General features: G+C 32.2%; 1 protein-coding gene across 5 annotated transcripts; it reads right to left on the reverse strand.

Moving 5' to 3' along the window:
• Positions 1-2,100: 2,100 nt before the first annotated feature.
• Positions 2,101-68,684, reverse strand: LOC143230474 (chloride channel protein 2-like). 5 transcript variants are annotated; one of them, XM_076464105.1, is made up of 25 exons: positions 68,442-68,683; positions 61,371-61,521; positions 55,145-55,276; positions 51,321-51,449; positions 49,351-49,484; positions 48,059-48,136; positions 47,083-47,161; positions 46,401-46,526; positions 42,285-42,369; positions 41,212-41,313; positions 40,509-40,593; positions 39,578-39,727; positions 38,801-38,870; positions 34,347-34,457; positions 31,744-31,841; positions 24,002-24,117; positions 20,657-20,793; positions 18,660-18,853; positions 18,254-18,368; positions 17,406-17,482; positions 14,238-14,288; positions 12,989-13,024; positions 11,165-11,269; positions 10,162-10,248; positions 2,101-3,271 (listed from the first exon to the last, which is right to left on the reverse strand). In XM_076464105.1, the coding sequence occupies exons 1-25, from the start codon at positions 68,502-68,504 to the stop codon at positions 3,086-3,088; spliced, it is 2,697 nt and encodes an 898-aa protein (XP_076320220.1). In that variant the 5' UTR covers positions 68,505-68,683; the 3' UTR covers positions 2,101-3,085. The 5 variants fall into 5 exon arrangements, with proteins under 5 accessions (XP_076320220.1, XP_076320222.1, XP_076320221.1 ...); XM_076464107.1 differs by lacking the exon at positions 55,145-55,276 and having other exon boundaries at positions 68,442-68,684; XM_076464106.1 differs by lacking the exon at positions 41,212-41,313 and having other exon boundaries at positions 68,442-68,684.
• Positions 68,685-108,912: the final 40,228 nt, after the last annotated feature.

Below are 108,912 nucleotides of genomic sequence, written 5' to 3' on the forward strand. Positions count from 1 at the left end.
GCGCTTGGCCATGTCAGGCCACCATAATGATAATGACCAAAGTTGATTTCGAAAACACGTTTCAAGTACTTGTAAGCATGCCACTAAGAAGTCTCAGTTTCTGTTTAACAATGAAATCTATGATCAATTGGATTGAGTTACTATAGGGTGAAGATTAGCTCCATCACTTGCAAATCCACTTCTCTGCCATAAATATCATTCTTGTATCTTCTCTAATGTATTAGCTTGAACGTTACAGCTCTTGATGCTGCGACTTCTTTACCCTCTTTATCTATGTTGGTTAAATGCCAGAAGAAATTGGATGGTAAATATAGATGGCTGTTTTTGTTACATGTTATGGAGAAGTGTTTTGTAAGCTCTGCCAAGAACTTGTGAAGAATGATTATATATGTTCTACACAAAACAGGGAACTTTTATATTAAGTCCTCCTCTAACCAACTTTTGAAAAGAAACTAGGAATACCAGGAAGCTCGACTAACATTTGAAATATGACAAACATATCATATTCAAGTAATGCTTAAGCTTCGTAAAGAGGGTCTTAAAAGAGCAATTCAAACAGTTAGTACTTTACTTGTTCAACAGTTAACTGAGAAATATATTTGCAACAGGAAGCAATGGTTGCATCTGTAAGAACCATTTACTTCTTAGCAAAAATAGCAAATCCCAAATATTAAAAAGTATGAACATTTGCTATTATCAGATGACTTTCTCAAGCAATGGGTGGAAAATTACAGCAGCTGTTTGACATATGTAAGCAAAGCTACATCTTGTAATTTGTATTGCTTATGTTCTATATTATTGTGAGGCCTTGGAAGTGTATAACAAATATTACAAAAAAGTACCTGTTTCAGATGATGGGAAAAGTTTAAGTTCATCTACCAATTAAAACAATTTAATGGAGTTTTAAAAGATTGTGTTGCACTTTCAGTTTAACCCAGAACCATAGCCATGGTGATAACTGTCCACCATCAAAAGTAATTGTTGAGCATTTCAGCCATGTTTAGAGCTGCTCAACAATAATGTACAAATATCTTTTCTTTTTTTTATGTTACATTTTGAAATGTGAATAATGGTGTGGTAAATTCATAACAATTTAATGTAGAATATCCTGTTTGTAAAACAAAACTTTTGCATCAAAATTATTCATTCCTGTTTATCTGTCATTTCAAGTGAATGTTGAGCTTTCCTTGAAAGAAATGCAGCACTGGAAGCAGTTGCCATTTTCAGGAGACAGTTGAATGCTCTGACAGGTACCACTGTTAATATATATATGACAATGGTTGACAACTAGTCAGATATCAACAACATGAACCAGTTTTCAAGTTTGATTTGTTTTGTATATATTGATTGTGATGAAGTAAAATATCTAGGAATGTAGATTACAAGAAAATGAGACTGTGGTAAGACTATGGATTTACAATTTAGGAGTTCAAATTCCCCAAGTGGGCATAGCAGATAGCCAGATGTAGGCTCGCTATAAAGACACACACACACACGAACATAATTTTTTGCACTTTCAGTGGTGTCACTAATTTTTGAGGAAAAATAAGTGGTGTTTATAAGCAGCTGTCAGAGAAAGTTGGATAGGAAATTCCTTATGTACATTTTAGGGTCCCTCTTTTATCCTTAACCTGGACTAGTGCTAGAAATAAAATTATGTCTGTGAAAAAGTTTTTCCTGTTGTCAAATATATATTTCACACATCATCATTAACTTACGTCTGATGGTAGTGCCAATTTCAGCTACTCGAGTTGAACATGAATAATATTTTAAATAAGCTGAGAAGTAAGACAACTGCATAGAAAAAACCAAGATGCATTCATTTTCTCTAAGAGTAGCTACAGTGAACTATCTGAACATATTTTTTTGTTTTTTTGCAACTTTGTAAAAATTATATTTAAATATCAATCAATAGTAATAAAAAATAGCATTGGGTAGTCAAGTAATTTATATAAAGTACAGTATCTTTCATCAAAAATACTGGACAACATAAACTTAATAGCATTATGGGAATAAAATAATAAATGATTAGTTAAAAAGTGTGACAAAAAATAAATAACTGATTTGCTTATTAGTAGAAATGAAACTCCAAACATATTGTAAAAATTAAATAAAAACTTTATTTCGTTTTTATCACAATTGAGTGAAACATGAAAAAAAATTACCTTATTTAATAAATACAAGGAAATTGTTGATGCCTTTTTTCTATAAAATAAAAGCACACCTGAAAATTATATCACCTTGTTTAAAAATGTCTTTCTTGCAGAATAAAATATACTCTTAACTTAAAAAAAATCTTATCTTCAATTGCATATCTACTTTTTGATAAAATTATTACTATTGTATTGATTTTATAAAGATAGAATTCTGATTGAAATACCCACGTTTAGTTTGGACAAAAGAAATGTTCGGGTTAAAGTTTTAATATTTTAAATATATAAATATATAAAATTATGATTAGGTTTTGAACAAGATAAAAATTCCTTCATAATGAGCTTGCATCATGATTTAATCCATTCCATGAGCTCACAATATTATAGCTGGTCAAACAATTGAACCTATATTTTCTCACCTTCTTTCATTATGAAAACTTAGAATTAAATTCAAATGACATTGTAACACAAATCAGTGTTTAATTTTTTTTAATCTATTTAGTTAACCTCATTCCTAACAGTACTTTCATACAGTGACTCATCTTGTATTTCCTGGAAATTTTATGACACAAGACAAATCTTAACATTTTAAAAACACGATTAAATATTTACTGAAAGGTCTGTAAAAGTTTAAAAGCAAATGAAATGAAAAAAGAACTGTATTAATGAGAAATATTTCTGTAAAAATTGGAATTGTATGTCAGATGCTTTGGTTACCTTCTAACCAAAACCTTTCTAATACAAAACATTCAAACTTCAAAACATGAAATTAAGTAACAATGCATGATCATCTATTACATTTACAATTTGAAATTTTGATTTTATCCCTGTGATGTTTGAAGCTTGTAAATATTTTCTAGTTCATGGTGAAACAGCAGCTTTCTAACAATACAGTTGAAACTAATTAAGTACCTAACAATACGTTCTTCTACTCATACTATAGATGCTTTTCGAGTAGCTGTTGAATCATTATTATGTTCTGCATTTGAATTGTTTTCAGGACCATCCTCTGATTCTGATTGAGTTTCAGATGGAGGTTCAGAGGATGCTGTTCCATTCTCTACTTCCACAACCCGAGTAAACATTCCACTATGTAAATTTTCGATAGCTAGTCGAACCTGAGATTAAAAGAAAATAACCTTATGAAAACTTTCAACATTAAAGTGTATTTTGTAATTCCCTTCATTTTCATATAACTTAAGTAAATGTTCTCACAGGATGTACTTCACGTGAATTTTGTGCAAATTAACAATTTAAAACCACAGATTACCAGCTTAACTTCTCATCCAAACATGTAGAATTTTAGATTTAATCAAAAACACTAAGTGTCAAAAAAAAAGGTGTAGCCAAAAAAGAATTGAACATGCAACTCAAAGTAATGAAATGAAAATCAGTTGCCAAACTGGCAACTACACTTATAACATTGATAAAAACAATTTTACAGCAAATATTCATTTGTTTGTTCATCAGGCAAATTAAATTATCTTTTGGTCACACCTTTTTTTGTTTTATACTTAAAGTATTTTTTGGTTAGATATGACTTTGTCAAAACACACCAAGTAAGAAACTGGAACTTGATAGTAACCAACATTAGCTTTAGGATCATAACCATATTATTTGAAATGTACCAATACTTTGCAGAATCAACCATATTTTTTTTGAATTTATAGTAATATCCTTTATAGTAATTCCATGAAAACTAGATTAACAATTTGTTATAGTAAGTTGCTGCACTTGGTACAGTCACATCAAGCATCATTATTTACTCTAATTGCTTAAGATAATATCAAGTATTGCTAAAATGCTAACACCCTTTAATTAAGAGAATTTCATAAAATTTAGTTAATTTGTGTTCAAAGGTTGCCAATGAATAATCATCAATAACTAGCCATCCATTTGATTCTTTTGAAAGCTTGGTCTATAAACTATTAATGTAAATTGCTTGGCCTAACTATTACTTGTGTACCTGCATATGCTTTCACACTATAGTTTTGTTACTCTAAAATCAGCAGTTTGTAATACAAATGGCAAAAAACTAAAATATGTCTCCCTTTATTTTTAGTTGAAGCTGTAATAAAAATTTTAGACTGAAAGCTCATGACATTTTGTGTAAACACATGCAAATAGCTTGGTCACAAAACTAAGCTATTTTGTGGAATAACTTGGAAAAGTGGTCTATATTTATACCAAATTTCATGCATACTTGTAGGTTTTAAAGATCAATCAGTGTACCTAAGTTGAAAAAAACCAAAAAACATGACAGTATATTTTTATTTTTATATCAAATAAGCTTTCCATACTTTCAGTGAAAAAAAAAATCTATCAAAACTGGATATTTTATATCTTGTGTATTTCAGAACTTTCACAACACAGGCTCAGTCAATTTGACCTCTGTGTTCATTTAAGTTTGTTATAGTTATGATTCTACTAACTTTTAATACAGTATGTTTATCTTCACAAAATAAGACATGTTTTTAGTAAACTTTGTAAGTCTTTCACATAAAGTATTTTTAATAAGCTAAAAAAAGATTTGTCCACGTGGAGTATTTTTTACATTAAGGTTAAAAATACTTTTCTTCATCTCAAAAATTTCAAATTTCATTTGCATAATCTATAAAACTTCCTGCAGACATTTCAAATATTTGTTTTCAATAAAACTATATTTTATCTGCTAATTTTTCTTCTGTAACAATACAATGTTGGTCAATTTGACAGACATTGTAACCACCAAAAACAAATTAAAAATACCTGTCCTATTGTAATTTCCTGCAAACTAATGTATTGAAGTTAATGTGGAAAGGATACTGTTTACAACCACTGAAATGGCCTGGCATGGCCGGGTGGGTTAAGGCATTCGACTCATAATCTGAAGGTTGTGGGTTTGAATCCCCATCACACCAAACATGCTTGCCCTTTCAGCCATGGGCATTATAATGTAATGGTCAATCCCACTATTCATTGGTAATAGAGTAGCCCAAGAGTTGGTGGTGGGTGGTGATGACTAGCTGCCTTCCCTCAAGTCTTACACTACTAAATTAGGGACAGCTAGTGCAGATAGCCCTCGAGTAGCTTTGCACAAAACTCAAAAACAAACGAACAAATAACCACTGAAAGACGAAGTTAGATATCTATAATCAGTACACTAAAATTTATCTGGAAAGGCTAAGATTACATCCAAATCAATGAATAAAATACAGAACATCAACATGACCTCATTGTCTTGTTGTTTCTAGTTAGAAGTTAATTGGCAAACCTGAATGCTTTGCTGAATCTAGTTAGAAGTGTACTGAGAAACTTGAGTACTTTATTTTTAGAATTTTATGAAGAAACCTGACTGTTTTGCTGAATCTAGTTAGATGTGTACTGAGAAACTTGAATGTTTTGATCTATTTTTTTTTAAATAAAAGTGTACTGAATGAATTGATAGCTTACTTTTAATATATGTTAAAATGATAGGATTGGTAAATTTAAAAGTTATAATTTTCCTAAAATAAAAATGTATATCCAATAAGAACTTACCCCTTTTACAAGATTAGCTGTTTTCATTAAGTGATGCCCTCTCTGTGCAAATCTTTTCTTTATACTTGCCACAAGCCTTGCATTCTTCCCTTGTTGGAATAGACTCTCACCACACTCCTCCACTGCACGTTCACTTCGAAGTTTGATAGAAGGTGTGAGCACCAGAAAGGTGGGGAGGAAGGGTGGGAAGAATGAGAGGAGGCAAGTACCTATCAGAAATACATTTTCAGTATAAGAAAATTAACCTCTTCTCACAAGATTAGCTAGAATCCCACACTGAGAAGAAGGAGGGACAGGTGTAAGGTAACAATAGAAGAATCCCTGGAAGTGTCTGAAGGATACCAATGATCATAAGAGAAAGAACTCCAGAGATCAGACTAAAGGAACTGCACCACTTCTGAGCCAGATATACTTTTTGCCCTGCATAGAAATGCATAAAACACAATGTCATTGTAAGGTATAGAGTGACTAGTTTGTATAAGATCATATATGGCAAGTCAACTACAACCAAAACCTCCTCTAGGTGGAACCAAATCCATGAAACGGTAACGATGAGGATTCTCTCCATCCCAAGAATTGAAGATTACAATTTGAACCATTTCCTGGGTAGAACACAAGAATCAACACCCTACAACAATTAAGGACTAGCCATCCAGCATCAAAAGGATGGAATCAACTAGTGCAAAGACTCATGTTGATTGATTCACTTACATCCAACACCTCAATGCCTGGAAACCAAGATCCATGTAAAGGTAGGATAATTGCTCCCAATCAAACACAGTGAATTGTATGTGTGTCAGATGAATTACAGGTGGTATGGAATATGTAACAGGAAGCCACATTAACCTTAAGGTGACAGATTAATCACTTTATCTGGAAATAAATAATAGCAGGCCTTGTAAACCATGAAGGTGATGAATCATCTTCATGGTATTATATATGGTATATGAAGGCCACATCAGCCAGGAAGAAGGCAGGTCAACTCCATGTGTTGTGATAAGGTGATCGTGTCCACCAATGAGGGGACAGAACAAACCCTAAGGAAGCCACATCACATCTACACAAGCAGAACACCACTGCCCTACTCTCAACTGAATGGTTATAGCCAATTGTTTAGTGTAAACCATTCTGAAGCAAGACTCCATCTACCATCCCAGCAGCTTGGAACTGGAAAGTGGTAAAGACTCTTATACTCCACACAGAGAAGAGGGTACAAATGCATTAGAGAATCTGAAGGACCTCACCAGAAATAGTGCAATAGGTGACCATGACACCCTATTTTGAAAAAACACCATACCAAGACCTTCACTCCAGGCATGGCAAGAAAAAGCAACCTTCTACTTTACCCATGCAGTCCATGGATGATATGGTCCAGAATGAACATATTTATTAAGCATTTATCATGAGGTAGATAACCTTCCAGCAGACTGTAAGGTGGCCAAAGCAGAGGTACAGAGCTATGGACAAGTGATTCAAATGGAGGGAGAGTCAGGAATGGAGAACTATATTAATGTCCAAATCCAGAAGGGGAAGATGCCTGGTAGGCCTCTGTTAATCTTCCATTTGCCTGAATAAACTTTCATGGAGGTTGGATAAATGAAAGCAGCTAACAAGGAGATGTCTTGACACATGAAGCCAGATCATCTTTCCAAAGACCAGATGAAAGTCAAGCAGGACAGGGAGATTGGGATGAACAGCAGGGGACTGAGGTTGAGACAAAAACAGTGGAAAAGGGACAGGTGGTGAGAGGAGTAGGCATTGGAGCTTCAAAAGCCAGGGCTTTGTTTGTCAATGGGGTGCAGTCAGGAGAACCTGACAAGGAATGGAGTGTACCAGATAAATGATGAAGCAGATGGGAGGGGTACACATAAAAGTATTTGTGACACCAATATTGGCTGAAAGCATTGACATGTAGCACCTGAAGACATGGAACAGGTGACCAAAAGAAGAGCAACAGGGTTTTAAGGCTTGTGGAAAATATATCCAGTTGGGAAGTACCTGATTTTCTTGAGGACCACAAAAAAACAGGAGTAAAATTCAACTCCTGAATCACCTTTAACAGGGACAGTAAACAGGTTGTGCAGAAATGAGAAAAGGGGAAATAAAAAGTGAGAACAAGACCCTTTGAAAGAACTTTTGTCGCACACACTGATCCTTGACAAAGAGTAGCCAGCAAGGAAGAAAATCTAACAATTGAGCTCTTATAAGCCCTGAACCTACAGGATAGTCACTGATGCAGGAGATGACAGACATGAATATGTTAGCATGGGTCTTGATTGAAAGAAATTGATAAAGAATGGAAGACAGAATTAGAAGGCATGGAAGGTTCAAGTCGAGACAAAAAGGCTACAAAAGTTGAAAAGATGGACTGTTGACAGGAGGATGTTATCTGCTATTCATATTATCAGGTATCATGTCAAAGAAAAGGAGCAAGACACAAGTCCCTGAGATAAATGGAAGGCAAATTAATTCAAGTTTGAATAGATTCCCTACCTATAAGGTCCCAACAACAAAGAAGCCATATGTATAATGACAAAACTAAAACAGAAATATGGGCCAAAGTGGAAGAGAGAAGATGAAGGGTATCTGAGAAAGGTAACACAAAAGTGAAAATATTGGGCATGTATGAGGTTAACATTAGTTTCTGAAGTCCCCCCAAAGATACAACAAGGAAACCAACAAAAGAACATTCTGCCCTATGGTAAGCAAAGCAGGCTAGCTTAGAGGCTAGCATGAGGATGCACACTGATCTCATCACTAACTGGGAGAGAAAGTGATCAGCATTAATGCAAATATTGGGATGGGAAAGAAAAATAAAGGGTTGAGTAGAATGCTCATGCAACAGAAAGGAATGAAGGGAACAAGAAATAAGGAAAAGAGACAAAACATTACAAACCTGAGATACAAAATCCATGAAAACCAAGAAAGTTGTACTGGAATATTCAGGATAGAATATATGCACAACGAGGAAGGACAATCAAAATCAACATCCTGCTGAAGAAAGTCAGCTGATTTAAAAGGAGTATGGTCAACTTCAGAAGACAAAGGGTGAGCCAAGTGGCATTCAATCTTCCAGTGGAGAAAACCAGAAAGATCTACTATCAGGTCACCTGTACCTTAGGCCTAAGATGCGAGTTGTTATTGGTGTGACCCCTGAAGTGGTAAAGTTGATTTCAGATTTTATAATTGACTATACTACACAAAAGGATAAGTGCAGGAAAACAACAACAATAAACTGAGTAGAAACGTGGTACTATACGACGAAAATTTAAAAACACTTCAAACTAAATTCAGTGTGTCACACAAGAAGTCGCAATGTAGAAAACAAAATGTCTGTACTCGAAAGCTGCCAAACAAGTGAAGGTTTGGTGAAGAAATGTAGAGAGAGTCATGAGCATTACGTGAGCACACTATGCTACTATTGGTTAATAGACAATGTATGATAACTTACGTAAAAGATATGTTGGAAGTTAATCTTCCAACAAGGAGAGAATGCAAAACTTGTAGCATGTATAACAAAAAAGTATATACACACAGAGGACAGCACTGAATGAAGATAACTAATCTTGTAAAAGAGGATAAGTACCATATCAGAAATATATTGTTCAGTGTACAGATTACAAAAATAAATAAAATGAATTTAATTTTGTAGGAAAGAAATGTGCTTTTTCCCAGATTATCTAAAGTATTTCTAGGAATTGGTCTTACATTTCACATAAAGCAAAACAGTGCAAACAAATTAACAAATGTACTGTTGGTGTGAATGTGCTTTGTAGTCATTATGACAAAATTCTATACACTGAATTAGACAATTTTTGGAATACTAAGTTAACTTATTATAAAATAGTACTAGACTGAGGAAAAAAAAGATGATGAGGTTCTTATGTGGTAACCATAAGTAACATTAGACCATGAAGTTTACCTGTATATATTTAATTTTGTGTGTTTATAGTGATGACTGACAACTTAAATTCAAACATTTATATAGTTTGAAACTTTTGCAATTTTGACATATATTTCCAAGTCTCGACATTTTGTTGAAATTCAACAATTATTAAAACACTTAATGTAAGCTGGTAGTGTTAGATTTCACCAGGCTGTATAAATATACTGTAACTACTTTACTTTATACAATGGAAGAGTATATTATATATCAATTAAAAATAGACTGATGTACCAAAAGTTCACATAACAATGTTTAAACATGGAGTGACCTTTCAGCTTTGTGCTTTTTGTAACAAGACTAACATGCCAAAAATGTAAGGATTATTTATCTACAAAGAAATATTTACAAACAAAAAAAACAACTACATTTTACATACATTTTCTCTTATCTAATTACTTTTATGACCAGAAGAGGAAATTTACATTTAAAATGTGATCATTAGTGCTTACACAACCCTAAAAAGGAAAAGTAGTCACACTGAAACTTTATCTGGGATAAACTTTCATATAATTAACCTATATACTTTCAGTATCACACACTTACCTCTTTCAAAGCTACGACACCAATCAATCGTCCAATAGCTGTGACATAAGCATGATTTAACCCAAGCATAGAGAAGAGAGAATGAACCTGCACATAAAGTATTAGTAACAAAAAATAATAATAAGTTGACATTCCGTGTGTTAAAAACTCCAAAGAAACTTAAGCTATGAAGAAACTTGAATCAATATTGAAGTTTTGTATTGAAAGATGTGTGTACATGTGCATGCATGTTGTTATAGCCAAGCCACATCTGGATATATGCTGTGTCCACCAAGGGAAATCAAACTCCTAATCTTAGCATTGTAAACCAAAAGACTTACTGTTGTCCCACAAGGGGACACATTCAAAGGAATCTTCTACTGTTCTAATCTTTCAGAGCCTATTATTATGATATGAAACACAATGAAGTATTTTTTGGTACACAAAATGAAGTCTTTTTATAATTACCTTAATTTTTGATTCTTGTTTTAATGACAATGAAATACGGTTTTTGTTACATATTAAATCATAAACATAAGATATCCTATGAACAAGATTGTTTAATCTTTCATATGTTTCATATTCGAACTTTTGCTGTTTTTTTCTCACCAATCTTTTAAAATTTTGTTTGAAACAATTTGTATGGAATTATCAAAGGCCATAATTGCTACTAAATTAACTTTAAATATTTATTTTAAGAATAAGAAAATAATAGTCACTATCTTTCATTTTTAAGTTTAATTTGACAGTTACTTCAAATATTTCAAGTCAAATCACCAAATTAAGTCTTCAGCTAAAGGAGTTTAAGGAATCAACTATGAATGAATTGGCTGTATAATAAGTTGGTCAAGGACCACAGTTACTAAGATAATGTGGTAGTACTTTAAATGCTAATACATATTATACACTACAATATTTTACCTGTTTGATTACTTATTCTTAAATAAACTTTTATTAGAAAGTATTCTGTAAAAATAAAATCATTATTTCAGCTTTTACTGATACCATAACTTCAAAACATTACTTTGATAAGGGATGTCTTTTCCACAAGCTGAAATGGTGATGGATCAATGTGACATTTGGTGAAATCCACAGGCTGACTAAGTTGATTTTCTTCCCATGCTAGTTGCTGATTAAAAATAAATACTTCTTTCAACTCACTAATTTTACAAATACTTTATGATAAAAAATATAAAAATCACATTAAACCACACATCAAAAAAATGGTATTTGAACTTGGAAATTGTAAGCAAAGTCAGTTCTTATAAAAACAGGTTGATTTTTAAGACTTATAACATGGATAAATTAATATGTAGAATTATACACAAACTGTTCTATACATTAAAATACTTTTATTTGTGGGATCTTGGTTCTCTTACCACTTTTCACTAAACAACTATACACTGGTATGCAATGAAGGCTCTGTCTGGTAAGAAGGTCAAAAGCTCCCACGTACAAGAAAAGTACTTTAACATAGAGAACAGCCCACATTATTTTACAACACAGATTGTTGACAGGGGAATGACATCTCTCAGCTTGTCATTTCAAAATATTTACATGCAAAGTCAAAGTAACTGTTAATGTTACTGTTACACAACTAGCTTAGAACATATCTGTAATAAAGAATATTTAGATAACTTTTCTAAATTTCATATAAATCATTGTTAGTCAGATATACAGAGGTTGTAAATATAACACTAATCCTTTCCTTGGGAGAAAAGTTTACAAACAGAAACAGTTATTTTATAGAAGCTTTCATCAATTCAACTCTATTTCCACTAATAAATCCTTCATTTTGGGTGTGATAACAAAGATTTCAGTATGCAAGCCCTGATGATACTTATAATCATATCCAAGTCATCACTTCCACATTAAAAAAAGAAAAAAAATTAAATCATTACATCTCCATCAATCCATATTGGCTAATGATAGGATTGTCATAACTACAATATTAAAAATGTGGTAAAACAAAAATTTGTGCTTTCAAATCTAAAAGTTTTAAAGGGTTTTTTTGGCCACTTCCCTCCTGCTAAGACAGAACAAAAGTAAAAATTTCACTGTGAGGCATGTGGGTAACTTGAGAATTGTGAAATATCGCATTTGAACCCTAGTCTGACTTGAAAGTACAGTATTATTTTATCCTCTGCTTGATTGTTATCCTATGTAGACATAGCAACCAATTTGATGAGTTTAACTGCTTGTCAGTAAGCTACAATTTACACTACTGTCAATGAACATCTTGTTTTATATGTTAACTTGCATTATTTATTTTAATATTCCACATAACATTTCCATAATATGCACTTTGTGAATACTTTTAACTACATCAGTTTATCAGAATAACATATCTTTATAAAAATGGAAACTAATACATCAAAACTAATGTGATGCTGAGTTGTGGAAAAAAAACTAAACCAGAAAATTATCATCAATTGAATATTGATGTGTTTGTTACATTAAAGTAGAATAATTAAGTTATACTGTCTCATATATTATTATAGCTTTAAATGAAAGTAGTTTTCTGTTAAACATAACCAAATCATCAACACGTTTTTTTATAGAACTCATGCATGTAATTTTGTTTGTACAAATAATTAAATTCCTGAATATTCTCATTTTATTTTTACTGAAAATTTGTACTTCTAGAAAGAGATTATATTAGTAATGTGTATAACAGAATTAGGTAAAAGTTACTATAAAATTGGTACTATGGAAAATGTTATGAAGACAATTAAAACCTGATAAATTATTGATATGTTCTAAATAATAATTGAGCAGACACTTTTACTCCATCATGTATATAAATATTAACTATACACATTAAGTAGAGAAAATGCTTAATACTTACCTCTTCAGGTGACATGTCTATTATTCGTTCTTTTGGCTGCATAAATATTTGAATATAACTGTAACTTGGTTATAAAATAAAATGTTTCAACAAAAACACTGAATTTTATGCTTTGAATCAACTAAGACAATTGAAATTCTCACAGCCTAGGGTATAATCATATTAAATGTTATTTTTCATAGTACTCTGTACCCAATTTAGCTCAAGTAACAAATTTTAACAAACACAAATACCAAAATTACTAAATGTTATCTTAAAAATATCTGCATCATGATATTGTTTTTTATTCTTCCTAAAACTCAAATGCTAAGTTTATTCTTACATCATTTAGTAACATTCCACATTACACAATTAAACAATTGGTTCATTAAATTTTTTGAATAAAATACCATAACTAAACTAACAATTTAGCTCATTTTATAAAATAAGGTCTCAAGCTTCTAAAACTAAGATTTTATTTCTGTATTACTATACCTAATTAATATGATAAATAAGCCAGCAATATGAACTTATAACTTTGTGAGCAAAGTATAACATTTCTAATGTTTTTCCATCATAATCAAATAAATGGCCAAGACTCCATTAATAAACAGTTAACACAACCACAGAAGACACACAGCTTACATGGAAGAGTAACAGAAGATACTAAGCTTATTAAGAAGAATCAAGGAAAATACTCAGTTTACATGGAAGACTGTCACAGAAGACAGTGTCTTTCTATACCAAGGCTTATCTTAATAGAACACTAAGTTCAAAATGTCTGAAACTTTTAGCAATTCACTCTATATATAACATCACTATCAAAATATTTACAAACAAGTGCAATGAAAAAGTAAAATAAACTTAGATTACAACTTGAAACCTCTGAAAGCTTCCATGCTATATACTTCATTGACTTGTTTTCTTAAACAATGGAGATGACTAAACCCCTAACTAACTTTAAGATGTCCTATTTCTTAACTTACAGCTAAAAATATCATTAACAGCAAAGTAATCAAACTGATGAGATAATGTACTCTAATATTTATAAATAGATACATATGAAAAGTATATTTAATTAACCATACTGAATGCCTTATTGATTTTGAGTTTTCTCTTTTAGTACATAGCTTACTCTGATTGAAAGACATTTAGTTATATGATTTACACAATTAATTTTATAGGATAATACTTTAAACAATTTCTTACCACTTGATCGCAAATAAAAATCTAAGAAAAATACAAGTTCTTGTATAATTTGTAAACTTACTAATTGTACACGTTTTTGCACATTTGGGGTTGTTGGTCCACTACCATCAGACTAAAAAAAAAAAAGTATTATACAATAATAGTTCAAGTAGAAAATCTTAAAATATCACTGGTTAAAATAAAATACAATTTCATTATTACATATAAAGCATATATTATTAAATCAAACGACAATTTAACCAGAACTAACACGATTCATAACAAACTACCAGTGGATATAAAATGTCAATTCAACAAAGGTTAATACAGTAATTTGATTACTCCCAGCTATATTAAATCTAAATTTAGGACATTATTTAGATACATGTTAATTTCTAATATATGGATTTTCATAAAAAAATGTTTAATAATTAAAACTACAGATGTTAATGTATGGATGAATGCTTGTATGCCATTAACATTAACTTGCTTAAATATTTAGTTATTTAAATACAAACTAAGAGAAGCAAATTTACTTATTTAATTCAAATATGAAATGTGTTTAATAGCACAACAAAACAATACATGAACAAACTAAACTCCAACTTTAAAAAAAAAAAATACAGAAAACAACACAACAATACTTGAACTATTAATTTGTGTCTGTAGGTACAAAGAGAGCTAGTAACAATCAATTAATGGAGAATAGTGTAGTCTTAAACATTCTTTAACATATTCTATTTTATTTGAAATCGTTTTTGATAATTACCTTGAAAAGAAGACAACCGATATTTAAGTACCTGAACTTAGCCACCAGGTATAAGTGTCTTGGTCATTACTACATTGTTTTTCCATGAACAGAGAATTTTGCAACTTTTATATTAGTTTCTTTTTTATTTTAATTTAAATGCAAAAATGGCTCGTTTGGGTTGAGAAAATATTTTACATAGAAGAGCGAACAACGTTTCGACCTTCTTCGGTCATCGTCAGGTTCACAAAGAAAGAGGTAACTGACCGGAAGCTGACCACATGTTTGAAAGGGGTTGTGTAACTGTGTGTCGAAATGTAGAGGGCGGTATTAGATGTTTGAATATATAATTTTATTTATTTTATTATATTAATATAGGTATAAAGGCATTCATTTATATTGGTTTATTTTGGGTTTAAGTTGTTGTATAAGTAAGGCTTCTTTAATTTTGCGTTTGTTTATGTTTGTTTCTTTATTTAGTATTTGAGTGTTTTCCATGGTTATGTTGTGTTTATTTGACTTGCAGTGTTCAAAACGTGTGAAGGTGACTTTTATGTTCTTTGAATCTGGTTTCCATTTTCTACTTGTTTCTCAATATAGAAGTTGTGGCAGTTATCACATTGTATTTTATAAATAATGTTGGTGTGGTGTTTGTCAGTGTAGTTTTACATAGTATATACCTCAGTTTTGTGCGGGTTTTGAATAAATTTGGTATTAACTGGAATGTCATATTTTGTTACTAATTTTGCCAAATGTTGGTTATTTGTTTGCTGATGTCAGGAATATATGGTATACAGCAGTATATGGTTTCGTGGTTTTTTGATTGGTGAGCTGTATTTACTTTAGTTGGTTGATTTTGCTTTCTGTCTAGGTGTGTGTGCATAATGTTTTCTACGGTTTGTGGAGGAAACTTATTGATGTTGATGAAGTATTGTTTTATTTTGTCTAATTCATCGTTAATTTTATCTGGTGAGCATAGTTTTATGGCTGTGTTTATTTGGTTTCTTAGTATGTTGAGTTTTGTTTTGTTTCATGTGCTGAGTCCCAAGGAATGTATAGTCCAGTATGGGTGATTTTTCGGTGGATTTCTGTTTTGAATTGTGTGTCAGTTCTTGTAATTTTGAGGTTAAGAAATGATATTTGATTGCTTTCTTCCTGTTCACATGTGAAGTTAATGTTGGGATGTATAGAGTTAATGTGATTGAAAAAATTAAGTATGTGTTCTGTAGATTTGAATCCATAACCGTGTCATCTATATATCTGTACCAGTATAGTGGTGGATGTAATGCTGTGTTGATTGCTTGTGTTTCAACTTGTGTCATAAAAATATTGGCTAGAACTGGTGATACTGGGTTGCCCATGCTTAGGCCATTTGTTTGTATATAGTTTTGGTTGTTGAACATGAAGTTTGTCTTTATCGTGGTGAATTCTATGAGGGTTGCTAACTGGTTACTGGGAATTTCTATAGTTGGGTTAGGGTCTCGATATAGAGTTCTAAGGCTATCTTGCAGGCTTCAGTGGTTGGAACTTCTGTAAAGAGGGACACCTAGACAGAAAGCAAAATCAACCAACTAAAGTAAATACAGCTCATTCAAAAAACCACTTTACCATATACTGCTGTATACCATATATTCCTGACATCAGCAAACAAATAACCAACATCTGGCAAAATTAGTAACAAAATATGACATTCAATTAATACCAAATTTATTCAAAACCCGTAAACTAGGTCTATTATGTAAAACTACACTGACAAACACCACACCAACATTATTTATAAAATACAATGTGATAACTGCCACAACTTCTATATTGAGAAACAAGTGAAAATGGAAACCAGATTCAAAGAACATAAAAGTCACCTTCACACGTTTTCGAACACTGCAAGTCAAATAAACACATTAACCATGGAAAACACTCAAATACTAAATAAAGAAACAAATATAAACAAACTTTAAAATTAAAGAAGCCTTACTTATACAACAACTTAAACCCAAAATAAACCAATATAAAGGAATGCCTTTATACCTATATTAATATAATAAAATAAATAAAATTATATATTCAAACATCTAATACCGCCTCTACATTTCAACACACAGTTACACAACCCCTTTCAAACATGTGGTCAGCTTCGGTCAGTTACCCTTCCTTTGTGAACCTGATGATGACCAGATTGTCGTTATTACCTTCTATGTAAAATATTTTCTCAACCCAAACGAGCCGTTTTTGCATATAAATTTCTCAACAAGTGGGTTTCACGACATCACTGATTATTTTAATTTAGTTTGTATAAAATTTGAAATTCCTTTGTCTTTAAAATATTTTCATAACTTGAAGGTTTGAGCTTAAAATTAATAGTTTTATAAATACAATATCTCTTTCTTGTAAGCTATAAAATTCACATATATTTATCACTAAAATACATGGACAAGCTTATGTCCTGATATTCGTTTTGCAACATTTATGAAGGAGTTACACTACACTGATAATATAATTTACCTTATCACCAGAGTTTGCATCTTGTAGAGTCAAAGATTTCTTAAAAACTGCTTCAAATGCCTGCCTTAATCTTGAATCTGGTCAAAATTAAGGTAAATATGTCATGTTCCCATTCATTATTCACTTTTTATTAAAATTAAAACATTTCAGCTTTAAAGGTAGAATTCATATTTTATCATTCACACATAACTGAAACTTTCTATTAAGATTAAAACATTTCAGCTTTAAAGGTAGAATTCATATTTTATCATTCACTGCAATTAAAAGTATTTAGCAAGTAAATGATTTTTGTATTTACTGATCCTTTCAGGAACTGTTGAATTAATTTTTAAATATATCTAAAAGTGTTAAAATTTTTAAGATAAAATACAGCACATTTTTCAAAATAAGCACAACCCGATCTCTTTATGCACTTCTTTCTACACAGTTAAGTGATGATGTAATGGTAAGAAAATGATTTAAATGAACAGTTCATCCAATGCAATGTCATATTTATTTCACTTTCCACTACAAACTGTAAACTCGATAGTTATCCTCTACAATAACAAAAAGAAATTTAATATTTCTATGTTAAAGTATAAAGTATTTATCAGTAACTTGTTCTAAGAAAGTGGTGTTTTTATTCTTTTCTTTTGACTTTATAGGCTATAAATTAAATAATTTCTAAGTTTAAATGTCGTTATACATACCTTATTTATAAAACTTATCCATTTACTTTAATATAACCAATTTAAATAATTTAAGCCTAAATCCCCCATAAGCTAGGAGAGAACAATAAATGAGATTTATTGTATCTAAAGAATAATATTCAATACACGCTTAGTATGACTAGTATGTAGTATTCTTACCTTGTGATGTAATGGTGGAATAAGGAGACTGCATTGGAGAAGGTTTAAGAATTGATTTTTTGGGAGATTTGGGAGTGAAAGTAGGAGATGGTGGTGGTGATCCTTTAGGGGAAGGCTGTAAATAATTTTAAAATGAAATACAAATTTCAAATTAAAATGAGAAAGTTTAACTTCCCTAACAAGATACAATCATTATTTAATAGGAGTTAATTTGTTAACTCAGTTAAGAACATTTTTTTATTTTTAAGCATTCACAACTGTAGAATCCAAAGAATATAAATTTGTCAATTAGAATAAATACCACATTAATCTATATAATAACTGAAGTGATCTTAAAATAAAATATAACAATTTTATGACAACACATTTCCACAATAGGAATGGCAATTTATAAAACTCAACATACTCGACCACTTCCAGCAACAGGTATCACTTGAAACCTTGACGTTTTTCTCTGTTCATGTGGAGTGCTCTTTCGGCTGCTATCATCTATAGGTAACTGCTTGACAACTTCTCTGAGACGACGCTTCCGTCCCAGGTGACTATTTATCAACATAAGAAGTTCAATTCGAGTTATTGATCCCAGAAGAATCATAGATTCTATATGAAAAAAAACAACAAAAAACTATTGATATAGTTATCACTTGTGATCACCAATACAAGTCCATCAAGTTTTAAACACATTTTTCTACATTATTTACACACATATTACTTATAAATGGACTACTTTGTTGGTTATAGGGTTCCTAATACCAAACAAATCACACAAAAAGGGTAAAAAACACTCAATATTCCAGTTAATTGTAATATTCACTGCACAGATTCTCTATGTATTTTATACGCAAAATGAGTAATCTCAAACTTTTTGGTTAGTTTTTTCATACTAATTGTAGTAACAGAAAAACAGTTACTGAATATAATATATAGACACCACCAGAACTGAAAACTAAAAAGAGTAAATAACTTCATAATCAAAATATCAAACAAGAACACAGAAAATTTTGAAACAAATCTGCACACAGATTGTAAATTCAATCAAAAGGCTTATCTAAATTTTATTTAATATCTTGGCACAGTGTATCATTCATACTATATTTTTTTAAAATCCAAAACATATCATAGAAGCAAATTACATGAGAATGACCCAGATATAATTTTTTTTCATATTTATATGGCATAAAAGTAAAGGCATACACATGAAGAATGGGTCACCTACAGATATAAATACATACAATACAGAGTTATCTTCTATGTAATGTTTCATCATAAAGGATTTTTCATTTATGTATCTTTATTTTTCACGTAAACTATTCTATATACTTATTAATTTACAAGATCATCTACCTGCATCACAAAGAGTTGTTGATTAATTTCAAAGTATTACTTAATATACACTTGTCATTAACCTAAGTACAACCACATTTCATATACTTCAGTAATACAAACACAAGTACTTCTGCTGATGGTCAGTTATGTTTCTAAACCTGAGTAAGGCTGCAACATGCAGGTAAAATGTCATACATGTTCATTTTTACAACTTTTATTTTTACCAACTTGTCAAAGTTGCTAAGTTTTAAATTACATTTATTTACACAAGTGTGTGAACTATTTCTAAAAGTATTTTGGTATAGTCTTATTCATGTTTTTTCCTACAATATCATTTACACTATGATTTTTATTAATTGCATAGTTGTGAGCTTTATAACTTGTAAATTACTTGTTTCAAATGTTCTTAAGTACACTAAGTGTCAATTAGGATTAACATTTATATTTAGTTCATTCCTAATGGTAATTTCATATGGAGATTATGATTGTACAATTTTTATATTTTTTAAATACTTTTGTGTTTTCAAAAGTATTAAGCTTTAAACTTTATGTTCAAAATGCTCTTAGTAGAATATAAGCAACATTGTATGCAGAAATAACTTAAATACTTTATTGTGAAGAAAACAAGTTAAATTAATGAAAAAAATTGCTGAAAATAAACAGTGTTACATCTCTAAAAAAGGACAAAAAAACTTCAGTTGGAAAGACCATTTGGCCCTGAATAAGCTTTATGAAAGATTTATTTAAGTGCATTGTACTTTTACAACACATTTACTTTCTTTTCATTAACTATAATACTCAATATATGTTCATGTAATGGTTTAACAATCTTATGTTTAAATATGTGTCTTTAATGACATTTAAAGCTAAATGATACTTATAACCCAAAGCAAAATGTTCTGCTCTGCATTCAACTGGAAAGAAAAAAAGTAAAACTCACAATGATTTCATATTTCACAGGTTTAATTTAAGAACTTATAAGCAACATACTAAAGCCTGACAATGAAAATCACTATCAAAAAAACAATATAAAATGTCATTATTGTGATTGTGTCACTAGTGTTTTCCTAACCATACCTGGTGAATCCACAAGAGGAAAGGATTGAAGTCGTTTATTTAACTTAAGGATCTGTCTTAAATCTCGATATGTGACTCCCTGCCACACATAGATGATTTCTCGAACCATGATATCTTCAACGTAAACACCATGTTCTCTGTGATTAAAAAAATTGTCAGATGAACACTTTTAAGATTCTTAGGAATATCTATTAAGACAGAAGATGGCAAATTATTAGTGCATTTCTGTATGAACACTTTTCTATGAAGTAATTGTTCTATGTATCAAAAATGTTACAAATCTTAAAGTAATAAACAAATTTAATACTAATTAATTTATTAAACAATATCAAATGCTTTAAGTGAATCAGGTTTAGAATATATTTATCATAATAACTTATCAAACCCTAAAATTCAAAAAGAAAAACTAATGAAAAAGTTTTATATACTTACAGATTAAAACAATTATTTTAAGGTACATTTATTTGCTCTGAATGTGTACTGCATATAGCATGAGCTCATAAGTTCATTTGATAAGCATCATCTAAAGTAGTTTCCCTTAGAAAGTTTTCATTGAAATTAATTTCAGATGAAAAGGAAATTAATTTTAACACAAATATTACAATAACTTTTCAGGTCATGGGCAATCTTACATAATACAAGTAAAGGAAAACAAAAGAGCTTTTGATCCATCTAAGCTGTCTTATCCACTAAATTAAACTACACTCTGAAAAAAGTAGTCCTCAATGCCAGCCCTTATCATTCAAGTATTTATTAAGCTTTTTATTAAACTCCTTTAAATTAACTGCAACCTTTATATCCAATGGCAATCCATTCCTGAAACCAATCAACCTGTGCAAAAAACAAAGCTGTTTTGGCTTAACATTTCTTCCTAAATGTATATTTGTGTCTTAGTCATATCAACCTCACCATCAATTACAATAATATTCAGTTTTATCTGAATATAATAATTCATACACTACAATTTAATGCATGTAAACAATAGGCAGATGTAAATATATATTGGCAGACATTTCATAAAATAACATACTAAAAGCATACTAAAATTAGTTTTAAAAAAGTCTGATATTAAGTTGTAGAATAATATTGTAAGTTTATTTACTGATGGTATATAATGCAGCAAAGTTTAACCCCATCTGAAGTAAAGCAAAAAACTGTTAATTCATCTCTTTACTATAGTTAATAAAGGCTCAACTAATGTTAGGCTTAATACAAGTGGACTTATAGATGTATTGTCTGCAATTAGAATTTTTCATTGTTCCAGAAATTTTGCACTTAGAGCACTTTTATAATAAAGATACAAATTTGACTGCATATGCTTTGCATGTTGTTGAAAATAAAATATGGGAAAAAGTGATGAATCAACACTATCAATATCCTTAACTAATTAAAAAATTAGTACTTCATTTTTTAGACACTGAAGATTTCAAATAAAAAATTTTGTGCTCCTTGTAAATAATCATACACTATTTTAGATATGACAATATATCAGATAAACACAAGCAGCGAGTGTAACTATCAGATTCTATAGCTACATTAAAAATGTGAATTTCTTTATTTGAAGCATGAAGATATTAATATGCATGTTATAAAAAGTCAAAGTTTAAGAAATATCATTACACTTGTATAACTGTTTTGTTTTTTTAAATACAAAAGTGTAAACATCCTACAGACTTGAAATATTATTAACCCTGTCATGATGGGTCACAGGTAAAAGGCTAGTCATCACGTTTGTTGATTCGCATTCAAAATTTTATTGCACTATTATTTTATGAATTTATGCCATTAAGTTTGGTATCAAACTGTAGATAATTCATATTTGATATTATACATTATTTAATTTAAAAAGAGATATTTACGAAACACTTTAACATCAATTTTTTATGTCATGTAGTATACTGGTTGTAGTACTGGTTAAAATTAGATGTTTATTATGTCAAAACAGAAAGTTTATAGATTTGTGCAAATCAGGAACTCAAATTATCAATAGTTAAATGCTATAATATAAAATAAAAACATCCTTTCTTTTCTATATTATGAGATATCACTAATATAATGAATCAAACAGTGGGGTGGGCACGGCATGGTCAAGTGTGTTAAGGCATTCGACTCGTAATCCAAAGTTGTGGGTTCGAATCCCAATCACACCAAACATGCTAACCCTTTCAGCCATGGGGGCATTATAATGTGATGGTCAATCCCACTATTCGTTGGTAAAAGAGTAGCCCAAGAGTTGGCAGTGGGTGGTGATGACTAGCTACCTTCCCTCTAATCTTGCACTGCTAAATTAGGAACAGCTAGCACAGGTAGCCCTTGAGCAAAAATTCAAAACAAACAAACAATCAAACAGTGGCTCCACTCAATTTTTTGATTTTTGGATACAGTCACTTATATATACACTTACTTTTAACTATGACATGTGAAAAACCAACTGAGATAAAAAATGTCCCACAAGTAGTTTTTCCCAACCATTTTCCATTATAACAACATTGTACCTTTGTAAAGACCAAAGATCAAAGTTTTATATTATTGGATACAGTAGCATGAATACACATGCACCATATCATTGTAACTACTATCAAGTTAGTCAGCAATGGCTGAAAGGTCAATATAAGAAGTGCATATCCAAATATATAAATGTTATGGCATTTAAGCTATTTAACTTAAAGATGTGTGTTTGAAATATAATTTGTAATCATTTTATACAAAAAAAAGCACAATTTATAATTACTTCCTAAATTTTTAAGGAATATACAAAGAGATTCTGGTTTGGTAATAGATAACAGATAAAATACAATTTTTCTTAAAAACATTTGATAACTATCTGGAGGTTATAAAGATTTCATGTGAAATCTGAAAATATTTCTAATGCATAAAAATATTTTTAATCTTAAAATGAAAATTACTCTGCTTAGTTAACATTCTGAGAGACAAATTTTGAGAAAATCTTTAAAATATCTTAATACTTAATCTAAAACCTGATATTCTGTGTACAAAAGGTAACGCTCACTAATTACCTACAAAATTTTGTAAACATTTTTGTAAATCAAAAATCATAGTATAATTATTTTCAAGAATACTTTAGTGGTTAGGAATCATTAATTAATTAAATTAATCATTAATTAATTATTTAAATTATTTCATTTAAGTTGTATAATTACAGCTTGCTTCAGTATTTGCTTTTGGCATTAATAAAACAAAGCAATTATTTCCTGTGGGTTTGTCTGAATCTACTGTAGCCTAATAACTATTTTTCAAAATATGTCCCTGGTCTTATACTAAAAAGTTTACAAACCATTAATTTTCTCATTACAAACAGAAATCACATGAGCACTCAATACTTACTCTGAAGATACAGACAAAATAGGAGGCAAATATGGAAGCTTCTTTATTTTTATAATACTGTCATAGATGGATGGTTGGAGACATTGTGCTATGGCATTTGATATGAGAACAGCTAACTGTAAGTGAAGAAAAAGGCTTTGTAATCAATACAATCATAAATGTTATTCAAAACAATTAAAGTCAAGGACAAAAAAAAAAAAAAAATCACAGCCAGCTGTTGTAATGTCTTCTTCTAATACAACAGAAGAGAAAAAGTTTAAATTTTCCCATGCTGAAAATGTACATCCAATAATATTTACCTCTACTTGCACTTTAGCTTTATCCCAGTGAAAGCTTCTGTTCTCTGCCTATCTAAGCATCAATATGAATTATACCTCACTTGCCATAGTTTTTATACCCCACTGACATTTTTAACCAGTGAAAACCCATGGCACTTTTAATCTTGTAATTCTCTCCACCTATGCCAATACATCCTCTATACCAGATTCATATATAAAAGTTTCCCATTATTACTTCTTAATAACTTTTTTTCATGACTTGCAAAATTATCAGACCTAAACATCAGCCATCACAAGGAAGAAGGACAAAATAATGTGAGAGAGATATTATCAGAAATTATTTTCAGTACAAGAAAGGGTAAGATTCCAAAATACACCTCCACTCACACTTTAGGTAGAATCCAACATTAACAAGGTGGAGTAACTGGTGAATACAAGGTACACACATAAAGCTTGTGGATAGAAAACAACTGTGCAAACTCAGATGTAGCATACCTCACAAGTAGGGTTCACACTACTTCTGGAACAGGTATGCTCTTTGCCAAGATAATACAAAATCATAATCATGGGCAGTAAAGGCCAACTGGTTATAGTGTCAAAACCACAACATCATGAGAAAAAAATGCAATGAGAGGCATCTATTAAAAAACTAATTCTTTCTAAAATACCAAATGCACCTGGTCTGGAAATATTGCATATGTTAGTGAGAATCATCCAGGTTCCACATCTCTTCATTAGACACAAAATCAGATCCAAAATGTAGTGGCTATGGCAATGAGGACTACAATATGATATCATTATATTATAGTGATATGATATACTGGTACTTAACCTGAAAGATATGAAAGTAACCACTGAAATCATGAGAAGAAAGCAAGCAACACGAAAGTAGACAAACCTTTACCCCAAATTGCAGAAACACAAAATTTGGTTGGTTTGGTTTTATTTTGCACAAAGTTACACAAGGGCTATTTGCACTAGCTGTCCCTAATTTAGCAGCATAAGACTGAAGAAAAGGCAACTAGTCATCACTGCCAACTCTTTGGCTACTCTTTTACAAATGAATAGTGGGACTGATCATCACATTATAATGCCCCCATGGCTGAAAGGGAGAGCATGTTTGGTGTGAAAGGGAATTGGAACCTGCAACTCTCACACTACAAGTTGAGCACCTTAACTACCTGGCCATGCCAGGCCATCAAATTTGAAATTACTGGTCCCATACACCCCTCAATGAACTTGAAAAAACAACAAAAAAAAAAACAGACCAATGGGCCTGGAATTACAAACCTAAATCATCACTCCCCAACCTGATAGGCAACACCTCCTCTCACAAAATTATAAGAAGGATTTGGAACAGACAAAGTTATACCCATCACTCATAGAGTTGATGCTTTGGATGTAGAATTATGAGAAGTTGGGAACCCAGTTAACAGAAAGAGAGAGCAAAATATCTTCCCTGAACAGGAAATATGAGGGGACTCCCATGTAGGCTAGGTTCAACTCCCACCAGATATCTTGGAAAACCAACTAGGGTTATAAATGGGAGGGTATCCAGCTTTGCTCTCTTCTCCTTGAGTGGAATAAAGTGTTCAAACTTCATTCCAAGAGGAACAGACCTATTTACCACTCTCGCAACTGGAAACTGGAAATGGTAAGAACTACCATGCTCCACTGTGGTGGAACAGAGGGAAACTTTGCACTAGAGAATCCTCAGGAATGATGCTCTGGAGACAGTGTAATAGGCAAACCACATTCCCTGTTTGAAAGAAAAACCAGCTCCAATTTATTCAGTCCAGGGGTCAGCTGGAATGGACAAAATCTATTTATGTTTTACTCGTGATAATTCCAGTATTATATATTATGTATGGTACTGAATAATTGTGTACCACCCATAAACCACCAAGATGGTCTTATAGAACACCCATTTCAACAAAGCTCATAGCTAACAGAAATTTTATTTATTAATCTACTGGCAGATGAAGATTTAGAAAAATCATACCTGACCAAGCAACACCCATCACTAAATGGGATCCAAATGATAATAAGTATTCCTGAAAAGAAATAGAATACTACTGAAGAAATGAAGTAATCCATCTCTGTGGCAATCAAGCCAGTCAGCCTGAACCAATTCAAGAAGTAAGTTGATAAATCATGTAAACAGTGCAATATAAAGGTGTTAGATGTGGTCCACATACCAGCCTATACAATTTTCTCCAGTTGGCAATGTAACTGAGCTGCCAGGAACATTGCACTATGTCTAACTTAATAAAACAAAACCCAACAAAGACTCTGCTTTTTCAATGAAATCCCAGAATAAGCCATATAAACCAAATGATGAATCCAACCTGCCAAAGTGGCAGGGGATAAAGTTACACGACATACTAGCATATCATCCCAATGAATAAACAAATGTTTCATTGTGTGTCACATAGCATTCGAGATCCCGAATGGGCATAAAAGATTATCTGGATTTAAGCAGTTGTATAAATGTGAAATGGAGTGCAGATGAATAGGAGAAATAGCCTCATCTTCTCTAGCTGGTGAAGTTCCACTTAGAAAGGGACTGTGTGGATACCACAAGACATAAGTGGAATAGTAAAGAATCCTATGAACATGAAGTATAAAACACATCCAAATGTTGACACCCACTATCAAGAAACAGAGAAAATAAGTCTGAAGTGAAAGATGACATAGTGAACCTGACCCAAAAGGTTCAAAATACAGACAAAATAAGACATGAAGAATCACTGATATCTAATTAGAAACCTGGAAAGACCTATGAGGACAGATAATTGAAAATAATTTCAAAACTAACAAAAAAAAACTGGGGACTTAAACATATTCTTTCCTCAATAAGGTTTACAGCCCCAAAATTCCCGACCTTACAGTTTCTAAATGTCCTATCGTCTTGGCATTACCTTTTACTGGTTTCCATGGCATCAAACTAAAAGGCAAAAATCAAATGCATTCTGCACTTATCTTATCCATAAGTTAATCTAAGAGCATCTTCAAATTGAACAAAGGGATGCTCGATTTTTTTCTGTTTAAAGGCAAAATACCTCCCTCAAAAAATTGTTGGTAGTATACAAATGTGTGTGTTCTTGTTACAGGCAAGTGTGCCTTGGGTCAATGACTTGAGCCTTAGCTACCAGAATCAAGAATTGTATACATAACAGCCTTTTCAATAATTCTGGAAGTTACAACCACCTAAGCAAATAATGTAGCAAAAAACAAAAACAAAAAACAAATCCAATTGGAAGTGCATGAAACTGTAAAACCTGGTCATTGTACAAGAAAAGGAGATAATGTTGTGAAGACCCCATGACCAAACTATGAAGGTAAGCATTGGCAAGATCAAATTTTGTAATCTGTAGACCAGGTGAAAAGAGCCACCAAAGGGACAGAATTGACTCCATTATAAACTAAGGAGACTGGAAAATGTGATTAATACAAGAAAGATCTAAGACAGATTGCCAATTGCCCATCTTTTCAGCATAACAGCTGGAAATAATAGTCCTTTAGAGAGGAGTTGTCTCATTTTAAAACTTCTTTTCAGAAGATCCTGGATGGTTTGAGCTTGGCAGCTGGAGGTGAGAGGATCCTTCAGGAGTGGAAAGCCAACAGGTATGAAAGGCATGAAGTGAATTACCAATCCTTTGGTGAAAACTTGAATTATCAACTGATATGTGGTAAAGGCCTCACAAACTGACGTGAACCCTCTGAAATGAGACCCCACAGGGCCTGGCCCTATAGTCATCAACACTGTAGTCTGAACTCCACCCTAGAGGATACTCATGGATTAATTGCACCCTTTTGTTTCAATGGATCATGATGCCAAAGCTGAAGGTCTGGAAACTTGAATGGATCATCCTGTAGAAGACCTGTGGGAGTAGAGAGTATAAGGGAAGGAAGAAAAGAGTGGAGATGGGCCACACTCATTTGAAAACTGAAGGAATCAGAAATACCAATAGAAACAGACTTTTTTAGAAAAAGAGTTTCTCTGAGATCTCCAAGAGCTAAAGCAGAAAGACAAATTTCCTCTGGCAAGGCATCTCTCTCCAAAAGATATGGAGGAAGTTAAAGCTGATAACTTGGCCAAAGTAGAAGTCAATAACTGACTAAGATCATCTGAAAACAGTAACCTGTAATGAGCCTCAGACAAAAGCTATAAAGACAAATTAAGAATGATTATGGCAAACCATGACATCTTGTCGAGAGCCTAAAATTGGAAGAGGAGGATCTTACCTTTGAGATTTCAAATAGAGTTTCCTCTAACCAAGGCATACTGAGCAATATATGAGGAGGATAAGGCAAGACAGCAATCTTTCTCATGTGATCAGAAAATCTCCTTGCATGTACAGCAATGTCTAGTGAAGATGGAAGGATCAGGTAATCAAATGAATGATTTTTCTCAAATAAAGAAAAAGGCTCACAAGGTAAGAGAAAAACTCAAAACATTGTAAATTTGACTTACTAGGTACAAAGAGAAGGAGGAGACAGAATGCCTGCTTAAAGCCTGTTATAAGCTGGTTAAGCTAATAAAAGTATAAAAAATATAGTCTAAATTTTCATAAGACCACCTTTGATTCCCTGCAATCTTAGCCTCAGAACCAACAAGAAGAAAAATATTAGACTGTATATATGGCTCTACCACTCTGCATATGAGGAACAATATGTCCTCTGTGGAAGGTGGCCCTACCCCTAATGTCTGGACAATATCATACTCACGAGGTGGTAAGGGAAGAGCATTAGCAACTCCATGCCAGAAACAGGACTGTATGTATTCATATCCAAAAAAAACAAACATTTCCAATAATCACATAAGACTATTGTTGTAATTTACTATGTTGAGAAAAATTCAATGGTAAGTAATAACAAGAAGCTTATATACAGATCTGGTATTGATGGAGTACTAATGCAGGTGGGGAGTTACAAGATTAAAATTGCTATGGGAGATATAGTGGTATATAATAACTGAAGCAAACAAGGTATAATGCATACCACTACTTAGACGGGCACAAAAAAGAAACATTCTTTGTGATAAAGCTAAAGTGTGAGGAGAAGTAAGTGTTTTGGAACAAGCTATTAAACAAACATTTTGATAAGTAACACTGACATTCCAGCTCACCAATGTTTCAACTGGTCAAGTGAATATCTCTAAAAATAATAGTTTCAGATGAGTTTGAACAACTACAAGGTTTTAATTCTCTGTTCTAAAATTACTTCACATAAGCAATTTCAGAAATAGAACTCGTACCAAAATTAAACCAATATAAAGGGACTGCTCTAGACCTATATTAATTAATCACCTAACACTTAACATCAGCGCTCTCTACAATCTCGTACCCAATCACACTCTTGTCCCCAAAACATGACCAGCAATGGTCAGCAACAATTTTTTTTTAATTTGAAGATGACCAAAGAAGGTTGAAATGCTGTTCTGTGCTTTACTTTACTTAAATTTTAATACTCATACAAGCTATCTTTAGATTACATAATTCTGATAGTGTATACTTATCTCTGAACAAGTCCAATTTTGTTAGATAACTGTTCTACACAAATGCATTTTACCATTTCTACTCTATAGTGTGTAACTTTTATTTCTTTATCCTATGAGTTACAGCATTAGTTTGACTTAATAATCTGTATTAGAAAATAAAGGTAAGTATATTCTTCTCTAATACTCCCTCCTTTACTTATGAAAAAAATCAATATATTTATAATTTTTCTCTTAAGCCCAATACAAAAATAGTAAAAGCAGTACAAACACATATTAATCTTTTGTATAATAATCCTCACAGAAAATCTGGTACATGCAAGAGTCAAAAGGTGAAAGTTCTTAAACCACATCTCATAAACGTACATAGTAATTATAATAACAAAATTAAAGTTAATTTTGTTTCAGTGCTGCTATATTCTTAGCATATAATTTAAGAGCATTTAAACTTTTTCAAATATTCTTGTTTATATTCTTTCCTAGGTCACCAATGTAATCTAAAATAACTAATGAAGACAAAATTAAGCAAAATGTAATAATTACACCTTAGAATATTTAAAACAAATTAACAATTATGAAGGTGCATAGAACTATATTATCTTGTTACTTGTTGTCTCAAATATAAAGTTATGAGCAATAATTTAATACTTTGTATTCTTTATAGAATATGGGTTTTCCATTACTACAAGAAATCAACAATAGTTCCTAAACACAATAATGAAGCATTTGGATGTAAAGTCACAGCAAATTAAAGGTGAAGATGGTACTATACTACAATAACAAAATGTCACATTTATTTTCATCCAAGCTGTAAAAGCCCAAACACTGCAAGTGTTAGCACTTTACACATTTGTTGTTATTTAAAAAACAACAAAAAACTCAGTCATTTATATAGTCAGGAGTTCATGAAGGACTTCTACACAATGAACCTAACTCTACATGTGATAAAATAAACTCAAATATGACTGAAATGTCTCTAGTTTTTCTGAACATTTTAAATATTTAAAATTAAATCTGGGTTTACTATGAAATTTTAAAATTTTTGTTGACATGGGATTCTGAGTGTAAAATGGCAGTTTCTGATTTCGAAGTTCAAGATTTAAAACAAACAAAAAAATAAAAAATCTATGATTTACAGTCAGGCATGTTTCACTTATTTTACTCTTGTCATCAGCTATTTGTGGATTACTGTTATACATTCTGCTTTACTTAAGGTAAGGACTCATTAAAGCAATTTATCAAAATAATTTCTTTTTATGCTTTACTTTTGTGAATCTTTCCATATAATAGAAAAAACAGTAAAGTTGCACAAGATACTTGATCTGTGCAATAATTAACTAAAAAATTAAGAAATAGTGATAAGAATACATAAATAGTTAAGAGCCTTTATAATAAACTGTATTTTTGTTATATAATGAGTGTGAATGTTTATTACATTATCTATGAAAGTGGAGGTTGAATGGGAATATTTGAAAGCCCTAATACTTTGGAGCTACTTGAATATAAGTTCAAGTTTACAAATAAATTAGTTAATGTTATTAACATTATCTACACTCATATTGTAAAATTGTATAAATTCATTCCTTATTAAAAAGTTTGAAATATTAAAGAACATAAATGTATGTATTTGATGTTCTATTCTATAAAAAAATCGACAAAATATTCTGGTTGGTCAAATCATGTTCAGCAACAACCAAGTTAATCTTCCATTTTATGATTATGTGATGTGTATCCTCAATACAACAACATTATTATCTGTGTATCTAGCACAAAATTTGAAAGTGGTAAGCTGACAAAATAAATACTTCATCTTTTAAAACTGTTCTTACTAGTGTTTTGATTAAGAACACACAATTTTAAAAAGATATTGAACATAAAATGTGAAAACGACAGTTAGAAATAACATAAATGGTATAAAGCAGAAAATAATATCTCTATGATTAAAAGAAAAAACTAATACTCACAATAACTGGGAGTATATGCGACATTTGTCCAGTCAGCTCAAAGACAATAACAGATGTGGATATTGTATGGGTTACACTTCCTGAGAGTGCTGCTGCTCCTAATTGCAATGATCAAAAGAAAATAAAGTTTTCAAAACATACTCTAATAAAATCAGATATTAATAAGAAATAGATAATACAGAAATATACACACCATATATGTCATCTTCATTTCACACAGCGTGTGTACTCAAAAAATATAATAAAACTTTTGTTTTTACCACTAATAAAGGATACCAAGTTAGTTATATTAATAAAATTTAAACTTTAAACATAAATACTTTATTTTAGCACTTGTGTAAATGTAACCTGATAAAAATGTGCAAAACTGTGAAAATGTTTTAGACCTTCATTCATTGTATAGATGTTTAGAATACAGATTATAACAAACCAAAATACAGTCACTTATATTGGAAGGAAAGGTTTGTCCACAGAAGTAAGCACTTTTGGAAATAATTAAATATCAAGGAAAAAATATTTTTTATCACATTCAAATAAACTAGTGCAACAACTCATCAAGACTAATAAATAAAGGCATAACTTGGAATGGAAACACTCTATTATACTTAACTTTCTACTTAAAATGTATCTAAATAAATGCACAATCACTTAACACAACACAAGACAACCAATACAACTAGACTATACAACACAATTGTCAACACAACTAGATTAACACATACCACTTCATTATTTCACAGTAAAAAAAAAACAACACAAGAATGTCAATAGAACAATCAACACTTACCTTTTCATTTGTTCCTTGCAAGAATGAATAAAATAAGAAAACATTGTTAGTCAAATCCATATAAGGAAGATTAACCTTTCATATGACACACATAATTACTCAAACATGAAGAGAAAAGTTCCTAGATGAAGTATTGTGATACAAATTAGTTTAACAATACAGTAAATAAATTTGAATTCCTAAACAAGGTTATAAGAGATCTTTGTTTGAAAAAGAAATGTAAAATGAGTATTTATTCATGTAAACAATTTATTTAACTTCATGCAAAAATATTTCACATGTAAACAACCCTAGCATATGTGAGTTATTGAAATTAAACTAATGAAAAACTGACAAGATCATTAAGAACAGCTAACTTTTAGAAAGCAGTTTTGAAAACAGAAGTTTAAAAAAATATAGATCCTGACATACACAACCAGTAGAAAGGTACATACAATAAACAGTATGATCCAACACAAATGTACTAAAACTTTCAAAAATAATCTAGTTACAGCATGATAAAACTAAAGCTGAAATAGTTAAAACTGTTCTTAAAAGAAAGTAAAAGGAGTTATGTAGTCAAAGTTTTGTTCAAATTTTAAACTTGGAGATTACAAAAGTAATTATAGAAATAGAAATTAATTAATTTTAGGAAAGAACCAAAATGAAGAAATTCCAAAAATAGTGAAGCACAAAAGACACTGCAGAATTTTTCTGGTTAACAGGAACCAACAGGACACTGGGTGATAAGACAAAGGAAGAAACAATTAATAAACTATTATTTTAAAAAAATGTAAACTTATGATAAAATAGGAAACAGTGTGTATAGAAAAGTTATAAAAATAAATATAAATTAAAAGTATGAATAACTACAAAAATTGGTAAAAGTAAAAGAAAAAATAAAGGAAAGCTGGTAGATGACATTGCAAAGCTTCATGAAGTTCAGAATTGTATTAGAGTTACTATTCTGAGAGATTACAGAGGTTGAGTACATTATGTTAAACTGATTTTAGAGCTTCATCATTTCATTACAGTCCATTTTGCCATGCTCTTTCTGATGGCCATGCATCTTGACAATAGCCCTGACTTGCAGTTTCCATTGAAGCAAACTCCCTCATATGTACACCATTCCTACCTGTTGCTTTCCATAATACATCTAGCATACAAGGACAATCATTTCCCAGCCGTCATTTTAACAGAAATCCAAAGATAATACACCTAGTGACTTTATCGGTATATCTTTCTATGGAATAGTAATGAATACTTGTTTCATTTTGCAGCTACTCGAGATATGTAGTAGTTAAACAGAAAAATGGTAGCAACTTGTGTAGATGGGAATTGTGTTGACTTTTCCAATGGAATTCCTTGGTTATGTTATGGATTATGCCTTGAGACATGAGGATGACTTTTACCACTGACCCCTGTATTTGAGGATTTACACGTTACAAGATGCTACACAACTAAAGTATGACCTTTTGTAGGTCTCTTTTAAATGGTCCTGCTGTCCCAAGTTGTTCCACATTATTATGTTTCTAATACCATTAAGTACATTGGAAATTTTATACCCTAGACCTGAACACTTTTATAATCAGAGTGTATGAATATTTGCAACTAAAAGTTGTTTCTTACACTTTCAAAAATTATCAATTTTCTATGCTTTAAACTATATAAAAAAATAAAATATACTGCATTTCTTCAAGTTCATGTCCTATCACATATACAGGTCAAATTGTCTTATAGTAAGAAGCTCAGAAACAAAACTCATCTGGTGGTGTTAGTATCATAACAAGCATTAAAAATTAAAAGTGATTACATGCTATTAATCAAATGAACCTACCAACGACAGCATATCCTCCTGGCATAATTGAGCTGACTGAGTTTCCTATTTTCACACCCTGGGGAAACCAAGTTGCCATACATTCCCCAACAAGACGGCCAAAAGCAGCCCCTGAAGAGAGACCAATAACAATTTTGGTTTACTTGTTTTTGGGTGTTAAAAACTATTTTTATATCAAAAACAAAGTGAAGATATTTATGCTGAACATACATTCTTTATCTACAAACTGCATGTGCAAAGAGGATATTCTCAAATCTTCAGTTTTATATAACTTTACAAAAAAAACTGTTCTACTATTTTCAAAAAACAAATATTAAACACGTATTAACTGTATACTTTTTATATCAATATAATATGAAACCATATAAAGCCAAATAGCTAAAGTCATGATGAAATGTCATATAATTAGAGATTCTTGTGTTGAGTAAATTCCCTGAAAAGTATTTAAAACCAAAAGTGAGTGAGTGTGTGTGTGTGTGTGTGTGTGTATTAGTTTGTCATACAGGGTACCAGCTATAATGCAAGATTGGAGGTGACTGTTGAAGTAGTGCCAACACAGAGATGCCAACTATTTCAAATGACTGAGTGTAATGATTGTAGACAGAGCCCTTTGTCATTTGCAGCTACTATGTCTGGCCAATGTCTCTAAGCTGTTTATTATTATATTATTATTAGAACTATTATTATTTATTACTGCTATAGATTGCTCATTTATGACTGTTTTGTGTATGTAATAAATAAATTTAAAAACAATTCTTTTAAAAAATTATGTCTTTAGTTCAGAGTTACAAACATACTGGTAAAATAACATTAAACATGCACAAACAGTAAGCAGAAAAAGCCTTTGTGTTAGGACTAGTTTATATCATGTTTATGGCACTTATTGTAATATACTCTTCAAAAAAAGAAATGCAAAAGGCAAAATTTGAGACATATTGTTAACAAGTTTATTCCGGATAGTTCTGTATGACATGTGTGAAACTTTGCACATTCACTGCTGAACATCCAAAGTCTGCAAAGGCAAAGTCCACGCTCACTAGTTGAAGTTTAATGTCACTCAACGTCAATAATGAGTATGCCCCCCCGTGAGCATCAATAACTGCTTGGCATCTCCTGCCCATGGAAGCGATGAGATGACAAATCACATCCTATGGAATGGCTGTCCACTCAGCCTGCAAATCTGCTGCAAGATGAGGTAGATTCTGTGGTTGAGGTTGTCGCCGTCGTAGACGTCGGTCCAACTCATTCCAAAGATGTTCAATGGGGTTTAAATCTGGTGATCTGGAGGGCCAGGGAAGAATGTTGACGTTGTGGTGTCTCAAGAAGACAGTGGTGAGTCGGGCTGTGTGAGGACGGGCGTTGTCATGTTGAAAAACGTCGTTGACGTTCACCATGATGGGTTGCACATGGGGCCTAAGAATCTCGTCGACGGTTGCATATGGTCTGATCGGAAATCCTATACAACCCTGGTATGGTTGAGGCAGTAGACGTCGCAGTGGTGGTCCTATCCCGAAGGTGACTTAAACGAATGTAGCGATCTTGTGCTGGCGTGGTCACACGAGGTCTGCCAGATCGTGGACGGTCACAAATTGATCCATGTTGTTGGTGATGATTCCATAGCCTTGTGATGGTGCTTGGGTGGACATTCACAGCTCTGGCAACATCGGATTGAGATTTGCCTGCTTCCAAGCGACCAATGGTGTTGTTGCGTTGTGCTTCAGTCAGTCTTAGCGTAACTGTATTGCGTGTCGGTGGCTTAACACTGAGCTATGGAAACCGAGAACCCATCACTTTTATAGGGATTTTGCACATGTTGCACTTGCAGAACATGCAGATCTCTCAAACAAATTTATTGGACACGAATGCATTTTTGGTGAAAAATCCAATGTTTCCTCTGTTTTCAAAGTGCACAACTTTTTTGTTATTTTGGTCTGACAATCAGTGCCTTAACATGTGTAACATCACATACTCTGAGCTTGTAATGTTATTACATATATTTCTCTTTAAAATAACAAAAATATCCCTTTTGCATTTCTTTTTTATAGAGTATAGTTTTGCAGCTGTTGCAGCCTTTGCTTCCATGAGAAAGTCTCTGGATGGTTGGGAGTTATAACAACATTGTCCATTTGTCTGAGCTTGCTTTTGTTTTTAGTTACTAAACTAAATATGCTTTCACTGTCAGCATTAGGATGGAAGATTGTCTCTTCTTTAGTTCAAGGCCAGACTGCCTAAACATATATTGAGTTATATCAAATGTTTCTTTGTCTGCTTTTGGAGACTGTTGTCTTGTGTCCCTGTGTGGCTGAGAGGATGTCTCGACTGTGTCCCTGTGTGGCTGGGAGGATGTCTCTGACTGTATCCCTGTGTGGCTGGGAGGGTATCTTGACTGTCCCTGTGTGGCTGGGAGGATATCTTGACTGTGTTCCTGTGTGGCTGGGAGGATAACCTGGCTGTTAAAAGTCTTGCTGCCTGACTGAGCTGCACGTTTAGATCCTTTTGAATCTAGTTTTTCTTTTCACAGCGAAAATACTTCAATGGCTTCCACATGTCCAATATTCTGTTGAGGCACACCCCAAGTGAGAGCCATCTTGTGTTAACAAGTTGTAGAATTTTTCTTGTTTCTTTGTCATACAATCCTTGAAACTCTGAAATGTTGTTTTCTGCTAGCACTTTTGTCCAGAAAATAGTAGATATCTATCAATATATCAGAAACTGGGCAAAACAGTTCTCTGGAAGCTTTCTGGGCAGCAATATTCATGAGGTGACAGGCACAGCCCATGAAGTAAATGCTAGGCTGTCATCTTGAGATGTGTCCCATCACACCTTCACCTATACCAGACAAAACTGAGGCATTGTCCAAAGAAAAACTAAGACAGTTTTCCCATGGAATTTTCCTCTTTGTCAGTTCGTGGTCTAAAAGCTTGAAAATATTCTCTCCCATTGAAGCTTCTTTCCATTCCACCATTGTCAAAAGAAAACAAAATTTTTCCAAGCAAAGGGTCAAGATATCGTACAACCACTGGATACAGTTTTGAATCATCCACGTCTGTGGATCCATCTGTGGCTAAACTGTAAACACAATTAGTAAATATGCTTGAAATCATTTTCTCATCTTCACAACCCAACATTTGTACAATGGCTGTAGTTTTGGTTCTAGCACAGCCATATTTTTTTACTATATCAGAGTCTGGAAACGTTTTTCTGAATAGATGTCCTGCATGATCGGCTACAGCTAGGGGTAAATTATAAGCAATGACAAATTGAGTGAACATCACTTCTGCATTTATGGTTTCATATTCTGAATTCTTACTCATAAATGTCGTTATCTGTATCGTTTTTGTTTTGCCTCAGCCTTTTGTTGGTGAGATGCCAATTTTGTATATCTGGAGCAATTGTTTATCCTGCCATGCACCACAGAAAAATCGATATGACAAACTGTACAAAACTCATGACTGTCACTGACTTTTGATGCAATGACCAGATATTTTGCACTACACTCTTTCCTAAATTTTTGATTCACAGTTTTAGTCCTTTTAGATTTGCCAGAAACAAGACAATCTGGTGAACAAGGCTTTTTTTTTTCCATCTTGTGAATGATTGGATTGGTGTTTCTATGCTACTTAGAAAATGAGAAGTACCCATCTACGCAAGTGTTGATTGGCTGACAAGCACTGATGATGTAACTATAGATTCCCCCACATACCCAGTATGGAGAAGCACCACACAAACTATTAGTAGACGTCAGAGATACAAATATTTTTTATTATTTCAAGCACAAACATGATTATTGCAAGTAGCTATTTGGACTATGTTTTTTATTTATTATCAAAATTTATTTGTATCTCACTAGAAATTTTCTTTTCACCCCTTTCAAGCAGTGGGGGAACAGTTTATCACTATTTTATCGGCCTATATAATATATAATAATTTGGGAGTTGTAACAAGTCATAATATTTGTCTGTATGAGCACATAGTTGTAATGTATACACCAAAATCGTAATGGTTGGCATCTATGCCTACATTGAGGTGGGGATACACTGTCTATCATTACAAATTGATTGAAAAATGTTTTAGTGCTAAATAAATTTCAGTTTGAGGTAAAATTATATGCCAAGCTTTGACTTGGCTAATGTTCTTTTTCTAACTTTGTTTTATCTTTTCTTTACAAAACAGTACTTTCCAAAAGATTTTTCATAATTTATTAATTACATTTGACATTAGATTTCAAATAGCATGAAAATCCAGCTTCTTCATGTCATTAATGGTCAAAAGTCACCATTTCTTACTATCAATGGCAGTTAACTACTGACCATCAAGTAATACATTGAGCCAAGAACACATAACACTTAGAAAACTGGCTTTTAACAAAACAGTAGTTATACAAAATGACTCAGACAAAACTCTACTTGAATTAGTTGTATTGTTTATTTGCATGGAAAGGTTATAACACTGACCCATTTTGAATACTGGAATGAAAACACCTGCAGGGACTGGTAAAGTGGCAGCCAACGCCGTGGTGAGGAACTAAAAACATTAAAAGTTTTTAACAGTTTTGAATTCCTACAGATATAATAAAGAACAAAAATAAAGAATAATAATTTATTTCTCAGATGAAACAAAAATTATTAGACAATGAAACCCTAACAGAAGTTGTACAGTTTTAAAAGTGATATACAATATATATGATAAATAGACATTAAAAAAGAAACAAGAATATGGGAAATAAACCAGAAAGTTTAAAATGACAAGCTAACAAATTTTGGTTTCTTAACACAGATGAACAAAAATCAACACTAAAAAACTCTAGTTCTTCTATTGTTTGTATGTTTTCTGTTTATCTCATGTATTCATCTCAAATTAGCTTTAGTTATAGTTTCCTGTGTTTCATCAACAAACAAACTAGTACAGTACTATAATGTAAAATACACAACTTTCCTTGAAATAAATTTATATCATAAGAACACAGTGCAAAACATTTAGTCATTGTTAAAAATACTTGAAAGAAGTAATACATAACTTACATGAACAATGCTCTCTTATTAAAACCATATAAAATATAGCAGTAGTTTAAAACTGAATTTCTCTGTAAGTAAGAGATATACATTCATAAAGATAAAACTTTACAAATAGCATAGTATAGCATTTTATCATTAATATGATTTACTCTACTACAAGGTTTTTTGTTATTGGTTTTCACACACTTTAAAGTACAGGCCAAGCAGGGTACTTACTGTCATTACAACATAAATTACTAAATTGACATAAATATTTGTATATGGTGTAGACCAATGGCTGATGATGATAGCCTCATCCACTTCTGGGTTGGTTCCAGACCATGTTGTATTGCTAAATAATTCCATTACTTGATCATGAGTTGTTAACTATGGAAGGAAATTCAATTTTTAAACAGTCATTATGTCACTAAAAATTCTCAATTTTTAACTGAAGGACACATTTTATAAAATAACATTATAAACACATATCTTGTAAAAGGTTTTGTCAGCACTGTTTCAAATTATTTTTAACCACTGTTCATACAATCAACAGTTTAATCCTTGAGTTCCTATCCCCTAATTGAAAAAAAAAAAAAGAAGTGGAAATCACATAATTTTTACTTGTACTTTACCTTAGCAAGTCTTATGTTGTTACTGCTATAAAAAAAAATGATTTGAAAGATGCAATTGAAGAAAGAAAAATTAGATACATTTACCACAGATACATTTATTACAGCTTCAACTGAATGTACTTAATACTTCTAGAAATATAGCAGCTATGTCCATATAAAAATGATAATACAGTATCTATTACATACAGTTATGAAACACCTTTGAGTACTTTTATCTGTTATATCGTTCCTGATATACAATATTTTTCAAGGTATATAAAAACATTTACGTTTTCATCATTTCTGTTTCCAAGTAAGCTTTCTTCATGTATACATTGAACTCAGATTTCTTTTTGGTGCAACTGACTTCGATATATGTTTCCAATTACCATAAAATAAGGGTTAGGTTTCTTGAAGATATGTAAATACAATTAAGTTACTTTCAGCTAACAACAATTTTGTATTGTGTACCTATAAGTAGACAATTGGTTTGCAGATTCCTCTTAGCAATAGATTAGCATTATTTTAAAATCATTTTTTTCTCTGTGAAACATTACCTCAGCTGCCATAAACTGACCAAGCCCAAGAGGGAATGAAAGTGAGGCTATGACTGTAGTGATAACTGCAGGATACAGAAAGCGACTAAAACATGGAATAAAAACACAAATTATGTACATTTAAAAGCATGTGCATAAGCATAAAAGTGGATATGCCACTAATAATTCATAGAAACCAAATTTTCTTTTGAAAACAACAGTAAAAATAATAAGCATTACATCTACAGATAAAACTTGTAGCATTGAAAACATCATGCCAGCATTTCAACTTTTGATGTCTAATTGCTTAAATTTAAACTACTGTAATGTTAATACCAATGTGTACATTGTTAACAAATTATAATTTTATTCACTCAGGCATCCATATTTCATTCTTTATCAAGACTTGGTTCAACAGTTTTTACCATTAAAACTATGAGATATTTGAGACTTTTTGTGAAAAAACTTCTAACAAACTGCTTGGCTTACATCTTATACATCTAAAACACTGGATGCCTAAATCAACTTCATAGTGAACAAAAATGTGATCACATCATGACTACAATTACACCACATTATCAACCATTTTATTTTATTTATACTAATATCCAGACGATTCTTCTTGTATAGAATGCTCAAAAATTCAGATCCTGAACACCAATACAGATACAGAACAAGAAAGAGATTATACGTACAAAAATTCATGAAATCATAGCATTCTTACTTTTTCTGTAGAAAAGCATTCATTCTTTTATGTCGTCTGTTAAAATGTACAATCTGTCTGTGAAACCACACAAATAGTGCTCCAGCAAATCCACAGAAAATTCTAGTTAAACACAAAAACACTAGAAAATTTGCAAAATAAATGAAACAGTAATAACCAATATACTAAATCTCTTACCTTTAAGTCCACTAACATGTAAAAAAATTAAACTATATATTTTCTTAAAAAGTTAAAAATGAAACAATAACTAGCAAATATAATTTAATACTGTTATAAAAACACTAAGTTTAAAATCAAGAACTACACACTCTAATAGCAGATGTCACCACATTTTGTAAATAAATAATATCAGATTTAACTCTACCAACACAGGCTCAATCCATTTGACAAGCTGTGATCTCTTTGTAAAGTCAGGAGTACTAAATCTATAGTGTGTATACATATACATCTTCACAAAATTTGACAGTCATTCAGCTAACATTATATGCCTTTTTTAAACAAAATATAATTTTTTGTGAAGTAATTTTAATAAACTAAAATAAAGATTATAAATGTATTGAATATTTGTTTTAAACAGTCCATGTACAAACTAATTTATGTTAAGATTAAAAATATTTTTCCTCATTTCAAAATCCCAAATTCCCTTTGTGTAATCCCTAAAACATCCTAAATACATTTTTTTTCCCCTTTTAAATAAAACTTTATATTTTATCTGCAATATTCTCTCTACCTTTGAGAGATTGGTGACTTTGTTCAACCTTTTAACCACCAAAAAAATTGAAATAAATTTATATTACCCCCTCTTTTTCTTTCTAGAATGACTTCAAAGTATAATATGAAAGAAAAATCATTCATCACAAGTAGCTTTAAGCTGTTAGCAGTATACATCTATTTGCACCTAAATTTTGTTTTACTGCCCTTTAAACAATACAATTATAAGTTACATATCACTTAAAAAGTATGTATCTAATGTTATATTATCGTATTACATTAACCACAAGCTACTACAAGCTGCTCACGTATATGTGCCTCACAAAACGTTTTTATTATATTATTACTCAACAATTACTCACCCTACAACAGCAAAAGCTACAAGTTCTTGAGGGTCAAAAGGGAAGTCAACACGAAACTTTGTTTTAAACAATGCTGTTATTGTTTCTGTTTGATAAAAGATAATTATAAAAAAATTAAAAACTTTTGAAAAAATAGTTATATCTAACTAAAACAACACAATGTAACTAGTAAAATTTTTGGTATGTGATTATATATAAAAAAAAAAAAAGATGTCTTTTATTTTTGTATTGACTGACAGCCAAGTTAAGAGAAATGCAACCATAAAATGGAGATGATAATCTGACACTGACAACTTACTTAAGAGATACAAATGAAATAGATAGCAGCACCTACATTATTACATCCTGGATCTGTGTCACACAGCCAAATAAGCAGTAATAAAGAATTATCATGGAGCTTCCTCATATAGTGCCTATGATCTGTTGTGTGATATCAAGACTGAATTTCATCACATACTGAAGTAATTCTCCAAAAACAATCACAAACGTCTCAAAAGAAAGAATATTCTAAAGTAACAAAGTGCCATATTCTTTACATTTTGAGAAAGGTCTCTTCAAATATATGTATGAAATCAATATATTTTCCAATACATAATTTCAAATGTTGTATTATATTTGCACTCTTGAAATAACTGTTATAGCACTGTCTTGCAAAACAACACAATGATAAAGGAAAACAGTCACACAGAGTTGGAATAACATACAATATTTTTAATACTAACTATATTACGTACAAGCCGAGATTTGAATGATAAACATTTTAAAGTCTGAAATGTGCCAAGTTTATAACTTCATATTTGAGCTATGAATGAACTTACAAAAAAAAAGTTTAAGCAGAAGCAAAACAAAACTTTCTCGATCTACATTTGCAAACAACAAAATTATTTATTTTATGAAACTGAACAAATGTTTTTATTAACTAAATTCTCAGTGTTTAAAGTATACATTTCAAACTTTTTCTGACATTCATAAGAATTCATAAACATGAACATTCTAATTAAGAACTATGACTAAACCATAATAAAAATTAATGGAATCATAACTGTATGCTATTAATCTCAACATATAACAGCATTCAACTTATTATTGCTGTTCAGACCATTACATTAAAGCAAAAAAAAAAAATTTAAAAAATGAAATTCATAAAACTTAAAAAGACCATTTAATTATTTGTTTTTGTAATATTAAAAACTTACTTACTCCAAAAGAACATTGGTTTCTTATATCATATAAGGCTTGCTGGATTTCAAAGCCAATAAAAAAAGAAGTTTCTCTGAATTTACATTTTATTAATACCATAGCTAATAACACATAATTTTAACAGTTGAAAATAAATTATTTTATATGTAAATGCAGTAAGCACAAGTTGCCACAATGGCATTTTCTGAAAAGTTCTGATAAACTTATCGATAGCCAAAAAAATGATTAATCATTCAAAGCTAAAAACGTGTTGCTAAGTTAAGAATGTGATATGTTGATCATATGATAAAATACATTTTAACACTTACTCCACTAATGACTAAGAAGAATGGAATTCAAGAAAAGCATCAAGATAAAGGAAACACCAATCTTGTTCATCTGACTGCTGTAATACAACAAATAAATCACTGTAGACCAGAGTAAGCCTACTAAAATCTGATGATGATTAAACTGAAATGATGTAGATTAAAAGTGCATAATCACTTTCCACCCCAGTTAGCATCACTCAATTTATGGATATAGATGTGGGATGTTGTGGGCTTGAGCACCATATCTTGCTCTACTAATTTATTTTTTTTATGCAAGACTAGTGAATTAGAGGTTAAGATTGATAGATGGTGTATCCTCACCTCAATGTGGGTCCTACTTCTTCAGTCACCTCCAAAACCTAGGATACATTTTATAATCCCACATTGCATCTTGTACCATAGGATCTTTTTAAAAATATACAGCATATTTTGTTTATAGCTTAAAAATTTATGATCACAATATAATTAATCAGAGGCTAGGATTTGCTGTTTTTAATGCAGTCCTTCTTCATGATTTTGTTTACTTATTTGGTTTCATATATAATTATTTAATTTTATTAATATATATGATGCCCAATCAGATGACAGACCTTGGTTGCCTCATAGAAAAGTCGCTAATTTTATATTAGCCATTCAAAAGTTTATCTCTAATTAATTTATTTGCATGTATTAAACTTCATATTTTGAAAATTATATTGTAGATCAATACTGAAACATTACTACTAAGCTGAAACTAACAAGATATTTTTTGTAGTGACAGGTAGATGAAGCCAGTATGAAGACCATTTGTGAAATGTTGATCACTGAATACCAATAGTTCTGTTTCCTAAGTGTGAAGTCATAAAATGACTTACTGATGTTAAAATTTTGAAAACATTCTTATCACTCTTCACAGGAGCAAAGAAACAGTTATAATTTTTCAAAGTCTACTGTCCTTTTGTGAGATCCAAACTACTCCAGCACTTTATTTTAACTATATAAAACAATCTTTGTACAAAGTGATTTTTTTGTAATGACTACAAAATCTAAGAGAAGCTCCCATTGCAACAAAAAATAAAATAAAATGTATAGTTAATGTTAATAGAGGGTATGTATTATACATGTGAAAATCAAAATTCATCCTGGTCCTTCATCCTGTGAAAAAATCAACTACAATAATGGAAGCAGGTTTCAGCTATGCTGTCTGTTAGTTAGGTCAAGAACACCTCACCACACAAATTGTGTAAATAAGAATGAGAAGATAGAGATGGAAACAACCTGGAAAATCACAAAATCATAGATATTGACTTATTAAGAGAAGGATCTATATGATCAGAAAGTTTAAAGTACATTATAATCTGAAGAGTTTTCTTGTACAGTTTCTTAATTTTAGAAGAAAAAACATTCCCATTGTTACAAAACACATTAGGATATCATCTCTGTCATGCATCTGAAGATGCATATCTTTGAAGAAAGAAACGTCTTCCTTTATAAACTTAATCTAAAACCAACATCCTTCTGTTTCCTCTTTGCACCATTTTTGGTATTGAATAGAACTGGTCTATTTTGGGAATAAATAAACAGCAAAAGATATCTTTTGAAAGTTTGTTTATAACAACCTCTGGTTCATTAAAAAATATAAAAAAAGAGTAGTAGAGTTTCTGTTGTTTCTTTTTAAAGTAATGAAATGGAGGGTAAGAAACAAACCAAGTGACAAGGATAGAAATATAGAATTAATGACAGTGAAATAGAATTGTAAAAAAGCTTCACAAATTCCATTCAGCTAAAGTACTCATTTTTCATAATTTGGTGATAATTCATAAATCGTAGCTTTACTAGCTAAACTTAGCTTTTATTCCAGTAAAAAACAAATTATGATTAGAACACTAAGGGATCAGATATACATAGAGTTTTACTTCCCTTACTGATGATTGTTCAAGTATAATAGAAGTGAAAATGAAATGACCTTAATGTTCAATAATAGTCAGATAATTATATCAACTTTCAAAAAGTTAAAGTTCAAAAGGTAAAAAGAAAAAAGATTTAAATAGTGTTTTAGTGCTCACTGATTTTTGTTTTGTGTTACAGGTTATAAATTAAATATTGAATTATATAATCAAGCAGGACCAATAAGAAAACATTTCTGAGATCAATGTTACAATAATTGAAATGAAACCAATAAATGAAAAAAACAAACAAGGTGCATGGTTATATAACTTTATCAAAACTCACATAATAAAGATTCCTGAACTCCCTATCTAACATAATTTTACAATTACATTCCTCTGTTTACTTATTTTTCCTTATCTGTTTCAAAAAATAGTTTAATAGGTCACTTTTTCCTGATTAAATACCGAAATAGTTCAGTTTTATTTGTACATTTGTTTTTTATGCGAATGTTTGTTCTAAATAGAAATCAGTCGACTTAAATGTTTTAGGTTAGACCTAAATATATATGTTACGGTAGCAATTCAAATAATTTTCATAATAAAAATATATTAAACAAATTAAAAAGTAATCAAGTTACATCTGAAATTTTATGGCCTCATTATATAAAGTTACATTAAGCCTTATATTGTCACAATTAACTATAAATATAAAATGAAAATATAAAACGTTTTTCATGTACCTTCATCTTTAAACCAAACAGCTAAGAGCCTCCATACCATTGCCCCACAGCAAGCAGCAAAGAAACCTCGCCAGTAGTTACGTACAGCAAAAAACACAGAAGTTACTTCAATGCTAAAAAGAACACCTGGAAAAAAAATATATCAGCCTTATATATTGTTCTTTGTAGTTTGACAGAACAAAACACAAAACAATAAATAATTTAACATAGAGACAATTTCTGTGATAGTATGTCTTTTCTTAAGAAATATAATAGCTATAAACACTAAGTGATGCCATTTTTGACTTTCATTAAATGTTTCATAACTGAGTAATAATACTATTTTCATATATCAATACTACACTTTTATCCAGTTACAATATTTGAAAATGAAACAAAGTTAAAACTATATCATTATATTAACCTGGCATCATATGTATGTACCTCATTTGCTTATGATTTAAATATATATGTTATAGAACAGAAACAATTTTCGAAGTTCTCAGAATATGAAAAAAATACCATTAAACACCACAGTTCTGTTCCACAACAAGGTTTATTTCAGCAGCTTTTCATTTATATACATTTTTATAATGACATAAGAAAACAAAAAACATTGCATCCATGAACAAAAATTTTCAAAATAGCTTTATCTTTAAACTTAAATAAATTACTTTGACTATTAAAACAAATGTTGCCTTACCTCCTATTGGAGCAGCAAAACTGCATGCAACTCCCACAGCACAAGCAGCAGCTAACATTTCACTAGTTCTAGATTCATTCTAGAGAAGAAAACTTGAATCTTTATTTGTTGGAAAATGTGAATTATGTCAGATATACTCATAACTAAATCATGATTCTACTTATTTTTGCAATACATATTAAATTACACAAGTAAACAAGAATCATAATTTCATGAAATCCTTCACGATGTGTTCTGGATGAAACAGTCCTGATTAAGTCTATGCAGCAGTTTGGTTATATAACCAACCATGTGAAAATATACAAGACAGAATTTGCAATATTATTACTTTTTCAACCAAAACCTTAGATTTTAAATGTATAGAATTTGTTCTGTCATGTAAGCCACATATTTTATTAGTAATATTTAGCATTACTTTGGATGTTTACAATTTTTATATAGAGAAAAAATCAGCATTTTGATTACAACAAAGTAGGAAAATCCTCTTCAAAACTGCAAAGAAGTTCATGAGAAAGCATAACTGATCTACATTCCATTTCTCATAAAATTCAATTATCTTATTAATTCCTAACAATTGATTATAGTTTTCTGAAAAATTATTAATTTCATCACTAAAAATACTTTTCAATTTCATAATAATATACATTATTAACAATAAGAACTTAACTTGCACATAAATATGAAAAGATTCACTTTCTGAAAGCACTCATGTGCTTCACAATCTTATTTTCACTTCAAAGTTCCTCATAATTCATATTTAGACTAACTCTTGATTAATTAAACAAGATTTGTTGTTAATAATATTTTTGTGTGATATCTAAAGCAACTGGGAAAAACAATAAGATTAAATTATTAAAATGGTTTGTTCAAGCAGTGAAACCAAACAATAATGTAAATAATTTTTAAAGTTAATGATGTTGTATGATTGTTAATTGCATAAAACTTCTGTTTGTAAAACAAATATACATGAACTTACTTCATAAATACCTTTGAAGGAAGTCACAAGTTTACTAAGTAATGTGGCCACAATGCTTGCTACATGTACAAATGGTCCCTGTAAGTTGACAAGCACAGCAAAATTACATAAATATATACACAAATGGATGTTGTATTCAACTGATAATAAAATGGAAAGTTATTTTCTAGTACAATTACAACAAAATTTGTAATTCATACTAAATAAATCAAAGTAAACTTTATAAATTTCATGTCAACATTTAACATTACATAAATCAACAACATTGCCATTACTGGAATTAGAGCAGGTAAAAACTTTCTTTTATAAAATACAACAATGTTATGGAAGACAAGGATCTTGGTATTTTGGTTGATCAATCTCTTAAGCCAACCAATTAATGTGCTGTTGCTCATGGTAAGACTTGTAGGATTTTATGCTGTGTCTACAGAAATACTGATAACAAGTCTGAAAAGATTATAATTTCACTGTTTAGGCTTCAACTGGACTGGTGTTAAGGTTTGGAATTCTTACCTGAAAAGGGCATTGAATTACTGAAAAGGTTTCAGAGGGTTACCAAGGTATCTTATCATACAAGGTCAAGTTAATGTTTGTGAAATTGTTTCCTCTTAAAAAAAAAAAAAAAAGAAAAGAAGTATTCATGGTAAGAACAGAAGGATGAAAGAACACAAGTATACACTTTGGCAACACAGAAGCCATCTTCAGCTAAAACAGTTTTTCTAACAAAATGGCTGGCTTTGGAATGGGTTGGCTTCTGATGTGGTAGATGTAGTTAATTAAAGGAGTTTAAGGGAGGGTTCAATAAATATTTGTATGATAAAAGCTGGCTTTGAGTTGTTTTATCCTGAACACTTTAATTTGGTGGATATGACAGCAGAGAGAGACCAACGGATCCTTTGTTGTCCTTAAATGTTATGTTAATTAAAAAAAGTCTAAAAAAACTCAAAGCACATTGTTTCAATGGAAACATCTTTTTAGATATGTACCAATTAAGACACTGTTATCTTCACATTATAAAAGTTCAAGAACTGTGTATCAAATTATTAATCAAATCAACAGTTTAACTTTCTGTGAAATAGTAAATATTAAACTATTAGTTTGAACATTAGGCTCTCACCAACTAACAGTGAAGTGAAATCAAGAGGAATATTGATTTTGTGAATTGTGAGGATATAATATTTAATTTTGTAACATTTATAGGAAATGTTTGTCAGTAACTGCAACAAAAGGTTGCATTGTACAGTTGAAGCCACTACTTGTTCTTAATAAACTTTGTAATAAATATTTATTACCTCTTTTCCAAGGGGCATCCCACTTCCAAGGGATGCTGTCAAGCCCACCATCTTTGACACTAAGGTACGAAATGTTAAGTACTCCTTCAGAACTACACCTCTTAGGACAGTTTTCATTTCTGGAATTCCTGACCCTGAAATGCAAATACAGAATAACAAGCTGAAGTAAGTATTAACAAAACATGTTACTCATTTTTTGTTGAAATACAAACTTAATGTTCATTAAAGTAGACACTGTTAGCTAGTTATCTAAAGAAGTCTTCAACACAGAAGACTGCATATTTCTTAGTGAGACAAAAATAGTGTTTTACTTTAGTAGTTTATTCAAATTATGCATTAAAATGTGATTTATCAAATCTCTTTTTAAACTAAAACTTGAAATATAGGTGAATGTTTGAAAGAGCATTTACCTACTTTAGTAGTGTCTTAATGTATTTAACCACAACGACAAACATTACCTAAAATGTAAAAGTTTGATTATAATATTATTAAATTTCCTATCAAATACAATAATTCATAAAACTTCCTTCTAATCATGTAATGCTACAGTTTACTGAATGTTATGGTGTACAAATCCAAAAGGTACTTGCCCATATACATATAAACATGTTAAACTGTAAATATTCTGATATCTACAACAGTCACAACATGAATGACAAATACATTAGATAAACATATAAAGCATGAAACAAACATTTAATTTGATGTATCTTTTGTTGCTCATCATTAATACTACTGTTATATTCACTACGTTTGAAATGTTTCATATATACAAAGTGGAACTGAACCTTCACACACTGATTACTTTTAAAAATATGGCAAGTTCTGTAGTTGTTTTCAACAACTTCCTACCATATCTGTACTTGTCTGCTTTTAACTAAATGTATAAAACAAATTACTATATCTTTGAGTGACACAGAGAGCACTGCTGTATTTTAAATATAGTACATGGTCACAGTATCTCAGTTGTCTGCTATACTCTTTTTTTCACTGTTAAAATTATCAATGAGACATAAGTAGATATTTTATTGACATCTTATCAAATACAGACTAACTAAGCTGGAACATAAAATTAGGTATAAATTAACAAAATCAATCTTTAACTAAAACTACTTAATATAATAAATCAGTTCCTAAGAAAACTAAATTCACAAGGATTAAATATGAACCGTTAGTTAAGTACGGTTGCTATTAACATTATTTTCACCTGTAATCTGAATAACATCTCACAAGGTTATGCCAGTTTAAGATACTTGTGTTAATCCTAACTCCACACATAAGCCAACAATATAAAAAAATCTTCATAAATATAAAAATTTTAAAAATACTCAAAATGTTACAAATATTATAGCCACTAATGTTGATGTAACTATTCAAAGATAAGTATTCACAGGTATTAAAATTAGCAAAATATATTAAAAGATACCATAAATATTAACCTCAAATATGCAAGTAATCTGTCATTACACATACAGCACATGAACATCCACAGTAACACTCCTCATAGTTAAACAAATCGAGCACGTTTTAACACTTCATATCCAATAACAAACTTTGATTAAAATAAAAGAAAATACAAACCAAATGTTTAAGTCAATATCTGTTAATTCTGTCCCACACAATGGTAAGCATGTATGGTCAAGCTCAAACTGGTCTGATGCCAAGTAAAAAAAGAATCACCTTAACTACATGTGACTGTTAAAATGATAAACCACAAGAACTGCACCTTGAAGACAGGCAGGTGGAAGGAATGAATAAAATAAAGCAAAACCAGGTGAAAATTACAAGTCATATCTAGAAACAACTGATGATCCCCAAAGAGCTGACCTAATACACACAGTGGTAAGAAAATAATAAGCATACCAGGTACTCTTTTAACTAAAAGAAAAAGGTTGGATTAAAAAACACATACTGTGAAACATAATATGTTTTGCAACTGGCAACAGTTAGATTAACTGTTAGGAACTTACCAATAGCTTGTGGGGCAACAACATGTACAATTCCTGAAGAAAAGAGAATGAGGAACAAAGGAAAGGCTAACCAAGCCAAATACTGCTGTGCTGGATGATGAGTCAAGTCTCTGTATAACCAGATTCGAGCTGAAAAAGAAAAATCACTATCACAACAGCATCAGTAAGATGTAACCTCGTATCTAAAGTAAGGTCCTAATTATGGTTCTCTGATATATAAAAAATATACACTTTTGAATTAGAAGCTTTTAGATAACATATGTTTGCAAAGTACTTAACTAAAAATGTGGTTTCATTTTCTGTTTTATTTACTCTCTATACCTTAATACCATTAGAAGTGCTACAAAGAGATGAGTACACAACTAGTTAAAATAAATTATTTATTTCATTAGGCTCTAACATTTTCTTTGACATATGTACTAAATAAATAGTGGTCACAATCAAACACCTGTTTACAAATACCAGCTCACTGTTTCATAAACATTTAGTTTTAATTTTGTCCCCAAATTCTTTTATCATGTTTCAAGAAATGAACAATGAAAATATTGACAACACTTGCTGTTATATTATTTAGGTGTTTGTTGATAAGAATGATTCATTTTACAATTATTGAAGTGCACTCTAAAATGTTTGAGCCCAATATTCATTCACATAGTTAAAGTTTTATGATAAAATTCCTGCACATTACAACTCATTTCATTTGTTCCTTTTCATGATAAACTTTACAATTTGTTAATTATTAGCAGGTGTAAAAGAAAATTTGTAAAACAAGAAGTAAATAGTCAATACTTTCTGATAACAAACTTAATTATATGTATTTACTAATCAGCTGTTTTCAGTATTTAAAATCCATAAACATTTCAACAGTTAATGGAATATTTAAGTGATACATATAGTCAATATTTTGTTTCTGAAACAAAACCCTAAAAAGTATAAAAGGATGAAACACAAAAATATGAATTATTTTTCCTTGATATTTTGTTAAGTTTTATATTATCAACACAAAAAATAGTCAACAGGCCATATACCTATTTGTAATTTGATAAATGTATATGCTTATGTTCAATTGCCATGCATTGTATTGTTACTCATTAGAAGATTTGCAGTTACTTTCCTTTACATGGCAATCTAATAAAAAATTTATGGTAAACTGCTAGTATTTACACTGAACTGTTCCCCAAAGTCCCTTTCAATTTAGAGATTTTTGTAACTGTTGTTTTCAGTTTGCTCTCCACATCATACTTTAAATTTTTATTTCCTGTTGTTTAGAAGATGTGGAAAGTTATTTTCACAGATGGCTAAAAAAATAAATTTAAAATATTTAAAATAACATCTATGTGAAATTATCAACTACATTAAACTAAAAACATACTGATTTTACAAACTATAAATATTTATTGTATGACTATAATAACTCATAAATGTTTATGTCTTGCTGACAGATTGTTTTGTTTTTTTTTCTAGCAGAGAACATTTTCAATTTTACAAAACATAGGACCTTTGCAGACTGTATGAATTATAGTATAGGTTCCTAGAGGACCTGAACTACTCAGTGCAGACTTTCAAATTTTGGGCAGTACTCAAATGACAGAGTATTAAGTTGAAGTACACCTTTTAGATTCACTGATCCATTGAACAACTGTATTTATACTAAAACAGGAAATTTAAAACCATGACCATTAATATTTATTTTGAGAAACAAGATATACAAACAACATTTGTACTCAGACAGATAAACCTCTTTCAGTTTTCATAAGTTGAAAGTATTTTATTTTACATATACCTTTCACAGTAGTTGCTAGTGATGTAATGTCTATTTTAGAATAAGCTTGTGAATAGTTATCATGAAGAGTAACCTTGAGTTTTAGAAAAAAACATCTTTGTAAACTTATGCAACTTGCTAAAGACAATTAAAGAACAGAGAGCTGGATAACCTGAGAGTGACTTCTGACACACCTCATATCACACAAGCTTACCTTTTACACACAAATAGGTTCTACTATACCTACAAGCCAAATATAAGACTTACATGTATCCTTATCTATATAAAACAAACTGCAAGCCTCCAACAAGTAAAAAATTCTACACACAGTAATTCTGATTGAAGACCAAAAGTGTATGAAAGGAAAATGCTTTAAAAGCTCTGTAAATGTCATATGTTGCTGAAAAAAATGAATAACAATCAAAAATAGGTATATCAGGAACCAAATTCACAATAACATAAAAAGTTAATAAATGCAGTAAACAAACAAATTATTTTATACAAATGTCTCTGTGCAAGAGTATGCATAAAGGAAAGAAACAGAGAAAAACTGATGAATGTTGTTTGCAGACCAAACAGTTATGTAAATATATATATAATTATTTCAAGACCAACTATAATAAATGTTGCTTGTTCACAGACAGATATATAAATATATATCTAACTTTATTAGTTCTGGTACTTAAATTAATCATTACCTTCTATAAATTGTTTCTCCTCTTACCATATCTAAATGTTTTGTACGAAAAGGTTAACGTGATCTATGTATTCGGAAAACAATTAAAACACTGTTGCAGGTACAAGAAAGTTCAATGATCTAATCTTGAACAGAATGATGAATCATGGTGATGGAAAAATGGAGGGATTTAAATCTAAAACTAATTTTAAACATATGTGGAAGCAAACTAAATACATTATTCTTTGTAATACCATAATCACAGTGGTGATCAACACTGTAAATGAACATAGATGGTAGATAGAATATTCAAAACTAGTTCCACTGGCCTACATTGTATAAACATAGACCTATACATGGTAATTAACCTACTATAATGTAGGGCAGTGGAATTTCAAAAACACTTTGCTCATTCTCTAAAATGTATTTTAGTTATATTTATAAAATACTTGTTTTTGGTTGACTAACCTTGAATTCTAAAAGTTGCTTGACTCTATGTAATCCAGACTGCTGTAGGTAGGTTAAAAGGAAGCCATGAATAAAGTTATATGAAAGTACAAAGAACAGCACAACATGTTGTCCCTAAGAAACAACACTTTGGTGGTTGTCAATTCACCAAAACAGTTGTGGAAGATAGGCTCTAGCTTTAGACTCCATACATTATGAATCTTCTAAACAAAAAGTTCAATTTATGATCCATACTGTCTTATTACTAACAATATGTAAGATAGCTTGTAACACACAAAAAGCAGACCACAAAAATTATACAACTTGGATACATCTCTTTTTCTTTATTTTCAAAGGTTTACAGCATGTAGATGATGGAGTTTTGGTAGTATTGTGGTTTCTAAGGTTTACAACATGTAGATGGTGATATTGTGGACATATAGGCAGCAATCAAGAGTGACTTTTGTAAATAAAATTAATGCTTTATCACATTAAAAGGTAATAATGGCTCATATATTCTCACAAAATATTTACTTGTACATAGATATTTTCCTGAAATAAACCCATCTTCTGTTATCTGGTGTAAACAAAAATTAAAGAAAAAAAAACAATCAAAATATTTAATAAAAATAATTATTTTAGTTGATCATTTATTATCCATTTGACCTTTGTGGAACTGGTTAAAGGTCAGAAAGTTGCAAACAAACAAAACATTCTTCATAATTATATCATAAACAAAGAATATTTAAAATGGTAATAAAATAATTCAATAGACACTGCTACTCATTAAATAATTAAAACACTAGAGTAATATACACCTTTTTAACATATGAAAATACCATAATCATAAAAAAAAAGACAGGGTAGCCATTAACTTTTGGAAATATAGCAATACCATAATCATCACAAAACTGCATAAAACAGCAGAGTAGCTCCTACCTTTCTGACATATAGCAATACCATAATCCATCACAAAACTGAGTAATGATGAGATGATCCCTAGGAGAGCTAAGAAGACCCAATCTTCCCCAAGTCTGGCAAATGTGTGCTGCCACACTGTTGATAAATGACCTAAAAATGAAAAAAAACAACTGACCAATCAAGTGTTACCTATAATATTCATGTAGTTAAATATTTTCTTACTACTTCCATTTTCAAATTTGACAAAAAAAGATCAATTATGGAGGAAAAATGTTATAGTAAGAATTATTCAGTAATTTTCTTAGTAGTAACAGACACAAAGCTGGAACAAAACTGAGATTAGATATAGATTAGTAGTCAAAAGAAAGCTGAACATAACAATCTCAGGAAGTTAAACCTAATCACAAATCACACATACAGCCATTTTAAAGCCATGAATAATCAAAGTAACAACCACAAGAAGGCTTCAAATAATTACAGAAAAATAGCCAGAAGAATGGTGAGGAGCAAAGACTTAAGATAATCACAAGTATACACAGCTAGAAGTTTGTTGAGGATAGTCTTTTGGAATTATTATATTCAAATTAGAAAGCAACTACATTTCCTTTATAATGCATAATAAATAAACTGACAAATTTTAATTAATGTTTTTTTGTATCTCATGCAAATTTTGTCTATTTTGACAAAAACTTTTAAAGCATTTTTGCAAATGCAGAAGGTAAGAACACTTTGAATACCTGTAGTTTCTAAGTAAAAACTTATATATTAAAAAAACGTTTCTTTACAATATGACTGTTTAAATTTCAGTAACATCAATGAGTTTATGAACTTTAAGTTAAACATAATCTATAGGCAGTAAAACAAGTTACAATTTTACATACAAAATGTCTAGTTCAGCAAGAGTGTTTTGGCTCTGACTTATCCTTGCACATTAGACAATCTTGGAGACGCAGCATTGAAAAAAAAATTGAATCGATAAATGGATGTATTTTTCTCATCATAACCAACATTCAAGAGCAGAAAATTAAAACGTAATTCCTAAAAAGCCTACTTCATAAGTCTTTAAAAACATATGGCAAGCTCTACATACAGTGTGTGCGCGCGTGCGCATACATTACAAATCATGTACAACTGTCTTTGAACATGAATTTTAATAAAATCCACTGTATTATTGGAAAGTAATTCTTTGTGTAAAATAAACATACATTCATAATAAGATATGTACAAGATATGTGTGTGTGTGTGTGTGTGTGTGTGTGTGTGTGTGTGTGTGTGACATCACTTTAGAATAAATATAAAAATTACTTTATCTCCACACTTCCTCGCAAGTTTGTAATTTTCACATAAGAAATAACATGTATACATTTCATTTATAAAAATTACTTAAGAGGCATCATTTAATAACCATATATTGTTACATATTCTGCTACTTATGTGAATAATTAAGGACAATGAATTTCCCTCTAGTGTCAATGTTCAGTGGCTACTAAAATCTTTTATCCATAACAATCATCACAATCATAGTTAACTTCTCAAGAGTTCTTTTAAATTATTTTATCACTTGCAAACAAATAACATATTGCAAACAGCAGAAAATATAAACTGTATTTCACTGGTTTTAACTGGTTAAAAGCTGATCTAATCATGATAAAACCAACTTGTACAAGCAGACTACCATAAAACTTTAGTACGTTGTACTTAGCTGTGATTATTCTGAGCAGTAAGCATGGTGACACAGCACAAGAAAGGGCAACTAAAATAGACATAGAATATCTCATCATGTTTAGTATGCACAGCTACATACCCACAGTACAAAATTAGGAGATCACTAATATACCACTCATTAAAATATCAAAAAACAAACCTTAATTCAAAGTTATGATATATATTCAGATCTGCTACTACTTTGTAGCAACTGTCATTTGTCACCCCAACTTGTAAAGCATTACAAACTATTGTCTAACGCCAACAGAAATATAGATCTTCACCTCAAAAATAAAGAGAATATCTTATTAATAAATTAAAGATAAGTATCAAGAATTTCATAAGGTAACTTTATTAAATTCAATTCAATCAAAAGAAATGTGTTATTCTGATTTTGGAAAATCAATTGGCCATAAAGTTTAGTCTTTTTATTTAAAAAATCTGAAATACTAATTTTGAGTTATAATGTGTGTGGTACTGATTAGAAGACTTAGTTGTCAGTAAATACATACTGAACTTCCATACTGAGAGTATGGCTGCAGTTATGAACAAGTTTTGATTCTGTTAAGTATTCATTACTCCAAAGTATCAAGAACATACTATAAAAAATAATTTGTACTTCACAGCTCCAAGTGCTCTTTGACCATTTTCAACAAGGTCACTCCTTAACATGATAGATTAGGAAAGGTGGAGTAATTTATCTACAAGATTATTCATAGTTTAAGAAACTTGTTTCAAGACTACATGGTCTGGTGACTTAGTTCCCAGAACAACGTTACCTTGGTGGACCATTTGGCATTTACTCACCAACAAACAAGCACACACTTCTGTTGCTTCTTTTTTTTTTATGAAATTTAAGTTTTAAAAACACATTCTTTACTTAAGAAACTATTTCTCCTTTCATAAAAATCCTTCTTAAAACTTTAACTGAAATATACAAAACTCAAAATGTGTAAGTACTTAAAAAATAAACAGACTGACCCTCATATGCACAGGTGCAAAAGTAGTGATATCACATTGTATAGATTAATTAACCAGGCACACGTTATTATTGCAAATTTGCTACAATTCTAAAGGATTTGTAATACTCAGAAAACTTCCTGTATATTAAATGACTATATCAAAGTAATTACAAATGTTTTAGAAATTATATAATACAAAATTTTCATTATATGAAAAACTGAAATCACTTGAATTGTTACAATCTGCAAAAAAAAAAAAAAAAAAAACTAAAACTATGACCCAATTGTTCAAATTTATTTAATGAATAGTCAAAACTGTAAGAAGTTTTAATACTAAATTAAAAAAGTTGGTTGCAGTAGTATAACAGCTTCAATAAGTGATAGCTTCTCTTTATGCAAAACTGATTCTCCATTAGCTGTTACTATATCCTAATGATTTATTACACATAGATGAGAATAACTTGTACCTTTTTTGGGGGAAGTTTTAAAAGCAAACAAACCTGAATTTAATATATTTCATTTGGTATGCTCTGAAGATCTTGAACATCATGAAAAAATTATCTGAAACACTTGTATGCATAAAGGACTGATAGTCTAAATTAATACCTTCTGAAACATTTCAGTTTAAAGCACAAAAACTAGCAAGAGCATTTTAATTATCTTTTTATTAGTTGAAGCCAATGGTAAAATATCATTCAACTCCAGAGATTTTCACTAGAAAAAAATATAAGAACTTGCAATGAACAAAAGTGAAATATCTTCTTTTGTATTTCTGAATCTAATCTTCTGTTATCATAGCATACATAATATATTTAAGACTTCAACTTTTAATAAAAACCATGAGTTAAATAATCACATATAAATACTTGTATTATATCCTGACAAAACTTTTACCATATATTATGTACTTTGATTACAGTTGAAGACAGTTCTGATTAAAAAGTTAGGACATGGAATTGCACACAAAGGTTTTACTGGTTTTCAAACAAGACCCAAACCCCAAACACTTAAATAGTTCAATAATTTTCTTCCTTAAGGTAAATAGTGAACTATTTGAAAGCATTCAAGTTTTGTGTCTCATCCAAAAACCAGATGAAGACAATTTCAATTCTTTTCTTTAGCAATTTTTAGAACAAAATAATCATACAAAAAAAACAACCAGAAACCAGAAACATTATCAATAAAACCCATTCCAAAAGTTTATTTTAAAGCAAAGAGCATTAGGCAATTTAATCAATTACCTATGAGCAGTAATTAAATTGATTAGTGTCACAAATTAATCAATAAATTAAAAAGTAGTATATCCAATTATTCCAACAAGCAGTTGATCAAATTTTAATTATGTCAATTGTGACAAAAATAATCAAGTAACTGAAATTAATGTTTCCAATTTACTATTTCTGATCATTACTGTTATCCAATTAATTGAAATAGTTCTCTTTCTTATGTCAAAACTATTATCTGCCATTGTCACTAATTTGAAACTGGTGATAAAAAGAAAAAAGCAACTAGCTGCAACCTGCCAGTAACTCCTCCTTTTGACAATACCATAGTTTCATGGATACTGTACCAATCCATTAATCAAATGCAATCATTTTAAGTGGCCATTGAGTAACCAATTATCAAATACCATTAGTCACCTCACAAGTATTTGTTGTGAATAATTAATAGATATTAATAATTTGAAACCAAATACTCAAATCAGATCTAACTATTAATTATTAGGTATTTTGCTTAAAATGTAAGTTACTGTAATACAATTTGAGGTAATCACTAATGCAAATATCTTAACATTAACAGATGTATTTTAATATACTTCTATAATATTCAAACTGTACTTGATTTATAAAAACTGCTCGCATTTTCAATTAATGTATTGGATTATATATTTAATTAACAACAATTTTTTAAGCTACATGACAAGCTGTCTCCTGCATACATAACTGTACACTGATTGCTGGTGCCTGTGTTAGATTATACTTTCAAGAAATCAAAATTGTGTGGCTACAAAAAACAAGTTACTATACACACTTAAATTGTAAGGAATTTCCCTCAGTGGTGCTTCATGCCTGGATAAGGTGTGTGCGTGCGTGTGTGTGTGTGTGTGTGTGTGTGCCCGTGTGTGAAAAAAAACTATTTTGGAAAAATTCCAATTAACTCAAATCTGACAATGTTATTTACCACCACCCTCATGAAGCAATGCAACTTAAAATTATAATTCTAATGCTATATGTATTGTTACCTAATGTATACACTAAAGTTAGCAACTTTTGCGCAGTTTCAATTATTCTTTTAAATGAACAATACCATCACCACCTTCATGTTGAAAACCTTATGAACCACAAAAACACCTATAATCTAAAAGATGTGAATATATAAGCAAAATAGTAAAATAATGCATTTTATTAAACAAACAACAGATAAAAACTAATATCTGTTTACTTATTGGATATCAAAAAAAGTTAAAAGGTGTTAGAAAACGAGAATAAGAATATATCAAATGTGAAAAAAACAACAAAAAAACAGTGTACTTCAAATTGAAACCCACTAAAATCAACGAACATCAGTTTCCTAGAAATTTTAACAATCATGCATGCAGTACCAGTATATGACAGGAAACTCCAGTGAACTGTTATAGCCCAACCTTGTTTGCCTTTTTCACGCTTGTGTTGTGTAATCTACTTGTGCAAGTACAAATAGAGCTACTTATTAGCTGGTTAAAAATGACTGAAAGTTAGGGTAATATTACTAAGACTAACTAGTCTTAGAACACATACTGCATGTGACTGATAATCATGCAAAATTATTTAAAGATTCACATAATGTACTTTTTAAATAACTTCTGTTTTCTAAAAGGTCAATATCTAAACATTATAAAACTGGAATTTTGCAGTTCTCTCCTCACCCACAAACATATCTGTGGGTTTTATCTCACTTTCTTTAATTTACTAGTTACACAAGAAATATGTAGTACTACATTCAAAACAATAACATAACAGTTTGTTTCTTACATCGCTATTTTATCTTTATCCAGTTAAAATTTTGAAAGAGTTTGTGTAATAAATTTTGTATGCTGATACCTCAGATATTTTCAATGTTTGTCAGACAAATTCACAGGCAAGTAATTCTTTATTAAATCTATGATTTTCTCAGAACATCAATTATGCACACTCACAAAAGGTATGTGACTGCAACAGTATTAATGTCATATACTGTGTTTGTTTGTGTGAGCTAAAATCCATCTACAAACTATACATTTAAAAACAGCTGGTATGGGTAGAGAAAACACTACCAGCCATTTTTAAATATATAATTTTCTCTACAAGTGGGTTTTCTCGTCATCACAGATTACCATCTACAAAATACTTTATCATCATATACTAATTTACTCTGATCAAAACACATACACCACTTAACACAAATTCAAGCTAAATTAAAATAAATTCCCAGAGTGGTCTTTGTAAATGGATCTACGTTTATTATGCATAAATGATAATCTTGAGTCCTAAGCAAATCACTTCAAACAATCTGGCAGCAATTATCAAATGTAATTATGTAATATAACAAAACAAACTTACCAATACATTTTCTTTGCCATTGGCGTCGATAGGGTTTAAGTTCGTGTTGTCTAAGTTTATCTTTTTGTCTTCTTAGCTTTTCTAAAGATTTCAGACGTCTAGCTTCAAGTTTGGCAAATTCTCCTAGATCTTCCCTATAGCAACCAAACATCTAAAATAGAAAGGTAAGAAATATTTGTGAGACAAACAATATGTTTGAATAACCTGAAATATCAACTTTACCCCACCAACCTAAAATAATCCTTAGTAAAGCAAAACTTCTAACCAAAACTGTGTGCAGCATACACATGTCAGTCTTCCCATAATATTAACATATTCTTAGTGCTACTGAGATTAAACTTCACCTAAGGTAAATAATATTATAATGTAACTAATTACTGGTAAAAGAGAGCACTTACATGTTGAAAATCAGTGCATGCATATCTATAAAAAACATTTCTTATTAAGCACAAAACTACCGTGTTTCTCCGATAATAAGACCTACCCATAAAATAAGACCTAGTGTGATTTTTGGGGATAGTTTTAATATAAGCCCTACCCTTAAAATAAGCTCTAGTTAAGAGTGGCAGGAAGAGGAAAGAAATAAAAAAAAATTAATTTATTAATTAGTTTAATAGTTAGTTAATTAGTTTGTTTAAGTATTGATCAAATTGAGTTTCTGAATGTTTTTCGTAATTTCTATTTATTTAGAGGTCTTATAATTTTTACTTTGTAACTTCATTTTTTTAATACATCAAAATAAGACATCCCCTGAAAATAAGCCCTAGTGTCATATTTTGGAGTGAAAATTAATATAAGCCCTGTCTTATTTTCGGAGAAACACGGTATGTAATGGACTATCTATGCTCTAACCCCTAAGAGAATCATTTTTTAGCATTAAAAGGTCAGCTTCCAAGAAAGTGGGAAACAAGACTTCTCTTTCAACTTTAAGTAAATCTATAGCACTTCTGCATGTACCTTTATATCTAGAATCAAAAGTTCAAGTTATTCTGAACAGGAAAAATTACTTTGAGATACATAATTGGTTCTTGACAATGTATAATCATAAAAATTTGCATTTTTCCCCGATAAAATTGTAATAAATATGAAAGAATTTGTCAAAATTATACATTATTTTGAAAATGCAATTTACTTATAATATGCAAAACTTAAAAGCAGAAGAAATGTCAGTAAGTTACAATTTTGTGGAACACTTTCTTTTAAAAATAGTGGAATAAACAATGCTAATGTTACTATAGTTCCAAGAATATTTTAGTTTTCTTTAATAAAAACAATGAAAATAATCATGTCATGCATAGATGCAACTATTGTTATGTGACTATGTACTGATTCAAATTTACTCAGAGACAGTAAATCACTTACTGATTATTTTAAGTGCTCTAACAAGCAACTATCAAGACTGTGCAACATGCAAATATTTTGCCTGTATTGTATAAGACTTAGACACAGTTACAAGAAATGAAGTTTTATTTATACATAAAAGCACTTTGAAAGTTGTTATTAAATAATTAATAGTTAGCATAACTCATATCAAGGTCTTCTGAAAAGGAAGCACTTTTGTAAGATTTTCCCAGAATGTGCCATAAAGTTGATTTGAAGTGAAAACAACTGGTATGGTTTGGTAATAGAAAGTAAAAGATGTTGAAAAATGGACATTTTCCTGGATGGGAGAATTCATTACTAGTATGTTTTTAACTTTTGTTCTTTATCAACTATGTAATCTAACTGCACAGCTAATTATTGAGTAATACTCATACATTCAGTGATATTCATGACATGCCAAAAAAGGTTTGTAGAGATTTGCAGCTGAAAGATAAAATATGGCAACAAGTTACTTCTTTTATGATAAGTGCATTGATGTGAAAAAAGAAAATTGTACATACAAAAGACTGAAATATTTATCTGCATCTGCCTTTCAAGAAATATTTAGTAAATACATTTCTATAATCTTTCAATGAAGATTTTAAATTTGAGACTGGTGAATCTTCATTTAGAATAACACACTGTTATTATTATCTTTATCACAGAAATGAAATGAATCAGGGTTCAATTAAGGCGTTTTCATGAACTCCATTTTGAGAGAAAAGAAGAATTTTCTTTTAGAACTCACTCTAAAATATTTTGTGAATGTAAAATTTTAATGTATAATTTTTTTGAAAATTAAATACATTTTATTAAAAATCAGTTTCATCTTTTGAAAACTGATGAGAGAGACAAAGACACGTGTGTTTCAGCAGATGAAAGGTAAGGATAAAAACATGGTCCTTTATCTTGGGCAACAAATATATACAATTTGAAAACTAAGATTCAGACTTCATAAAAGCAAATAGTTAACTGTGATTATAGTGAGTTAAGTGCTGCATCTCATCACTATGATCTTTTGTGTTATTTCAAGATAAACATTTTAAGTTTTATTAAAAATATGTTCATGACATATGAAATTAATTAATTGTAATGCAATTTAAATGTGGGTCACACTAATTTTATTCAATACCAAATTAATGTCTCTCAAAGTGGCACCTTGACAACATTCTTAAACCATTTGCTACAATAACTTGACCTTGTATGAAGGTTAAGGGTACTTAAAGAGAAGTACTAAGAGTGAAAATCAAAGCACATTTCAAAAGCAATAACTTGGTGAAAATAACACAGGTAGTTTAAGAAGTTGAAATTGATAGATAAGCAGCAAATAGAGAAAAGCTATGGATTTGCTTATAAAATTAAAGTCAAAAAAGGCTTCTGGGATACAGCTGGCTGATAAAGGATTTTTCTTTAATACATTCAACAAAATGTTAAAACAGTTATTGAACCCTTAAAGAATATAGGTTGCAAGGTACTTATGAGGTGGTTTTGCTTTTAAAAGGCTTCCTTATGTTTTTACAAAAGAATATATTAGTAATATTCTTAACCCCTAACATTCTATGGGAAAGATTATAATTGACCTGAATCGTGTAGATATTGAGCTTTTGGTTGAAAGATTAAGAAACAAAGTACCTTGCCCAGCAGAGTTTAAAAGAGGTTAATAATCAGATATGCAAGCCTCTATATTTTATGTTTGTTAGATCAAAAATAGTGGATTGAGAACTTGCTGTTGTCATTTACATTTTTAATGAGGGTCATAAGAGTTGCTCCTTAAACTATAAGCCACTCAGACATACTTCTATATGAGGAAAAAAATCTGAAGGCCATAATAAATGAAGCTTTGCAAAAATCATTTAGTGAAATATGATATTATAAATAAATGTCAATACACTTTCACTAAAGGAACATTCTATCTTACTAATATTTTTTATCTAAGGATATTACTTGTTATCTGAACAATAGAAGGTTTCTGATAAAGTGTTACACAAAAGATTAGCTATGAAGATGACATCAGCAGGAGTAAAGTAGAGACTAGTTTAGTGAACTATATGGTTGATGACTGGCAGGAAGAAGAGATGCTATTAATGGAGTACAGTCAAGTTGTTATACTGCCTACAGGGTTGTTACTTCAACCTCTCCTTTACTTATTTACATTAATAACATTGACATTAACATGGTCATTGAGTAAACATCTGTTGACATTAAACTTATGTGTGTGTGTATATATGTATATACAATATGTATATCATATTGTACTAAGAATGTTGAGGTATTACACAATGATTTGTACAAACTGATCAAACTGGTAAAAAGCTTTGATGTTAGGTGATATACTTAGGTTACTATAATTTAGATCAAGTGTTTAATATACATAAAAACCCACTTAAGCGTGTAATTGAGGAAACAGATTTTTGCATAGTGGTGGGCAAGTCATTTAAGACATTGAAGCAGTATTATTTTATTAGTAAAGCTAAAAGAATTTTATAATGCATCTATAGAAATGTTCTGTATAAGTAACAGATGTAATTATCTCTATACAATCACTACTTAGTTACACTTGAGATTATGTATACTATTTTTGTCTCCTTATCTAAAAAGGAATATTGGCTTAGTAAAGTATTCAGAGGATGGCTACTAGTATAATACCTGGAATTAAAAGACTGCCATATGAAGATAGGTTAAGATCTCTGAAATTGTCTTCTTTTGAAAAAAACTAAGTTTAGAGAAAATGTTAGTAAGTTGTATAAGATTGTTAATGGAATTAACAGTGTTAACACATCACCTTTTTTGTTTATTTTGTGCTTAATGGTGAGAATGATAGGGCTAGGGACACAAATAATTTTTGGTTTTTTTTTAAGAGGGTTGTTGTCCTTTGGAATAAGTGCCTTTAGATATGGTGAATGCAGTAAGGAAGGCTTGATAAATATTTACATGATAAATAGCCTTGCATTTTTTGTTGTTTTTTTCAAAATTTAAATTACTAAGTAAGACAGTCTTGACGAACCAATAGGCTTATTAACCTAAAATGCTATATAGGTTGAACCAGCTAATTCCTAAGCCACTATTTGCTACAGTTTGACTATGTGTAAATTTAACATATTTCTAAAGTAATACTGTTCCAGTAACATTAATGCACAGTTCATAACAATTACATGGTTTGCTTGGTGATGTGCATGTTGTGTCTTATTAGCTGAAATTTTGCAAAAGTTAATGTACTGCAAAAAAAATATCTTATCTGAAAATTGAAGCAGATGAGAAAACTATCTGAAAGTGAACACATTTCACTGGTATACATGTACATGTTGACATTTATTGAATTATATACATGATCGTAACTGTATCACAATTTTTTTTATTGTGAAGTCCACAGTTCTGTAGAACATAACCTTTCATTACTGAAATAAGCTATCCAAACACTGAAAAAATACTCATTCATTACTAAATAATGCTGAATGTGGAAATAAATATACATCACCATAACAATGTGCAACTTGGATACTGAATGTTTATGATGACAACATAAAAACAACCTTCAATGTCCTGATGCAATATGTACTTAATCACCATTCGACTTAAAATAAAGAAACCCCTCCTAGGGCATGAGTTGCAAGTATCAGGATGCCACATATGCTTCAACACCTAGATAGATAAGTTTTATTCTGTCATGGAATACCAGTAGAAAAAAGGTCACCTTTTTGAAGTTTACACCCTAAAAAAATAAACATGCTAAAGACAAAGACATGCATTTAAATAGGAAAGCAAAATAATAAATGTGTCTGACACAACCCAAGGGCTTATAACAATCACAGCTATACCCATGCAGCTTCCTCTATTTAAAAATGAAGCTTTTATATGCATGAATGCATCATAAGAAGCATTGCAGTGAAAAGTATTGACTGAAAAATTGTAAGCACAATACATTACTGAATACTATGAATGAAACAATTTTTATATTAAGTATCAGAAATATATATATAGTGCATATGAAACAGAAGGTCAAGTATACACATACAATTACATGAATGCATGCAGTAGAATGAGTGTAGTTTCTTACACACACCCAAAAATAATTAGAAATATTAGTGTCATAACATGACCCTAATTTTCATATGTGCACAAACAAGTATTTGGAAAAAGAAATTTGGTAAAATTATTACTTAAAAGCCATTTTTCAACATGATGTGTGTGTGTGTGTGTGTGTGTGTCAATGTTTTTCTCAAGTTTTAGTTTTATATAAGTAGAGGAGTCATTCAAATGCCTTTTGTTTTTTCTAAAACAACAGCATGAGTACTTAGTTCAAGTGAACAAAGCAATTTTTCTTCTAAAGAAATAATACATTGCAAGTCATACAAGATATACAATTACTCAAAATTTAATCTTTATATAGTTTACTTAAAATAATGTTAAGATAATTATAACTCAATATAAGGTCCATTACAGCATAAATATTATAATAGTTTGTACAGTACTTTATATGTATAGACTTATTTCAAACATACACAAGAACTGATAACTTGTTGTTTTTTTTTAAACTGGCTAAAAATACAGAAAAGTTAAAAGCAAAATTCAAAACAACATTAGTCTGTATTTATTTACTCAATTTAAGTAACAGGTACAAGTCAAAACAACTATATTTTTCTATCTGTAAAGCAATGGTTAATCCTCATTTTAAATATTCTTTTCAGTTTTGATCACTTTAAACATATTTATGAATAGATATTTAGTTGCTGAAGAAGTTTAGAGGAAAAACTACCATGATGATTCCATGTTTAAAGAGTTTATTGTAAAAGACAGAATGAAATCTCTATGTTTTCACTTGTGAGGAAAAGATCTTTGTTAGAGATAAGGTTATTCTTTATGGTTGTTAAAGTATTGGAACACATATACCAGATAGTATTTACATAAACAAAAAACTTCTACAGGCAGTAAGACTATCCAATGCAAGTTTAAGATGTGGTAACTAGGATAAAACACCAATTAAGGCATTGCTACTTTTCTAATAGGGTGGATGGCATATGTTATTTTGACTTCAAGCATGGGAGAAGATGCAATGTTGATGGAAAGTTACACAAAAATGAGCGAGGTGGTTTCTATATGCAGTTTGGAGCTGCATTAGCCTAGTTAAACAAATTTATTCCTCATTAAACCCTTGGAATAAATTGCTATAAACCTGTTCTTTAATATAATATTCTAAGTATCTTCACAGTGTAAAATTTTTTGAGCAACTAAATCTTTCATGTTTCAGTTCATATGAGAGGCAGATCTTTATACAATGTATCGCTATCAACAAACAATTACAGAATACATTGCCTTAAAATAGTCTACTCCTATCACTGAAACATCACAGTTCTAATTACTTAAAAACACATTTACATCGTAAAGCTAATCACAATGTTTAATTATACCGGGAACCTCAGTGATACAGTAAAATCTTTGCGTCCTCTTAGTTTTAGTATCAATTTGTATCTAACACTGTTGGTTTTATTATATTCACGTAGGATTGCCAAATAATCTTTTGGATCTATTATCAGAAGAAAGTGCTTCCCTCAATTTGAAAATTTAAAAAAGAATATAAATCGAATGATTGCACTAATGGTATTATAAATGACAGCTAACTTCGATTATTCCGGGCACTGTACATGTACTATAGCAGTTAACTTTCAAAGTACCAGCCAATTACTCAAAACGACTAATACACAGTCAACTTACCAATGTATGCTCGTAACCAAGAGCATTTTGATCATTCCTTCCTTCTTCACCCATCGTGAACATATAACTTCCAATCTATCACTTCTAACTTTTCTCCTAATAGTCAAATATACTAACGGTTGTCTGTAACAGTAAGAGTACTGAAACGATGCTGTATATGATATCAGCTGTTACACAACCATTCTTCGTTGCTTCCAGCTCGTTTAACCGTAAGACTTGCCGCACAACCACCTTCCTGCATTTACAGAATGAAAATACCATGCGTCACTTCCCGCTGTCACAACAGGTTTCACCAATCACAGTCAGCCAAAAATATACATTGCGTATCTGTAATTGGGAGTATTAGAAGTTACTTTCACAGGTCGCCTTCGTATAATAATGTAATGATATTTAATGAGAGTTATTGTTAAAGCAATACTGGGGACAACTGATAAATCAGTATTTTCACAAAATAAACAAACTACCTTCCACAAATTGTAACGACGAACGAACTTACAACGCCAGACGTGGATTGTCTGGATTTTGTTTTTTTTTCATAATAATACGAAAGCATAAAATAAGAGTTTAAGCGACTTAATAAGTTATTTCATGAATATGACTTTCCTATATAAATCTCGAATTTGTAATAACTTAATTCCTACAAAAAGCATTGTGATTAAACAATCTATCAAGCAAGACCTGTGGAACATATTAAAAATATAAGAAAAATAAATACGTTCTCAGTTGAACAATTATCTCTTACCCTGATTCTTTGCGTGAAATTCAAAACAAACTGTGTTAAATGGAACATTATGTACTTTATAACTTTGTTTGTTTTGTTTTTGAATGTCGCACAAAGCTACTCGAGGACTATCTGCGCTAGCCGTCCCTAATTTAGCAGTGTAAGACTAAAGGGAAGGCAGTTAGTCATCACCACCCACCGCCAACTCTTGAACCAACGAATAACGCCCCCACGCCTAAAAGGGCGAGCATGTTTGGCGCGACGGGGATGCGAACCCGCGACCCTCAGATTAAGTCGCACGCCTTAACACTCTTGGCCATGCCGAGCCACACTTTATAACTATTTTATTCGGGGGTCTCATGTTAGGGAAAAACAGTGGGCTTTTATATTATCTTTCTAGTAATTAAATAACCTATCAACTTTTATCTTCTAGGATTATCTTAATCTAAATGGTTTTTTTGGAATTTCGCACAAAGCTACTCGAGGGCTATCTGTGCTAGCCGTTTCTAATTTAGCAGTGTAAGACTAGAGGGAAGGCAGCTAGTCATCACCACCCACCGCCAACTCTTGGGCTACTCTTTTATCAACGAATAGTGGGATTGACCGTTACATTATAACGCCCCCACGGCTGCGAGGGCGAGCATGTTTGGTGCGACTCGGGCGCGAACCCGCGACCCTCAGATTACGAAGCGCACGCCTTAACGCGCTAGGCCATGCCGGGCCCCTTAATCTAACTGATAAATAAATTTGACTTTCGATGCTGCTTGTCTATGAAATATTTAAAGTATAATTGAAAATATCGAAGGTTGTTTATTTGGTATTTTCGATCTTATATGGCCAAGTTAAAGACCTATAAGCTGACTACAGGGGTGGCAACCAGTCAAAAACTACCACCCCGACTATATTCTATTCTTCACGCAAAAACAGGGTTTGTCGCTACTTTTATAACACGTTCACAGCCGGGTGTGGATAGTGTATTTAGAGGCCTGTTGTAGAAACAAGCCTTGGGCCTTACTATCTTTAACTAGTATAGAAACGAAAAATTCCCAGAGTGAAACGTTACCTCAGCAACTGTATGTATTTTCATATCTGTGTATGTTTTTGTGTTCTGAAGACTCTTGGTATGGGTATTAAAACTATTATTAAAATAAAGTACAGAACAACGTTTCGCCTTTGTTTCGTCTTTAGAAAACATTTTTACTTCAAGTAGGTTTCTTGTCATCAGGAATCGTGTGTAGGTTTTTGTTTTAACAATGACTCCTAGGCCTTTAATTAACAAGAATTGTAGTTGAAGAAGGCTAATATTTAAAATTTTAATCTTAGATTAAAGCATTCAGTTATAGAATGGGACAAAAACAAACTCTGGTGGTAAAAGAATTATTAAAAGAATAAACCATTTTTTAAAGTATTGGTCATTAGTGAACTCCAATAATCCAAATACTTTCGGAAGTATACCTTAATTCTTTCATCAAGGAAAACTGGGTGAATGAACGATGAGTGTGATAAGTTACTTGTAAAGTAAAATTTAGACTTAGGTAGAAAAACACGATTCTCTTAGTACAATTAAAAGTAGAAATGAAATTGGTCCAGCATTGCCAGGTGGAGCGCTTGGCTCGAAATCTGAAGGCTGCGGGTTCGCATCCCCGTCGCACCAAATATGCTCGCCCTTCCAGCCCTAGTTTAAAATACATTTTTAAAGATAATAATATTTTACTAAATTAGTGGCTTTTTGGGAAGCATGTTTATCTGATGGAATAAAAGGTGTCACGTTGTGACCTTATTTTTGGGGTTTTGTTCTCAAAACCTGGCTGTAAACACATGACACATATAAAAATAAGAAATAAACTAAATATGAAAACATTACATATCTATAGTAATAAAAAGGAGTATCTGGGTGTGCTCATATCTGCTCACCATAACTCCAAGATGAAAACACCTAGAGACCTAAAATTTAGAAATAAAAATCAAAAATTTACCATCATAGCTCCAAGAGGAAAGAACTCATGAACCTGAAATTTTGTATCCATACTTTGTTTGACTTTTAACCTTCATACTGACTTCTAGTAGCCTTTTAATTCCACTTCCAATAAATAGTAAAAGTATGAAAAATTGAATAAAAGATATTGTAATCACTTATATGTCACAATTCTTATGTATTCTTAAAATCTCAAGATATGTTCATAAACAAAGTCTCACAAAGTTGCTTAACCATAAATGTTGCGTTTTAATATTCTAGGTGGTCCCAACACTCTTAATTAATTTTATTCATAGGTTCAGATGGCCTAGCGCGTTAAGGCGTGCGCTTCGTAATCTGAGGGTCGCGGGTTCGCGCCCGAGTCGCGCTAAACATGCTCGCCCTCCCAGCCGTGGGGGCGTTATAATGTTACGGTCAATCCCACTATTCGTTGGTAAAAGAGTAGCCCAAGAGTTGGCGGTGGGTGGTGATGACTAGCTGCCTTCCCTCTAATCTTACACTGCTAAATTAGGGACGGCTAGCACAGATAGCCCTCGAGTAGCTTTGTGCGAAATTCCAAAAAAACAAAAAACTAACAAATCATAGGTTCAGAAACTGATAGTCTGGTACCAAAGGTATTTTTGGAGAAACATGTTTTCCCTGTTCTGAGAATTTCCAAACTTATAAAATGCTTACAGAATCTAGTTTTTCACAACCTGAATGCATTGTTTGCAAAATAATAATAACTAACTGAAACTATAAGAATTTTTTTGGACAAAATTTCTGTTACTTGTAAAACTGTTATGATTTTCTAATATAAGTAGATACCTCGTACACTGAAGCTGAATCTGGAAAACGAGCAGTCGAGAGGACAATTTTTCCTGTGCTGACAGAAGCGATCAAATTTGTCTGTTTCTTTTATGGCGCTGCAACTAATTCAAGCGGTTTATTACTTCTTAATCCCGTACGTCACGTCTTTCTAATAGGAAGTAATCGTGGATAATTTATCTCTTCTCAGCAGGTTTGTTTTTCCACGATGTTACTTAAGTGATACATACAAAAATTGCAGGAACAATATATACATAAGATGAACCATTCAGGAATATTTTGGTTTAGTTTAATGCACTTTGCACATTATATTTCGTAAAAATTCATTTAAAACAAGCATATTTGTAGAAATAGGATGAGAAACAATTTGTAACTCACATAAAAGTAAATTCTTATGGTTCTGTCTAGGTTGTTGTTTTTTCTGATTCGAATACTTTCACAAAAACAAACATTTTACCAACTTAGATATTTTCACATCCAGTTAAATACACTTAGTGAATGTTTTGTTGTCAAGATGAAAACTATTAAAGCACAGATGTGATATCTGTGGGTGGGGAAAGTGAAAGGCATGTGTTCAGAAAATGAAGCTTCATCACTGACGGCAAGAAATTTTGAACGAACTACCAGGCTTGGTAGTGTCATGATCTTCAGTGTCTTGGAATCTTTGCTGATCCTGCCTCACCTTTGTCTTCGTGACAGTGCTGCAAAATATAACTGTTTTATGGTAAGTATGAATGTAGTTTATACTTAAACCTAACTAAATCAGGAACACCCAGACTTTTCTTCACCTTATTCCTCAAAAACTGAACAAAACACAAGTTTAGCCACAGCTTAAGAATCTAGGATGTATTACAGAAAATAACTGAGTTGAAACTGAGCAAGAGGTTGAGTCGAAAAGATTCAGGGGACAAAAAAATGTAGAAAAGTTTGTTTTTTAGAATTTCGTGCAAAGCTATAGGAGAACTATCTGCACTAGCTCTCCTTAATTTAGAATTGAAAGACTACAGAGAAGGTAGTTAGTCGTCACCACCCACCACCAATACTTGGGCTACTCTTTTACCAAGGAGTAGTGGGATTGACCGTCACATTATAACGCTCCTACAGCTGAAAGGTCGAGCATGTTTGGTGTGACGAGGATTCGGATCCGCGACCCTCGTGTTACGAGTCGAACGCCTTAACTACCTGGCCATGCCGGGCCCAGCAATACTGAAAGGGAATATAATGATGGTTACATAGAAAAACAGAGTGAGTGAAATTAACTGTAGCTAGAAATTAAAACCGTTAAAAAGTTGTAGAAATTAATTTTGAAAAAAAAAGAAAGTTCATATTGTTTACGTGTACGGGCAATTAAAATCTCTCTTGTCTAATTGATTTAATTAAAGGACATTTTGTTAACACAAACCGTTTTGTGAAAAACCTGAAAGTGGAAAGGAACTGTGGTAACAGTACTTGAACGTAGGACCGCTCGCTGACAATTCTAGAACTATACCAACAAAGCCCTCTTCCAGAGAGTACGATTGCTATATTATATTATCATAAGACAGGAAGTGAGTTAATTTACCACCAGCCAATTAAATTATGTTAAACATATTACTTACTTATATTTACTTTTATAAACCGTTAGGAATCAATGATATGACAATTTTGAACACAAATATTTCCACGAAAAAACGTTAAATGAAGTTAGACTTCGATGTGTATATTTCATTTTTACAAATTGTAATTAATATTATTTCATTGAAAAGTTAATCGAGACTTTAAATTGATAGTGCCTATGAAATTTAAAGCACCTGCGATTTTTTTGCTCAGAGTCTTATAATATCATGGGTTTTGACAAGAACAATCTTTCACTTTATTTGATAGATAAGAATTATTCATAACTGTGTGATGAAACGAAGTTAATAAAACATGACGTTCATGAATATTAAGTATCTCTAGAGTTGTCTCATACATTGGTAAATATGGTTGATGTAGCGATAAATATGTATCTTTATTCACCCAGTACTACACGTACCGTTAAAATGAAGTTTAAATTAGGATGTTGTTTGCAATATATTTATAAATGTATTCGCGTTGACACCGCCACTAAAGACCTGAAATCCGTTTTATCTTTTTACTTGCCTGTGTTGCAGGCTGTATCAAACCTATTACGAGATCACTGCAGACACGTGTGAAAGAACATGTAAATAACAGGCATATTGGAGGCACGCCTTACGTAAATATGGCGTAGTCGTTCACTCAATTTATTTCGGCTCTTAAGGTCAATGACGAATAAAACCTACGCTTTTTCATTCATAAACAGTAGCCGCTACTTAACCACGTCGCTTCTGCGTATAAACTGCTGCTTAAGTTATAAAAGAAAAGAGAAAATATTTTCATATAGTTATGTCTTTTGATTCTTGAAAGACATTTATTACTTCACCGTATCAGTTGAAGATGTTTATACGTTTTTAAAACTCATTCTAAGATTTAAGAAATGCCCATGTTATACATTATATATATAGATATGTGTTTTCCAGTCCATATAACTTAGCCTCTAAAGACTCAGTCGAGAACCGACTCGTAATCCGAGGGTCGCGGGTTCGAATCCCCGTCACACCTTTCAGCCGTGCGGGCGTTAAAATGTCACGATCAATTCCACTATTCGTTGGTAAAAGAATAGCCCAAGAGTTGGCGGTGGGTGGTGATGACTAGCTGCCTTCCCTCTAGTCTTACACTGCTGAATTAGGGACGGCTAGCGCAGATAGCCCTCATGTAGCTTTGCGCGAAATTTCAAAAGCAAACAAAAACAGTCGAAGACTTTAAGATTGTTCATACCTAATATTTTCAGCTTTTGCCTTACTCATTATGAATGACTAGAAGCAGTGCTTTTAACAGTACAGCTTCACCATTATGAATACGCCTACGTAATTTTATTTTAATTATTTCTTATGTATACGTATTGTGTCTTCAACAATTCACATTGGCCATTAGGAAACTTCAAGCGTGTTTTTTTAATGTATTTAGCTTCACAGTGAGTACTGATAAATTTCTGACAAAATGCTCCTTCGTTTGATAATAGAATATGGATAAACACTACCTGAATTATTTCCTCGAAAGGATACCGATAGCCATCTGGAGGAATCGCCTGTTAAAACCCCTCGCACCATTATACAATAATGTTTTGTTTGCCAGTCATTCAGTAGAAACTAATATACCGCTTAACGTTGCAGTTTATATTCTAATGGCGTTAATAAAACGTGCATATGACATGAATCACGAGAAGAATTATGCATTCTCTAGATTATAACGCATAATCACATGTGAACTTGAAAAGCAAAAATTAAAAATATTTGCTTCTCTTGATTTTGGCTTTATTTAGTCTTGAAACAGAACACTTTCAGGGACTCTGCGGAAGTACACCTAGTACAATACCCTATAACTCTAGCGCTTTCGAAAGGAGAACCTTTATCCTTAAGGAGCAAAGGTCCACCTTTTAAAAGCGTTTGGGTAATAGGATATCATGTTTTTGTGATAAACGGATTTCTTAAAGCAACGCGGTTTTCCAACCTCATGAACGACCTGAATTCTGATACGCTGAATATTTAAAATACAGAGTATTTAGTAAACTGCTTTTGACAATTATAACACAAAGTTAATACAGAAAAAAATCATGTATCTCAGAATGTTATCATAAAGCTCATGGAAAACATTCAACATTTGCTAACTTCTTCAACACTCCCGGTGGCACAACGGCATGTATGAGGACTTCAATACGTGTGGTGGGCAGAGTACAGATTCACCACAAAGAACCAACCAACTAACTTTCTTCACAGTTTCAAAGCTACAAATCTCTGTCATTGACATTGTCCATATTCACTCATTGTACCTCTGTAGTTTTTGTGTTTCAATAACATAAAACTTGTTTTATTCTTCTCGAAACAACGTTTAAGGTTTTAGAACCATTTTTAACGTATCTGAAATAATAAACTTCAGTTCTATGCATATCTTGTTACTTTTCTAACAGACTGTTCATAGTAGGTAAACTGTAATATAATTTTGAATTTAATTTCATCGGTGGTTCGAAATTATTTCCGTGATAACGTAACGTTCTTTAAATGAGACTTCTTTTCCTTTCTGTTAGATTTAACTTTTATTTATAATTATTTAATTGTACAATTGAAAATCTGCAGTATGAACTGTCATATTTCGTTTTGGTTCTTGTTACGTCACATTTCAGTGTAGAAATTTGTTTTCCACGCCTATGCATAACGTTCACAAATTATAAAACTCACGCATATTATTTGTGCAGACGCATTAATTGCGTCGAAAGTAAATTATTATTATATATACAAAGTGTTAAATTAATTTATTTTGAGTCGATTGATGACTTGTTCAAATTTAAACTTTATTATTTATTGAAGAAACAAAACTAATCCCTAGGTACAGATCAGCTACTCGAAAACAAGAAACTAAACGTCAAATTTAATCAAAATGCCTTCAGCCTGTACATGATATAGAAGGTTATCCATGACGATAAATTACTTCGTAGAAACACGTCATAAAGCTACAGTTCCTCGCGAAACCACATTAGTCAGAGTTTGTAAATAACCGACGGAATTAGCAACATCCGTCGGTGGAATTAAAGGTAAAAAAGGTGTGTGTTATAATGAAGGAAACAATAAATGTTTGACGCCAATTAATACGGATACAACACTGTGTCTCTCCCGCCTGTTGTTTGGGTAAAAACCTGCGAAAAAATATAAAATAACAAAAAAATTTCTGTTTCGTTTTCTAACTTTCGATCAACTTATTTACTAAATCTGTAGAGAAGGGACACTTTTAATAGTGTAAATAGAGTAAAATCAATAATTGTATTTTAGACATAATTATAACTTGTAGAAAAGGAGACTTTTAATACTGTTTGTTTGTTTTTGAATTTCGCGCAAAGCTGAGGGTTATCTGCGCTAGCCGTCCCTAATTTAGCAGTGTAAGACTAGAGGGAAGGTAATTGGTCACCACCACTTGAGTTACTCTTTTACCAACGAGTATCCTGCTGGTATAGCAGTAAATCTACGGATTTACAACGCTAAAATCAGGGATTCGATTCCCCTCGGTGGACTCAGCACATAGCCAAATGTGGCTTTACTATAAGAAATCACACACACACACTTTTACCAACGGATAGTGGGATTGGCCGCTACATTATAACGCCTCCACAGCTGAAAATTTGAGCATGTTTGGTGTGAAGGGGATTCGAACCCGCAACCCTCAGATTACGAGTCCACCTGGTCATATCGGGCCTTTTGATAGTGCAAAGTATAATACACTGAAAAACTTTTAAATAACCGTCTTAAAACAATTTGGTTACATTTCACACACACACAATATAGATGTACGAGTCATTGCACTAATAGCTTTAACAGAGTTAGGCCAGCATTCTTAGTTCGCAACCCGTTGTAGAAAAAACGCCCTCCGTGCGTTGGTGCTGTGGATATAAATGTGAATGTGAAATCCCACTGTTCGAAGGTAGCTTTTCTTCAATAGTTTTATCATTTCAAAATAGTGACAACTATCCACGACTTAAATTAAAAAGGCCTACAAAGTTTAAATTAAGTGTGTAATAAATAACGTACTGAAAACAGGACGCATCTCGAAAAAGACTCTGTATTTCTCAATGGTCGGTGCCACCATCCTCAGGAATAAGAAGTTCGATTATGACTTACGTAACTACACAATAATTTGTATATCTTTAGCGCCATCTAGACTTAAGCATGTCAAAGAGTTTACGAAACATACGTGTAATTCATTGTTGTTGTTGTTTTCTAAATCTGGACCAATCTTTTTTATTCAAAACAATATTGTTGTTTCTCAATAAGTACGATGCTACACAATGGGTTTTCTGTGCTCTTTCCACCGCGGGTATCGAAACCCGTTATCTAACGTTATGAGTCCGCAGACATGCTACTATGCTACTGTGGTGATTCCATTGTGTTTATGGTATTTAACTCAAGTCTACAACAGGTGCTTGCCAAATGTTCTGTTAAAGTCGACTCATTAACTTTGTATTTTTCTACCTCGTTTTTATATTTCTTGATCCTAAGTTATTTATTGTGCAATTAATTTAATGTTATACTCGTTGTAATTGCATACATATATATATATATATATGTATACGCCCTCCGCTAGTACAGTGGAAAGTCTACGGATTTACAACGCTAAAAGCAGGGTTTTGATTCCCCTCGGTGGGCTCAGCAGATAGCCCGATGCGGCTTTGCTATAAGAAAACACACACACACACATATATATATATAAATGACGTTTTAATTTATTTATCGTGTGTTTGTGTGTTTTCTTTAGAGCAAAGCCACATCAGGTTATCTGCTTAGCCCACCGATAGGAATGGAACCCCTGATATTAGCGTTGTAAATCCGTAGACTTACGCTGTACTAGCGGTGAGCAATTTATTTATCTCTAGCTTATACAGTTTTGAGTGAAATTCTGAAAATAAACAAAAAATAAAGTAGCAATTTTTCAAAGTGATATGTGGATATCTGCATGAACCAAGATTCACTCTAACACAACACATTCAATAAAGTATTTATACTCAGTAATCAAGAATCACTATTATATGAATATGTAAAGATAGCTACGAATGTCTAAAATTCTTTATATACATAATTTACTTATTTCAATAAATTTTCATATGCATGTGAAAGAAAACAAAATTATAATGTGCTTTGTGTCAGAAAATATAAAAGAAATAGGTTTTTAACGTTATTACATTAGTGTCATCACGAACTAACATAAACAGGAATAAAAACTAAGAAAAGGCTAAGCACAGGATATTTCAGTTTTAGGTGCACACAGCGTTTTGTATAAATCAAACATAGTACTAATAACTTCTGGTGTAGTTTTCATTATACAAAAAAAGGCATCAATAAAAATAAGTTATCATTTGACATTTAATTACTTCTGAGCAATATAAGGTTTGTCTGTTTTGAATTTCGCGCAAAGTTACTCGAGGGCTATCTGCGCCAGCCGTCCCTAATTTAGCAGTGTAAGACAAGAGGGAAGGCAGCTAGTCATCACCACCCACTGTCAACTCTTGGGCTATACTTTTACCACCGAATAGTGGGATTCACCGTCACATTATAGCGCCCCCACGGCTGAAAAGACTAGCATTTTTGGTGCGACGGGAATTCAAACCTGCGACCCTCAGATTATAAGTCAAACGCCTTAACCCATCTGACCATGCCGGGCCCTGAGCAATATAAAGCAAACAACATCAAGTTCTAATAAGCGCGCGTTTTGTAACACTTTAAAGCCTTAACCTGTTGACTGCCAAGTATTTCAGCTGCTACAATACAACTCTATTGCTTCTTCATTTTGTAACTTTTTTCGTGACGCCATTTTGGATCGAAAGTGAAACAATTTGTAAGTAGGTCAAATGCATGTATGGTGCTGATCGGCTTTGACGAGTTATCTCGTCTACGTAACTGAACAAGTTAAAACTCAAACAAATCGTACAAACAGTTGTATGATAAAAATATTGTTCCGATATATTCTATTGTTTTTTTTTTTGGGGAGGGGGATTACTCCATACAAATAATGTAAAGTTCAATGCATCTTACAATAACGAATATTTTTTCTTCAGTGACGTTTGCTACAGATTACGTTCACTGGTAGGCCTAACATCATAAACAATATTTCAACAGAAACTTCAAATAAGTTATGCCTAACTTATAATATACTTACTTGAAAGTAATCCACTAACGTTTGTTTTTTGTTTTTTTGAATTTCGCACAAAGCTACTTGAGGGCTATATGTCCCTAATTTAGCAGTGTAAGACTAGAGGGAAGGCAGCTATTCATCACCACCCACCGCCAACTCTTGGGCTACTCTTTTACCAACGAATAGTGGGATTGACTGTCACATTATAACGCACCCACAGCTGAAAGGGCAAGCATGTTTGGCGCAATGGGGATGCGAACCCGTGACCCTCAGATTACGAGTCGCACGACTTAACGCGCTTGGCCATGCCGGGCCTAACCCACTAACGAACTCTCACTATTTATCATGCTAACTCATGCTAAACTGAATACCTCATTAAACTGAATCATAGAACTGAATAACTCACTGAATATGGTATTCATATTATACTATTATTTCTATTATTACTTCTTCTAGTACATCTAACATCTAATGAACATCCAACTTAAAATACTATTAATGTAGCTTACAACAATGTCCCTTTCCTGGCTCTTATGTCTCTTGAAGGAACCTAATATAAAGATGAAAAAATACGCTAAAACCTTCAATTAATCACGTCTTTTATTCATTGATTACAACATCAAAAATATTAAAATGGTTTCGACCTGCTTATATGACACTAAATTACTTATAACTGTTATATGTGTACTGTGTCGCAAGTTACTATCTTTTTTATAACATTTTCCTTATAATAAATAAAATAAAATATGCTTTGAAGTTAAATCTTCAGCTTAAACAGGAATAAACAATTTGTACTTACTAATATATACAAATTACCAGTATAATAGCCTTAGAAAAATAGGCCTCATCTAGAGACCAGACAATAGTAAAAAGATAATTTAAGACATTAGATGTGCAACACCCCTGTTTTGAGAATTCGCTCATGTTTGGAGCGATTACCATCAGTAACATTCGTACTACCAGAGCACATTAAGTTCTATCTAATTCAATTAATTTTACATCTGCACCACAAACATTTTAATCTGTTTATATCACTCCTACGTATTTAGCTGCAGGGACCCGACAGGCAAGAAACTATATTAAAACAAATTTCTTCCACAATCGTTTAACATAATAACACTGTTTACAATATTTACTGATATTTAATATAATGATACTGTTTACAGTATTTACTGATAGTTTGATCACAATCTGAAGTTTGCCATGAAATCCAGTTGATATATTGTAGTTTGCAAACCACGATGGGGATAGAGTGCTCTTACTAATCAAGCAATAGTTACACCTGTCACTTCACCAGTCTTTCAATGAAATCAAGAGTTTCTAAAATTGTAAATGACATCTAACATCAAGGTTAAGAAAAACAGGAAATTACACATAATTAATATATTTCATTGAAACCATTTTCTTTGTTTTATCTATAAAAAAAAGTATATATATTAGAGTTTAGAATATCTTAATTGATTAATTGTGGACCACGTCATCCAAGAATCTGAGGTCCTTCTGGTCATTAAGTAAGCTATACTGACGTATGTGACGTTTAATTTTTTTTACCTAAATTTTTTACTGGTGTGCAGTAACACGCATTAATTTATGTCTCATTGGCTAAGCATACTCAAGAATATAATTTATTCATTGTTCAGTACAGCACAAACTAAACTTACCAAACTGGTCGCGTTTCAGGAATTTCAGATCTGAAGATATCAATAAGAGCAAAATTATGCAACTAATGATTCCATGCATTCTAAACAGTTAAGGTTTTTTATGACTGTTGATACTCATACTAAAACAAATATGTTAAATTAGCTACGTTCATTACTGGGTTAATATTTATTTCTTATCTCTGTCGGTAGCTTGCTTTTATTGGAGTCGTTATAGCGTGTTTGTGCAATGATATAGAAGCACATGTTGTTTCTCTAAATATAGATCAAAGGCCCGGCATGGCCAAGCGTGTTAAGGCGTGCGACTCGTAATCTGAGGGTCGTGGGTTCGCATTCCGGTCGCGCCAAACATGCTCGCCCTTTCAGCCGTGGGGGCGTTATAATTTGTCGGTCAATCCCACTATTCGTTGGTAAAAGAGTAGCCCAAGAATTGGCGGTGGGTGGTGATGACTAGCTGCCTTCCCTCTAGTTTTACACTGCTAAATTAGGGACGGCTAGCATAGATAGCCCTCGAGTAGCTTTGTGCGAATTTCAAAAAACAAACATATAGATCAAATCAACTTAGAGCTGAAAAGCAGTTAAAATACATTTTTGAAATATAAGTAATTATTAGAAATATACGATTTAAATATAGGTGTAAAATCAGGTAGATACATTGTATCTAATTGTATTATTGGCTGCCTTCAAGTGTCTATGGACTCCGCTAGAAACCGGGTTTCGATACTCGTGGTGGGCAGAGCACTGTGCTTAATTCCAAGCAGACACCTTGAAGAAATATAAATAAATAAGAAGTTTAGGATCAAAGGGCATAAAAATGAGGGAGAAAAACATAAAGAAAATGAGTCGGCCTATAGCGTGCTTAATTCCAAACAAACTAAAAAGTGTTATTGGTCTATTAGTAGATCAGAATAGAATATAAAATTAAAATGTTTACTTCAGATTCACTTGTCCAATAGGTATTAAAAATTTTCATTGATAAAAGAAAAAATATTTTCTGCTTTAAGTCAATGGGATATTTTTTATCGAAAAACTTATTGTTATGACCATGTTAAATGATATGTATACAATCAAACTGTATATAACTTCTGTATATAACTTTGATATTATTATGTTTTAACATCTGTTTGTGTAAATCAGGTAATTTAATCTCTCGTTCACACGTTGTATCATTTTTTTTACATATAATAATAATAATATTTTTTGTGTTAATATTTTGGCCATTAGAGGGAAGAAATGGGTTTGAACATGAAAAAAGTTGATCATTACAACAAACAACCGACGTAAGATCTAATATCTTCGCTCTTAAAAATGACAAAAAAGACTGTATGGACATTAAAATAAAAAGATAGACAAGGGAAGAAAAATAGGATGTATACGTTAACATCAAACCAACTTTCAAAGATCTAATCTCTTTGCCCTTGAAGAAGAAAGAGAAAAAAATAATCAAATCATCAGGGTAAAATCTGATCTCTTGGTCATTATGGCTTATTGACATTACCTGTACTGTTTTGTATAAAAGCACCAAATTTTGTGTGAAGCTCCTGTAGTTCCTATTCTTTCTTTTAGGCTAGAAATCGTTCTTGATTTTACTTATTATTCACATAGAATATCTAAAATTGAAGACAGCCAACGTCAGAAACATGATTCTGGGCACTATAATGTTTTAATATATTTTTATCATTTCTGGGACATTCGAAAGAAAAAACAACAGTCTGGAAATAGTGAAATTTTGTTTTCTTAAAGTTCTTCATACCAAAAATTCGTATTGCTGAAAGTAATATTCTCATTCGAAATGACGAGAAACCCACTTGAAACAAAAATGTACCTCAGGACCTTTAGCATGGGTATTAAAACTTTTACTAATAAACCAGAGAACATCATTTCAACCTTCTTAGGCCATCTTCAGATCATTCTCTTTTAGTCAAGCTGAAGATGACCTAAGAAGGTCGAACGTTGTCCTCTACTTTATCATTAAAAGTGTTAATACACATACCAGCTGTTCTGATGTATATATTATTCTCATTGTCTTTGTGGTGTATTTAATATATATTATATTCGTAACTGCAATGCTCTTAGCGTGTTACTGAGTTTCTAGTAGTCACTGCATGTAGATTTACGATAGGGTGTGCAGTCCGTATTGTCTCCGAAACATTTGATTTTGGAACAATTTCCCTTGCAGAAATATTTGGTTAACTTCTTTAAAGTTCCATAGATCTCATTAATTATTACCCAAATTTGTACCTAGGATTAGTTCACCTTATTCTGGACAACTTTAACGGAAAAGGTATCACCTTCTGTGTCTTGTCTCGAAGACTGCCCAATGTGTATGGTAAGTAGGGAATCTTAAAATATAAAACAATTTATTGTTTACCGCCTTATATAATAAAACACTACACTATTGTGTTACTCGCTACAACGTGAATAAAATTAAAATGTCTATCTCATCTAACTTCGTGGCAGTTTTCCAAGGCTCAAATGTTATGGAAGATGGCGTCCGTTCTTCCCTCGTTAACAAACTGTAGAGAACTGATTTTGTTATACACTACGACACCCAATTTCAAAAGCTCGTGGAACTGATGTGAGTCTGTAAACACCAGTTGAAGGAAAGGTTCTCCGGGTATTCAACTTTCTCTTTGGCATCTCAATAGGACTGATAGACTGATGCTTTTTTTACCTTTATCTTTGAAGATAGATGATTTGTTGTAACTTTAAGAAGATATTGAGATAATGACAAGAGTTGAGATTTTCGTTCTTCAAGACTGGAATTGATGCCGTGAAAAAACAATGTCTCCATCTTGTGTCTTCACGTGCTTAAATTATAAAAGCTTAATATTTATGTGCAAATACGAAATGTCATTCATGCTTTTAACAAACTAAAATAAAAAAATGACAAGGAATGAGATAATTGGCGATATTTTAATCTAAACCCTGAAAACATAGAACAGTGACAGAGGTACTTAATTCATTTATCTCAGTTTATTCATATTCCGACTCGAAACGTCAGCAGAGCTGTTAACACGCTCGTAACGCCATCGTACCAGACAAGTCTTTTGTTTGTTTGTTTGTTTTTTAGAGTAAAACCACATTGAACTATTTGCTTTCCCCACTGCGGGGAATCGGATTTCAGATGTTAGCATTGCAAGTCCGTAGACTTGCCGCAGTACCACTGTGTTTGTTTGTTTGTTTTGAATTTCGCGTAAAGGTACTCAAGGGCTATCTGCGCTAGCCGTCCATAATTTAGCAGTGTAAGACTAGAGGGAAGGCAGCTAGTTATTATCATCCACCGCCAACTCTTGGGCCACTCTTTTACCAACGAATAGTGGAATTGGCCTTAACATTATAACGTCCCAACGGATGAAAGGGCGAGCATGTTTGGTGCGACCGGGATTCGAACCCGCAACCCTCGGATTACGAGTCCAACGCCTTAACCACCTGGCCATGTTGGGCCACTACCACAGTGAAACCGTGTTAATCAAAAACTGACTATTGTTCGAACAGTGAAACTCGAAAGTAACTCCCAAATCAAGATAATTTTTTGCGCTGTTTAACCAAGTCACTAATATGAAATTTAATGAAATTAACTTTTTATATCATTTAAAAGATTCAATAATCACACAATGAAAAAATGTATCAGCCGTTGATTATTTCGACATTGTAGGGCTTGGATGTTCTTCTTGTTGCAAACTTTTCTTAAAATGATTTTTATTGGTTATTTTTTAAATCTATTTTCTGATTGTCACCTTTGTCCTTATTAAACTCAGTAAGAAGGTTCGGCTCTTATTGGCTATTTCCATTGCTAGTTTAGATAAATTGTTCAGATAAAAAAAAAAGAGCCAAGAAGCGCAAATATTCTCTACTCCACACCACGAGAAGTAAAAAATAATTTCAAGAATTCGACTACATAAATATGTAGTTTTTCAGGGATTTTACACCCAGAATAAATCACACGTGGGTAATAATATAAAATGTATTTATTTTTAATATTTAAGGAGGCACAACTTCTTTTTTCTCTTCTAATGAGTCACCTTTGAACGATACAACTCATATACAGACACAGTTATTTTTGTATATCAGATTCAATTTTGTTTCTTCATGTATGGCCCCATCTGAGTACTTGTTTGTTTATTTGAATTTCGCACAAAGCTACTCAAGGGCTATCTGTGCTAGCCCTCCCTAATTTAGCGGGGGAAGGCAGCTAGTCATCACCACCCACCACCAACTCTTGGGCTACTCTTTTAACAACGAATAGTGGGATTGACCGTCACATTATAACGCCCCCACGGCTTAAAGGGCGAGCATGTTTGGCGCGACGGGGATGCGAACCCGCGATCCTCAGATTACGAGTCGCACATTTTAACACGCTTGGCCATGCTGGGCCTGGCCCCATCTGAAGGTGCACAAAAATTATAGCAAGCCAATCTATTATAAATAACAAACATAATATCTATATAATAATTTTGTCTTAATCATATGATATTAGTTTCACTACAAAAAATAAACCAAAACATGTATAAATGGAATTCCTAATAACTCCTACAAAAAGAAAAACATTTGAGTGAAGTCTACAACGGAACATGATATACATGCAGCCATTTTCATTAGCTCGGTTTATTGAGTGATTTTACAATTAACAATAAAGTACTTTTATGTCTACAATAACATTCCTTGACTTTAAAGTCATATTCTGGTACCAACTGGACCTTTTAGTGACGTCTATAACTTGAGATAGTGCCTTTGGAATGTGTGTATCGGTCGTCTTGGATTGTAGTTCTATATGGGCACCAGGAAAAATACGGGAGGGCTTCAAGCTAAAAAAAAGAAAGAAAAGAAAAGATAATTGGGGCTCAAGTAGGCCCTTAAAAATGTTAGGGCTTTTTATATTGAAAAATCACTCTAAGGTATTGTCAAGTTTTATGTACGAGCCGGTTTCTTTACAGTGCGCATCTGTGACTTGTTGGCGATATATTTCATCAACAAACAAACAAGACGCATTATACTTATTTTAAAATAATATATATATATATATTACTCTATTGGTTTTCACACTTATATCCAGAAATTTAAATCACTGTCACTTTTTCGTCAAAATTCACACATTTTGGTTCAGTTACTTTAGAACACAATTAAGAAGATAAACTATTTTTTCTATACTCTGTTATTACAATACGATGTGTAATACCTTTAATTTAAAAATCGCCACTATACGCTATTTATTTCGAACTAAAATTTCGACGTGTAATGATATCCTGACAGTGGTCTAAAATGTTCCACACACTACTAGATATTATCAGGCAATAATACTAAATTAAAACAAGAAGATAAACTTGAAAGGTTCTAGTAACATGTCGTAATAATATAACAGTAACAAAGTGATAACTATTGAACTACATAATGTAAACAAGCTTGCGATAAGCTATCACTTCTAAAAAAATAAACTAAATTTAACGCTAATGTTATAAAACTATCTAAGCCATAACAATCTCATTAAATTTAAACGGAAACAGTCGTTTATATCTAACAACTACCTGACTATTATACATGGTAGCAATAAAATGTGTGTATGTATAGTAAGATTAAACTACCTAAGTAACTCTAATTCCTTAGCCCAAAGGACATGATAAAAGAGTATGTACATTAAGATCAGACCATAGATGTAAGACTACATTTCTTAACCCGTGGAAATGCCAATGGATGAAAAACTAGTGTGTACAACGACAAAACTATTAACTTAAGATCTAATTTTCGTGAGTTCTTGAACATTTTTGTAAATAAACATGTCGAAGTAACGACATTTTGTCTTCAAATATCTAATAGTAGGAGTTCATCGAATACACTTGTAATTTTTTGTGTGAAGAACACAAATAACGGCCTGTTTTTGTGTGTTTATCTTCCAATCTATGTTTATCTTGTTTCAAATTCAATAATGCATTTTATGAAATTATTTTATCTCTACTTTAAGTTATAGGTGTTTTCGCTTTTATTTTAATGTTTGCAACATTATAACCTGCTAATTTCATGTAACAATAAACATGTATTATTGTTGTTGTGAAGAGTGTGCGTTTTCTTATAGAAAAGCCACATCGGGTGGTATCTGCTGAGTCCACCGAGGGTAATCGAAGCCCTGATTTTAGCATTATTCATCCATAGACTTAACGTTGTACTAGCGGGGGACTTGGTATGAAGAAATGTTTTATTTATGTTTGAACTTTACAACTAGTCTTCCTCCCCCCGCAGGTTAGCGGTAAGTTCGTGGACATCAGTGTTAAAATTAATGGTTCGATTGTCTAAGGTGGACAAAGAATCGATAGCCAATTGTTTAACTTTGTGCTTAATTAAGCAAGAAACACACATTCCAGGTTGTGAGTTACTGCCCTAACCTCGGCTTAATGTTCACTGTTGCCACACCACACTTTACCAGTGTCATAAAAATTAATCCTAGTAAGTTCAATTTGAAACCGTGTATTTACTGGAAAAAATAGTTAAAATTTATTAACGTTACTCTCACGTAATACTCTCTCGAAAACTTTACAAACTTACTTATTCATCAGCCAAAATATGAAGAAATACTCAGTCTGTTTTATGACGTTAGATATGAAAGTTTACGTCGCGTTCTGTGAGTTAACTGAATTATTCATAATCTTAATAAACAAGTAAGCAGGTTAAACGTTATTATGTTTTCGCATATCTCATAAATACTTAAACTTTCAAGAACATTCTCATGCATATTTAAACGTTTAAACTTGCTTCTTCGGCAATGATTCAGTGATGCAGAAAGTTGAAAATTCTAAACGCATGGTGACAATTACATATGTAATTAAGCTGAGTCAGTATCTGAATATTTTATTACTTAACGGAATGTGTTATATCTATCCTAAAAATAAGCTTTCCAGTGGCTAAGTTCAAGACTCTGAATTGATGCTAAAATCAGGCTTCGATACCCGTGAAAAGCACAGCACAAATATAATATTGTGTATCTTTGTACTTAATAACATCCAAACACAATCATAATTAAGATTTAAATATTGGTTACTTAACACAGCAAACGTCTTATTTAAGGGTATTTATTGTTAATCTCTGCAGTTGCGAACAGTCATTAAGTTGTTGTCAACTCTCAAGCTTATTATTATAAACAAGATATAGTTAACCTTGATCAGTCTAAAATTGAGAATTTTGTTTTTATTCATCTTGTAATTCTTTTTCTGAAAATGAGGATTTAAGTGTTTCTTTTTCGATCATTCATTCTGTAGGTCAAATTTTGTGGTTAAATTCTGTTTTACCATATATTGAGAAACAAACAAACAAACAGAAAAAACCCGTGACTGAGATAAGAATTGTATTCCTTTAAAATAAAAACAGAATTAAGTGCTTAGATAAAGTTCAGTTTGTATTCACTTATATATTAATAAAAAATACCAACTGCTAAGAGCTGAAATATTTCAAATATATTACAAAGTTAAGCATTTAATAACGATCCTCAAAACCCCTTTTATTCGTAAAAGTAAACTAGTATAAATTTAATAAACACTGGACAAAATTAAAATCCGACAATGCACAAATGAATAATTTCAGCACGTTTCCATTTACTCACAGCTTCAGATTTTCCATTACAAATGTGCTTAAAAAAGTAGTAACAATATACCCATTTCAAGGTTAAGAATTTGACAGATTATAAAGATGTGGTTAAAACTTTACTTAATTGAATGCTCGCCCTTTCAGCCGTGGGAGTGTTATAATGTTTTAGCCAATCCCACTATTTGTTGGTAAAAGATTTGGTTTGGTTTGTTTTGAATTTCGCGCAAAACTACTCAAGGGCCATCTGCACTAGCCGTCCCTAATTTAGCAGTGTAAGACTAGAGGGAAGGCAGATAGTCATCACCACCAACTGCCAACTCTTGGGCTACTCTTTTACCAACAAATAGTGCGACAGACCGTCACATTATAACGTACCCATGGCTGAAAGGGTGGGTATGTTTGGTGCGACGGGGATTCGTTGGTAAAAGAGTAGCCCAAGAGTTGGCGGTGGGTAGTGATGACTAGCTGCTTTCCCTCTAGTCTTACAGTGCTAAATTAAAAACGGCTAGCGCAGACAGCTATTGTGTAGCTTTGCGCGAAAATTCAAACAAAACCAATAATAAAGAGCGATGAGTGTGGCTAACGAGATAACAGCTGATAAAGTAAACTACAATGTTTTCAAACAAATATATAGCGCCTGAATACTAAACACACCGAAAATCTATTTTTACACGCGTTAGAATTTTTCAGATATTACCAGTGTTAGGTATTATAATTTATTTTGGACGAGTCTCCTGTTTATCATGTTATGTACACGAAGTATTAAGATTTCAAATAGCTGAAAATTTTAATCTTAATTTAGAAGAAGCTAATTGAAGTGTAGCTTTGCGGGAATTTCAAAAACAAACAAGCAAACAATATAGGAACGCCACATATATGATAAAATGAAAGCATCTTCGGAAAATCAGAAAATCAAAAGTTAAAGCATTAAAACTGCAAAATTTTCAAAGTTAGACAAGGTGCTCAAAATTGTGTATTGACGTATATCCAAATGTTACAATCACAATTAAGTATGTAATTTGAAATTGCTTTTAATATGTCTGTAATCTGCGACATAAATTGATAAGTTATGAATATTGTGTAATATTAGATAACATTTTAATTTATTTCATTGGAATGGAATCTCTGAAGTGAGATTTGAGTTAGTTATTAATAAGTAATAAAATAGAAAATCTTACGTTTACACAATTTATTGTACAACACGACCAGACCACAGACGCCACACCGATGAGCCAGACTGCTGAGAGCAACGATAGCGCTATCTTATTAGTCACACATATATATAATCAAATGTTTTATTTTCAAAAATTAAAGCCCCCAGTGGCTCAGCAGTATGTCTGCGGACTTACAAACCAGGTTTCGATACTCATGGTGGGTAGAGCACAGATAGCCCATTGAGTAGTTTTGTGCTTAATTCAAAACAACGAAACAACAGCAAAAATTAAATTAGAAATAATGTGCATAAAATAAGATATTGTGAAAGAGAATTTTACGGCATGTACATTGCTAATGAAGTCTGTATTAAAAAGTAAGTGGTCATGACACAAAACTAATTTATTTTGTTATGATGTTTTAGAATAGAGACTCGTTTGACAGGTTTTCAGTGCGCTCCGATTGCAAGAAATAAGAGCTTATTTGTTCATTATTACATGTTTTATAGATTGGTTTGTTTAGAATTGCGCGGAAACCTACTCAAGGGCTATCTGCGTTAGCTGTCCCTAATTTAGCAGTGTAAGACTAGAGGGAAGGCAGCTAATCACCACCACCTATCGCCAACTCTTGGGCTATTCTTTTACTAATGAACAGTGGGATTGACTGTCACGTTATAACGCCCCCATGGCTGAAGGAGTGAGTATGTTTAGTGTGACGGGGATTCGAACTCGCGTCCCTCGAGTTACAAGTCGAGTGGCTTAACCACCTGGCCATGCTGGGCCTCGTTTTATAGAAACAGACTTTCATACATAATACACTTGTGTGTAGTACATACCAAGTGGTATTCCTATACAGGAAAAAAAAATTACTATGTAAGTAATTACATTATAATTAATAAATGAACTTTTAGCAAGAAATAATATAGCGAAGCTAATAAAGTAATGTTTTATTTTTCTGTTAGATCCAAGGTAAGTGTGTCAGGTTGTTGTATCAGTTGTTTTTTTTTTTTGTTGCGTTTTTGTGTTAAACGTTATATACATATACATAAGACGCATTGGGAACAACTTGACTGTTACTGCTATCACATGATTAATTAAACTAAACCGACATATCATCAGTTTCGGCCTGTTTTATATTTGGTCCTATCTCTCCAAAACACTCTTAGACCACTGATTTGTTTTGTTTTGTAAGGTATATGAGTATCTGTCCTTCACAAGTTGGTGATTTGTTTTGTATTACATTTACCTAATAAAAACTTTTAACGTTTTCCTAATATATATAGGGTTATAATTTGTTTTATATTATTAGTTTAAATATTAATTAACTGTTTCTTCAAGGCAAAGTTTCATAATGTTTTATCTTCCCAGAGAATCGAACCACAATTTCTAGCTTTGCAAGTCTGAAGATTTACAAATGAACTCCCATTGGACAATTCCTTTTCTCTTTATCGTTGTTGTTTGATCTTCAACTTAATGTGTTAGAAGTTAAATTAGTTTAAGCTTTATAATGTTCGGATGTAATGTATATGCAAGAGCATACAAATAATTACAGTTTAATGCTATAGTTTTAATCATAAATTATCATCAGTTGTATTTTGTTTTTCTATAAACACGTAGCTCCGACGTTGTTTAACTATTTTTGTTGGGTATCAAATACAATTTTTGTTTTTAAGTGATCTAGTTCTGATGCAGTGTGTGAGTGACTAATCAGCAAAGCAAGACACTAGCAAACACACATATCTCGCAGCCGGCGAATCTGTTTAAAGCTGGAAAGGTCCAACCTCACGTGTCTTGACGACGTATTTGAACTAATATCAGATGTGCATTTAGGCTTCTTGGAACGCGAAGTGATTTTCCTCTTGGTCAAGGATTGATTATACACGATCTCTTAACCCTAGGTTGCAGCGTCATTGTTAACTGTATGTGGTAGTGCTGAATTTCTCTCGTGACTCAGTGATTAGTCAGCCTGATAGTGAAAAGAAGGGTTCAAGGTTCACATCCTGTTGCCGCAAAATCACGTTCAGCACTTGGAGACCGTGAGTATTTTATAAGAATGTCGAATAAATTTCACCATCGATTAGAACAGTCCAAGAATTCAACTCTGCTAACTTGATACCTTCCTATTTCTCCATCAGTTCATAATTATGGACGACTAGCTTATGGCGAACATTTGAAACAAACGAAAAAAGCTTTTTGTTTGTTTGTTTGTTTTGGAATTTCGTACAAAGCTACTCGAGGGCTATCTGTGCTAGCCGTCCCTAATTTAGCAGTGTAAGACTAGAGGGAAGGCAGCTAGTCATCACCACCCACCGCCAACTCTTGGGCTACTCTTGTACCAACGAATAGTGGGATTGACCGTCACATTATAACGCCCCCACGGCTGGGAGGGCGAGCATGTTTGGCGCGACACGGATGCGAGCCCGCGACCCTCAGATTACGAGTCGCACGCCTTAACGCGCTTGGCCATGCCGGGCCACGAAAAAGCGTCTGGTAATAAAGGTTAAATGGTTGTGTAGAGAAAGATGAAGTTTCTTCAGTGCCTTAAACCCTTACCCCACACTTAGAAGGAGACTGCTTGCACTAAACCCCTGTAACATGTTAACAAATTATCTATTAATATTTTATTTGTTTAACTTTCTTTGTTCGTTTTTTCAGGACAAAGCCACACTGGGGCTATTACACGGGGAATCAATATCGACGCATGGAATCAAATCTTGTTGAAAGTCCTTAAACTCACCGCTGTCCCACCAGGTTAAGGTCTTTTTCCTTCTTACCTATTTATTTTATTATTACTAAAGCATGGGTTTGGCAATCCATAACACTACAAAGGAGTTTCACACAGATGAGTATTAATTTGTCTTGGATGGTTAATTGATGCTGGGAGTTAATGACGCAAAGCACCATGGTTGTCTGCACCTTTTATTTGTCAATAAACTCTGTAGCAGGTAATTTATGATTTTCTTTTTATCAAGATTAGTTCTCAACCATGCAATAGTAACATTGAACTAATCTTAATTGTATGGCGTACCAAATCATAAACTCGTTACATGTAAAATTGCTGCAAAGCTACACGAGGGTTACCTGCGCAAGCTGTCCCTAATTTAGCAGAGTAAGACTAGAGGGAAGGCAACTAGTCATCACCATCCACCGACAATTTTTGGGCTACTCTTTTTCCAACGAATAGTAGTTTGGCCGTCACAATATAACGCCTCCACGGCTGAAAGGGCGAGCATGTTTAGTGTGACGGGGATTCGAATCCGTGACCCTCGATTTAAGAGTCGAGTGCCTTAACCACCTGGGGATGCCGGGCCTTGGAATTAGGGACGGAACTAACCATCTTAGACTGTTCGTTGACGAATGTATTGGGACAGGACTCAACTGTTTGAGCAGGGAATTGTGTTTCTATGGTCAGATAAACTTCTTTTGGGTCAAATTTGGTAATGGTACACATATCATTTTAAAAAGTTATAATATGGAAACTACGATAAATAATTTGTGGTTTAAAGGTTGGCGGAGTCCATTGATCTTTAATGGAAAGAGTTGATGTACAGCAAGAAGAATTACTGTTAGATATTAGCGCAAGCGCATGTCACATGTTAGTGCCCTCGATTCCTTATGTTGTTTAGAGCTCTTGTGTTAGAGTTCTGAGTACAACAAGGTACATCAGTTAAAAAGCACTTCATTTCTTAGGCTTTAAAAACAGTATATCACATCTTTTGAATCTTGTAACTGCACAAACAAATGCCACTCGTGTTGGCCAAAATCATCTTTGCTGAACCTCAACAAGGACCAATGCTGGGCCATGGTCGTTTAGTTGCTCATCCCACAGCTACTGCAACATTATTCTCAACATCTTTATTTCAATGTGGTCATGAACTTTATGGCTTGTTATAGCTATTGTTCATTTTGCCTCCCATAATTTCCTGAATGAGCATGGTCTCACTGTAGAGTGAGGATGCCCATATGCATTTCCAACTGTGGGTCCAGGCAATGAACTATGACAAAGCCATATTCTTATGATAGCTATACAATGTGCTATTATCCCCTCCACATTTCTATGGTTCATGAAGTGGTTTATGAACCTTCTATAATATAGTGTGGAGGCACACTACAGGGCCAAAAATATGTGGACACCCGACCATCACACCCATATGTGCTTGTTGAACATCTCATTCCAAAGCCATGGACATTAATATGGCTTTTCACTAGATTTTGGAACATGACTGCAGGGATTCGATCCTATTCGCTCACAATAGCATTAGTGAGGTCGGACACTGATGTCGGGCGAGTCAGCGTTCCAATTCATCTCAAAGGTGTTCGATGGGGTTGAGGTCAGGGCTCTGTGCAGACCAGTAAAGTTCTTCCACACCAACCTCGGCATATCATGTCTTTATGAACCTCGCTATGTGCACAAGGGCATTGTCATGCTGAAACAAAAACGGCCTATTCCAAACTGTTGCCACAAAGTTGGAAGCACACAATTCTCTAGAATGTCATGATATGCTGTAGCATTAAGACTTCCCTTCACTGGAACTAAAGAGTCCAAACCATGAAAAACAGCCCCTAACCATTCTTCCTCCTCCACAAAACTTTACAGTTGGCATTATGCATTCAGACAGGTAGCGTTCTCCTGGCATTTGCCAAACCCAGACTGCCGCCCGTTCGTCAGACTGCCAGATAGTGATGTGCGATTCATCACTCCAGAGAACGCGTTTCCACTGCTCCAGAGTCTAATGACAGTATACTTTACACCACTTTAGCCAACGCTTGGCATTGTGCATGGTGATCTTAGGCTTGTGGGCAACTGCTCGGCCATAGAAACTCATTTCATGAAGCTCCTGACGAACAGCTCTTGTGCTGACGTTGCTTCCACAGGCAGTTTGGAACTCGGTGGTGAGTGTCGAAACTGTGGACAGACGATTTTTACGCACTACGCGCTTCATCATTTGGCGGTCCCGTTCAGTGTGCTTGTGTAGTCTACCGCTTCGTGGCTGAGCTGTTGTTGCTCCTAGACGTTTCCGCTTTATAATAACAGCACTTAAAATAGACCGGGGCAGCTCTAGCAGGGCAGAAATATAACGAATTGACTTGTTGGAAAGGTGACATCCTGTGGCAGTGTCACGTTGAAAGTCACTGAGCTATTCAGTACGACCCATTCTACTGTCAATGTTTGTCCATGGAGTTTGCATAGCTGTATGCTTGATTTTATGCACCTTTTAACAATGGGTGTGGCTGAAAACCGAATCCACTAACTGGAAGGAGCGTCCACATACTTTTGGCTATGTACTGTACTTATTAAAACAATCGCAGTAAACAGTTCTTTTTCTACAGTGTAGTATTTGTACATGATCTACATTCTATTCTATTCTGCACAAGTTATAAACTGCTGCAACTCCACTGTCACTGGTATCAATGTCCAGCCACACAGTGTTGAGAGAGGATAGATAGGTTGGCGTTGGAACATCCACTAAGTGACATTGAGGGATCATAATGCTTGGTCACACTTCTCACTATATTCAAAGTGATCTTCCACTTTTGTGAGATTAAACAATGGTGCTACTTCTGTCATTGAATACTCGGCCACAATTCGTCGATAATATGACATAAAACCAAGAAAACTGTAGACCTTTTGTTTTGTCACTGATTAAGTATAGTATTACAGTGCAGTGATCTTAGCTTGGTACACTAAGACACCACTCTTCCTAAATATGTGATCAATGAATCCCACATTTATGTGCATGAACAAGCACGTGCTGGGATTTACTTTAAGATCACTTTTTTTAAAGAGATGTATTATTATTCTTAAGCTCTCAGAAGTAGTCTATAAAATGTAGACAAACACTAAACCACCATCATATAAACCAGGCAATTTTTCAATTGTAGTTCTTTGAGTCGAGATCAGCTTGCCAATATCCAGCTGCCAATTCTAAGGGATTAAACCAACAGGAGCACTTTAAAGAGTCCAAACATCTGTCTGTGGCATTGGGAAGTGTAAACGCTAGTTACTGCATTTACCTGTAAGACTCTTAGTGTACTTTCTTTCTTTTTGACAGTTACCATTACTGATGCCCAAGCACTCTCTGTGCGTTGTATAATAACCCCTTACAGAATTTGATGAATCTTAGCACTTGTGACCTTTCTAGTGCTCCACAAAAGCCAGAGTGGTAGTTACTTTATCTGGCACCTTTGTCAATATGGTGTCAAATTACCATTATTCAAACAAGTCATCTGATCCCACATATACATTGACGTATTCAGCCAATGAGTCATCAAGCTGCTGTCACTGCACTGGGTCTAGATTCTCAGAACAATCATTAACCAGCATCCTCAGGTCTGTAAGTATTTGCTTTCAGTCATGTTGCAATGGATGTGACCTTAGAACTACTATTAGTATTAGTCACTTTCATTTCGTTCACCATAATTGTGACGACCTGAGATAAAGTCATCAACTACCGCCCAAATAAAGCCCAGGAACAGTTTATCATATGAGGTACTGTCTTAAATGGTTGTATCCCCATTCACATAAGTTGATTCAGGATCTAATCCATACAAAGTTCAATGCATCACTACTGTGCAATGCAATTATAGAAGCCACACAAGAGATAAGGTGAACCTGTACATAAATGTAGTACTTTACGATGTTTTTTTCAACATATAAATAATGAAGCTGGACAGGTTTTGAATAAACAAGCAAAATATTTATTTAAACAATAAAAAGGAATATAGCATGCATAATGACAATGGACGAGGCAGCAGTCTTTTCTTCTTTTTGTTGTCGTTTAGGCTTGTTGCTTTTTTTTTTCTCGAGATAGAATACTCCAATACTAAACACACGGATCTTTCAGAAAAAAAGTGTGCAATTTTTGTTAGCCAATTAGTAGAAAAGTACATGAAGAAAGCAGTCAGATCTGGAATGTGAACTTGCTTTCTTTGTCCAGTGGATGGTAACATCTGGTGGCATATGTTGTCTGACAGCATTTATCATTTTCATTCAATTTTACGGTCGGCTTGGTAAAGATATTTTAATGTTAACTTTTTCAACCCAGATCTACATACAATACTGAAACATTTTTGTAAGCGGTAGAGATGCCATCTCGGCATCACCAGGTGGGTTAAGGCGTTCAACTCGTAATCTGAGGGTCGCGGGTTCGAATACTCGTCGCACCAAACATACTCGCCCTTTCAGCCGTGGGAGCGTTATAATGTGACGATCAATCTCACTATTCGTTGGTAGCCCAAGAGTTGACGGTGGATGGTGATGACTAGCTTCTAGTCTTACACTGCTAAATTAGTGACGGCTAGCGCAAATAGCCCTTGTGTAGCTTTGCGCGAAATTAAAACAAACAGAGATGCCACATACTAGAAAGAACAAAGCAAAATGAACAAGACAATGGTCTGGACCATCAACTGCCGTCGTAATTGTTAAAAATCTAAATGATTAATAATTTTAAAGATTTGTATCCTATTATACTATAGGAGGTAGAAAACGTATGATATAGTTTTGTATCACATTCATAGAAATTTTTACAACATATTTAGAATAACTAAAAGTAGTGCAAAAAAAACAACTAATATAAAATTACCAGTTTCATGTTAAAACTAGACATTCAAATACAAATACGTAATTAAACTAAGTTAAACAACAATCACAGTTTAACTGGTTTTGTCGAAGTGTTTCTGTTTGTCTCATCATTACTATTTCAAAGTCTTAAGTACGTACAAAATGTCACGAGCGGAATACTCGCTTATTCCAGATTTATTTCCAGCCATCAGATGTGCATGCTTGCACACGAATATTTTAAGCTAATTTTTGTAAGATTAAATTTACCTTGAGTTACATGTAAAACAATTAAATTCATAAACAACATTAGCTATCAGCACGAATAATCTCTTTCAAAAAACTGAGATTATCACTTTGTGTAAAGTTTTAAAATTAACTCTTATATCTACTGTGAATAAGCACTATTTAAAAACTAATGTACTTGTTTTTCATTAATAATGACTACTTGTCAGTGCATCAAAGCCGTATAACTGATACAAGTTGTTTTGAAAAGTTAGAATTTTGTTGTTTAGAGATTGTGATTTTCCACAAATGTTTAACATTATTCATTATATCTTTAGGAAATCTAAAGTTCTTTGTCTATATATTGTTACTGACTGTGTTAGCAAAGGGTCTTAACTAAGTTTTAATTTAATGGAAATGAGATAAAATTGATAGAGTCGAAACATAAATCATTCGTGATGACGTGAAACCCACTTGAAGTAAAAATGTATCTCAGAACGGCTGGTATGGGTATTGATAAAGCAGAGAACAACGTTTCGACTTTCTTAGATCATCTTCAGGAAACATAAATCATGCTCTTCATGTTCACATTTCCCCTCATGGACTAATGTATCGGAAAAGCTGGATACGTTATACAATCGTGTCGAATATTACGATACTTCAAGAATTGATATAAGTTATCAGAATCATCAAAAATGACAAATGAACGTATCTGCTACAGTGTATAGGTTTATCTTATTATATCCATATGTACTGCCTACTAGTTTTTGTCACAATTACAGACCTTGCTTTTTTTTACAGAGTGGGAGTAGTACCATTTAGCTATTCTAACTCTTATTCGAAATTAACGTCTAAATTGCAACTAAGTAACTAAATTTTGTGTTTACTTTTGGCTTTGATGTTGTTCAGTATTGTTCATCTGTGCTGTTATAAAATTCTTCATTGTTCTTATATTCCTAAAATATACATCCACTGCCTTCATCATTTACAGTTGATATGGCTGTTTCACATTATCAGAACTGAGAAAAACTGAACATTAAGCAGATAGTATAAAAATTAGATACAGTACAAGTTTTTAAATGATTATAATAAGTCAAATGTCACATAAAACTTTGTTGATCTGAAAGTTACTGTTGGCTAGTCTTATTATTCTAAAAAATATCAAAAATTGAGAAACATTTATTAAATATTACAATGGAACAAAAAATTAGCCTGTAGGACAAACGAAACTTTGAATAATTTCCTTTCTGTTTTCATATAGAAAGAGAGAGATAAAGAACAAGTCTTAAAACAAAACACCTTAGTGGTTAGAACACTAAAAATTGAGTTTCGTTAACCGTGGTGAGCAGACAGATCATTGTGCAGCATTGCGCTTAGCAACAAAGTAAAACATGCTACGTACGTTCGAGTAGCTCAGCGGCTAATTCAACGATACAATTTATGACCAAATTGATGGTCCAGCGATAAGCTTGAGATTAATACTGTCATTTGCTGACTTATTTATGTTACCATAACCAATAATAGCTAAAGAACTTTCCTGGAAGTTATGAATTTATACAGTTATTAATTTGTCATTTCTAATGGTTCCAAGAATGAAAATCACTTTTTCGAGCATCTTAGTTTTCGACGTGGCAGTAAACGTTTTACTGTAGGAAATGAAAAACAATAACTACTCTCCTTTTCTGATGCTTATGTGCATAATAATGAGGTTAAATGTGGATGTGAAATACATCACCAAAATACATTAACTGGTTTATGTTTAGCTTTAGTTGTTTTATTCCATCCTTATTTAAGAACATATATAAAGTTAATCAGTCTTGGTTTATCTTGCTTACAAGATCATTAGCTCATATCAACACTTTCATAAAGAAATATAAAACATCAATAATGTTTTAAAGCAAAATGGCCATACGAGAAACATCATAAACAACATTATACACAGTTGTTTGGGGGAAATTCTTGTATCTATACAACTAACTTATAATGTGCGTGTTATGTTTTGTTTTAGCAAAGCCACACTGGGCTATCTGCTTTGTCAACTGAAGGGAATCGAACTCCTGATTTTAGTATTACAAATGCAAAGAATGACTGCTGTCTTATCGGGATACCAAATTATTAAGTTCCAAGATAATGGGCCTGGCATGGCCAAGCGCGTTAAGACGTGCGACTCGTAATCTGAGGGTCGCGGGTTCGCATCCCCGTCGCGCCAAACATGCTCGCCCTTTTAGCCGTGGGGGCTTTATAATGTGACTGTCAATCACACTATTCGTTGGTAAAAATGTAGCCCAAGAGTTGGCGGTGGGTGGTAATGACTAGCTGCCTTCCCTCTTGTCTTACACTGCTAAATTAGGGACGGCTAGCACAAATAGCCCTCGAGTAGCTTTGTGCGAAATTCGAAAACAAACAAACAAATAAACCAAGATAATGCGTATAGTGTGAAATATGTATTGTTGTTAAAAAAAAACAACGTAATTTTTCCATACATGTTATCCACTGACATATAAATTAATTGTTAACATAAAAGTAGAATGCTGTTTTCCATCTTTAAAAATGGATTAGTGTCAATGGTTTGAGTATCGGGTAATTTAACAGTGAAAGACTGCAGGGAAGACAGCTAGTTACCACCACCCGCCACGTACTCGTTTATGAACAAATAGTAAGCTTGACCGTCACATAATAATTCCCTCACGGCTGAAATGGCGAACATATTTGGTGTGATGGGGATGCAAATTCGCGACCCTCAGATTACGAGTTAAGCACCCTAACCACTTGGCCATACTGGGCCACAATAAGTTATTCATTGAAATAAAGAGAGCTATTTTATCACCCGATTCAAAAGGGACAGTGGTCTTACAAGTGTTTATTGATTGTTTTTTCTGTTTTTGTTTTTGGAATTTCGGGTAAAGCTACACGAGGGCTACCTGCACTAGCTCATTCTAATTTATCAGTGTAAGACTAGAAGAAAGGCAACTAATTATCACTATCTACCACCAACTCTTGCGCTACTATTTTATCAACAAGCAGCGGGACTGACCCTGACATTATAGCGCCTCCACAGCTGAATGGGCGAAAATATTTGGCAACCCTTAGATTACGAGTCGAGCGTCCTAACCACCTGGTTATGTCATTCTAAGTGAGTTGATGATTTCTGTTCGAATTTGACTGCCATTATATCGTTCAATTGTTCGTTTTCGTGCAAATACGGTTCACAAGCTGAATCCCCGTCACGAGAGAAGAAATAACGATTCACTTTTCTTCTCAAAATTATATCTAAGTAAGTGTTTTATCAATATGTTTTCTGAAACGTAATTATAATATATTAACAATATATATATGAAAAATGACTATCTGTTTCTAGCGTTTCACGAAAACAACATTTTTTATGTATATTTATTTGGCCATCTCCATCTCCTTGATTAACATTTTGACTTCTTTATATTTTATGTTCTTCATAAATCCTTACAGATTGAAACGTGTGAGAAAACTGATTTTCAAAGTCATATTGCCACTTGGTCAGCTGTATGACCTGGTATATTATCAAATTTTAAAGGAAAATGTGTGTGTAGGTTTTCTTATAGCAAAGCAACATGGAGGCTATCTGCAGAGTCTACCGAGGAGAATCGAACCCCTGATTTTAGCGTTGTAAATCCGTAGACTTACCGCTGTATCAGCGGGAGATAAATGACAATGTGAAACACGCATATCTTTCTGTCGTTTAATTTATTTAATCAAAATGAGCTCCTTTAGGTGTATCTCAAGAAGGGTCGGTATGGGTATTAAAACTTTTATTTTTCGATCGAAGGTTGAAACGTTGTTCTCTACTTTATATTAATAAAAGTTTCAATACCAATGTCAGCCATCTTAAGATACATATATAGGAGCTCATTTTGATTTGTAACTTTTTTTCCTTTAAAAATGTCCAAATATTTAAAAAAAGTGATAGTTTCTAGAGCAGAATCTCCGAAACCAACGATGTACTTTGTTCTAATTAGATGTGCTATCACCAAATACATGATTGATGTTACGAGCTGCTATCACTACAGTGTGACTGACCAAGTTGAAACTCGCACATGAAAATTATATGAAAATCAATTTTATCCATGGTGAGAAAAATCGATATAAATATGATTTAGTTTCTGAAATAAGAAAAATAAAGTGAGTTTGAAATGAACCAGACAATATGCTATATTATACTGACAAACTTACGCTAATGCTTCTGTTTCAGCCACTAAAAATTGAGTTTCAAACCTGTTCATGAAAATCTGACACTTCGTATGATATTAATTGTGATGGTAAAGGCAGTGAAATTTATTTCAAATTTTGGGGTTATCTCTTGGATCCTCATCCTCATTCTGGCTTTGGTAGCCTTCTGAGCTGAAGAAGCGAGTTTTAACTTTGGTATTTTCAATACTGAAATGTGCTGTGGGCAAACCGTATGAGCTATTATACCATTGTAGCCGAGAGTTCCAACTGAACAAAATTTGGTTATGTCAGTGTGCTCCCTCGACAACCAAATATGTGAGGAAATGTATTCTCAAGAGGGCTGCTATGGGTATTAGAACTTTAATTAAAAGTGGGTTTTTCGTCACGACGAAACGTCTTGCGAAATTTCTGCCAGTCATTACGATTTTTGTGTGCCAGCAATATCAAGGATTGAGCGCGGACATACCCCACTACTCATCATAAACTCTAACAGCCTACCCTGAAATCTAATTATTTCTCCAAAGTAGTGCATCTTCCTTTATATGTATATATGTGTAAATATAACACAGAAAGAACTAAAAAACACACAGATTTGCTTATCGCGGCAGAAAGCGACTTAGTTTATTTCAAGTTAAGTTTCGTCTTTATATACCATGAATCAGATTTCGTTGATTTTTCACCATCATTTTGTATTAAATACCACAGACTGTGACATCTTAGGTATTTAACAGTTACACTATATCGTCTCTACAATTAATCTGCTTGTTGGTGTGTAGAAACAATGTCACCAGTATTTTTGTGTTTTCTTTTTAATTTGTATTACGAATTTTTTAACTTGAATATTGTGATTTTTGTTCGCTGTTACCTCATCACAAGTCCCCCGCTGGTACAGCTGTAAATCTACTGACTTGCAACGCTAAAATTAGGGGTTCGAATCCCCTCAGTGGACTAAGCAGATAGCCCGATGTGGCTTTGCTATAAGAAAATATATGCACACACACTTATCACAAACGGTTTGAGAATAAATACATTATAGATTTTTGTGGATTAATTCATCATGGCCCGGCATAGCCAAGCGTGTTAAGGCGTGCGACTCGTAATCTGAGGGTCGCGGGTTCGCATCCCCGTCGCGCCAAACATGCTCGCCCTCCCAGTCGTGGGGGTGTTATAATGTGACGGTCAATCCCACTATTCGTTGGTAAAAGAGTAGCCCAAGAGTTGGCGGTGGGTGGTGATGACTAGCTGCCTTCCCTTTAGCACATTTAGGACGGCTTGCACAGATAACCCTCGAGTAGCTTTGTGCGAAATTAAAAAAAACAAACAAACAAAAACAAAATTCATCATCGCCTACATTAATTGTTCTTTATGTGATCGTTACTGAGCTATCTATATCTTGATTTATATGTTGGAGTTATTTGCATATGGAGTTGGTCGATTTGTATTACCAGGGGTATATTTACTTATTGATGAGCTATGTGTTCTTATATGCATCGTGATTTCCGTTTCAAAATGTTAGGTTTCTAAATTATCACGCTAAAAATGAGAAAAATTGTATAAAGTACAATGACATTTTTCAAAGATGTATTATAGAAATTAATTATTACCTCAAATTTAGATCATGCTCATCTATATATTAGATATGAACACTTTAAGTGTTTAAGTTTAGTCAAAAAACAATTGATTTTGTTAATTTTTAGCTATGATAAACATTTGGTTTCCGTATTTCTAAACTGCTATACTAGAGTTTCTGAGGTTTTTTTTCCAGAAAGAAAATTTGGTTCCCGTATTGCAAAACTACTACAATGGATTTTCCAAATACTTACCCAGAAATAGAATTTGGTTTCTCTATTTCAAACATTCTATATCAGATTTTCTAATGATTTACCCAGAAATATCAGTTGTTTCCCTATATTTTTAAACTGCTACAACAGATTTTCTAATGACCTGCCCAAAATAACACTTAAATAACATATATTCTAAAAATTTGTGAAACGTACTACTTTGTGTGTTTATTCGAACATATCAGACGTAACAATGAAAATTATATAATTCTAATTCGAAATAAAATAACAGCAATTTTACCATAGGCAAGTTCTTATTTTAATAATTACAAAGTTTTGACCCATGGTATCAAGACTTCATCAATTTTTTGCGTAAAGAAGTTTTCTAACACTATCTATCCAAATTTTGCCAAATTAAATCTAAGAACAGCTAATATAGAACTGTAAGAATTAGTAATGCCACTGAAAACTTTGTAGGTACCGGTTTCGTTTAATAATACATGGTTATCTCAGCAAGAACAAGTTTCTATTAGCAGATGGGTGCAAGCACTCTCTCTTCAGTTGCTTTATGTTTAGCTGAGAAAGTACGTTTTTATATTAGCATCTACTTGTTTAAATTAGGAGGGACTTTAATTTAGCACCGAAGTGCATAATTCAACTGGTCCATGTTTAATTTAACATCTATATGCACAATTCAACAAATCTATGTTTCGTTTAGCATCTATATGCAAAATTTATCATTTTTAGCAACTACATACATAGCTCAACAGATATGTGTTTATTTAGCATCTACATGCATAATTCAATAGGTCCATATTCAGTTTACAATCTGCATGCATAATCCAATAGGTCTGTTTAGTTTAGCAATTACATACATAATTCTAAAGTCTATGTTTAGGTTTGCATCTACATGGATAATTCAACAAATACGTCTTTAGTTTACCATTTTCATGCATGATTGAACAGGTGCATGTTTAATTTAGCATCTACATGCATAGTTAAATATATCCGTATTTAGTTTAACATCGACATGCATAATACAATAGGCCCATGTTGAGTTTAAAATATACATGCACAGTTCAACAGGCCAATGTTTACTTTAACATTTGAGTACATAATTTAAAAAGGTCTATGTTTGATTTAGCATCTGCATGCATAATTCAACAAATCTTTTTTAGTTTAGATCTACATACAAAATTCACTTGGTTCATATTTAATTAGCATATGCATGCGTAATTCAACAAGTCCATGTTCAGTTAACCATCTAAATATATAATTCAACAGATGAACGTTTAGCATCTACTGCATGCATAATTCAACAGATCTATTTGGTTTAGAATTTAGATTCATACTTGAAAACGTCCATACTTGGATTACTATCTACATGCATAATTCAAAAAGTCCATCTTTAGTTTAGCAACTACATGCGAATGTTAACTGGTTCATGTTTAATATAACATCTAGACGAGTAATTCAACAAGTCATTGTTTAGTTTGGCATTTACATCCATAATTCAATAAATCTATATTTATTTCATCACCTACCTACATAATTCAAAAAGTCCGTGTTTAGTTTATTATCAAAATGCATATTTCAATAGTTGCTTGCTTAATTTAGAATTTATATGCATAATTCAAGGAGTCTATATTTAGTTTATCATCTACAGGCATAATTCAATAAATTTGTTTAGCTTAACATCCATATACAAGCCTGTTTAGTTTAAGACCTAAGTGCATAATTCAGCAGGCCCATGTTTAGTTTAACATCTACATGTTCATGTTAGCAGGTTCATGTTAAATTTAACATCACTTGCGTATTTCAACAGGTTCACATTTAGTTCAGCATCTACATGTATAATGCAACAGGTCCATGTTTAATTTAGTATTTACATAAATAATTAAACGAGTTCATCTTTGGTTTAGAATTTACCTGCATAATTCCACAATTCTATGCTTATTTGAGCATTTCAATGCATAATTTAAAAGTCCATGCTTAGTTTCGCTCTGGTGGGAACCTCCCTCTATCTGAAAAAAAAGAGAATCAAATAATGATTCAAATAATTAAATCCCCTCCTCCTCCATCTCATCCCAAGAAAGAATTAAGGGAATTTAGTGAAGATACGATTAATAATTTCTCATGAGAACCCTACTTCCCCTCACCTACAAGCAAAAATGAAATGATAAAATTATTTATTAAAAATAAAACTTATAAAGGTTTAGCAGCACATGTGGCCATCATCAAGTACATGGTACACTTTCTTTTAAATAAATGTCTTTTAACCATTTAATTCTGTTAGGTTGTAGAAAAAAGAAAAAAAGACTTATCCACGTACGTGGGATCTCTTTGTAAAAGTACTATTTTTATTTTTGTTTAGGTGTGATCATATTGACGGTATTAAAACCAAAGCATAACCTGATCATCAGGCCTAGGTCTGGATTTATTACTAAATTTTAGTTAAGGAGGTAAGCGTTCACGCTAAACTTCTCCAGAATACTATCCACTTTCAGAAATTCAGTGATCTTGTGTCTGCTCTACAATAGTCTTCAAATTAACGTGGAAAATTGAACGACCAAACAACTCAGGTAACCGAATTCTCACATGAATTTCTCTTCAGAGATATACATGGCGTCATTTGTAACAGACCAGAATATGTAAGATATCAACTTATTACAATTATTATTAATGACTACTCTACAGCTACATCAATACATTGGAAAGTTAAACATATCATTTTGCCACTTCAACAAGAACGAAATTATACTAGTGAAAGTTTAGCAGACTTTGTTCCCTAGCTTTATTAAGCATAGTAAAAACTCCCAATCTTTAAATTATCCCAATTGTTACAATTGCTATACATGAAGTTCTTGATTTTGTTAAATCATGTTTGAGTATTTTAACATATTTTAGATACTTATGGAACCCCAAAAGGTCATATGTACTAGTGCGTTTAAACACAGACTATTATGGTATCTGGGATTGGTGGAAAACGTTTTTCGGCAAATATATATGGCAAATGTAGTGTGGTTAAAATATTATAACATATTGTTCTTTGCTTTCGCTCATAGGTTCTGATAATTCAATGTATTACAGTACTTGAAGATTGTTTTGGTTTGGTTTGAACTTCGCGCGAAGCTACACGAGGGCTATCTCCACTAGCCGTCCCTAATTTTGCAGTGTAGGACTAGAGGGAAGGTAGCTAGGCTTCACCACCCACCGCCTACTCTTGGGTTACTCTTTTACCAACAAAGAGTAGGATTGACCGTAACATTATAACGCTCCTACGGCTGAAAGGGCTAGCATATGTGGTGTGACAGTGGTTAGAACACGCGACCCTCAGATTACGAATCCAGCGCCCTAACCACCTAGCCATGCCGGGCCAGCGTTTAGCATTGTAGGCTCTATATATAGGCTTAGAACTAATCTAAATATCCTAATTTAAGAACTGTTAATTACAGACTCAACTAAAAATAATAATGAAACATTAACAATTTTTATACGCTAATTATTTTATTACAACACTTATACACTGTACTGGTAAAAGCGAAATGTTCTGTATGATAAACTGGGCCATGAAAATTGAGGTAGTTAAAAATACAAGTTGAAACAGGTTGAACATTTTCACTCTGTTTTGTTATTATTATCTATTATAATACTATTCACTTTATTATTATGTATTATAATACTATTCACTTTATTACATGTATTATGTATTATAATACTACTCACTTTATTATTATCTATTATAATACCGTTCACTTTTGTCTGTCCTGAAAATGTCCCGTATTTTATCAGCCAAACAAGTATGCGCGCGTATTTCATTTCAATGGATTAAACAGGAGACGGATGTATATATACTTGATCAAGGTGTTTTTTTTTTGTAAGGCCTTTCGGTAGATCGTAGATGATGTTATAAGTTTATTCATTTGTAGTATTAAAGTTTAGCCTTAACTGAACTAAAGCAAAAAACACACACAAGTTTCCGTGTTATTTCCTTATCCTGTCTAATAAAGGCTTAACTAATGTTAAGAGTAAGACAAGTGTACTCGTAGATTACGGTGTCTGCCATTACAATTATATAATTCTTTTGTATAATTCTAGAAGTATTGTAGTTAAAGAAATACTACTTTAATAAGGATACTAACTGGCCTGCAATGTTTCACGGGTCTCTGCTACTTATTTAAAAGGCAACGTATTGATATTTCACATATATTAATGAGCAGATTTAAGTGTCTTTATAAAAACACTTCATGCAATTCCTGGAACTTCTTAATAAACGTCAAACATAAAGTGACGTACTTACTGAGGTAGTTGAATCAAGCGTTAGAAAAAAAAAACACAAAAAAACACGTCCCATTTCATCGAAAGTGGCCTTGACGAACAAGGCCTTTCAGGTTTTTGACTATGTTTTACCAAAATTGCAACAACAGCATAAACAACAGTACGGATATATTCATGCTCATTGTTAAGGTAAATAGTTCTTTGTTTTTCAAAATATAGACTATTTGAAATCATTAGCGATTATAATACCACCTATTTCTTCATATTCACGCATTTGGGCAAAAATATTAAATTTATCAATAAGCAGGTAAACAACAATCTCTACGTATAATGAAGTGATTTATTTATGGTAACACATGAATAATTACTTCATGTTTATAAATCATTGTTTGTCTACTTATAATTATATTAGCATAATATGCTTTCTTATTCAAGTAAGTTTAGAAACTGTTTAATTATAATTATGTAACGTCTGTGTCATTATATCTCAAACAATTCCAAAAAACAATTTAAAATAGATAACTTGTATCAGAGTGATTTGACCATTTTCCCCATTAAACACATAGATCTGCCATCTTTACCAACAGTAATAAATTATATTTTAGACAAAGCTACTGCCGGTACGAATTTCTTTTCTGATATACAATTTTCAGCGTCGCCTTTGATAATGTATTATATTTTACAGCGTATTTGATAATGTCAAGGTGTACCTATCCTTAAAATCAGCACCGTATACCTCACAGTGTGTTTGATAATGTTAAGGTAAACCTGTACATTAAATTAACACTATACTTAATAGAATATATTCTGTAATGCTAAGATATATCCA

This window comes from Tachypleus tridentatus, chromosome 10 (genome assembly GCF_004210375.1).
Source record: "Tachypleus tridentatus isolate NWPU-2018 chromosome 10, ASM421037v1, whole genome shotgun sequence".
NCBI classification, from domain to species: Eukaryota; Metazoa; Arthropoda; class Merostomata; order Xiphosura; family Limulidae; genus Tachypleus; species Tachypleus tridentatus.

Excerpts from the sequence above, each read along its gene's own strand:
- LOC143230474 (XM_076464105.1), bottom strand. The coding sequence starts at position 68,504 with ATGTTCACGATGGGTGAAGAAGGAAGGAATGATCAAAATGCTCTTGGT. Across the intron at positions 61,522-68,441 it reads TTGGTTACGAGCATACATTG|ATGTTTGGTTGCTATAGGGA; the intron begins GTAAGTTGACTG and ends TTTCTATTTTAG. Across the intron at positions 38,871-39,577 it reads TAATTTATGTTGTAATGACA|TTCCTCACCACGGCGTTGGC; the intron begins GTAAGTACCCTG and ends TAATGTTTTTAG.